The sequence below is a fragment of the Arachis ipaensis genome, chromosome B8 (assembly GCF_059453495.1).
Source record: "Arachis ipaensis isolate K30076 ecotype BB chromosome B8, ASM5945349v1, whole genome shotgun sequence".
In the NCBI taxonomy this organism is placed as follows: Eukaryota; Viridiplantae; Streptophyta; class Magnoliopsida; order Fabales; family Fabaceae; genus Arachis; species Arachis ipaensis.
The window spans coordinates 8168285-8312463 of record NC_142443.1 but is presented as its reverse complement, the minus strand read 5'-3'; the positions used below and the strand labels follow the sequence as shown (position 1 = coordinate 8312463).

The window sequence follows — 144179 nt, the reverse complement described above, 5'->3', positions numbered from 1 at the left end:
TGGTCAAGCAAGAAGCAAGCCACAGTGGCTTTATCCACAGTTGAAGCTGAATACATTCCCGCATCTGCATGTTGCTCTCAATTAATTTGGTTAAAAACACAATTGGAAGATTACAAATTAAAAATCAATAGTATTCCCTTATTTTGTGATAATATGAGTGCTATAAACATATAAAAAAAATCCTGTTCTGCACTCAAGAACTAAGCACATTGAGATAAAATATTATTTTATTAGAGAACATGTGCAAAAGGGTACTATTGATATTCAATTTGTAAAATCTGAAGACCAAATTGCTGATATTTTTACAAAACCCCTCTATGAAGACAGATTCTGTACATTGAGAAAAAGTTTGGGAATGTTTGATTTAAGCTCTATTGATAACTTGTGAATATTTGACTCTGTTCAGTTTTGTCTCGTAGGTTTGGACGAGATAAAAATGAGGGCATGGTGGAAGAGCTATAATTAAGGGGGAGGCAACGCAGAATTTAAGTTTCATGGGCCCCACCAAATATCTTTTGACCCCACCATGACAGTTTTGTTAGTTCCTCATTTTTTTTGAAAAATAAAATCACAAAATTCCTTAGTTGTCTTATCAAATCTTGTTGGAAGAAGTATGTTGTCAAATCAAATCTTTCCTTCCAACTAATCCCTTGATTCAAGGAAACTCCCTTTTTCAGTTTTTGAAAAACTTCCCTGGTTAATAACCGCGCCATTAATGGTTAATAACTCCCTCCACTATCTCTCTCCACTCCACATTTATTGCACCACTAACCTCCCTTCTCCCTCACATCTTTCGGCCTTCCTCACCCTTTCATATTCAAACTTCTCCACTCTCCCAACCATGAAAAAGAAAACTGCCCCCAGGAAAAGTGAAAGGATCCTATTCTCTCAAAAACCGTCCACTCCACAATCTCATACTCACATCCATATTCACTCTACATCATCATCATCACCCTCACCTCCCTCAAAGCAAATCGACACCATGAGAAGGAAGGTCATTGCCACGAAAACCTCCTCAAGAAAGAAGAAAGGAAAAGGTCCCGTGGAAGAAGAAGAAGAGTCTCACACATCACCCATTCCGTCTCCACCACCTTCACCACCGAAGAGATCCACTCCCCATGCATCCGGAAAGAGCTCTCAAAAGGCCAAGGGTTTCGTGCTTCATGAGACCAGAGAACCCACGAACCTTGGTTCAATGGATTTCAAGAATAACTTTCACAAACCACACTCACATTTTGATCCTTCAAGGTTCTCTATGTGTGTTTCTATGAATTTCACAAAGAGGTTTTGGAAAAGCGGCATCTGTGCCCCTCCTACTTGGTGAATCTCGAGTCTCTGGCTTCCAAAGGAATCAATCTACAACCCCTATTTGATAGTCTCAAATGGTCACCATTGCTCCTTATTCACAAAATGGTTTACCCAGGGTTGGTGAGACAGTTTTATGCGAATCTGAGATTCATTGATGGCAGCCTTCACTCCTACGTGAAACGTGTGCCTATCACCCTGAATGCTGAGACTATTGCTTCTGCCCTTGGTTACGTTGATGAAGGGCCAAAGGTTTACATGAGTGATAAATGGGATTCACATGTTGGGGTTACATACAAGCAAGTTCTTCATCAAATCTGTGAAAATCTGTCTGGACTAGATGGAATCGTTCTTACTCACAAGGCTTTGGGTCCAACCAACTCCCTGCTGCACCGAATCATAACCCACATCCTCACCCCACAAAGTGGTTCTCATAACAGGGTAACTGTATCTGACTGTCTCATAATATTTGCTCTTGTTACTTCATCTTCCATTTCATTTAGTTATCTAATGATTAGACATATGTGGGAGTCTGTAAAGAGTACAAAAAAGGCTAATTTACCTTATGGAATGTTTCTCACGTGCATCTTTGAGTACTTTAAGGTAGATTTAACAAATGAGGATGTAGAGAACAAAGTCTCTATGATCAAAGGAGGCGGGGCTGTTAAAAAGGGAAAGAAATCTATAGCTTCTGATGATGACTTTGAAAGCCGGCCAGAATCCTCAAAGGCGACCGATTCCCTAAGAGATATTCTCACAGAATTCTCAAACATGTCCGATCTCATAGTTCAATATCACAATCTGCTCGCAAACTTGCATATGAGAATGAGACGGCTTGGAAGAAATGTCAAGAAAGGGTCGGTTTAATGCTTGAAAGCCTTGATGATGAAGCTAGTAGTGAAGCAGGGGCTGAGGGATCTGACTTTAATCTTTCTGATGATTAAACTTATGTTTTCTGTTTGATATTGACACTTAGGCTCAATTCGGTACTTTGTTTTGGCTTGTTTCTGTTGGAACAATAACTCTGTGATACTTTGTAGATACTTTTTTATTATATTTTGCATATTATGCTTCCATGTTAAAACCTTCTTGCAGGTGCCCCTTTGATGACAAAAGGGGAAGAAAAGCTGAAAATTGAAATCAAGAAAAACAGGGGATGAAATTTTCGGTTGAAAATTCATGATCACCCTGGTTATATTTTGATACTTGAAATAATATTGAAACTGCATTTGTTTTGATTACATGGATGACAGGTTGTTAATTAACCTTGATGATTTGATGAATATGCATTTGATGAATATACATGCTTATATTGAATACTCTGTTTCATCCTGGTTAATATGCTTGATATTTTTGGCAGTTCCTTTAAACTATGTAAAGTATAAAGACTGCCATGTTTAGATCATGTGTGCTTCAACATATTTTTCTTACCATAATAATTTTGCTCTGATATCTTGACTGGAAAATTTTTTGAACAACATTGTTTTGTACTCAATTGATGTGTAAAATATTTGAGCAGACAATCAAATTATTGATAACAAATGAGTTTTGTATATCATTCAAATCTGCTCATAAGTTAAGCATTTAGCATCATGTAATAAAAATACTAAATAACATTGTTACTTGAAGCTTGATTAAACTGTTACAGGTTAGTGCTTCCCTTAGTAAAAATGGCATATATTAAGGCGGAGCCATGTGACAATTTGAAAGGGGGAGAAATTCAAATTCAAAGGGAGTATTCTTTACTCAATCTTTAAATTTCTTTCCATTTCAATTTTAATAATGTTTGTCATCAAGGGGAAAATTGATGAGTTTGGAAAACTCTAAATAAATATTTGTGATGACTAAATATTATTAAAATAATTAATTACAAAATTATTAATTTGATTTTCATTTAATATATAATTTTGTTTCAAGTTTTTAATATTGGGCCGAAAATAAAATTCTGGTGCAAGCCCAATATGCCTATGAACACTCAGCCTTGATATTAATCTAATTGTGATCATAGTGGCTGAAACAATGTTGTGTTTTATTTGGGCCAAATTGAAGCTATTATTGCTACAAGCCCAAATTAATTTTGATGCTACAAGAACCAATGCTTGATCCAATATCCATCAGGAAAGCAAATGTTATCATTTGCCTCATGCTTTCCCATGGATCCCATTTCTTTACTTTGGATGGATTTCAAATTTAATTTGCTAGCATTGGAAACATAAATGTGAGAGAGAGAAATTGATTTGATGGGTTCAGTAACTCTACACGCTACCTTATGCAAGGGAAGTTGGACTTTAATTTCACTTTATCATTACCCATTAGCTAGTGTTCAAATTTCTCTCTCCTCTTTCTCATCTTTGCTTCTCTTCTTCGGTTATTACACAGGAAACCATGAAAGCAAAACTTAGCTACCAAATTGAAGAAAGAGCAAGCTACAAGACCATCACAATGATGGCAAGAAAACATAACAAAATAAAAGCGTGCTGTGGCTGAGATTTTCACCAAATATGGTTAGATTTGGTGAAGTAATCTCAAGCTCTTCATGCTTAAAAAGAAGGAAGAAGATTCATCCAGCAAAGAAGAGATTCTTGGAGGCATGGCTTGTCTTTGATTCTGATCAACCACCACAGGAAGTAGCTAGAGTGGCGAAGTGATGGTAGAGGCAGAGATTGAAGCAGATGAAGTCATCATCATCATGAAGCATCAAGGGCCAGAAATCCATCTTGGAGAGCAAGCCAAGGATGGAGAGCTCGGATTGATGAAGAGTGGTGACCAAGGAAGGACTAGAGGTAATTGCATGTTGAGTTTTGCATGGTTATCTCTTCTCTCTCTATGTGGCCGAACCGGTTCTGTTTCTTGAAGAAGAAGAAGTTGGCTTGGGTTTTGGCTTCAAAAGTGGAGGCTTCCCTCTTCTATAAAAAGAGAGAACAGCCACTGTTTGGAGCAAGGAGTTAGAAGTAAGCAGTGAGAGTGCAAGGCACAGGATTCTCAGAGCTACCTAAGCTTACAGATTTTCTTCTCCTTCAATGTATTTTGTTTTGTATTTTTCTGTTTAATTTTGTCATGTCTTGAGTCTCATGGAAAAAGGCAAACAGTGAGGTTTGTATGAAAAAGCCATAGAGCGGAAAAAGGCAGAGAGTGCAAAATTAAAAGAAAAAGCCATAGATGTCTTAGAGTTTCTTTGTTCATCTATGTTGTGTTTCATGATTCTGTGGGAATCTCCTTGTAAGTTGGGTTAGCACTTTACAGTCTGTAATCAAGAAGATTATAGTGAAATTCCATCATGGTTGTGATGGAGACTGGATGTAGGCTGCACTGCACTTAGCAGTTGAACCAGGATATATCTGGGTGTAATTTTCTCTCTTCTCTACTCCAATTCTGTTTCTATTGCACATGAGCTCAAACTGAAAAATATCTCGTGTCAAGCGACGAGACAAAAAGAAAAGTCTTGTGCCAAGTGACGAGATAAAAATAAAAGTCTCGTGGCTAGGGACGAGACAAAAATCAAAAAGTCTCCTAAAGTGATCTCAAAGGCCAGCAAGTGTTACAAAGCAAAAAGGGGGCTAAGATTCAACCCCCCTTCTCTTAGCCACTGAAACCATCACAAATGAACCGAATTCGGTCCAAAGTTAAACAAAAAGTGATAAACATTCAATTATCAAGAAATGCACATTTCAATTCATTTCTGCATACAAATGAACTCAATTAAACTAAAAGATGAATCAAATTTCTTAAGGAATAACAGATTTGGTGAATACTAAAAGTAGTATCAAATGAACCTAACTCAATTCACAAATGAACTGAATTCGATTCAGATTTTAAAAAATAATTAAAAAATTACTTAAAGAATAAAAGATGTGTCAATACTTATCAGCAGCATCAAGTGAATCTCAATTAACACACAAATGAACTAAAATAAACTAAAAAATGAACCGAACTTATTTAATGATGGCATCAGAGAAAATCAGAACTAATAAAGATGTTAGCAAAATGTTGGTGTTATTAGTGATGACGATAACGAAAAAAGAAAAGAAAAAGAAGAAGATGTGACATTGGAGAAGAGGAGGAGGAGGGAAGAAGAAGAAGAAGAATCTGCGTGTGCGAATTTGGAAGGAGGAGGAGCAGGAGGAGCAGGAAGAGGAGAAGGAGGAGAGGGGGAGAGAGAAGAAGAAGGGAAGAAGAAGAACCTGCGCAAATTTGAAAGAAGAAGAAGAAAAACGAGGAAGAGGAGAAGGTGAAAGAACAGAGAAGGAGAAGGAAATAGAGAAAGAGAAAGATAAGGAGAATGAGGCGCGAAATTTGAAAAGTTATTATAATAACTTGGTTAGACTTAGTTAAGTATTTTGTTTGAATGTAGAGCTTTATTCTTTTAAGTATTAAAGACATCTTTTATTTTTACTTTTTTTAAAAGCAAGGTATTGCTAGCTTAAAAAAAAGCAAACAATTTACTTTTTTCTAATAAAAGTACTTTTTTAAAAGATGTATCCAAAGTTTTAAATTGAATAAAAGTATTCTATTTAAAAAAAATATTTTTTTCAAAAAAAAAAAAAATCCAAACTAGCACATATATATTTAAGAAAAATGATAAATATTTACACTATTTTTCTGTTTATATATATTTTTATAATTTTTTTATAACATACAAATAAAATTTTTATTATTATTTATCTATCACTTTTAATTTAAGATGTAATATATATATATATATATATATATATATATATATATAATTAAAAACTTGAATTCTTTAGTCATTAATATAAAAATACAAGTTTAATTTTAATGTATTCTTTTTCAATCACATTCATTTTTTTTATGATCATTTATAAGTTTAAGCAAAATATAATTTAATGTATAGAATAAATTACCATTTGTACCCATAAAAGATACAGATGCTGACAAATGTACTCATATAAGAATAAAACGATAACTGTAACCACGGAAGATGACCTCCGTGTGCCAAGAGTACCTGGACGTTGGTTACGTAATTAGTCCGTTAGGGTACTCTTGGTACGTGGAAACCATCTTCCGTGGTTACAATTGTCGTTTATTCTTATATGGATATATTTGTCAGCGTCTGTATCTTTCATGGTACAAATAGTAATTTATTTTGAGTAATTAACCATTTCTGACTATGAAAGATTGAAGTGCTGACAATACTGACCATGACTAATTTAAATTAACTTTGTAACCATGAAAGATGTATTCCGTTTGACATTTCTAACCAAACGTTAATTTTTTAAATTTGCCATTAGTAAGGCTTCTTACGTGGCAAGTATCCTTTCAACTTGGCTTTCCAACGTGGCATTACTGTCTAATTTTACCATAATGACCTTATGTTCTTCTTCTTCATAAGTATGTGGGTTATTCCAAAATCTGAAACCCTAGTTATGAAAGGTTGAGAATATAGTTATGAAAGTAGAATATGGATTTATTATGATAGCTATCATGCTTCTTCTTTTCTGTTTATCATACTTCTTCTGCGATTATGACAAGAGTACGTTTATCATGTTTCTTCTTCTGTATTTATTATGAAAGTAGTTATGAAGATAGAGAAGATTAAGGGAGAAATTATAGAAATTAGGATTTAAATTTTGTCAATTGTTATAGGACTTGTGTTGTGCTTCCTTTCAATCATGTTTCTAGCATTTAAAATGTAGAATTGAGGTTTGATTTCATTATATTCTTTTCCTGGGTTGATGTTGAATTGGAATGGGAAAAGGAATATGGCGTTGAACCAGTTTCTAGTTTGTCAAAATATTTGTTGACAAAAGTAACCTGATAAGTATATATTTGTTGACATATCTAACCACGAAAAATTGAGAATCTGACAAAAGTAACCACTTAAAAATTCAAAATTTAACATAGTTGGTTATATTTCATATCACAAACACTGATTTAACTTTGACATAACAATATATGAATTGTGACAATTAACAGTTAATGAAAATTTATGAACTGAATGAATGTAAATTTGACAAAAATAACCTTTAGATATTCGAAATTTGACATAGCTGCTTATATTTCAAATCACAAACTCTAATTTAACCTTGACATAGCAATATATATGAATGATAACAATTACTAAATGAAAATTCTTATACCAAATCAATGTGGGACAAAGCCAAATATGTAATCATCTCCCATTAACATAGTAAACATATAAGTTCATGACTTCATGCTCATAGTTGTTTGATGAGAATTAAGTAACAAAACAAACCATGGTCAATGTAACTCTAAACCAAAACACTATAAATAAGTTTCCAAAAAGATTGAAGTGCACATGGTCTATGTAACAGCCATATCTAAACACTACAACAAAAATTTCTTAATCCAATTAATCTTAGGCCCTAACTAGGTGTGAAATTGCTACTGCCATTGGAGAGTCCAGTTGTTGGTGCTCCAAGTCTTGGAGTCGGCATAAATTGCATGAATCTGGTAGATGTTCCAGCACTAGCACCATGCATAGTTTCTTGGCTAAGAATAGGCCTACTTGAAGGGTTGCTTAGTGAAGGAGGTCTCATGTTGTTGAATAGAGTTGGAGGAGGCCTCTTGGTATTCTTCCTTTTGGTTGGCCTCTTGCTATCGAAGGGCATATTCTGCATTGAAGGTCTGATTGGTGGTGGTCTTGCAGGTGCCGGTTGAATTGGAGGTTGGTTGGCTTGAGGAGGAATAAGTGAAGAAGGGTATCACCTGCTTAGAGAGGAAATAATTGCATTAACAATTAAAAGCTATGAGAAAATAATTCAATTAACAGATATAACTATAGAATTGTTGAAATCACCATAGATGGAGCTGCAACAGAATATAACTATGAGTTGTTGCTGCCATCTAACTAAATATGACACAATATTAAAACTCATGCTAGAATTAACATAATTAATTGCTAAAAATCATAAACCAAATATTCAATTAAAATAAAATAAAAATTAACATGCAAAAAGGCATACTTTTTTTTAATATTCTTCAGAATGATATCCAGAAGTTACTTGCTGCATGAGTTGGAATCAAGAGACACAGGATGAGTACACCTAGGAGCAAGAGTCAAGCAATACTCTCATGTTAGAGACGTAAGTTACATGTTACCTGCAAATGCAAATAAATAAACTGGTAAAAGAAATGGATATAGATTATACATGATTTAGCCACAAATATACTAATCCCTTAAATTAAGTCAATTTTTTTTGGACATAAGTACTCAATTTTTGTTGTCACAAAAATGCTCTCTTTTGTGTCATGTGAACATAAGTCCCAAAATTACATATTTATATGCATATCTGAATATATTTATATGCATATCTGAATATGTGATCGATAATTTAGTTGTGTAGGCTCTAATCCTTAATGGATTTTAATCCTCAAATGATATGATAACTTATAAATGAAGTAATAACTAATTCAGGAAGTCAAATCAATCTAATATATTAAAAAAATATTAAACTTAAAGGAAACTGATAGAAAACATTGTTCACTAATACTTTGAGTAGAAAATATATTTCACTAAAGTCTCTTAAAAGACAAATAAATAAAATAATAGTGGATCACTGGATCAGTTTATGCATAGATGAAGGAAGCACATTGTATTATGGAATCACCCAAGAATATATCATATTTTCCATTTTGAACAAGTGCCTGTAATAGTGTTATAGTATGCTACATTTTTCTCTTCAAACAATAACTCTCTCTCTGTCTCTCTTTCTCTTCTGCACATGTTTAGGTCCCCCTTCCTTCCTTCCATATTTTTTCTAAAGTCTTGAGAAGATACCTAAAACTAAATTATACACATGCTGCTGATTGTATCACACCACAAATACTAAATATTCTACCCTTCTAATTAAGATCATTAGGAACAAGACATTTCAAAGTGCAGTGATTCTTCTTAAACTAACAACAATCAATCAAGAACATTCTAATTAGGAATTAATAACAAACAAAAATTACAAAATTAACAAAGAATAAAGTATTGAAATTAACAACTTAATCAGCAATCACCAACGATCAATAACCTAATTAGTAAAATCTTTGTCACATTTTCAAAGGAAATCATTACTAAATTGAAAATTCTGCAATAGTAGCATTTGCCCTAACTTAAAAAACGAAAACAACAATGGAAAAAAAGAAAGAGTAGAAGCAAGCACCAACCGGAACACAGGCAACGAGGGTGACGACGGAAAGGCGACGGCAAGTACTTTGAGTGCACATTAACGCGATAACGACGACTGAGACGGGACGTCCAAGTTCTGAATGCACGACACAGAGGACCTCCACGACGGCGACTACACCAGCGACGCTCACAAACGATGAACGACAGTGAAGAGCGACGTCGTCCGTTGGGTTAGAGGAGGGTCGACATCACCATTGATGAAGAACCTTTACTCTGAGCGCGAAACTCTTGGTGTTCCAATATGGTACAAGAGACTTTGAAGTGATTAGTTTAGTAACATTATTTTATTATTAAATTAAAATAAAATAATGACATCTTGGATAATAAACAGCCACGTAGAAAGACTTACTAACGGCAAATTTAAAAAATTGACGTTTGGTTAGAAATGTCAAGCGGAGTACATCTTTAATGGTTACAAAGTTAATTTAAATTAGTCATGGTCAGTATTGTTAGCGCCTCAATCTTTCATGGTCAGAAATGGCTAATTACTCTTTATTCTAATGTATATGTAAAATTGTTTTACACGACGACGTATCAAAATTAAATTGTTCTGGACACTTTATAGGTTTATTCAATTTTTAGATTTTTATAATTTGAAAATTTCAACGCAGTTTATAAAAATTGAATCTCTTTTTTGCTAAGAGCTCATACCTTAACCTTGCAGTTCGTTCTTGGTGTAGTTGAAGCAATGTAAATATGTAATGATGTAATCTGAAATTAAATCAAAGAACAATTTGTAAAGCCAACAAGGGGATGTAGCTCAGATGGTAGAGCGCTCGCTTAGCATGCGAGAGGTACGGGGATCGATACCCCGCATCTCCATTTGTTCTTTTGTATTATTCTCTTTCCCTATTACTCTTATTTTTGCCATGAAGTCGTGGAAGTGGTTGTTACAAATAATTTGGCATCTTTGGCCCCACTATATATAACATTTAAGTAACATTCACACAAATTTTCATAGACAGTATCATTAATTCACTATTATTTTCTTGGTGTCACTTGGCATATATGCTTAGCTATATGAATCTGATGTTATTTATTCCCTTTATGGTCGTGCTTAGCACTTGACAGATTTACAAGAATCTTAAAGCAGATCCAACTGCATGTTCCTAGTTCTCAATATCAACACAACAAACAATATCTTTCCCCTTTTTATTCCCCCTTAGTCTTGGTTTCGGCGCTGCTTAAATATACATAAGATAATGGCTAGTATATCAGCAAGTACACCACCAACACCACCAACACTCATGTCTGTTTCTCTATGCCATGTATATGGCTTTACTGGCTTTGTTGCTTCAAGAAGAGCCTCCACTGGTATCTTTGCCTTTGATCTCACCATAGGATACATGTAATGGTTGTACTTCTCTGGCTCTGGACAATAATCCTACAAATTTTCCAAAGCAATTAGGACAAAGCCTTTCACTGCTTCACTTCATATGTCACAAGGTGCTTACCTGATCAGCATGCATCTTTCTCACAAAGGTTTTGAATATATCAAAATTTGTTTTCTCCATTAACTCATGTGACAAACGGAGGTATGTGACTCCATACATCCTTAGTTTTGGAGGGCCCTTTTTGTTGACACCATTTGGTCTAGCATTCAGAAGGATTTGGTCGTAAGCTGCACGATCATACCTTGCAAGCGCATTTTCCCCTGCAACTTCAAGCTTCTCCATCCACCCTCCGCTTAGAACCTGCATGGAGATTATCCTATCAATCACAATTCACAAGTTGTCTTTTGGTTTCTGCAGACAAGAACACATTAGGCTTCATTTGTAGTTGGAATAGATTACTTGCTGAACAAGTTCCTGTGCACCACTTCTGGCATCAGGTCTTTGCTCAGAGTTCCTCATTTCAAGACATGTGAAATTGAAGAGAGCGTCGTGCCGAGACAGCATCCTCGCTATAGGCCGGTATCCATCTCTATCTTTTAAGTTGTAGTATCCTGAAGTAAGCTCTGCTGCATGGCTTTCTGTTTTATACCACCAGTGAATTCCAGCTACCTATTTTCATAAGAAAATGTTATTAGGTGAATCATGGTTGTTGCAAAAGAGAATCAATTCTTGTTAGGTGCAAATTCAGTAGATATATTTCAGAGTTTACTTTTGCTGCTAACTTCAATTTGCAACCTAGGAATGCCTTGTTGGCTTCATCAAGGATCTCATCACCATGGATCAGCAACTTATTTGAGTACCATGTAAGAAAAAACTTCCCTTTTTCTGTTGTGTAGGTTCCATTTGATCTAAAGAACTCTGTTGATTCAGGCGTGTCATTGGATTCACCAGCATTATCAGGAAGATCCCATTCAGGATGGCCTGCTTTTGTTGCAGCCTCTTTGAAATCAGCTTTTAGGTATTTGTCATAGCACTGCATACATGGTTTTGGAGATTTATTCAAAGAGGGTGTGAGAACTTAAAAGCTTAATCTTATTGATATGTATTGAATATAACAGAAAAGTCTAAACTCACCTGAAATTCTCCAATGCCAGGAAATACCCACCCCAGATTTCTTGAGTAAGAGGGATATCTGAGTTCTCCAGCAGGGCCAAGCCCAACTTCAACGTCTATCATCAGCTCAGATTCTAAAAAATCTTCCATGTTCTCTCTGAAGCTCTTCATGTAATCACTATACATCTGCATCCAAACCAATTTTAACATGTATATATAAATGTGGTAGGCATTAGAGGTTTGCTTCATTTCCTAGATAGAAATGAATGATTCTTCCTTCAAGTTAAAGAATAAAAAGTTCCTATTAAATCATGTTCTCCAAAATAGTTAGCAACAAATAGAAAGAATATGAGTCAGAAAACAAAAATTTTGAACATGGTCAACCTGAATAGCGGTTCTGCCATGGAATAAAGGCCTATTGTCAACCCCAATGGACAAACATTCCTTGTTCCTTATGCCATTGGGGTTGGTGTAGAAGATATCAGGGTCTGATACTCCGATTTCAAGGACCCATTTAGGGATTGGGATGGAAACGGAATCTCCCACATTGCCACCACACTGGTGAAATGACATTATGGCCTGTAACTTGAGCTTGGAATGTTGAACAAGTTGAAACAAGTCTCTATATGCTGACCAATCATACTCCTGAGGCCCCTTTGATTCCACAATGCCCCACCACACATCAACCATAACACCATCAACACCTGCAGCATGAAGCTCCTTCAGCTGTTGCTCAAGTCCTTCTCTGTCTTCTAAGACATTGTCGTTTGTAACAACTCCTAGCTGGGAATAAGAACAAACACAAAGAAAAACATTAACATACATGTATGCTGCATTGTTATTTATATGTATATGTGGGATGACATTTAATTAAGGTTGTGACTTACTGGGAGCATGACATATACTGGTACATAATTTGCAAGCATTGGATCGTCGTAAGTAGTAGGTATTGGAGCCTGCATGATAACTGAACATGATTATTTTTTCAAATAATTCAATATCAACCAAAAAAAAAAAAATGCTGTATCTTACATGTCTTGGAAACTCAAATTTTAGAGCTTGTTTGAAATGCTAAAAATTAGAATTCACTCGAGAGTTAAATTCTGGTTCTTGCTTTGGAACAACTAAAAATGAATGATTTAAATTCCTTTGAGAATTCTAATTCCTATTTTTTCTTTATTTGTAAATCAGACCAAAAAGGGTCTGATTTCCAAATCAACTATCATACTCTCTAAACTTGAATTCTATTCCATTAATATATTATAGTTATTCCAAATCATGAAATTGAATTTCAAATAGAAATGAATTCTTTTCTTAAAGGAAATAGAATTCTTTTCTCATGTTAAATGCTTTCCAAACAAACTCTTAGAGTGTATTTGGTTTATTTTTTATTTTTATTTTCATTTTTAGTATACTACTACTAAATATATATTTTTCTTTCATGGTATAATTAAAAGACAAATTTTATATTTTCTTTTACTTCTTATTAGTTACTTTAATATCAAAAGAAAAAAGATATATACACATAAATTGAAGTGTAAACCAAAATTTCCAAAAAAAAAGTGTACACAAAAAGTAATACATATAATATTTCTTTTTTTATTTCTATGATTCTACAATGTGGAAAAAGGATAAAAAATAAAAAATAATATTCTATTATTTCTATGGATTTTACTAATTTTTTTAACAAAAATCTAAATATAAATAATTACAAATAAAATAAATACTAAAAAATTTCAAAGATATATATATATATATATATATATATATGTATCCCTAATATTTATGGATGTTGCATTTTTTTTTAAACGGCACTTTTTGGGATAAAATATCTTTTTGCGGATTTTAATAAATTTGAAAAATAATCCAAACTTAAGAAAATAAAAACCATTTAAAAATTTTTCAAATTTAAAAGTTAATAATTGAGGGACATATTCATATTTTGTTATGTTAGCTTAACAAGAGAATATGTCATTTTTATTTTCTATGGTCAGAAAAAAAATCTCTTTGAATATCGGGATTTGATATGCTTAATAACAAATTATACTGCCAAAATTAATATCAGAAATGTTTGGTAACCAAAGAAAATCAGCCAAAAACAGCCATAACTTGTCTTATTTAGCATTTATTAATTATTGCGACAATTAATAAATGCTAAATAAGGTAAGTTCTGGCTGTTTTTTTTTTTTCTCTCTAGCATTACCCAATTAATATAAGAATTAATGTATTATTCTTACTATGGATTATGGAACAACTCCCAATAAAATAGCTTTAAACCAACACTACCTTAATAATTAATATAACTTTTTAGAATCCCTAAAGAGTTAATGGAATATTTGTACAATGTATACAATGAGCTATTTATTTGGTCCAATATGAGTTAAAAAATGAACCTTCAAAGTAAAATACTACTAATTTCTTAAACACAATACATCTATATTATTCAGAATAACCATCTAGATAACCATATATGATATCCAAAGATAATAAATATATGATATCCTGCTGAATCGAACATCACTAAACTCCCATTTTACACATTGTAAAAATACTCCATTAACTCCCTATACTTCCTCAACTTTTTAATACCAAGGGTTAACCATTTTCACATTTCTTGATACTTATTATTCATCTAGTCGATCTTGTGCAAGGGACTTTATGGATAACATTAAACATTTGACATTAAAGATGGACTACTTTAAAATGGTCAATGTAACTTGTTATGGATAAATAGATAATTATTAGGATAGTAGTTTACAATTTAGATAGTGTCAATAGCTGATAGAACATTAGAACCGAAGATTTTATACTTTTTAGTTTTTATCATTTGAAAATATGAGAAAAGAAAATAATCATTCAGCATTTTCTTTCCATTTTCATAATTTTAGCCTTAGACATAGAATTGACGAGCTATTTTTGGTTCATAACATGACCCATCCTCTTTATTCACCTACGCAACCTACAAATTAGCCACTTCATGAAAACAAAAGTAGAACAAAACAAATAAATGGGAATAAGATGATGATGAGGTGGGGACATAATGGTCAATCAAACATGACATGTTATGGGCTAGCTTTAATGAAATTTTCTTTGGTCACGAAATAAAGCGAGAAGATAAGTTAACCTTAAGAGTTTGAGTTGATTGAGTGGATACATAAATAGTTAATAAAAGAAAAAAACGAAAACCAAAATAAGAAGAAAAAGGAAAAAAAGTGCACGTGCAAGCGAGGGAAGGTTGATAATAATGAACATGAACCATTCAAAACTGAGAGCTTGAAGACATATACACAGCACTATTTTCTACGGTATTATTTTATTACGGGAAAAGATAGACTGAATAAACGGTTGGTTTGTATTATATACCTTTGGTTCAGCAATTGCCGCTTTGAGTGCCACCCCAACACCACGACCACGACGTCGACCACAACCTGGGTTGTTTTTCTTGACATACTCGCAATCCAATTTGAAGGCATGCTTTGTTGCCGTTGGCTTCTTTGCTGTGCCTACACGTTTGGCTCCTCCAACCCACCATGGGATTCCCTCATACGCATACCTTCCTCCAATCTCAAGCCTAATATTCCTCGTACCAATTCCACCTTGTACTAACCTTTCCATTATTTCTTCTTCACTTTCATCTACATATATGTTTTCTTGTTACATTACATTACACGAAAACTCCATTGATGCATGGCAATATCGAAACGAATTAAATCAATCATGACAAAGAGACAATCTATGAATAATAATGAATGAGTCCAATATATATAGTTTCCCTCAATTACTCTCTCTTCTTACATATGTAGCACGGATATAATGCTAGTAGATAGACTAATGGATGGATATGATTGGGCTCTATTAAATCATAACTTTACTTAAGGATTCTTACGCAGAATAAATACTAATCATACTTTATAGACCGTTTTATTAGGGGATGGCCCAAATCATGATCATAGAAAAGCCACAAAGAAGTGAAAGAACCACATAGGAAGCCCAACTTATTGACATACATTAGAAAGAGTCCAATATTTTATTGCAAGTTTCCACAAAAAGAGCATTTAATGTAAGTTATTAATAAATTTTTTAAATAGATTATTATTTTTTTGGATATTTTTAATCAGATATTATATGCTTTCAGCCTTTCACAGTTCACAAGCTGAGTAAGTTGGGGTTGAGTCTTGAGTGAAATTTGAGGATGAAGACAGGCTAGGAAGGTCGACGTGGCAGACATGCATGTCTGTCGAGCACGGTTCTCTATGATATATCATTGACCATTCCCCTCTTAACGGTTCAATTGAACCCTGTGACCCATCCTCGTTCGTTGTAGATTGATTCCTATTTCGGTATTTCCTAATTCCTATCCTACACAGCCCTGCGAGTGCGAGGAATGTCCAATTATTATTATTTTATTTTATTTTATTTTCCACATCTACTCCAATCCCATTTTTACAGCTAATATTTTCAGAAACTATTGAAAAAGGAACTTTATGCAGTAAAGAAACATAAATAATGCTCTATTGACTCTCTATTTCGTTAGCAGTCATTGAGATATCTTTGTGTAGCAAAAGAATCACTTTAATTTGTAATTGCGGCTTATTCTAATCGTTAATGCCAATAGCCAAAAAGCATGGTTAGCATCAGTTATATTATATAGTACGTAACTACTCACTAAACTAAATAAATAAACAAACTTCTAAGCGGTTAGTAGCAGCCAGCATGACAGTAAAGCGAAAGCAACATTGACCTTGGTCCTAATTTGGTATTGGCAAATTTAACTTTCTAACAACTTAAGGTAGCCTTCACGTGCTCACATTAACTCTCAATTAGTCTTGTATTCTTTAAACACAAATACCATTTCGGTTAACTCTCTCTCTCAGCACTTGCCAATCCATGTCGTTATTTATAAGCAGCTTCTCGCAGCACTCTTGTTTCTCCCCCAAAACAACCATGAGAAAAAGACGAAAAAGACTCCAATAAGACCCACACCGCCCGTCTCTGCATCTGAGAACAAAATCGCCTTTCAGATTCACACAACACACACACACAATGATTTGCTACGTTGGAAAAGCAACTAAGATCTTCATCTTCATTGTCACCCTTCTCGTTGTTATTGGCCTCGTATTAGGACTTGGGATCCTCCACCGCCACCACCACAACGCCGCCACCAAATGCTCCGATGATGATTCCTCATGCTCTCCTCCTTCAGGTTTTCCACCTCCCAATTTCAACATTCCCAACCCTCCTTCCCCCATTTATGGCGGCAATCCCGTTACTCCTCCTTCTCCTCCAGCTTCCACCGCCGCCCCCATCACCGCCACATCGCCGCCGCCGCCTTCACCCGTTAACGCTCCTCCTCCACCTCCTGATTCGAACACATCTCCTCCGCCGCCTCCGGCTCCGGCGGCGACCACCACTCCAAATCCTCCAAGTGTAGCAGCACCACCCACGGGTACACCTACACCAGGAGGTTCCACTCTAGTAGCCCCTGGTCCTGTACATGCATTTTCGCGACACAGGAATTAGGATCGGCTAAGGGATACTGATTAGTAATTAAGAGGTCTCTAGAACATTCCTCATGGAATTTTTTTTTAATTTATTTTCTTCTATTTTTGGGTTCAATTCCGGATCGTTGTATAGAAGACAATGTACGTGGATGCAACGGTGGATCTGAGTCTTCACATTTTTTTTTTCCTGTTACAATTATTTTCACATTTAGTTAATCTTTTTCCCCCTTTTCAATGATGGCTGGTTGTTGAGAGTTGAGAAATGAGGCCGTGAGATAAGGAAGACGAGCATCTCTGTAAAGCTTGTTTAGTAGTGAATTTACGGTGCCGCCCCTGCCGTATACTTTGATTTCCACTTCATGACACTGCTGTTTAACTTTCCTATGCATTGTTACTCATAATTTTACTATGTCTATCAATGATCACAAACTATCCCTTTACATTATTTTAGAGCAAATTCTTTTGTTGTCTTTGGACTCTTGAAACATCATAATTCGTAAGGTTCAACTGCTCAGGCACTTATCCTACCTTTTTTTCCCTTCGTCTGTTAGCCAACTCATCGGATTCCAAATTTAGATATTGTCAAAATAATTATCTCAAGCATTTGAAGTTTAAATTCATAAAAGTGATATAATCTATCTCCGATTTTCTCTTTTTGGTCGACTGAAGTTGATAATAATTTAGTTAAATTATTAAAAAATTTTAATTATTAATTTTACATAAAATTAATTATACTTAAGTTTCTACTATTTTAAATATTTTTAGTCATAAAATTCCTTATATAATATTACAAAATTAATTATTTTAAAAATTTAAGTTAAAAAAACATAAATAAATAATTATATTTCTATCCTATATACATAGGGGTGGCAAGCGGTGAAGCCCGCCCCGTCCCGTCTAGTGAAGCGGTCTCAGAATCCCAACCCGTCCCGCCTAACGGCGGGCCGACGGGTTAAACCCGCCAAATATCCTATTTTTTTTACTTTTAACTATTAAATAATATATATAAAGGCATTAAAAAATCTCTTCTACTTTTTACTTTTAACTATTATAATTTTTAAAAGTATAAACAAATTATAATTTTTATATTCACAAACATTAAAGTCTTTGTAATTATAAATATCTAATAAACATAATTATTAACCAAGTTTTCATCCAAAATATAATTATAAATATTGTTCCTAAAGCAAAATAAACATAATCCAAAACATAATTATAAATATTATCTCTAAAACAAAATAATCATAATCCAAAACACTCAATTTTCATCTCCATTCTCTTGTAAGTTAGGTTAGGGGAAGTTGGATTTTGGCAAAAACAATTGTAAAAATACCCCTTGCAAAAAAAACCCGCCAAAGCCCACCAAAACCCACGGTTTAAGCGGTGCGGGTTAGACGGGCTTTTACTATTTGACGGTCCCAATTTTTCAGTCCAATTCGTCTTTTTTGACATGTTACGCGGATCGATCCGACAGATTTAGCCCCGTTTGCCACCCTGTATACAAATAAGATGTCAATTACTAAATTATGTTTAATTCGTAATTACTAGTGCTACAGCTCTCACCCACCTCCTTAGGCCGAAACCGATGCAATAATAATTTCGTTTGGTCCTCGCTGGACGCTGACTGATTCTTCTCAGGCCCAGGAGCGAGTGAACACTCACCGTAAGGCCCGGATCATGATTCATGGGCCCCCTATTTCAGTACAAGGTTGAAATTTATAGTACACTTCACTTATGTTTTATTGTCCATCTATGGGAAATTATTTTTCGGACGGGGAGAAATCATTATGCTTAATATCGACAAACTCATTAGTTTGGGCGATAATTTGAACTGTAACCCAATAGATAGTAGCCCTAATTAATTATCATTCATTGGTCCATCAAGATTAGTAACCCATTGGCCTTTTTCCCTTTAGTTGCATTTTCGTTAGATGCGATTCGGTACTTAAGTAATAGTGGAAATCATCCTCTTAATTTTTTATCCTTATGTGTTATAAAAGTATAATCTCTAACTATACTCTTTTTAATTAGGAAAACAAATATATGAGAGAAAATATTAAATGATATAAAATCACATTTGATAATATCAATGAAAAGAAAAAATTAAGGTGATCAATTCTTGATAATAGTTGAATTGACATTCATTTATTATATATATTATTATACAACTATGTTAGGTAAATATCAAAATCAGTCGTCAAAAGAATATACAATAAAATATAAAATACATATTAAAAATAAATTAAATTATATATATTTATACAAAAAAATACGAGAATTGATTTTAGTAGTTGATTTTAGTATATATTTAACATTTTTTATTATTAATTCATGAGTTTGTTAGCTAAAACTAATTATTATTTACAACTTAATTAACCAGTAACGTAATTGGATAACATTACAACGGTTTTGAGCCAATAAAATAATAAATGTGCAAAGATTATGAGAAAAAAAAGAAATTTAAAAAATAAATATTTTCTAATTATTTTTTAAAAAAATATTAATTTCCTTTTTTTTTCTAATAAAGAACACAGACCACAATTCTTTTTTTTTTTTGAGTGAATACCCACCTAGCTCTTGACAATTATCTCGAAAGGACAACGAGGTTCCTGATAAAAAAAAAAAAGACCTAATCCGATTTCTGATATTTTTTTTTGGGACTATTAGTCCCTGTACCAAAAAAAAACTTTTTTTTGGCGATGAGATTTCGTTATCTTTCGAGGGAATTGTCAGGCTGTTTTGGGTTTTTCTCTTTTTTGTTTTAGTTTCCTTCTTGACGAGACCTATAAAATAATTATTTATGTGTGGCAGTGTGGCCATGGGGGGACTTTTCCCCGAAATAGAAATAGGTAGCAAAATGTAGGAAAGGTGTGATGAGAAAAAGAGTGATCTTAGGCTCTTAGCCTTTGAAAGGCTGCGTAATATTGCAGCGGTAACTGTTTGAATTTCATGGGTGAGTAGGAATGTTGGATAATAAAGTGCGTCACAATATTCTAATAAGATGTATTGTTATTGTTGTTGATGGACATCAAGTACTACGTCATGTTATGGCATGAAAGAAGCCATCCAAAGAAGCCTAGTTGGATTTTATTATGCGCAAATATAACAGGACTCAAGAATATTAGTTTAGTGGACTACTCTGCATAAATGAACTAATCACTATTAATCTATTCTCAATTTGTCATCACTACTATACTAATCGTTATGATTAGGATGTCAATTTCAATAACGTAATTTCTAGAAACAACCACAGTAGCTAGCTGCCCCACCCAATGACCCAGTCCTCATAATTGGTCCTCCTTATATATTATGTTTATGCTTAAAAGTGGTAATTTCTAATTCCATTTCATTCCCCAGGAAAGGCATCAAAGAAGGAATATGTTCACTCTCTTTTAAGCCATATGATTTTGAGCCTTAGAGTTTTACTTATAAGGTAATTTTGATGCTTAAAAAGAAACTATACTTGTTATAAAATCTTTAATGCTGAGAGATTCCGTTGAGTTGGCTCCGGAGTCTGAACACTGTTTCAACGTAATGCAAATGCATTGGCTATCACTGTGCATGACACACACACACTCACTCTTTCTTGTGCTGCTGCTTCCGTCACTGCCTCTCACAGCCACAATGACTTTCCTTTTTTTTTTAAGTACTCTCTATTTCTATAGAACAAGCAAGTAAACCAAATCCAAAGCAACAAAAACAAAATGAAAAACATATATACATAGTAATATATTCCTTTCATACTTGGTTTCAGTTCACACACAAGCACTTGTTGTTTCTTCTCACTCCCTCTCAATATGGACATAGATTCTTCAGGAGGCACATCCAATTGGCTCTACGATTATGGCTTTGATAACATCTCTGTTGCTGACTTCATGGCTCCAGACTCTGCTGCTTTCACCTGGCTGCCTCAACCTCAGCCACACACCAATTTCAAGCCTCCTTCTTCCAATATCAGGTGGGTGTTTTTGGGTTTTGTTTTGTTCTTCAACTTTCTCTTTTGTTTCAAGTTTCAACCCAAGTTTAAAAGCAGGGAATTCTATGGATTTTTTACCGGATCATCACATAACTGCTTCATGATTGCAGCTTGGAAATGGAATACTCAGTGGATTCAATTGTGCTGGAAGGTGGCCCTTCAAAGCGGTAATGTCTCTTTTCTTCTAAAATCCTTCCTTCTAAACAGTTTAGCCACTATTATTCATAATTTGGCATTTTCATCATGTAATGATAACATCAAATATTTAGAAATTTTGTATAATATGCAGCTTGGCCCTGGTCTCTGATTTGTTTTTATCAGTTGTGAGGGGAAACTGTAATGACTTGCATATTAGGCAATGTGGTTTATGAATAGTATAGGACATATTGGATCATATAAACTGAATTTTGAAAAAATCTATCATTATTAGGATGAGGAAGGATTTGAAATTTTCTAAGGAATCAAGCAAAGAAGACTATGTTAGCTATGTCATGGAAATGCCATGCTTGCTCCTACATACTTGATTCTGCATTGAGCCTAGATATCATGTTTAATATTGATCGTAATAGCTAATGGAAAAATCTAACATTGTATCAATGAAGATCCGGAACTAAGTATTAATTGCTCTCTTATGATTCACTTGTGTTCACCTCTATAATTTTGCAACTGTTACTTCAGGTTGAGGACTGAATCATGTGCATCTGGAACCAAGGCATGTCGAGAGAAATTGCGAAGGGACAAACTGAATGAGAGGCATGCTATTATTTTAAATTTGTGTGATTGAGTATAGTCTTCTCTGAATCTCATGTCCTCAAAATTTGGCATGGTTTTAAGGTTTCTGGAACTGAGTTCCATCTTGGAGCCTGGTAGCATGCAGCCCAAAACCGACAAGGTTGCCATATTAAGTGATGCCGTCCGAGTCGTAAACCAATTAAGAGATGAAGCAGAGAAGCTGAAGGAAATGAATGATGAAATGCTTGAAAAAATTAAAGAGCTCAAGGTGGGTGATTTTCTGTTTGTAATGGTTACTTTCAAGTAACATGCTCTTCTTCATAAGATTAGACTATAGTTGTTATTTTTTAAGTGCTCTTAGAGTATGACTTGTTTGAAGAACCTCTAAGAATTTCTTGATGAAAAACCAGAAAAAGGGTTAGATATGACTGAACCGTTATAGCTTTTGACTTAGTAGTAAGAACTTAATAGAATCATTGCAGGCTGAGAAGAATGAGCTTCGGGATGAGAAAAATAGGCTCAAGGTAGAGAGAGAGAAGTTGGAGCAGCAATTCAAGATGACAAATGTTCAGCCAAGCTTCCTCCATCATGCTCCGGCCGCCACGAAAGCACAAGGTGCTAGCCAAAAGCTGATACCCTTCATAGGTTACCCTGGCATAGCCATGTGGCAGTTTATGCCCCCAGCTGCAGTTGATACATCAAAGGATCATCTCCTTCGTCCACCAGTGGCATAATAGAGTGGTTAGAGCATCCACTTCATTGTTTTGTGTTTGTTAAAACATATATCAATGTCTAAGTTGTGTGGATTGTGAACTGTGTGTGTGTGTGCTTACCAATAATGTAAGCCTAAAAGTGTGTTGTGAAGCATTTCAATAAGGTGAACTTGTATTGTATTACTTTTGAATTTGTGATGCTATCATAATTAAATGGTTTTCTGTTGTGTATTACTGATGGATGCATTATGGATTATGGATTAGTCTTTATGAAATTTCAACCACAGCAAATCACCAATACAACAAAGAAAAAACACCAAACACAATAGTTTAACATAGAATAATAAGCACAAATAACAGAAAACAATGGTGGAGAGTGAAAATTTCTCATCCTTAAAAGGCCACAATCATTGTTAAATAGCTTAGCACTGCCGCTTGCATGACTTTGCTGGCTGATGATGAATCTGGCTGGTCTACCGAATGGTTTTCGAGAGGTGAGGCAGCAGAACCAGTAAATTCAGTGGAAGGAACCATTGGTGAGAGTGTAGGAGTTTCAAGAGGTGTATCCAACAATGGAGATGATGCCAATGGAACACCATAACTCGGTGATTCAGCTGATGGTGAAGGGGTTAGTGTTACTCCCTCTGGACCTGGAGAGGGAATGATGGGAATTTCTTGTGGTGAAGGAGATTCTACTGGTGATGATGAAGCAGAGGAAGTTGCAGCAGTGGCTAGAGTAGTGTCTATTTCAACCTTCATTCCTGTGCTGCAATGTCCTATTGTTCCACAAATGTAGTACTTTTTTCCTGGTGAAGTAAGAGGAATGGTTGTCTTGCCATCATTGTAGGTCTGAATTGGTTTTGTTAATTGGCAAGAGTCATAATCTGCTTTAGTAACTTCAATCACATTATGATTTGGTGGATACTGAAAAACTGCACAACAATAATATATGAAAGACAGTTGTTAAGTAGAATTTATATTAAAAGTTGTAGTTTGTTGATGAATGCATTGCAAGAGACTTACTGAGTTTGTCTCCAACTGAAAACTTCTGAGATAATGCCCATGATTGAAGGTCTGAGCTTGTATCCCACCCTCCATTTGGTCCTCCAACAATGTGATCTGTAGCCATGACCAATTTGATAAGTACAGTCACCAAAGTTACTCTGACTATGATTTCAAGTACACCCATATTTGATAATGTCAGAGGAAGAGTCACAGGATGTATTAAGGTTTGATGAAACTTGATTAGAGAGATTTTATTGATACATGGCTTTAAGTATATACAAGTCTATATATATAGGGAACCATAGAGGAATTTGGAGGAGTCGCTTTAGAATGATGTATAATTTTGGTTCAATCATGCAATAGCTGGAGTTGGTAACTATCTTATAATTATTTGCTTCAAGTCTGAAGGAGAATTAACAGGTGATAGTTGTTGATGACTTGTTAAATTAACAACAATTTATGTTTGGCTTTTTTCCTAGATACATAATTTTAAAAATGAATTTTTCTCTGTTCCACTATATTAGAATTTTGTGTTTAGTTTACTTGCACCCACATCAATTGGGTATTGATTTTCACTAGGAATCTTTCTCGGGTCTAATAGCCAATCAAAATATGGCAGCACAATTCAAGTGGAAATAAAATATTAATCATTTCTGTGGTTTGTGGAGCAAATGTGAGAGAGGTTCCTATCCTATCCCTCTAGTGTTGCAGGCACCTAATCCAAGTATGTAACCAACCCAAGGTGCCAGAATATTAAACTTTTATCAGTTAGGAATCTAAGAAAAGTAGTAAAGAAATTGCAATTAGTATTTACTACTAGTGTTTAATTACCAACATTGATAGTCTTACGTTTAGGGGTCTACGCGAATCGGATCGGATCGGATATGATATCCGCGTTTTTTAGTGTCGGATCCGATCCGATCCGCAAATATTCGGATTGGATATTGGATATATCCACATAATTGAATCTTTTTTTTTAATCATATTTCTATATAAAAAATTCAATAAAATATTTCTTTCACACTTTTAAACTTATTTATTCTTAAAATAATTTTAATCAAACTATTTTTGAATAAAAAAATAAGAGTATATACCCATTTTGGTCCTCAAAGAATTTCAGACTGGACACTTTAGTCCTCAACTAAAATTAATTACTCGATTGGTCCCTAATAATTAATTCCGTCAGTCACTTAGGTCCTTGGCTCCGTCAACTCTAACGGAAGACAAAATAGTCCATGAAAACTCTAACATGAGACAAAATAATCCCTGCCAACTCTAACAAGGGACAAAATTATCAGTGACCCCTTTATTCGAAAACGACACTATTCTTCCCCAATTTTTATCATATCTCGCATAACCCTAACATTCATACTCTTCTTCTTCACTTTCACAGTCTTCTTTTCCATCTTTTCCTTCCTCCTCATTAGCTCCAAGATTAAGCCATGGTGTAATTGTCACACGTGTCGCACCTACCTCAAGATGTCATGGACCACACACTTCCTAAATCTTTGTGACTGATACATCCACCTCCTCTGCACTTCACCCACCAAAAGCATCCACTTGCACGTCTTTGATAACATCACCTCCAACCCCGACAACGTCCACGACATCCTCAAGACTAATTTCCACAACTACTCTAAGGGCACGCCTTTCTCCACTCTTCGGCAACCAATATAGATTGTTGGACGTTAGGACATCATGAGAAGATTCTCCTTTGACATCATATGCAAATTCTCATTTCAAATAGACACCGAGTGCTTCATTCCTTCTTTTCCGGAGTCTAAGTTGGCAGACAATTTCAACCTCGCATCCAAGCTATTACAACGAACAATGTCGCCGTTGCCGCTCATATGGAAACTGAAGCGATTACTGAACATTGGTTCGGAGAAGAAGCTGAAGGAAGTGATCGGAATGGTGGACAATGTGGTCATGGAGATGTTAGGGCAGAGGAGGAGGGAGATGGCAACAACGACGACGAGATTTAACAAATCAGACTTGCCGTCTAGATTCATGGGATCCATCGAAGACGACAACTAGTTGAGAGACATAGACATTAGTTTCCTGAGTATGAATTGGTTGAGAATAAGTTGATGATTTTTTTCTTGTGAACATTAAATTTATAGAGTGTGCATTGTGTAGTTTGAAGTTACAGTGTTAAACTGTTAGTGTTATGCGAGATATGAAGAAAATTGGGAGAGAACAGTGTTGTTTCCAAACAAAGGAGATCAGGGACCATTTTGTCCCCTGTTAGAGTTGTCAGGGACTATTTTGTCCTCCGTTAGAATTAACGGAATAAAGGACTTAAGTGACTGACGGAGTTAATTGTTAGGGACCAATCGAGTAATTAATTTTAGTTGGGGACTAAAGTGTCGACCAAAATAGGTATATACTTAAAAAATAAAATAATATAATATATAAATAATAATTACTCACTAAAACATATAAACAAGTAAATATAATACTAAACATATATTTATTTATTTATTTTTTAATTATCATTGTGCGGATCCGCAGATCAAATACACGGATATAGAACAGATATCCGCGATTCGATCCAATTAATTTACAGATCGAATTGTATCTGCAATTTTTAAATTCGATGCGAATATTTACCACAGATTTACAGATTCGATCCAATTCATGAATATCATGCTTACATTCGTTACATGTTTGGCGTGGGTGCATACTCGCTAAATTCTTTGCAGTTAAAATATTATATTAGCAACCGTTTTGAGTTGGCTTAATTTAAGAACAATGATGTAATAACTTTAATCTTTCTAAAAAACAAACAATCAAGCATTAAATTATATTAGTTTAATTTAATGAGGACTGGCATGCATTGATTTAAATAGATCATCGAATGAGAGGATAATATAGAGAAATAGATAATTACTTTTTATTATAATTCTGAAAAAAGATATATAAAATAATGGAACAATTATGATTTGAAATAGGAAAGTAAACTATATGTTGAATTTATACTTAAAAAGTTTTATATTGATGTATGTTTAACATAATATTAGGTAGTTCGAATAATTATCTTCTCCTACATAATATAAAGAGTGATACTAAAGAAGAATACTTGATGTTCAATTCTCTAAATTAGTTGTGATTAGTATTTTTGTCTACAATAATATTATGAAATTGTATATTTTAAAATAAATTGTATCTCAAATTTTAATTTTTATTATGACTTTAAAAATAAAAAATATCTAAAATTTTTGTAAAAAATGTTAAAAATTTTATCAAATGACAAAAAAAATATGAGATTTTTGTTTTTATTTAACACCTCTTGCATGGCAAATAATTTGTGAATTAGTGTTTTTTTTAGAAGTGCTTCTTGGATAAGCGCTTTTCAGTTAAGACAACCAAAAAAATAATAATAATAATAGGTATCATAGTGGAAAAACGACGACATATGAATAAATAGTTTTAAAAAATGACATTTTAGTAATAAGTTTTAGAAATTATGACATATTGATTAAAAAGTCAATAGAGATAGAGTGAGAAAAAAATGAGAAAAAACTTTTTAATTTTAGAAAAAAAAAAATTATTTCAATTACAATGAAAAAAAGTATTATGTAACGTATTTTAATTATTAAATTATTAATAATATATAACACATTTTAATTTCAATTATAATAACAAAATATTATGTGATATATTTTGTTTGTCAAATTAATAATTAATAATTAATAATTAATAATTAGTGATAATATATAAGAGAGATAAAATGAATGAAAGAAAAAAATAGAAAAAAAAAGAAGGAGAAGGAGAGACCACTTTGATTTTTAAAGAAAAAAATTTTAATTCAATTACAATTAAATTAATATCATATATGTTTTGGTTGTGAAATTAGTAATATATAATTAATAAAATGGATTAATAATAATATATCAGAAAAATACGGTGAATAAAGAAAGAAGAGAGATAGAGAAAGTGCTAAGGGATAACAAAAAAGCGCCTTAATTTTAGAAAAAAAAATTATTTCAATTATAATGAAAAAGTATCATATGAAATATTTTAGTAATAAACTTTTAAAATTTTGGCATATTGACTAAAAGACCAAAACAAATAAAGTGAGTAGAGGAAGGAAAATGAACTCCTTAGTTTTGGAGAAAAATTATATTATTTTAATTGCAACGAGATAAAGTGTAATGTTATACATTGAGTAAATAGTCAAATTAGTCTCTAAAAAATTACTTGATCTCTAAATTAATTTTCGAAAGATTAAATTAATCAAAATTGTCCTCAAAAAAATTTAAAATTAATCACGTTAGTCCTTTTATCTATTCTGTCATTAACCACGTTAAATTTTACTAAGGTGACACGTTAGCTTGACAGTCCTACCCGAACTTGGATCCTACCCGCATCAAACCAAACCCAAACCCAGCAAGGAATAGGATTTCCTTCGTCCCATGTTCAACAGCTTCTTTGTCTTCTACTTGAAGCTCCACTATGCCGCAGCCCCTGCAAGGTGTTCCACGTCGCCGCCAGTCCCTGCACGTTCCTCTACCACAACGCCGCCGGTCCTTGCGCGCAGTTTCTCTCTGTCGTGATTAGGTAGCTGCTGCTTCGCTGAACACCCTCCGCCCAATGTCACAGAGATCGCCGTTGTTGCGCCGTCCAACTCCTCTTCATCCTCTTCTTTAGTTACCGCCGTTGGCTTCTGGTGGAACGTAGTCTCTTCTTCCGCTGCAACTTGCACCGATCTGCTCTGCTTGTGTCGGTCTTCCTCTGTACTCTTCCATGGACGCTGCCAAGATAGAACAAAGACCATTCCTGGACCTCCAACTTTTATCGGCTAACAATGTGTGTGTTGTATGCACATGTAACTTTTACCGGCTAACAATGTGTGTGTTGTATGCGCATGTAACAGTGTGGGTTGGTTTTTGATTTTTTATTATCTTGTTTGTTATTGCCGAATTTCTTTCCCAAAAAATATTGTATTTATTTATATTCGTGCAACAAATTAAATTGAATCCGATCGAATCTTGTCAGATCAAAGGCACACCGCCATTAAGTTAATAAATTTACAAACTTACCGTTCATTGTTGTTGAACAAAATCCTCGCTCACCGAAAAATTCTCAAGGATCAAGAACAGCAACAACAAGAACAATAGAAAATTTTCTTGTGGTTTTTGGGAAGTGATACGTTACTTGTATCCTCGGTCGCCCGAAATGCTCGGCACACAAATATCCGAGGCTGACGTCGCATTAAACAAGCTCGGAACAAAAGCAGATAAGCTCGGCCTCACCCATTCGAATAAAAAGACACGTGCATCATAAAGCTCGGTCCCGTATCAGCCGTCCGAAAATCTCGGCACGTGATCAGGACCGAAGCAGCATCACCTAATTGAAAATAAGAAACGTGCTCAGCAGATTTATAGCACCATAACAGAATATCCTAACCAATCTATAAACTAGGACTCACCCACCAACGGGTGAAAACGGACTCCTATAAAACCTAGCTGATATACTCAGCTAGGTCTCAGGTTCCACTATCAGTTTTCATATTTACTTATTCACTCTCACTTAATTACTCTCTCTCTTTTCTGAGACTATTACTAACTTGAGCGTCGGAGTATCTTTTGCAGGTATTCCCGCCGCGGTGTTCGACCATTGGCCAGCGTGAAGCTCTTCCTCTCAGTTGACGACTCACCCGGAAGTGCTTAAGCTCGGCCTATCCAGTGTTCAGACGAATCACTTGGCACCCACCGTGGGGCCGGAGTACATCTAACCCCACTGTTTCCTTCGTTTAGTCTTTTACCTTATCTTGCAGGATCCCCGATCCTCGGACATGGCTGACAAGGAAAATCCACAACTCTCACAGGATGACCTCCTGGCTCAGATCGCTGAGCTTCAGGCGGAGGTACGAAGGATAGCCGAGCTCCCAACACAAAATAATGGAGAGAACTCCAAAGGCTCGGCTCAAAGTACGGCGGACCCTTTAAACATCGTCCCGCCAAAGGAAAAGCTCACCCTCGACAACCCCTTCTCCGAGGAGATCACGAATTACCAGATGCCAAAAAACTTTACGCTGCCCACCGCGCTGGAGCCGTACAAGGGGTTCGGCGACCCCCGAGCCCATGTGAAGAAGTTCCAATCGATGATGTTCTTCAACGGCCCGAACAATGAGCCCGTCCTCTGTCGAGCATTTCCCACTTACCTAGATGGTGCAGCGTTACTCTGGTTTTCTAAACTTTCTGCAGGTTCGATCTCCTCCTTTGAAGACCTCGCCAGATCATTTATTGATTACTTCGCTGCATCAAGAATATATGTACATGGCTTGGACTTTCTCGGCACCATCAAACAAGGTCAGCACGAGAGTCTGAAAGACTACATGACCAGATTCGCTGACGCCACTATGGAGATCCAAGACTTGGACCCGGCCGTTCACCTGCACGCTCTCAAGGCCGGCCTCAGACCTGGCAAATTTCGGGAGACCATTGCCATAACAAAACCAAAGACGCTAGAGGAATTCCGAGAAAGGGCGGCTGGGCAAATGGAGATCGAAGAACTCCGAGAAGCCCAGAAATCAGACAAACAGCCACATCGGAGAGATGAGGAAAGGACTTTCAGATCGCCAGGCAACAGGGACACAAAAAAACCTCCTGAGCCCGCGTCAAAGTACAACACATACACCAGATTTAACACCAGAAGAGAGAACATCATCAGAGAGATCCTCAACGCCAGAATCATAAAACCACCAGCCCGAGCAGGGAACTACCAGGATCAACGATTTGTGGACAAGACAAAACATTGTGCCTTCCACCGAAAGTTCGGTCATACCACAGATGACTGCATCGTTGCGAAGGACCTCCTGGAAAGACTAGCACGCCAAGGTCTCCTGGACAAATACATTGAGACCCGGAAGGGCAGAGGAGGAAACTCGGACAGGGCAGAGCATAAGCAAGCAACGGCTGACGACAAAAAAGAGAGGACGACTCCTGATCCACCAAGAGGAGTCATCAACCACATATCAGGAGGATTCGCAGGCGGAGGAGAAACAAGCTCGGCCAGGAAGCGGAGCTATAGAACAATGCTGGCAATCGAAGGAACCATACAACCAAAGAAGGACAAAGAACCAGACGTCACAATATCCTTCAACCAAACAGACTTCAAATTGGCAAGCCCTAACCTCGACGATCCCGTGGTAATTTCCATCCAGGTCGGAGAGCTGTTGGTAAGAAAAACATTGTTAGATCCAGGTAGTAGTGCTGACATTTTATTTTACTCTACTTTTACAAAAATGAAATTATCAGAGAAATTGATACAACCCTCCTCTGGAGAGCTAATTGGGTTCTCCGGAGAGAGAGTCCCCATCATGGGGCATATATGGCTAAAGACCACAATGGGAGAGATCCCTACGTCAAAATCAATTGATATTCAATATCTAATAGTAAACTGTTACAGCCCTTATAATATTATACTTGGGAGACCCGCACTGAACATATTCAGGGCAGTGGTGTCCACATTACACCTGTGTGTCAAGTTTCCAGTGCAGGAAAACAAGATCGCTACGGTGTACGCCGACCATCAAGAAGCTCGGCAGTGTTACAACGCTGGCCTAAAACCAGTCCAAACAGAACAGGAAGCTCGGCCCCAGGTTCAAGCAATCCACATGACGGCCAACTCAGCAACACTAGCCGATCTAGACCCAAGGGAAGACCTCGGCGAAAGACCTCGGCCAATGGACGATCTTCAACAAATAACACTAACAGCAGACGACAAACCATGCACATATGTCGGAGAGGCATTAGAAGGGACAGACCGAGCAAGACTCATCCACATACTGCGTCAGAACGCCGACCTTTTTGCATGGACACCAGATGACATGCCCGGAATCAACCCAGAAGTCATCTGCCATAAGCTAGCAATTGACAAAACAATCCGACCAGTTGCACAGAAGAAAAGGAACCTCGGAGAAGAGAAAAAACAAGCAGCACTCGAAGAAACCCAGAAGCTCCTCAATGCAGGTTTCATCAGAGAGATTCGCTTCACCACATGGTTGTCCAACGTGGTAATGGTAAGGAAGAGCTCAGGTAAATGGCGCATGTGCGTCGACTTTACAAACTTAAATAAAGCTTGCCCTAAAGATGCATATCCACTGCCTTGCATTGATAAATTAGTTGATAACGCCTCTGGTTTCAAAGCTTTGAGTTTTATGGATGCATACTCTGGCTATAACCAGATTCTAATGCATCCAGAAGACCAAAGCAAAACAGCTTTTATAACAGAACATGGGAATTTTTGTTACAAGGTAATGCCCTTTGGCCTAAAGAATGCAGGGGCAACATATCAAAGGCTAATGGACAAGGTATTCCAACAACAGATAGGCCGCAATATGGAGGTCTACGTAGATGACATGGTAGCAAAAACACCTATGCAGGGGTCACACTGTGACGACCTAGTAGAAATCTTCAGACAACTCCGAGCATATAACATGAGACTCAATCCAGACAAATGTGCGTTCGGAGTACAAGGAGGGAAGTTCCTGGGATTCATGTTAACATCTCGAGGCATCGAGGCCAACCCAGAAAAGTGCAGGGCCGTGCTGAACATGACAAGCCCAAAAACGGTAAAGGAAGTCCAGCAACTTGCAGGACGAATAGCTGCCCTGTCACGTTTCCTACCTGCAGTGGCAAACCGATTTTATCACTTTTTCCAGACATTCTCTAAAGGCAGGAAGTTCAACTGGACAGACGAATGCGAAAACGCTTTTACCGAACTTAAACAACACTTAACATCACCACCAATCCTCCAAAGACCAGAGACAGGTAACCCACTGTATTTATACCTATCAGTATCTAACCATGCTATAAGCTCGGTTTTAGTAACAGAAACAGGAAGAAAGCAAAGCCCAGTATACTTCATCAGTAGGGTGCTACAACCAACAGAAACAAGGTACCCGAAGATAGAACAACTGGCGCTAGCACTAGTCACCACAGCAAGAAGACTGCGGCACTATTTTCAGAGCCACACAATCATAGTACGAACGGACCAACCGCTAAGGCAGATATTGACCAGACCCGAGCTCGCCGGCAGGTTGATAAAGTGGTCGGTCAAGCTCTCCGAGTTCGACATCCAGTACGACTCAAGGAAAACACTGAAGTCACAGGTGCTAGCCGACTTTATATCGGAGATGACTAATGATACACATAATACAGAGGTCAGTTGGAGCATACATGTAGATGGAGCGTCAAACAAAGAAGGCAGTGGGGCAGGGATACTACTAAAAGAAGGAGACAAAGTGGTGGCCGAGCAGTCACTACAGTTCCGCTTCAACGCAAGCAACAATCAGGCAGAGTATGAGGCCCTACTTGCTGGACTAAAGCTCGCCCTACAACTACAAATACCTCGAATAACAGCCTACTGCGACTCTTCCTTAGTGGTACATCAAATAAAGGGCGAATTTCAGGTAAAAGATCCTTTGTTAGAGAAATATTGGCTCATAACAAAGGATCTAATTTCAAAATTTAAAGAATTTGATATTATCCATGTAAACCGAGAACAAAACACCAGGGCCGATATGTTATCTAAGTTAGCCACAACACGGTAAGCCGAAAACACATCGGCACTGTCCCAGCTAACACTTGACAAACCAAGTTTTGAGCAAGAAACAATTTTAAGTATTACACAGGTCCCAGATTGGCGAACACCTTTTTTCGATTACATCAATACAGGCACCATTCCAAAAGGTGAGCCGAACTTGCCGCTCTTCAGAAGAAGAGCAAGCTTCTATACAGTGCTCGGAAACACCTTATACAGGCGAGGACATTCACAACCATTGCTCAAGTGCATCAGCAAAGAGGAAGCCGAGGAGGTTATGGCTGAAACCCATGAAGGAGTCTGTGGCAACCATATCGGCGGCCGAGCATTAGCAACGAAGATCTTGCGAACAGGATACTATTGGCCGACGATAAAACGGGACTGCATCACAAAAGTCAAAGCATGTGATAATTGTCAAAAGCATGCCACCCTCTCAGAGACCCCAGCCGAGGAGCTCCATACCATAGAGGTAAGCTGGCCTTTCGATAGGTGGGGATTGGATATCCTCGGACCCTTTCCGAAAGCGCCAGGCCAGGTAAAGTTCCTCTTAGTGTCAATTGATTATTTCTCCAAGTGGATAGAAGCACAACCACTAGCACACATAACAGCAGAAAAAGTGCGATCCTTTATATGGAAAAATATCATATGCAGATACGGTATCCCACGAGAGATAATCTCGGATAACGGGAGACAATTTACAGATCATAAGCTCGCCACTTTTCTGACAAATTTTAACATCAAACATCACTTCAGCTCAGTAGAGCACCCGCAAACTAACGGACAAGTTGAATCAGCTAACAGAATTATCTTGCAGGGATTAAAGAAAAAACTCAGCGAAGCTAAAGGGGAGTGGGCCGACCTCATTCCAGAAATTCTATGGAGTTACAACACCAGCATCCAAACTGCCACAGGGGAAACTCCCTTCAAATTGGTATATGGCGCAGAAGCGCTCATTCCAGTAGAGGTCAGCGTCCCAACGTTAAGGACCGAGCTCTATAATCAACCAAACAATCAACAAGCTCGGTCAGCTGAACTGGACCTCGTAGAAGAAGACAAAGACATCTCCGCCATAAAGCAGCGAGCCAGAAAACGATATCTAGAGCAAAGACACCACAAAAGAGTAGTCCACAGGTCTTTCAACAATGGAGACCTTGTACTCAGACGAACAGAAGATGCACGGAAACCACCAGCACATGGCAAATTAGCGGCAAATTGGGAAGGTCCCTTCCGAGTTCTCCAAAACCTCGGAAAAGGGGGCTTACAAATTAGAAACCCTTAGAGGAGAGCAACTCCCGGGAACATGGAACGTCTCCTCTCTAAGGGAATATCAATCGTGACATAGCCTGTGTAATAAGCGAATGATGGTACTCTTTTTTCCTCCGACGGTTTTTTCCCAAAACACAAGGGTTTTACTCGGAAAGGGTTTTAACGAGGCCGGACGCAACAAATCATTGTACCCATACAACTTAATGTTCTCATTTTGACAGTTAGCATACATTTCAGTTAGAAAACACTTCAAACTATCCGAGCATAATCCTCAGAACCCTAAACATCGCGAGCCGAGCATATTCCTCGGAAAACTACCAGCATAAGAATAAGTCAAAGTTTATCTAATTAAACTGATCCGAGCTTCATACTCGGAAAACAACATGCGCATGCCGAGCATACTGCTCGGAGGAAGTACAAACAAGCAATATCATGAAGTCACTTAAACAAATCCTAACGCGCTTCCATTCAAAAATACAAGTTCTACATTAGAACATATACTCTCATTTCCAACAAGTTCACTTAAACAGAGAATGGCTTTGGCCATCTTCGATACATATATACGATTACTTCCAACACACAATCATACGTTTATCCAAAAAATCAAATTTTATAAGATAAGTCATCATCAAGCCGAGCTATATGCTCGGAAAACAAAAGTATCACAACCAAGTTATACACTTGGTACCCAAAACATTACCGCCAAATATTCAAAAAACAAAGTTCAAGATAGACAGCCACAAAGTTCAAAAGAGGCTACAAATGTACAAAATAATCAAATACTAAAGGCCTAGTCTGCCTTATCGCCAATACTAGACTCCCCGCTATCATCTGAAGCAGCAGCACCATCATCCACAAGCTGCCCATTCACAACCACTTTAGTTGCATCAAGCATGTCCGCATCTGATCCAAGAAACAACACCCGCACTTGAGAAACAGCGCACTCAAAGCCTTGTGCATATGACTCATAAACCTCAGTCTGCAACTCCTTCACCCTTGACCCCAAGCGATCATTGTCAGCCTGAACAGTCTTCATCTCCTCCGCACAAGACAGGTGAAGACGTTTTTCCTCAGCAAGCTCGGACTCCTTCAACTTTAACGAGGAAGACAATTCTGTAATAGCTTTCTCCTTTTTCTCTAAAGCTGAAGACAACTCAGCAACATCCAGAGCAGACTTGTGTTCTCTCTCAAAAACTAGCTCTTGAGCACGACCAACAGCTACCATACGTGCACCAATCACCTAGAACAAAAACGAAGAACATCAAACACAATATAACAAACGCACATCAAGACAAAATAAAACCCTCACCTGCATAAAACGGCTCACTCCTACATGGCCGACATCCTCGACCATCTTCATAGCATCCGGGAAGCAACAAAGCTCATCAGCCATGACAGAAAAAGGATACAATTTTCCCCATAATGAACGACAATGAACATCTTCCGAATAGCCATGCAGTCTTTTTTGAGACTCATAAGCAGACTCCACTCGCTGAAGCTCCACAGAAGACTCCCCTTCCTTCAGGAAAGCCTCAGCAATTTTTTCTTTCGCAAAACCCCTCTTTCGTTTAGACTTAAGAGCAGCCTCGGGCTGAATCACAAGGCCTTTATCAGCATTGGTAGCCGAGCTCTCCTTCTCAGCCTTCTTCCGCTGATTGAAGAATGACTTCAAACCAGCAGTAGTAATCGTAGGCACCTTCTCACCTGCACCAAAAAGCCAACAAGGTAAGAACAGACAAGGACAAAACAACAAACTAAGCAAAAAATAACTAATTTACCTAGATATCTCAGAACTGCCTCTCTATCAGAATCCCATTTTAACAATTCGGACACAGATAGCAACCCCTTTGGGCCCAACTTCTCAAACAGAAACTCCATCACAAGTTGATCATCAACCGACCTATCATCCACGTCTAAAGCTTGCACAGGCTCGGAACACCAAGACAAAGGAAACTTCTCAACAAGAAACTCATTTAAATAAAAAGGAAACTCCTCGGGTACACTCCTCACTTTAACATACATGGTTTTAAAGTCCTTAAAAAAAGACTTGTAGAGGCCAAAAATAGCGCGACGAGGGTAACTACTTAGATTAACCCAGAGACCTCGGTTAACCCCTTTAGCTTGAAACAAGGAGAAAAACAACCGAAGAGAGGGCGGCTGCTCAAGGAATTCCATCAACACCTCAAAAGCCCTAACGAACCCCCAGGAGTTTGGGTGAAGTTGACTCGGAGCACAATTCAACCAATAAAGCACACCACATTCAAAATCAGTAAAAGGGACCCTAACTCCCAATTCAGTAAAAAGGCAGCTATACATATAAAAGTAAGCCCAATCATCACGAGAATGAAAAACCCGGTCATCAACACCACAGAGAAGTATCTCTATCCTTATATCACTACCACTCCTAACCCAAACATTCGAACCCAGCATATCAACAGACTCTTTATCACTGAACTGAGACACATACTCCTTAACCCTAGAATCAACCCAACCATATAAACCCCCCTCACCCTCATTAGACATTTTACCTTCCATAAGAACAGGGAGCAGAAAATCAAAAGTAAGAGAAGAAGAGAGAAGCAGCAAGAAAATGAATCAACACTCACCTTTCTTACTCATTTTCTCCGAAAACGCAGAAGCACCCAGCACAAAAAGGAAAAATATTAGGGAAGGGGAGCACGTTTATTACATAGTGGAAAGGCAGTTACATATGAAATGTTTCCCTCTGATCTACACCCTTAGAAAGCCCACGATCAACGCTCAGCAGATCAAACGGTCAGGGGGTCCTCGAAACTTACAATGCAATCAAATCAATCATTCATTACCGCACGAAGAACAACGCAGGCAATAAATGCCACAAACCATTTCAAAACACCAATGCGCCAAAACTAAGACAAGCTCGGGGGCTGTAAGGAGCACACATAATAAACAAAGCAACCGAGGATTTTCGCCATCCGAAGTATACAAAGCTCGCCTTAGTCTTGTCCAAACCAAGGCAAGCTTGGGGGCTATGATACGTTACCTGTATCCTCGGTCCCCCGAAATGCTCGGCACACAAATATCCGAGGCTGACGTCGCATTAAACAAGCTCGGAACAAAAGCAGATAAGCTCGGCCTCACCCATTCGAATAAAAAGACACGTGCATCATAAAGCTCGGTCCCGTATCAGCCGTCCGAAAATCTCGGCACGTGATCAGGACCGAGGCAGCATCACCTAATTGAAAATAAGAAACGTGCTCAGCAGATTTATAGCACCATAACAGAATATCCTAACCAATCTATAAACTAGGACTCACCCACCAACGGGTGAAAACGGACTCCTATAAAACCTAGCTGATATACTCAGCTAGGTCTCAGGTTCCACTATCAGTTTTCATATTTACTTATTCACTCTCACTTAATTACTCTCTCTCTTTTCTGAGACTATTACTAACTTGAGCGTCGGAGTATCTTTTGCAGGTATTCCCGCCGCGGTGTTCGACCATTGGCCAGCGTGAAGCTCTTCCTCTCAGTTGACGACTCACCCGGAAGTGCTTAAGCTCGGCCTATCCAGTGTTCAGACAAATCAGGAAGCATTGAAAAGAACTGTATATTACTGTTGATATGATGCTATCTACCTATTCCATGAGAAAAAAATAAATTTTGATTGGTGGGTGATTCCATTTTTTAGTGGTTCATATTGCTGGGATCTGGATTAAAGTCTGTCAGAGAGTTTAATTGAAAATGAGTATCATAAAGTCATTGGATTATTAGAAGAGTTACTTCAGGTCTTGACATATTTGAGATAATTGACCATGCGATCATGGTGGCGACTCCTGGTTGCCCCAAGAAATTCAAGTTGAGAAGGGACCGTATTGCTGAGATGCTCTTCTCTTGCAAGCAAACAAGGGTGGATTGTGACAGGGTTGAGCTCTCTGTCCCTGGTGATGGTGTGGTGGTAGTGCCTTGGTGGTGGCGATGATGATAGTGCCTACAAGAATAGTGATTTTCATCACAATTGGGATGATGTTCTTGAGTTTGAAGCTGGTGCAAACAAGATGAGTAAGGTGAATAGCTAAGTGATGATATTGATGATCATGGTAATATGGATATGAATAAGATCCTTAGCAATTATAAGTTGGTGAAGTTGAGGCATTGATTGATGAAATGGAAGAACAGTCAAATGCAGTATTGTTTTAATCATTGAGGAGGCTGCAATTGATGAAGGCATCAGCTGTTGGAACTGGCATGGAGGCTGAAATGCGTAGAGGAGATAGAGAGTATGTGACGCCAGGCCAGGTGATATTATTTCATAACGATCGTACTCTTAGTGTACTCTTGGTCTATATATTGGTAAGAATCTTGTAATCATTGATGAAAAATATGAATAACAAAAATAATTTTTCGTTTCTTTCCTAAACTCTTTGTACCGTAGAAACACTTTCTATTCTTCTTTCTATTCTTCACCGGAAAAGATTTCTCTTTCTTGAGATGATCTTTCGATTTTTCTTCATCCTTCACGTGTTCATCCTTCATTGTTCATTCTTTAAATGATCTTCGGTGCGTGCAAAAATTGAATTAAACCTCAACATGAGTCGATCTTTTCAATTTATCGGCGGAATAGGCGAACTTGTTGGCAATAGTGGCTTGAACCGACGCCTAGGAAACAACACGTGACACTGAAAAAAGAATCCAAAACCCAAATCCAAGAAAAAAAAAAATAACCCGACGAAAGAGAAAAATTAAAATTTTTGTACAACTGATACGAAAACAAAAAAAGAAAGACAAAAAAACTAACTCCGCACTTTCGATTAGGGTTTCCACGGTTCCGGTGTCGATGACGGGAACCCGAACCCGAAGCCTCCTTTCTATTAGAATATCATAATTAGGGAACAAAATCAGAAAAATATTAAAGATGATTAAAAAAAATTAATGTAATTTATTTTATTAGGATATTATTCCATAACGAGCGTACTCTTAGCGTACTCTTGGCCAAGTGGATTGAATGAATGAATAAATGAGTTTCTTATGTCACTCACAGTTCATTATAATAATGGTAACAAGTTAGAGTTTGACAATTAAAATCATACTCTAAGGGTTAACCAAGAGTTCGAAAGATGGAAGGAATTATACTTTGTTCTTCTGAGATTCTTAGTAAAAATATATTACTTCATACTATCGGGTAGTGTTGCTAGACGCCAACCTTGATTAGTAAATTTAGTAGGACTAATTTACTACCCGCTTAGTATTGAACCTATGGGGTCACACACTAACAAGTGTTCTAATATTTGCTATAGAATTATTTAATTATTATTTTGATTTGATCAAATAAATAATTATATTAATTCAAATAGAATATTATTATATTCTTTGCTAGTACCAAGAATATAATAATAATATGATAATTGAGAATATTAAATGAGATTTGAGAATAATAAGTTATTCTATTTTTTAATTTGGATGAGATCCTAAGTGATTCTGTTTCAAATTGAGTTATGATATGATTTATAAATTTGATGGATTCAGATTTAGAATTTCAAAATATGATTTAAATTTGAATTGAGATTCAAATTTAAAATTAATAACAAATCTCATAATATATATATACATGCCAAGAGTAGAAGAAAGGTGAGAGAATAACAAGGGTTTTATTCCTTTACCTCTCTACACACGTAAACTTATGTGAGCCTGATTCTTGGAGAAGAATTTTATGGCGTGCAAAGAGTTGCAAGAGGTTTCTCAATTTAGATCAGACATTCATTGGTCAAAGAGTTGACAGCGTTGATCTCGGTGTGGATACGCATAGCGCCTTCGTACCATTGAAGGAGAAAAAGATTTTTTACTAGCGTACTCAGGTATTTAGATCTAATCTATACATATATTACATTATTGTAATAAAATTTAAGTACAAAATAGATATTTAAGATTACCTTCTTTTCTAGCTACGTGTTATGAACACATGGTAATCCTTCAGCTGAGATGCTCTTCTCTTCCAAGCAAATAAGGTGCGTGGGTTGTGACAGGATTAAGCTCTCTGTCCCTGGTGATGGTCCTGATGGTGGTGCTCATGGTGGTGGTGATGATGATGGTACCTACAAGAGTAGTGATTTTCATCGCAATTAGGATGATGTTCTTAAATTTGAAGTGGGATAAGTAAGGAGAGTAAGGTGAATAGCTTAAGGGATGATATTGATGATCATGGTGATATGGATATGAATAGGATCCTTAGCAATTATAAGTTGGTGAAGTTGAGGCATTAACTGATGAAATAGAAGAACAGTTAGATGCAGTATTGTGTTTTAATCATTGAGGAGGTGCAATTGATGAAGGCATCAACTATTGGAACTGGCATGGAGGCTGCTGAAATGCGTAGAGGAGAAAGAGAGTATGTGACGCCAGGTCAGGTGATATTATTCCATAATGAGCCGTATTCTTAGCGTACTCTTAGTCTATATATTAGTAATAACACTTCTTTCCTAAACTCTTTGTACCATAGTAACACTTTCTATTCTTCTTCCTATTCTTCACCGGAGAAGATTTCTCTTTCTTGAGATGATCTTTCGATTTTTCTTCATCCTTCACGTGTTCATCCTTTATGTGTTCATAGTAACACTTTCTATTCTTCTTTCTATTCTTCACCGAAGAAGATTTCTCTTTCTTGAGATGATCTTTCGATTTTTCTTCATCCTTCACGTGTTCATCCTTTATGTGTTCATTCTTCAGATGATCTTTGGTGCGTGCAAAAATTGAATTGAACCTCAACATGAGTCGATCTTTCCAATTCATCGGCGCAATAGGCGAACTTGTTGGTAATGGTGGCTTTTATACAACTGATATGAAAACAAAAAAGACAAAAAAAAAAAACTAAGTCAGCACTTTCGATTAGAGTTTCCATGGTTCCGGTGTCGGTGAGGGGAACCCGAACCCAAAGTCCCTTTCTATTAGAATATCATAATTAAGGAACAAAATCAGAAAAATATCAAAGATGATTAGAAAAAAATCAATGTAATTTATTTTATTAGAATATTATTCCATAACGAGCGTAGTCTTAGCGTACTCTTGGTCTATATATTGGTAAAAACATTGTAATCACTAATGAAAAATAAGATAACAAAAATAATTTTTCGTTCATTTCCTAAACTCTCTGTACTATGGTAACACTTTCTATTCTAATTAACATCGTTAGTGACAGAATGATTAATTTAATCGTTCGGGGATTAATTTGGAGATTGAGTGATCTTTTAAGGATCAATTTGACTATTTACTCGTTATATATTTTGATTATCAAATTAATAATATATAATATATTTTAATTTTACTTGTAATGAAAAAATAATATATAATATATTTTAATTATTAAATCAGTAATTGGTAATAATATATGCCAACGAGTTATAACTCAAATAGTATAAACGGAGAAAGAAGAGAATATAAAAAAGAAAAAAGAGAGAAAGGGAGACATTCCTAATTTTGGAGAGAAAAATTTTAAAAAATTTTAATTTAATTACAATAAAAAATATCATGTAATATATTTTAGTTGAAATTAATAATATACAATCGTAATAAGAGTATGTTTAAATTCGTTAGATATGTTAAGAGTGTGATTAGTATAGGATATATAGGGTTTTTTAATGTGGTGATTGTAAATAGGGTAATATAGTTTTTTTTAAGTAAAGATAGGAAATTTGAATTCATAATCTCTAATATGAAAAAATTATGTCATTTAAGCTATAGTTCGTTGGTGTAATATAGGTTTTTTTTACTTAAATAAATAAATAAATAATTGATTAATAAGTGTAAGATAATAAAATAAGGGAGTTGCTCAAATAAAAACACTTAAAATATCTTTTTCTAAAGATATTTTTTAATTAAAATTTAATACATATAATGATTAAACCGTATTATTTTTGTCAAACTTAGATTAAACAAATTAATTTGGCTAAAAAATTAGTAAATTACACCTTGAACCCGTCTAAATTAATATTTTTTATAAAAATTAACTATAAAATCCTTATTATAAAAAATAACTAAAATAATAATAAAAATAATAATAATAATAATAATAATAATAATAATAATATTATTATTATTATTATTATTATTATTATTATTATTATTATTTAATTTTGAGAACCCTAAATCCTAACCCTTGTCTTCTCTCCGTGCCGTCACAGCTTCATAGGATTAGGATTTAAGGTTTTTAAAAGTAAAAAAAATATATATATAATAGAAGTATTTTAGTCATTTTCTATAATAGGGTTATTGTAGTCATTTTTTATAAAAAAAATATTAATTTAAACCAGTTTAATGTTTGATTTACCGATTTTTTGGCCAAATCAATTTATTTGATCTAATTTTAATAAAAAAAATACGATTTAATTTAGTATATGTATTGAATTTTAATTATTAAAAAAATCTTTAAAAAAACGTTTTAAATGTCTTTATATGAATGGCTACCATAAAATAATGTTAGAGAATCAATTTTGTCAACTAACATCAGGTCATTTTTTTTTAATTATTTTATTTATGTTAAATTTTAAATTTTAAATTATAAATTTTTTATTCTGAATCTTAAATATTAAATTAAAAAAAAAGTAGAATTTAAAAAAGGAGGCCACTTAAATAAAGACGCCTAAAATGTCTTTTTTTAAAGATGTTTCCATGTTGTGTTTTAATTTGTTTCTGTATAATTTATTCGGTGTTCCTCATCACATATTATTAAATTCGTCAAAAGATTTTCTTTCCAGAAACAATAAAAAATATTTAATTTGGACTAAAACAAAAAAGATAATAAATTAACTATTAGATTTTTTTTAAAAAATTATTTACATAAAAAAATATATCACATTCATCAAAATATATATATATATATATATATATATATATATATATATATAAAACAAGCTCTTAAAATTTTTATAAATAAAAAAATAATTAATTTATATTCGTATATATATAAAATAATTACTATATTATTATTATATTATATATTAAGATTCACTAATTTAATTTTTTTATTTTTAATATAATAATTAGAAATAAATAAAATTTTTATAACTAAATGTAGTGTAACAAAATATATATAATATTAATTAGTTCTTAAAAAATTCTAAAAAAATAGTTTCTTTCATTTTAGTAAAATAACTATTTATTAAAGTAGATAAATTAATTATTTTCTTCTCATATACAGTTTTTTTTAAGATATAAAAGTTATTAATTAGGACATTGGTTAAGATAATTAAAGTCACTATTTTATTAAATTTTTAATTTAAAGAAAAATCCAAGTTAATTTTGGTATAAAAATTTTGAATTTGAAAACATTGATAAAAATTATGTTGAATTTTGATTTATTTGATTCTCATTTAAATTAATCACTACATAAGTTAAAGTTCTGTTTTGAAGTTATATTCGAACTTTAATCTGATTTTTAAAGTTTCAATTTACTTAGTTTAATTTTTTAACTTAGGTATCCGTGACTCATATTAGGGTTTTAAGTGTTTAGTTGAAAAAAAAATAAGGTAAAAAAAATTTTAACTGTCACATCAAATAGTCGCTAGAATGTATAATGTAATAGTCGTTAGTCCATCTCAGCATGTCGTTAACGCTTTTGTGAGACAGTGACAAAAATAAGATTAGGAACCAATGTGAGTCATAACTATTAAGTTGGGAGACTAAATTGAGTAAATCAAAATTTTTGAAATTAGATTGAAACATAGTTGTTAGAACCGAACCAGTGATCGAACCGGTCAAGCTACTGGTTCACTGGTTTATTGGTTCAACTGATAAATTACTAGTTGAACCGATAAAATCGGTCTCACATAAATATAAAATATAAAATAGTTAAAAACTTAAAATTAAAAGTTGAAATACATATCTTCACTAACATTTTATGAAGAATCAAGTCTCAACTTCTAAAAATAACTAATATAAAAAAATCATAAAATTTTAATACTACAATAGTATCTTATTTTGACACAATAAAAAAATAATTAATTCACAAAGCCTATCATCTAACTATAATATCAGTAGATTTTAACACTAACATCAAAACAAATAACCTTAATCACAATACTAGTAATAAAATAGATCAAGTAAATTAATAAATTTTTAGTGAAATTTATATTTATATTAATAATGGTATATAATTAAAATATAATTAATTTTAAAAATAGAAAAAATAAAAATTAAATTAAATTAGATATTTATGTATACTATATAATTAGTATTTGTCAAAAATAATACTTAGAAGTGTAATGGCTAAGTGGCAAGTAGAGGTTGCTTTTGCTCCAAGGTTCTTGGTTCGAGACCTTATAGAGACATTTTAAAAATTTTTTCAAGCAGACCAGTTCGGTTAGACTGGTTTGCACTGGTTCACACCAATTTTATTCCTTAAACGGTCCAAAGAGTAAATCGAACCGAACCCTTCGATTCTAGTCCGGTTCACTAATTTTTCGGTCGAACCAGCCGATCCAGTTCGATTTTTACAACTATGGATTCAAATACGAACATAATTTCAGAGACCATAAGTATTATCTCTTTGTTGACAATTAAGTTGTTTTAATGGTAATTAAGATCTAATAATGGTTTATAATAAAAGAAGCATTCTTTTGCAACAATGAACAGTATTTATCCGTATCTGATCTGTAATTTGAGGATATGATCTGATCTGTAAGATGATCAGATTGGATCGAATCGGATCCACACTCTAATCAGATAGAAGTAAATATGTTTACAAAAGTAAACAAAAAAATTATTGACTTTTTTTATAAAAATAAAATTTTTTAATATTTTTTATTTTATGGATATATTTGATATCTGATCCAAACATAAAAAGTGCGAATATCGAATTTGATCTAATGAGTTCAGTGCGGATTGGATCGAAATTTCAGTCATATCCCATCTGTAAACACCCCTAGCAATAATAACTACAAAATTATAATGATTATATTTTTAACTAAGAGGAAGTGCCAAAAAAAAAAGTACTAAATACAAGGACATTTAATCAAATATTAAATGAAAATTTTACATTAAAACAGTTGGACTATAATAATAATAATAATAATAATAATAATAATAATAATAATAATAATAATAATAATAATAATATGATAATTATTTTATATATCACATAAATATAAACGGTTTTTTCTATGATCTTAAGAAAGATTTTGTAAGTCCCTAACTTTGTTATCGATTATTATTATTATTATTATTATTATTATTATTATTATTATTATTATTATTATTATTATTATTATTATTATTATTATTATTATTATTATTATTATTATGTACATTAAAAATAACAGGCCAAATTATTCCCATAACATAATAGAAGTATGGAAGTTTATCATTCTTCTCTAATGGAGGAAACAAAATTTTTTTCAATAGTTTATTTAACGTTTAGTAGAATAAAAATAAATTTTATTAGAATAAATTTTAGTACGAGTTTAATATTTTTATTCATCATAAAATATTTATAGAATTACTCGTAGATAAATTTTGGAAAAAAAAACATGATTTTTAATTTTATTTTTAAATAAACTTTATTTTTAATTTTAAAATAAATTTTATTTTTATTTTTTAATAATATTAATTTTTACCGTATATAATTATTCAATTATTTTTTAATCATATATAAATAAATTACTCTTAATAAGACTTTTTTGTGTTATTCAATTATCTTTTTTAAAAATAATAAAAAAAATTATGAACGAAAAAAATTAACTATCCTAATAATTTTTTGTATTTTTATTCATATTTTAATTATAAACATAAATATAATTTAATTATATTATTTATGAAATGTGACTATAGATGTAGATAAAAATTAGTTATATTACTTATATATAGTTTTATTGTATTGTATTGCTTATAAAGTTAGATTATAATTATGACAATAAAATTATTCTTGTATTTTTATATGTGTGACTAATTGGTGGTGTTAAAACATTACTCTTAATTATAAATAAGGTTTATAATTTAAAAAAATCAAAGACTCAATTAAAAAGATACGAAAAAATGATGTTAAAATATTCTAACTCTTTAAAATAAAAATATTCGAAATTCAATTAAAAATTATTTAAAATTTAAACTCAATAAAAATTTATATTCAATGTGTTTTGTATTAAATATATTTAATAACCTATTATATCATATTGGTTGAAATTAGTTTTTATAATGTTAATTTTTTAATAACACTTTATTAGAAAAAATCATCTTTTCAGAATTTTTTAAAAATTAATTAATATTATATATATTTTGTTACATTACATCTTGTTATAAAAATTATTTATTTCTAATGCTTATATTAAAAATAAAAACAAAATTTAAATTAGTAAATTTTAATCTATAATATAATAATAATATAGTAATTGTTTTATATATTATACGAATAAAAATTAATTATTTTTTTATTTATAAAAAATTTAAGAGCTTGTTATATATATATATATATATATATATATATATATATTTTTTTTTTTTGATGAATGTGATATATTTTTTTATGTAAATAATCTTTTAAAAAAAATCTAATAGTTAATCTATTACTTTTTTTGTTTTAATCTAAATTAAATGTTTTTTATTATTTTTGAAAAGAAAATATTTTGAGGAACTTAATAATATGTGACGAGGAACACTGAATAAATTATACAGAAACCAATTAAAACACAACATAAAAACATCTTTAAAAAAAGATGTTTTAAGCGTCTTTATCTGAGTCGTCTCCTTTAAAAAATAGTTAACTAATATAACTAAAAATATCATCACAAGCGCTTGGCACATTATCAAAGAATTAACTTAATTTCTACCAAACAGAACATGTTGCCCTCTATCTAGCATTCCTATCATATTAAGCCACTAGATTTTTGAAAACTTCTACATCCAAACTGGTAAACTATGTCAATTTCTTATGCATTGATAAAGTAATCATCAAGCAACGAATACCATATATATATATATATATATATATATATATATATATATATATATATATGACATTGTCAAATTGTGTATACAATAATTAACTATCAGAAGTCGTCAATGGAAAATGTCAACCTTTAATTTTAAAACATGCACAACATAGAATTACTGACGATTATTTCCCTATAAATTGAGCGTGTCATCAAATAATATTACTTCAAAACTTAAACACAAACTGACAAACATGTCTTCGTCCTCATCATCAATAATCTTCACTCCCAAAACCCTTATTCTCCTAATCAATACTCTTCTTCTTCTTCTTCTTGTCCAAACATGTCATGGAGCCGCCAATGACAACCCTCCTCTGTTCCATTTCTGTTCCAACACTGGAAACTACACACCCTACACCCCCTACGAATCAAACCTGAAAATTCTCATCAACTCACTCATCTACAAAACCCCTTCAACGGGTTTTGGCCAATTCCAGAACCAACAAGCCTACGGCCTCGCCCTCTGCCGCGGCGACGCCTCCGTTGGAGACTGCAAAACTTGTGTCACCGATGCAGCCAAAGAACTCCGCAGTCTCTGTCCGTACAACAAAGGTGCCATGATATGGTACGATAACTGCGAGGTCAAGTACTCGGACACAGATTTCTTTGGACAAGTTGATAACACTAATAGGTTCTATTTGTTGAACGTGCAAAACGTGAGTGATGCTGCAACATTCAACTATGTGGTTAAGGAGTTGTTGAGTTTGCTTGCTTCTAAGGCTTCTGAGGATCCTAAACTGTATGCTAGCGGAGACTTGAAGGTTGGAGAGTGTGAGAGAGTTTATGGGTTGGCTCAGTGCACCAGAGACCTTTCTAGCGTTGACTGCAACAACTGTCTTCATGACGCAATTCGCCAGCTTCCCAGTTGCTGTCATGGCAAACAAGGTGGTAGAGTTGTTGGTGGAAGCTGCAACATCAGATATGAGATCTACCCATTTCTCAATAAAGCTTAGAATTGTTACATTCTAAGGATCAAATAATGAAGAGTCATAAATGTCAGAAATTATTTTTAATAAAGAGATGAACATGATATTTTAGTTGAATATTGATATTTAAAGTGTAGAAATTGTATGTTGCGAAAATGTTGATTTTTTATGTGTGAAATTAGCTGATATATGTACTTTTATCTTCTCTACGTTGTTTTATTGTTAAGTACTGAAATTCTTTTATTATTCCAACGTGGATGGTGTAACACCTTTTGTGATCAGAGAAATAATATGTTTATGTCATTCTTTAGTTATATGCATATCTTATAAAAAATGTTAAATATTTATTAGAATTTATTATTAATTAATTATTAATATTAAAAAATATGAGATAAAATATATTATTGAATTATTAAATTAAAAAATTAAATTAATGACTAAATAATAATAAAAAATAATAAATTTTAATAATCTCTTAGTATTTTTCTATTTTATATATATCTTTTTTTTTGTATAAAAAATAAATTTTTTATACTCTCTCATCTCATATTGATTACTTTTAATATTACAAATAAAAAATATAGAAAAATAATACAAATAATATTTTTTAATATATATATCCTTCATTCAATAGTACTTACGTATTAGTTGATCACATTATATAACTTACTTTATATAATGAAAATCAAAAGAATTTGATAGATTATTTTAAGAATTTAGAGAATTTAAGACTTTTTAATTAATTAAAATAATTTAAAATACTTATCATTTTGACTAATCTTATGTTATTATTATACACCAAAAAAAAATCTTACGTTATTATTATATGAAATTAGTGTAAAGAACATTTTTCTTTTAATTAATAAATATCTCCATCACCATTTCATAATCACTAAGTTTTAATAAATATATGAAATGGAAGAACAACAAATTTCCAACACAATGTATTCACCTAATCACCTTTTACGATTTATTACGTTACAAAAACAATATGTTCTTCATTGATCACTTGATCTCTCTCTGTTTTGCTCATGGTTTCAATGATGATTGAATTTCTTTGGACAGAGGAAGCGGTGTGGGTAAAAATTTGGGTTGATTAATGGACTAACTGATTTTTTTTCAGCTTGAATTGCAGCTCTGTCGGCATCTACACATGAAATCTCAAATTTTTGAGTAATATTAAGGTTTCTTTGAAGCCTTTAGCTTGGCCAAATGTAACATCAAATCCATACTAATCAACAAATATGATCTATCATCAGTGCATGTAAATCAATTCATCATCTTTACATTCTCTAATTCCAATTTCAATTATGTTGCTAGCGCTAGAGTTCAATACATCACAACACTGCCTTCTTGGACTCAGCAACTGCAACACAAAAACATTAGTTACTAGTGCACTAGTACTACATTCATTTTAAAACAAATGTCACTTTTAATACACTAATAATAAAGATGCCAAAATTAAATTAAAGATTAAATTATTCTGTATAATTTTATTAAATTTATAATTAGGTTCTTATATTTTTTTTTAATTGAGTTCTTACATAATTTTTAATTTTATAATTAGATTATTTTTATGTTAAAAATATTAAAATCAATAAAATATTTTTCTTAAAAAATATGTGATCAAATATCTACCCACAATTTTAATTATAAATATCTTTAATTTATGGAGAAATATTCAGTTAATTCTAATATTTTTTATATTAGAAAGAATCTAATTACAAAGTTAAAAATAATATAAGGACTCAATTGAAAAGAAAAAAATATAAAGACTTAATTAAAAATTTCGTAAAATTATAAAGACCAACAGAGTAATTAAACCTAAATTAAACGACATTTATTTGAACAAAGTAACAATTTATTATATTACCTGTTTGATATCTAGCTCTAACTTGTTTGAGAAAACTTTGATAATTTCCAATCTCCTTGGTGATGCCTCATCGTAAGAGCAATTCTGGAAATACTTGTTGTAATTGCTTACGATGCTACCATTCAATTTACTATTATTAGCATAGGACAAATCTTGAAGATAGAAAATGGTAGGCCTCTTACACGGATGAGGGTGAAATCCTCTAGTGTTGAAAGTGTAGAGTGGTGAGAGAACATCTCCACCTGACCAATGTTTGAATGTTCCTTGAACTCTAAGAACATCTGTTAGTAACATAGGATGCTGGTATACCTGAACAGCATAGCCCCATGAGACAGAAATTGTCCATGAAAAGCGCTTGTGATAGCACACAGTTTGTTGTAGGATCCTCTGGGAATCAAAATTGACAGCTTGGAATAAATGCTCAAGAGATTTTGCACGCGTGGTGTTGATGTTGGGAAAGATTGGATCAATGTAATCAGGATGGTGGAGAGACACCAAGGGAGTTAAGGGGTGTGAAGCCAATAGCCCAAATGCATTTCTTCGCAAATCAACCTGAACATGATTAAGGAAAAATTACTGCCACCCAAAAATAATAACCCAAATAAAATTCAAATTCTTCAATCTAGAGAAATAACATAAACGTATTTTAGTTTTTGAAATGTTACACTAAATTATATTTATACTCGTGCAATGAGGGAAAATTTTCTACTATAAATATTTTTACATAATTTTTTAGATAATTAAAATTATAATAAAAGAGGTTTTGGTTTTATAATTAATTCAAAAATAGTTTATATAATTCTTAAAACAAAAAAGTATATCATAAACAATTTTATAGTATAATACAATGATATAGTATAGTAATGAAAACTAATTCCTACTATATATATATATATATATATATATATATATATATATATATATATATATATATATATATATATATATATTAAAGTATTTAATTAAGTAGAATTTTTTGATAAAGTATAGAAAAGAGAATCAATTTTTTTCTATTTGATTTTTATAAATTAGATTTAAACAAAAAAAAAAAAAACATCTACATACAAAAGTAATATATTGGCACTCAAACAAAGTTTGACTCATATAAATTCTACTTCAAAAAATATTTTTTATTGTCAAATAAAATTCAATCATTTATATAAATTAAAAAAATAAAATTTGAAAAATGAAAATAAATTCAAATATTTTTGTAATAATTCTTCTTAATAAATATCAATTGAGACACAATTTATAATTTATTCCTAAAATTAGCAAAAGATATAATATATAAGTTATTTTATCTATAACATAAAATATATAAAAATAGAATAATATTTTAATAAATAGAATTAATGACAAAGGAATAATAGGATAATTTTCTTAAAGAATAATTTAATAATAATATTAAATTCAAAAATTAGAAAATAATGCTAATGGAGGTTATTGATCAAATTTATTATTAACATTAATTAGAAAGTAATATTAATGGAGATTCTTAAATGAATAGGGATAATAAAAAAATAAAAAATTTTAAAAAATTACAACATAAAAAAAAAGCTTACGTGATAAGAGAGTAACAAATGAGATGTTAATTTTTAATTGTGGTAAGTGAAAACTCTTAAATAAATAGAGAAAATAAAAAAAATAAAAAATCTAGAAAAATCACAACATAAAAAAAATTTATGTGGCAATGGAGTAATAGATGAGATGTTAATTTTTAGCTGTGAAAAAATTTGTATATCAATAAAACATATAGATAGACATTAGGTGTTGAAAAATTTATGGATAATAATCTATGTTCTGGATTAGACCCAAATTTGCTGGACACCGACTTGGCCCAAGAAGATTTAATAACCCGGTACAAAAAAAAAATCCAAATATTATAATGAAATAAATCCAGGATGCGATAGAAAAAAACAGTTGCAACAAGAGCAATTGAACCTTGGATTCATATAATAAACACCCAATTATGAGGGAATAAATCTAAAATGTTATGTAATGAGCATAACGAGCAAGTCATGAAGTCCATTAATTAATAAAGTTGTTACCTTACTAACGAAACTGATCACCTTATATAAACTGAGAAATAAGCCCGAAAATAGATAATAAAAGCTATACTAATTACATCTGAAATATTCTTTAGTTTAAATATCGGAATGTCTTTGCTCTCTAGCTCGACCTAATTCATAATTGGACGAGAAGCAAGTTCCTCAACTTCGTAGGGTCAAATATTCAGAAAATCATCCGAACAATCTTATAACTTTAGAGGGAATATAATTATTTATTAAAATGAGAGTCATGATTCATTCTATAACTATATCTAATATAAATACTAAGAAAACACATAAGAAATAAGTCATACAAATACCCGATAAAATTTGTTAAATTATTTAAGGACTTTCAACCATGAGAAGAAAAATACCTGATGAAAACCGGGTTCAAGTGTTAAAGCAAGACCAAGTTCAGTGACACAAGAGTAGACTCTGCCATCACTCCCATACACATGCGGATACCTTTGAATGCATTCATCAAACACCTTGGCCAACACCTTCGCCAGAGAACCACTTATAGCAAAACCAGCTCCACCATAAGCCATGTCGAAACCAAAGAACCACTTCTGTTTATAACTCTCCGAATTCGACCCTATGTAGTACCAAAGCCTATCATCATACTTGGACAGCGTCTTCACCAGATTCTCCGGCAAGAAAACCGTGTCGTCGTCACCAAACACATACCACCTCACACCCGAATGATTCAATGCCACTGTCTCCTTGAGCACACGCGCCACGCGGATCGCCGATCGAAGACCGCCCCGGTAACTGTACTTAAACCGGGAAGTGTCTTCAGAGACACACAGAGGAGGAAGAGAAGAAGAGTCATTATCATTCTCCATTGGCGTTTTGTCCACGAATACACACCCCTTCATTGTTTTATTGTTCCACCAGAGCTTTGTGTATTGTTTTCTCTTATGCCATGAATCTCCACTGGAAGCGATTCCAAACACAACATGCTCAATAGTGGTTGAAGAATAATGTTCTTGTAATGATGATAGTTTTGAAGAGTAGTTGTTATTCAAGTGTTGTAGTATTTGCTTTGGTGTGGCTAGAAGCTGAGTTGATACAAGGATGTAATAAGTGACACAAAATGAAGTTGAGAGTAATAGAATCAAGTTTCTCAGAGATTGGCTTTTATTCTTGTTGGTGCTTTTTTGAATCATCATCAGATGCTGCTGCATTTTTATGTTATTTTTCTGCATATAACATTCAACAGTAGTGTATGTATGTATACAGGGAAAGAAATTAAAGTTAGGTGTAACTGCAACTTGATTAAAAGAACATTATTTCTTATTGTAGTGAGAAATTAACAAATGAACAGTAGTAACAGAAAACTCGGCGTAAGAAATCCATTTTCGGAAGACTTTTAATTGTATGACCGTTTCGTTCTTTGGAGTAATAGTAACTTCTTTCTTCTTTAATTTGGTCCACGAGGTTGGCTTGTTCCCACAGAAATAAGAACCACGTGCCCCTTGTTCTAACAAATTATTATTCACTGCAACATGATCCATGAAAATTTATTACTAAATACAATACTATTTTCAGATTATTTTTTTATATGCCACTGTTTTATTAAGGGTGACATTTTTTTCTTTTGCGTTACCAAAGAGTTGTTAAACAAAAAAGCATTTCTGACTTGAAAGTCGCTAAACCATTTAGTAACTTGAGTACAAAAATACTAAAGTAAAAGGTACAAAAATAAGAGGAATGCTAACTTCAGCGACTTTTGTGATTTGTAACTATTAAATAATCATCAATAATAATTTTAATGTGTGAGATTTCATCCAATAACTCACTTTTTTTTGTTGGTTACATGTTGACCAAAATTTAACAAAGTTGTTGGCCTCTAAACTTTAAAAATATATTTGGAAAACGATGATGGTGTTCGTGTTAGAAGTGAGTTGACCAACTGAAAAGGTAAAGATTGGAGATTCCGATTTCGTCGCATATAGAATTAGGTAGACAACTTGCAAACACTCCAATACTAAAGTCAGTAATATATTATGTAGTAAGAAGTGCTTTATCATGTCTTTACCTGTTGGCTGCTTTTGTCTTTTAATTTTGTTTTATGAAGCTGTAATTTTTTCGATATTTAGTGATTTTTGCCACATATTATTGTTGAGATTCGATAGTTACAAATTTTGATAGTATAGTTGTTATGGTAATTTTGTCATTATCTCGCGACGATGATGATTATAACTTAATTGTTTTATCTGTTACGTTTTCTTTTGTCCAGAACAGATAGAGTGATATAAAAAACGGATAAAACAAAGTTTTATAATCATGTCATAATTTAATTTAAACCTTGTAAATTTCTACTAAATAATTAAATAAGATCTTAATAAACGACGGAATTAAACGTTTGCTTAGGAGTATGTGTTTACTTTCTTACTTAAAGGGGGGAAAAGCATGCTTTGCTCCGCTTAGAAAGATGAAAGAAGAAAGGACAGGTGTCTATGTAATGCAAGATTTGTGAAGAACTCAGTTAGAGGCAGGTGTGATATGATTCTGTGCACTGAAATATAAGGATGATTTTTGGGCATCGTATGCATGAAAAGTAAGCATATTCCTTCATTCCCGGATCCTCTATGCGGATCTATCATGTGACGACTAATGTCGGCGTTTGATTCTTTTTGCGTACACTAATCGAATCTTAACGCCACGTTTGGATCCATCTCCATGAATGGAATGAACATGATTTTAGTTATATACTTAATACTTATATGGGAATATAATTTAAATTATATTATTTATTATTTAATCAATTTTAGTAGTTTTATCAAGTGAAATGATTTAAAAGTAATACTGTCATTCTATTTTCTTTTTATAAAAATGAATTTTGATCCTAAATACGATAAATTGAGTAAAATAAAATATGTGTTTCGCTCCATCCAATACAATAAAACTCAATGAATCCCAAATTAACAATTCAAAGATAAGAAAATGTTAGTATACTATCTAGGTGGATACTCCTATGATGACATCTTCACATGAAGATAGTATTGTGAACTATTAAATGAGTTGATAAAGTTGACTAAATATTTTTTATTAATCATCTAAGGGTTTACAATATCATCTTCATATAAAAATGTCATCATGTGAGTATTCCCCTACTACCTATGCTATATTCTACTCCACTCAAAGCCATTAACTAAATATATGGTACGGTCTAAAAGGAGAGCTGCCAAACACAGGAAGTGTAAGATATGATTCAATCAAATTAAAGAAAGCTTATAACAAGGGCAAGAAAAAAAAATTACATCAATCATATTAAGTGTATATAGAAGATATTCATCAATTACCCATTACATAGAGATATATTTGACATCAATGTCACAATTTTTTTTAATTATACTATTATAAATAAGTTTAATTATTAGTCTATTTTAATTTTGATTATTCTACTATGATGACAAATTTTGATTTAAAAAATATATATACAAATCAATATATATAAAATCATTAATTTTTAATATACATAGAATATGTTTATTCATACAATCTCTTGAATTTAATTCATACCAAAATTTTTTAATAATACAGTAGAAATATATATATATATATATATATATATATATATATATATATATTTATTGTAGAGATTGACCATTTAGACTGATCTAATAATTCAATCTATTTTAAATAGGTGATTTTTTTAATAGTTGATCGAATATATAATAAGCTTGGATAAGACATGCTTATTCTCATATGAGACGAGTATATTTTTAAGTGGGTAATACTAAGTAGACAAAGAAAATAGCTAGAACTTGCCTTATTTAACATTAATTAATTGTCGTAACAATTAATAAATGCTAAATAAAGCAAGTTATGGCTGTTTTTGGCTGATTTTTTTTGTTACCAAACATTTCCATTTTCAAGTGATTCTAATACTACTAATAAACATGATATCCAATAACCAAACTATTTTATAAAAGTTTTAAAGGAAATAATGTTCATTAATTACTTATTTCATTTTCTACAATTATTAATGAGTCTCAAAATCAAATTTCATAATTGTGGAATTATATTTGTCAAAGTCCATTTTTATTCACCGACAACTTTACGTTACTATTTCAAAAATAAAATCAAAACTAATTTAAAGATATTAATTGAGAATAATTTATTCAAGTCAAAAGGTACAACCATGAATATTGTTTAGGAAAGTGTTTCAAAATTTCATTGATTATATATAAGTTTTAAATCTATTTAATAATATGTAATTCTTAGACTTTTTGTTCTTCTACAAATTTGTTATTTGTTCCGTATGAATGATTTATAGATATTTATGAATTTATTCGTACTCAATTGATTTATTCACAATTTAATTTACAATTATTCTAATAATGTGTTGATTATAATTTAGCAGCAATGTTAACTTTAACTAATATACTCTTTTTTTTATAAGCTAACTAATATGCTCTTGCAATGGACCCAAAAGTAAAATCATATAACTTTACTTCTATGATCCCATATTTAGTTAGTTATCCTAACAGTACCTTAATATTAACTGTTTTTTTTTTTTTTATCAAATTTACTATATCCGTGAATAATGAAACAAAAAAAAGAGTAATATATAAATGTTCACAACGAATATGAGTACTTTTTTTTTTTGGTGACTATATGAGTACTTAAATATCTGTTCCATTGCCATTCTTTTTTTTTCGTACAAATTAAAAAAGTGTTTCCTATCTTAATATATTGAGTAAGTGAAATGCACTCTTTTATTTCGTGAAAAATATAAAGAAAAGGAAACAAGTATTTAAGAAGTAATTTAGTTAGAGATTCAATAATTATTAACAAGGGCGATGCAAGGAACCTAACCTGATAATAAAGATATCTGTATACAAATAACTTTAATTGAGCTACTAATTATCATTTATTAGATTCAATCTCATTTTTTGTTCCAAAATTTCTTTTATTTTTTATTATTAAATGCAGGAATTGCTATGATAAACCCTGTGAGCCTACTCTTGCAAGCTGTAGCTGAAAATGCCGAACCTATAAATAACTTAACAAACTTCTTACATTTAATTTTTGTCAACAATCTGTACTTTCAATGTAAGAATATCTATGAATTATGTATTGAATTAATATATGTCCCTTTACAACAATCTCTTCCAATCCCATCATGTACAGAGTACACTAGCAAGTAGCAAGGTTCTTCAAAAAAATTCCTTTTGCTAGAGTATATTAAAAGAGTTTAATTTTGATATATTGACAGTATAAAACGTTTTATATAGTCGTGCAATCACATATTCACATCCATTATTTTTATTAATGTATCGTTACGTAATTGAATACACGTGTAAAACTCTTTTATACCGACATTTTATCAAAGTTAAATTCATATTAAAATAGGTTTAACTATTTTGTGTTCCATCAGTGCATGTAAATCAATTCTTCATCTTTACACTCTCTGATTGCAACTTCCATCATGTCACCTGTTGTGTAGCGCAATACATCACAACAGTGCCTCCTAGGACTCTGCAACTGCAACACAAAAGACAGAGGTTATTAGTTGTATAATGATGAGGTGAAAAATCATTTGCAATTGTATTTATGTAAAAATAGCAGTTGAAAATCGTTAAATGATAGTTTAGACAAACATATTAAATTATCTAACAATTCTTAGTTATTATCTTCTTATAAAAGTATCTTTATGTGAATGATCACTCTCGTAACGATAAAATAACATTATATAATTACAAATTTGAGATTACCTTTTTGATGTCAAGGTCAAGCTTATTTGTGACCACTTTGATCACTTCAAGTTTCTTAGTTGGCATGTCATGTGAGCAATTTTGAAAAGATTTCTTGTAATTGCTCATGATGAAGAAATCTTTACCATAAGAAACCTTATCTAGGTAGAAAACAGAGGGTCTTGTACATGGATCAGAGTGAACATCTCTTGTGTTGAAAGTGTATATTCCTCCAACAACACTCCCTCCTTCCTTCCACTGCTTGAAAGTCTTTTGGACTCTCACTGCCTCTGGCAAGGGCAAGTTGTTATGGAAAACTTGGACAGCATATCCCCATGACACTGAAACTGTCCATGAAGATTCATTGTCATAGCAAACGGTTTGTTGTAGCACCCTTTGGGAATCAACCTTTACAGCTTCAAATAAGTGTTGAAGAGCCCCTTTTGCTGTCATGTTGGGAAATATTGAATCTATGGCTTCTGGATGGTGTAGGGACAACAAAGGAGTCATTGGATGAGCAGCCAATAGGCCAAAGATGTTTCCCCTTAGATCAACCTAATGCAATTTCATAATCACAATATATACCAAAAGAACATCACAAATAAATTACTCGAATACTTATTTATATGCGATAGCTGATTGGTGATTGATTTTTAGTATACACGTAACATGATTGTTCTAAAATTTCTAAAACAAAAGTCACCCATAGTATCCAACATTTTTTTCCCAAAGTAATAAATTGTTACCTGATGAAAACCAGGTTCATGTGTTAAGCCAACTCCAAGTTCTGTTATGCAAGAGTAGACCCTTGCATCACTTCCATATAGATGAGTATACCTTTCTATACAAGAATCAAAAACCTTGGCTAGCACTTTCGCCAGAGGAGCACTTATAGCAAAACCGCCACCGCCAAAGGCCATTCCAAAACCAAAAACCTGGCACCCTTCATACATCTCAGTGTGTGCACCAACATAGTACCAAAGCCTATGATCATACTTTGACAGAATCTTCACAAGATTCTCCGGCAAGAACACCGTGTCGTCGTCACCAAACACATACCACCTCACATCAGAATGGTTCAATGCCACAATCTCTTTAACAACACGCGCCACACGGATCGCGGATCGGAGGCCTCCCCGCCGGTAAGTGTAGCGAAATTTCGAAGTGTCCTCGGAGACGCAGAGAGGAGGAAGAAGAGGAGAAGAAGAATTATTAGTATCATTGCTTGGAAGAGTATCGACAAAAACACACCCTTTCATTCCATTATTGTGATTCCACCATAGCTTTGCGTAATCTTTTCTTCTAGGCCATGATTTTCCACTGGAGGCAATTCCAAACACAAGGTGATTGAGTGTTGTAGGGTCAAAAACATGATGTGATGAATGGTCAACGTTGACTACCTTTGTTGTGGCCAAGAGTAGCACTGAAACACAGAGAGTGATGGCACAAAATGTTGAGATGGTGGCTAAGATGAATTTGATTATAGGGTGGAGTCTGGTGAGGTTTTGAATTGGTGGCTTCTTCATCTTAATTAAGGTTGGAATTATGATGAAGTTGTTTTGAATATATGCAGAGGAAGGAAACAAGAGGGATTATTTGTCTTTTTTTTTTGGTGACTTGAGGGATTATTTGTTTGAAGTATATATACATAGACGCGCAAAAAAGTTGAAAATGTGAAAATAAACGTAAGCAATTAATAAAGAAGACAGTATAGTAACATGGTAGCACAATGTGCGGCTTAAGAAAACTAGAGAACTTTGAGGCTTGGATCTAGTATTGTTAGTTCTTGATGCGTGTATTGTAACTTGTAAGATGGGTTCGGTAGAGTGCCACTTCTTAAGGTGTATTTGGCAAACGCGTTATAAGAGAAGAAGCACGTTTAGCAAGAAGCTACAATTTTAAGCTTTTGCATTTTACAAACGGACTTCTAACCATCAATACTCCATCTTTATTTACCTTTTACCAACTTTATCCTTCATGCATGTTATTATATTATTTATGGAATTCTTATTATTTTTGTTTACATGAACTCATTTTTTTATTATTATTTTTTATTAATTATTTATTTGATATTATACATTTTTATAATTGTAATTTTTTTGTATTATTTTTATTATCATTTTATAATATAATTTATTGATTCTATTAGGTAAAGTAAATTAAACAAAAAATTAATTGTAAATAATAATAATAATAATAATAATAATAATAATAATAAATTATAGCATACTAAAAAAGAGTACTAAGAGTACTAAAAATATACTATATAAAAAATATCATAAAATTTTTTTTGATTTATTTCAATTACTATCAAAATAAATATTTAATTTTTTTATTATTCTTAGTACTCTCTAAAATTTATATTTTGTTAGTTTTAATTAAAAATATATTTTGCTAATTTTTATATATTATTTTTATTTTAGTGTATAAATATTAATTTTATTATAGAATTAATTAATAAAATCTATTCAATTATCTAAATTAAAATGATAAGATAATATATAAAAATTATTTAAGTTGGTGTCTATTTTAGTAATTTTTTATCTAAAAGTGATTTTGAGTTGTAGAATCCAAACAACATTTATTTTACTATAATTCATTTTAATGCAAAAATTACCAAACATAAATCACTTTAACACAAATTTATTTTTCATCAAAATTAAGTTTGCAAAATCAATTTTATTCAAACTCCCGTTTTGAACGGCCTTTGATTCAAGTCAACCAAAAATCGAGGTAAATAATTATGGATTACATAAATATCTATTATGTTAAATTTCTTTAATTAATAAGCATTCTCTTTTTCTTTTTGATCCAAATTTTAAAATGATTTCCTTTTCGAAAACCAATAAGAATAATTTTTTTTTCTGTTTCCTTTTTGTCTTAATTTTTTTTTTGGGTATACAACGGGTCTGAGGTCCAAGGAAAGTAAGCTAAGAAGAAACTAAAGAATTGGGTTGAAGGAACCCCTTAAACATCACAAGACAGTATACTCACAAGAGCAGCAGCAGGGGTGTTCCACACTTAGGTGTAGGCTTCCTGATCTAAGTTAAATTTAGCCAATCAGTCTGCATAACCATTGGTCTCCTTGTAGACATGAGAAATTCGGATATCCCAGTCCCTATTGATATACTAATAGATGCGGAAGTATAAAACAGAGCTAGAATTTCGCCACTCTTTTTTCTTTTTTTTACCTTAATACAACACACCCACTCTAGCACGCTAGAGATGAGTTTTTTTCTCCACTTTTTTTTTTCAATATTTTATTTAACTCTCGACCACAAACGGGTAAGTCACACGGTACATAGTACTAGCACACAATCAAAAACCATACAAATATTTTTTTAATCGACTTCTAGTGGCTAAGGCCAGATTTCAACCCAAATTCGGTTGTTTGAGAAATGTGCCACTCAACAATTTCTTTTTCTAACTAACCTGGGTTGGTTGAGTGTGGTCAGCTCACTCATCTACTTAAGCAAGTGTCGAGAGTTCGAACTCCGCCTTCTGTATGCAGCAATTAATTGGCCAGCGATAGACCCTTAAATGGAGCTTAGATCCACAACGGATTAATCTTTAACCTATCGGGTTGAGAGATACCGGTTGAGTAAACAAAAAAAACAATTTCTTTTTCTTATGGTTCACTTTTTTTGCTCTTATTCCTCTCTTACTAAATAGTAAAATAAAAAAAGAGAAGGTTGCTGAATTTTCGGCCCGCAACTTAGTCATGGCCCAAAAATTATAAACAGAGCTGGCAATATTAAGGGCCTATTTGGGAAGTGTCAAACGTAACTTTTTTTTGAATTTTTGACTTATGAAAAGTAGTAGTATTAATGTTTAATACAATTTTTAAAATTAAATTGCAGTATTTTAAGAAGCTATTTAGGAGCTAAAAAAAATGATTTCTCTCATAATACTACTACTTTTTATCACATTTCTATAAAATAAGAACTTTTATAACTAAAAATTCAAATACAAAATAATTTATTTATAAGCTACTTTTAATATAGTTATTTATTGTTTAAACTATTTTTTCAAAAGAAGTTTAACTAAGATGTTGAATTAATATGCAATAATCACGTAATCAATTTATATTCTAACAAAAGACAATTTTTTTCCCTTTTAATAGTAGTTGTCCAAACATAACATTAAAATTTAATAACAATTTTTTTAAAATTATTACTAAATAGAGATAATAATTAAAATAATTTTCTCAATTTTTATCTTTATTATGACCAAATTAGCCCCTTAACAGTTAAGAGAACACTAAATTTTAATCATTTTTATTATTATCTCTATTTAGTAATTATTAAGTAAGAGATCAACATGATTATTATCTCTATTCATAATTTATTTTTGTTTTATTGTTTCTAAGTCACAACTCTTGTATTTTGTTGAAAAATCTCATTATAAGTTCATTGCATTGTTAGATTAAACTTATGATATATGCAGTGACGGATCCAAAAAATTTTGATAGTGGGGACAAAATATATATAATATAATAATAATAATTTTTATAATAAAAATATTATGTGTACATAAAAATTAGCTATTAAAATATTCATTAATTATTATATATTTGTATATAAATATATGTATTGTTTAATTTATTTTTAATATTTTTTTTATTTTAATATATATACAGGTAGTTATTTTTTATGTACATATAATATGATTAGTCTTTAAAATATCTAATTTATAAATTAAAATATTAAAATAATAATTTAAATAATAACACATAATTTAAAATTTTATTATTTAGGTTTTATATTTTAAAAAAATTGAGTAATCTTTTTGCTTAACAATACAATCAAAATATCTCTCTTTTTATATAAAATAATGTTACACATTCGAGTTTTTTTGTTAAACAAGAAATTTATTTCTCATACAATTAGAAGCCAACTCTTATTCAGATTCATAATTGAAAAAGTTCTTTCAATTAATGCAGTTGTTACAAAAAAAATTAAAACTAATATAAAAAAAAGATAAGAGTTATGCTACGTGTACACCAAAATTAGCCACCAAAGTCAGTCACCAGTATAAAATACATGTTGAAATACAAATATGCATTGAAAATAAATTAAACTACACATGTATTTATACATAAATACATTGGTGGTTGATTTTAGTGGCTAACTTTGGTGTACAAATAGCATTTTTGTAAAGGATAAATAATACTCTTTCGAGTCGATTTCTAAAAAAAGAAACATAAATTTTATTTAAATTGAGAATTGATCATTCTAATGATATCTAATATGAAATTTTTAAATTGATTATGAAGTACCAAAAATTGAATAAAAAATTATTGTGGAGTCAAATTTAATAATTTAATAGGGACAAATAAATATTATTATTATATATTACTCAAAAAAATTTCAAATGGTAGTGGGGGCATTTGCCTCCACAAGCACAAACATACATCCGTCCCTGGATATATGGATATTGACACAGATACAGAATATGGCACGATATGAGACATGCAAATATGCACGTGAATTTAAAATTTTTATAAGATACGGAGACAGATATATATATATATATAAAATATAGAGTTTTTTAGATAAATTGTAATAATATTTTGGTATTTTATTAATATTAAAATATAAATTTAATTTTTAATATTTTTTTTAATTATATAAAATATTTAAAATATTTTTTGTTTTAATAATTAATAATATATACTATTTCTAAACTCATTTTAAGAATATATGTTTAGAATAATGTTGGACACGCTAATACGTAATAGTATTTAAGTGTGTCCAAAGAAAATTTTTTTTTATCAAGACATAATTTAATTTGGACATAAAATATACGCGTGTGAGACGAATATCGATGGATGTCATGTCTAAAATTTGTCCAACACGCAAATATAATAAATCAAAAAAATATCCGTACTTCATATAATTGAACACTAAAATCAATAGATCGAAAAATATTAAAAATTTATCATATTTAATGAGGCTCAATTTTTTAGTTATGGAATTCGTTAGTGTGCTTTCCCCGGATATAAAAATAGGGAGAAATAGACAAGAAGGTGGGACAGCTTTATGTCATTTTTAGGTGAAAGAACTCGGAGGATCTGAGTTCTTTGTTAAGCAAAAATAAACAAACAAGTCGGAGGGTACGACTTGTTGATGGCTGAAATTTGAATTTTAACAATGCAAAACGGACCGTGCGTTTTGTATATATATTTTTTATCAAGCTGAAAATGAAATCGTAGGGTCCGAGTTCCCTTTTTTAAATATTAATTTGAATCTGCCAATGGTAAACGGTAGGTCCGATTTAGGTTTATTGAAAATATCAGATTCCGTGTTCTTCTTCAAGTTTGTTCGTCTTCTTCCTCTGATTCTCTGTATTTGTATTTTTCTCCTTCATGGTATGTAATCCAAAAATTTGTTAGTATGGTTTCTGTTATTATTTAGTAGAATAAGAAAAATGGATAATAGAGTACTTTTGAAAATGTATTATTTTGAATAATAGAGTACAAAAATAATACACATTTCTATTCAGCTTACTAAATATTAAAAAAAATTTTAAAAAATTTAAACGGAGAAAGGAAGAAGAAGAAGGTGGGAGCGAAGTTGAAAGTGAAATCTGAAAGTGATTGTAACCGGATAAAGAGAGTGGATTGCATGAGTCTTTGTTTGGTTTCAGAGCACCGTTAGGGAAGAAGTTGCTGTGCGATGCGTGTCCAGACTGCATCAAATCGGACCGTGCGTTTAGTGAAACGCAACTCGAACGGTCCGTGTAGTGAATGGGAACTCGCAGGGTCCGAGTTGTGGTTTCACTGACACCACAAAATTGTGAAGCACCTCTCTCTCCATATCAGAGTCCAACACCACTCATGCATCCATATGCAAATTAAATAGCGATTTAAAGCTATTCCGTGTCAAGATATAAAAAATAAAAGGAGTTCCCAATTTAAAAAAAAAAAAAAAGTAAACTCATCCTTAGTCTTAGTCGACCTTTTCTAAACTAAGTAACTAACTTGCTTAATATAAAATCCATCTTATAGTACAAAATTCAGAGAATCTAACGTGAGCATAAATAATAGAGGAATGAAATTTTATAACCTTAATATCTTTGATTTCCTAGTATAGAAATATGATGAAATCACTCCAACACTTAAAGTGTCAATGCTTGCATAAGATTAGCTTTATGAGTTTGCTCCACGTGATTTGCTCCCATCCATCCATTATTATTATTATTATTATTATTATTATTATTATTATTATTATTATTATTAGAAACTCTAAAAAATTAACTATAATATAAGTTAACTCATTTAATTTTGAAAGGAAAGAAAATGGGAGAAAAGAAAATGAATGGAAAAGTAAATTTTTTATTGTTTGGATGAGAAGAGAAAATAGGGAGGAAAGAAAATATTAGTGTGGAACCTACTAAATTATTTTCTTTTCACACATGAGAAGAAAATGAAAAGAAATGGAGGCAATATGAATAAAATTACACATTTACCCCTTGTCATTAATAACTTATAATTTGTATATAATATATATAAGGGTATTAATGTAATTTTATACTATCATAATTTTCTTTCTTCTCACTTTTCTTTCCATCCAAACAAAAGAAAATTTTCTCTTTATTTTCTTTCCATCTATTTTCTCTTAATCCAAACAACATACAAATAACTCTACTTTTCCTTCTATTTTCTTTCCACTCATTTTCTTTCTTCCCATTTTCTTTCCTTCCATTTTCTTTTCTATATCCAAACAAAGCCTAAGAGTAGTGAGAAATTGCTTTATTTTTTTATATATATAACTAATATATTTTTCAACTAATTAACTATAATTAACTATACCCAAATTGATTTTCTAACGAAATTATTATTATTATTATTATTATTATTATTCTTAAAAAAAATATAGGGTATCAATATACTATTTGCCAACTCATTGTCAATAATAATTAATTATTATTTTTTAAACACATGTATAAAGAGATACATCCAGAAAATATATCTATAAAGACACTTCTATTAGACATATCCACAAAGACACTTTCATTAAACACAGTCATAAACAAAAGTTGGCAGAAATTGGCAGAAATGTTACAACAACGTAGTGGGATTGATATTATTATTAGAGAAAAAATCCAAAACGGCCCCTGACAATAACATCAAAAGACAACAAGACCCCTAGGGAAAAAAAATCCTATACATCCCCTGTTTTTTAACTCCGTTAGACAAGTTAGCCCTTCCATTAATAATTTGTCTCTAGAGCTGATTGACCATGCCTACGTGGCATGTTAAGTTAATGATGTGTCAGTTAAATGCCAACTTGAATGGACAGATTAATGGGTCATCCAACCTGGCCCCAACAATTCCATTAAAAATAAACAAGTTTCATTTGTGATAACACAAAACTCCTCTTTTACTCTCTAGAATTACAAAAAATCCTAATGATCTCCCTTCCAAAATTCGTTGAAGATGCTTGACTTGGAGGAAGACGTTGGTCCTGATGGAGCTATTGACGGCGTTTTGACGGCGTCGTGACGGAGGAACTGTCTATTGAGAGGTAAGTTTCATTACTCACTCTCTCTGCCATTGCATGTGTATGATCAAGTTGAAGGTGGTTCATACTGTCTGCCATTGAACATGCTTTGGAACCTATGATTTGGATTATTGTTTATATTCAAATTTTGCATGAAGAGTTGAATTAGAACATGGCTTAGGATTCAATAACAACAAATATGCTTTGTATATTTTGATCGAAAAGTTTATGTATTTACAAAAAAAAATCGTTCAATGCTCCTGCTCCCTCTGAGTTTTCAATAGATTCGCTTGTGTTGTCAACTGGTGTAGGCTACAACTAATGTGATTAGAGGATGCTAAAAATTGTGTGCTTTGGGTTGGGATCCTGAATTTGTGTGCCGCTAACACTTAGTAGATCCTTAAATTGACCATCAATATTTAACAACCTAAGGAAACTTATCTGATCCAGGGTCGTAGCTACTGCATATACATGTACTAGCACATAAAAACTATTCAATGATCATAAATTTTTTGACCATGTTATGATTCAAAGCCTCAAGGTTCAATCATTATTTATTAAGATATGGCCTTTACTGCACACTGCATTGTCCTGTTTAGTGAATAATGTACATTAAGTTAGAACAAATTGTTATGCCTGAAAGTAACAAGTGGAATGCAGTATGAAATGGAGATAATGACAAAGTTATCTATGAAGTTCAAAAAAATTCTCACAAGATTGGTATAAATCTCAAAGAGCACACCTGCACATGCAATGTGTGGCAGCTCACAGGTAATTCATGTATACTATGCTATTTGATTTATTAAAATTGTAAATCTCAAGTTTATCTGCTATGTTATTATGGTATTTGAATTATTAAAATTGTATGTAGAACTTCCATGCAAGCATGCAGTTGCTGCAATTTTTAGATTGAAAAATATGGGATACAAATTAGAAGACTTTGTCGATAAGTCACTGACAATGGATGCTGTCCGAGCAGCATACTCCTATGTGATCCAACCAGTAAACAGTGACGATTATTGGATCCCACAACTTGTCAAGGAATCCTCCCTCCCCAATCGTACGTCCAGCTGGCCGGCCAAAACTTAGGAGGATGAAAGCTCCTATCGAAATAGTGATTGGCAATAAAGTTAGGAGATCACACCAAGTAACTTGTAGTAAGTGCGGAGAGAAAGGTCATTATCACAAGACTTGCAAAGGTGCACCTAAAGATTCAAATTGGCAGTCAAAGACTAAAAAGACAAAGAAGAAAAACAAGACTCAATCAGGAACTTCCGTTGGAGCAGCAACAAACAAGCTAGGACAACAACATGATCCAATGGTTGCATTTATTATTTTGCGTATTCTATATATCTTTTTTAATTATGTTAATTCTGCTAAGTCTGTTATGTATTGTTGATTGTAAATTACTGAATCTATATGTTATATTTGCATCATCATTTTCAGGCAAAGGCAAAAAAGAATAAGAAAAAGATGCCAAAACTGAAAGCCTCGCCCAATGTAGATTTTGGTGAAGAGATTAGTTTATCTCAATCTGCACCTCCTAATGATGGACCTGTGAGTATAGGATTGTATTTGGTGACTTTTGTCTTGCTCATTTTTTGTGCTGAAATGGTTCTTCTATCTTGTGCAGGCTACACAGCAAATTCCTGAACCTCCTGTTGGGTTTCGAATGAAGCAAACCATTGTGAGGCCGCCAATTCCACCCACTCAAAACCATTTAGAGCCACTCGGACCAGCTACCTCAGGGGCATCCGACAGCTTGTTTACCTTCATGTCAATACCTGGTTTTAGGCTTCCAACTAACACTTGAGTAGATTCATTAATGGATTAAAAGCATCAAGTGAAGACTCATGTATTTTGTTGGTCTATAAGTAAAGAGTCATATGTATCTTATGAACTCAATTAATTATCTTTTGGTTTCTTAATAGTTGTAAATGAATTCGCTGGTATATAAGTTAGACAACCGGCAATTTAGAGATATATTATTTTGCTATTGCACAGCACAAACAATCATACTTTGGTGCTAAGTTTATTATAATAAATTATGGAACTATTTTGGATTGTGTTTATAGCTCCATCTTTATTATCATATAGCACGTATGAAAATCATATATTTAGCTTATAATTATTGTATACCCAGATTTTTATATCTTCATCCATCAAAATATGTGATTACACATTTATAATATAATCTAATTTCTTTTAATAAATATCATCTCAGATTAAAGTGATAACAAATTCATTAGCATAAAACATAATATTACACAGATTCAGTTACATCTTAAAAGTATTACAATGCAACATAATTATCACAAAATGTCATAGCTAAGGTTATGACAATTACTTAAGACATGTTTTAAAGACTACATCAATTATGATACTAATTATGCCCAAAATTATAAGCCTAAAACATCTGAAGTAATATCTACCACCTTGAGATTCAATTTCGTTTTGATTTTTCAAATTCAATTCCATCTCTAACTCCTTCATTCTATGTTCTACGTCCTTCAATCTCCTTTCCATTAAAATAGCATTGTTAGAAGTAATGTCTTCATCCATATTTTCATGAACTAATACATCTAGCCACTTGAAATACTTGCAATGTGGGATGGGTGCCTGAAAATAAAAAATTTTGATTGTAAAAAAAAAAAACCAAAGTTACATAAAATTTTTAAATTTAAGAAATATACAAAAAAATCAATACTTACATTGTAATTAGGGCATCCCAAAAAAACCTATCCGGATTAAGTTCTGTGCAAGATTGGAAGAGAATTGCATAGGACCCACAGTGACATTTTGGAGATATGAATTTTTTCTTTTTTGGCTGCCCAATTCTTCCATAAGAAAAGGTGCAGCACTTACTCTCTTCGCCAACACTATAACCACGCAGGTTGCGACTCCTAGTTTCCGAAGAATAATCTTCATGGCTCATGGTGGTAGACAGTTAGGATTCTACACAAGAAGGAAGGAGGAAGAGGTGTTTAGGGTTCATCATGTTCTATGAAGTGCAGATAAAACACGAAATTATATTTTCAAAAAATTGTTAGGGACTGGATTGAGTGATTCATTAATATACCAATTCAAGTTGGTACTTAACGAACACATCAGTACATCACCATTTTAACTTGCCACATATTCACGTTTCGTTAACCCAAAAACAGATTATTGATGTAGGAGCTAATTTGTCTAAAAAAAAAATTTCAGAGACCAAAAAATAGTTTTTTTTTTCTAGAAACCTGGTTGTCTTTCGCAAAAAATATCAGAAACGGGATCGGTTATTCACCCTTATTACCACGTATTATTGCTACTTTGCGAGTGACGTGATTCTAAAGAAATTAATGTCTCCTTTCATTTGATTTACCTTTATTATTTGTGATGAATAATCATCATCACTAATATATACAAGGTTCCCCTTAAACCAAATGTAACTCAACTAGAAAAAAAAAAAAAAGAAGGCAAAAACAGGTGAATAGAAAATAAATACAATAATTATTATTATTCGAACATATTCTTGCTATTAGTTGGAAATTTAATAGGAGGAATATCCCCATAAAAGGTGACAACTAAGACCACATACAATGAAAGAAACACCCAAAATTCATACCATCATACATTTTATTTCCGTGTGTCGCAAATCAATATAAAGTAACTTATATGACTAATTTTCATCCACTCTTATCATCTAATTTGTATGACTTTATTACCAAAGATAATACAAGACAAAGCAAAATTAATTTTGATAAACTTTTTTGTTCAACTTCTTAGATATACTTATTTGATATCCATATAATTAGATTTTACTGGAATTTTTATTGAAACTTCTCCTAATAAGATGATTCTTCGAATTAGATTCGATTCATCTCATCTTCCAACTTCAAAACATTGAATAATACTGTATTTTCCAAAGGTATACGCAATATAAGAGAATCACGTACGAGATCATTATTCTTCCAAGATTAGACGGCTTAATGCATTATTTGAAACTTCAAAGCTAGGAAGTTTGGTATATAGAATTATATGGGTTGCACCATATACATCTCTCTTTCTCTCTTCTATTAAAGAAAAACGAAAGAGTTTAGTTAAATTTGATATTGCATATACTAAAATAATCTTTACAATATAATAGTAAAATGAAGCCAAGTTTGCATCTTTATATTTACCAAAATATATTCTCATCTAAAAAAAAATAAAAATACTAATCTCCTAAACTTTTTCTTATTATTATAACTCATTATATTATCCTTCTTTCTGTGTGTACGTAGTAACATATTTTTATTAATAATATCAATCTCATCGTTAGCAACTAAGCTAAGCATATATATATTTGCTAAGCATATATATATATATATATATATATAATATATATATATATATATATACTCTTTGTATTTGCTAGATGCATTATTCCAACTATCTAAATAATAAATTATCATTTTGGTATTTTAAAAAAATTAATTTTTAACATAATTTCCCTCCAATATTAGAATAATATTGTAACTTTTATTTTTATTAACAATTTACCCGTCTAACAAATTGTACTAAAATGATGCATTTCTTTAGACTAGAAAGTAAATTCTAAAAAATCACAATGTCATCTAATATTTTAAGAAGTTAATATTTTTGTAGAAACTAATTTTTTATTCACAACTCACAAGTGTATATATATATATATATATATATATATATATATATATATATATATATATATATATATATATATATATCAAACGAAGTTTCATTCAAATTAAAACAACATACATTTCCTTAATTAGCTTTTTCAGAGTGGCGTGAAATATTTGCAATGTGGATTCTGCTTTAACATTTTTGGTGGCCATTTAGTACGTTCCATTATACATATGTTTATGTCATCTGTTTTTTTATGCTTCAATCATCAATCATTGCACTAATTCACAAGTTTTCAATTACCTCATAATAATGAAAATCTTTCCCAATACCTCAACTGTGCCAAATCATAAACAATTTTCCTTTCATTTAATTTTCTCAGTCCAATAATTTAAACATGATTGCTTCCCATCCAATCTGATAGCCTCTTTTGTGGTTGTCTGTTGTGCCAATTGAACGGTTACAATTCATAACAAAATTCGTCCTCCATCATCACCAAACTCAATCAATAATTTATTAATAATACTTACTGATAGAAAAAAAAAATCCATATAATATGCTAATAATTTTAATTTATTCAAACATTCAATTATGTGTTGTTAGCTAATGATTATACATATGGTACATCATATCCATAAATTGCATGGACATGCATGATGCATCATGCATCATTTTAGGCGATCCAAATCCAAAATGAATTGGTTTGCACTCTCCCACGTCCATTAGCTTCCTGTTTCTTTGGAATCACTAACACTTATTAGTATTTATAAAATGTTTTCAATTGATAATTTAAGAATTATTTGACAAATTAAAACTCTTAATTAATTTTATTATTATTGATATGGCAGATAATGGGGTGATGCACCTGAAGTTTGAACCATACATGTGGAGTCATAATAATGTGTCATCCTCAAGAACATTTTTGTGGACAAGGACATGTTCTCCTCCAATGCCTCACAAAAAGACACTTCATAGGATTTTTTATTGAGAAAGAAAAAACAATGGCACAAAACTACACAAAAAAGAAGTTCTCAAATCTCAAACAATGCCAAGTAGCACAAAATCAATCAATCAATCAAAATAATAATGTTTTCCAATTCAAGTGGCATTACGTGGTGCAATTGAATCAAATGGAACGTTCCTCTTTGATGGGTCACTAGTTTTTAAAAGGTGCTTTCTACACCATACAATAAACCTTTCTACTTTAGGAACCTCATTTTTTTTTCAATTCTAACCACTCAACAAACACAAATTATGGCTCATAACAACCCTTGAAGCATCTTATAAGAACTTTAAAGCTTAATCATGTGTTCATCAATTATCCTACTTTGTCAAAACTATATAGGATTCACATATTTTCTCCCTTATATCTTAAATGACCAAATTGACCCTCTTGGCTTCATAGGGAATAAGACAAATGTGGGGCAATTTTTTTTTGTTATATTAAAAAAAAAAAGTGATTACGTGACGCAGTGGCATCCTTGTCCTTGTCCTAAAGAATATGTCCAAAGAACATGTATGTGATTCAAACTGAATATAAAGGCTTGTTCTCAATATATTCCAATATACACAAATTTTATTAAAAAAAATCATATTACAAAGGTTATTATAGCTACCATATAGTTTTCTCAACATGTGCAAAGGTCCACAAGGAAAAGGGCATGCCTCAACAAGAGGAATAGCTTCTTCTTCTTCTACATGTTGTTGTGAGTTATGTGGATTAAGGGCTTCATTGTATTGCCATGCTGATGATGCATATCTATGTAGAAAATGTGACAGATGGGTTCATGAAGCAAATTTCTTGGCCCTTAGACACATTAGATGCTTTCTCTGCAACACATGCAGCAATCTCACAAGAAGATGTGTTATTGGTGCTTCATCAGAGGTTATTCTTCCTGTTAATGTAAGTTGGGCCAATGGAAATCTTCCTAACAACAGCACCAACACAACAACAACAACATGTTCAAGGATAATGCATGATAACAATGATGATGGTGATGATGATATTGGTCTTTCCTTGTCTCTTTGATTTAATTCTCCATCTTTTTCTTCCTTTTTAGAGATGATTTTCTGTGTTGGGGATGATTTAATTTGTATCCTCAGGTTCTTAGATAGAGAGAGTTTAGTGGACAGCATATAATATAAATTAATCATAATGTATCAGTTATATTTATAGGTTGGTGTAATAGTTGATGAATATATATCATGATGACACAGAATAAGAAAGGTGTTGATGATGTGAAATGTTAATTTAGATCTCTTTAACTTCTTGTAGATTTCAATATACCAAATCAATGTGAACTGGTTTTTATGATATGGATTCTTGCTTCAGTTGCTTGTATCATGAATTATATGTTCAAAAAAACTACCAAGTTTAATTTCTATACAGAGTTACATGGATGATCAAGTCATAATTATATTTAGTTAACAATTAAAGATTCATCAGCAACCAATTATTAGAAGGCAACATGAAAACATCACTTTCTTTCCTAGCTGATCAGATTCTTCCAATGATTCTTCCTTTGATTCATTGCATCAGAGTCTTAGGATGAGAACTAAAATTGGCATGAGAACTAAAATACTATTCAAAATAGCATGGGATGTTCATTTTTTTAAACATTTTTTTTCCAATCTTTAAATTCAACACTATCCTGATGATATTATCTGAATGTTCTGTTTCTTTAAGGAGTTAATCTTAATCAAGATGAATTTATGCTATAAAATTGTTATGGCTTTTTAACTTAATGTCTAACAACTTAGAAGCTTATGATATGATGAGTCATTTTTCCTAATTTATGGTTGAGGTCCAAAACAGATTTATGCAGTGCTGGTACTAAAACCTGTATTTGTCAAACAAGCAAATAGTCATTAATATCTCCAATTTCATTGGAAAAAAGAAGTGACAAAAACAAAATTCTTTGATGGCATTCAAACAATGTTTGAATCATTGTTGAAAGAATATTTACCAATCCCTAAGAAAATATGAAGTACAAAGCATGATGAGGATTATTGAGGCAACAGAGAGGATTTCAAAGTTGCTGCTGCTGAAACTGGCTTCCAAAAAATGTTTCAATCTACAGTTGACAATGATTAGTGTCTGATCAAAACAGAATCAAGATTTTCCAAAATCTGGTGCTTACTTTCCAAGGAAGAACATATAGGCCTGCTAATACTAGATGAAAATACAAATGTCAAAAGAGAAGACAGAAGATTATTTTGAAAAACATTTACCTTCAAATGAATATTTAAAGAAGGGAAAACATATGCTATCTTCAACTCTAATGCTTATGCAACAAAAGAGGCTTCCTTATTTATTTGAAAACAAAAAGAAGATAAGATTGTTTGATATATAGAGGTACTTATCTTACCTTCTTTGTTTGTTTGTGATGCAATTCGAATCTGTTCACTTCAAACCTCATGCTCCTCTATGTTCCATGCCTGTACCTCTTAGCATTTATTACATATAAAAGAAAATGGAATATCATGATATGTATGCAACTCCTTCTTCTCCAAATTTCCAAGTGCACACTTCTGCATACCTTTGTTTTCATCTAAACACTAATGCCTTTGATTGCGAAACCTGTTAGAAAGCTCCAACAGGATTTGAACAATTATCTTGTTGCATTAAATAATTTGTTCCATTGAGAACTCAGAACAAAAACAATGTATGCACAATGTTTAAGGACTAGTTTGCAAAACAGAATCACATCTTGCATGAAAAAATAGTGATTGCACATTGGATGCTTATTCAAGCTTATTCTGCAGCAGAGAGTCATAATCATATTCTTCTCCTGTCTTAACAAATCTACCTTTCACTTGTTTTCTTGCCTCGGCCCTCGCTTTCCGAGATGCATATCTTATTTGTTTGCCGAACCTACACAGATGAGATCAGCAAATTGCATAGTTAAGAGAATAATAATCAACTAATCATCACATTTTAACCATTATGTATCAGTGTAAAGAGTTAAAGGTACACACATTTGGGTTTTCTTTTTCTCATTGTATCTCATTTTAGCTTTGGCCCTTCTCTGTGGGCATTGTATCTCATTGGACAACTCACAATCTAGATCAGTAACACTACTGTCTCCAGCAATGCTGGATAATTCCATCGATATGCTCGAATGAACTTGGCCCTGAGGGAATCCAAGATTCATGTCTCTGTTGTAAATAGGACTCACAAGAGCACAATTCACATTACTGTGGAAGGTCGGCGTCATGCTCGGAGACTGAAAGGTTACAAAATCTTGTTGGACTGATGATGATGCCTAAAATTAAACAATCTCATTTGTGACAATTAAGTTTGCATATCAATGAGGAGTTTAAGAAACAAGAGTTAAATGGATTAGTGAGATTACCTCAATGGAATCCGCAGAAGGACATAAACCATTTCCTTCATCGATTCCAAGATAGTTGAAATTAGAACATCCCTGCAGCTATTAAGTTCCATAAGTATTGTTACTGGTACTAATCAAAGCATGCAAAGAAGATTACAAATTCTCAACCTCAAAGTTTTAGGCCTTTTTAGTAACTGTCCTAGAACATAAAATACTTAGACAAAATCTCAACCAAAATGAATGATACCTACCTTTGGCTGGTTTGATTCTGGAGGGGAAAAAAGTGCTTGATCTTTGCAGAATTGCATGGTATCTTGATTTGATGGAATCATGGGAGACAGATCCGTCCAAGGCTCGAATTTGAAGCAAGGTTGTATCTCAGTCAACTTGTCACTCACCAAATCAAATAAACCATCATCATTATCAGGTCTTTCCACACATAGTGTACTAATTGGTTCCAAACCACCACCACCACCACATGAGGAGTTAGCATCAAACACAAAGGACCAGAGCCTAGACAAGTCCTCGAAAGAGGGACAACCGGTATAGAACTTCAACAGCAGGCGGCCGTGTCCCCTCAATAAGCACTCATTCTGGTTCCATTCACAGGCTTCACACACACACATGTTATGATCTACACAACAAACAACAGCTGCTTGGCAATAGCAGAGATCACAGAGGAGAGAGCGCGCATGCCGGCTTGACAGGGGATTGGAAGAGTGCACAGATGCATCACAGTTCAGGCATAGGCGCGCAGAATCCGACTTGCAATACACCACAGCTCTTACAACCCCACAAAATTCACATATGGGTTCCATGATCATCCTATAACTATAATGTCACTCATTCATTCATACTATACTAAACTAAACTAAACTAAAACTAACAAAGCTTTACAATAGAGGCAATTCAGCTTTTGTTTAATCTAATCCTCCAACTTGAGAACCATGCAGCACCTAATCCTTTACCATTTCAATGAAATCAACCAACGAGATTAAAGCATCATTTCAAAAATAACATAGCACCAATTTTTCTTTTTTCTTTTGTAAAACAAAATTAAGCCAAACCTGCATAACAAAATTCAACATGCATCATCATCATCATCATCGTCAATATATCTCTTATACGAACATTTTGGTAACTAGCACGAGCAAAATGTGTTAAAAGATTGTAGTGTTGAGGGTGCTAGCTAGTATAGTAGTAAGCTTGGTTGAATTTGGCATGAACATAGTAGTAACCGAAAAAAAAAAAGGTTGTTATTTATTAACGGTTTTCATAGGTTTGCTATAATTGATGTGTCTCATGTGGCAAAACATGAGCTTCAAGAATTGTTGGCATCTCTGATTAGGATGAGTTTGAGGCTGAAAACTCATTCATCTTATTTTGGTGTAATTATAATAGCCGTTTTACTAGGACATTAAACAAAATGGTGAAATTAAAGATTTAATACTGGCCAGAAGTTTGTGAAAAAAGGTGATATCAGATTTTTAAATTGGATTTAGGATACACTTGGGATTATTACTTGGCAGTAACAGATTTTGTTTTGTGTTTTGTGGGGATAGATTTTGATTTTGTTGTTTTTGAGCTTGATGATAATTATGTGTCACATTTGTCACATTTTGTTGTTCAATATTAATTTGCTGAAAATAATTTGAAATTGTAAAATTATTTGGTATATATTTGTGGATTGTGGGTACTCAATGCGTCATAAAAATCATCATGCCAATTTCTCTTATATTTTTTGAAAATTAAAACTTGAGACATATTTGCATAATTTTGATGAAAATTTTAAATTATATATATATATATATATATATATATATATATATATATATATATATATATATATATATATATATATATAGACGTTAACTATATATTGAATCAATTAAATATATGATTATTTTGTATGTTAAAAGTTATAAAACAGACCTATATATTATGTAATAGAAAAAGTATACGAGAGAAAACGTAGTTATGTCAACTCTAATTTCCGAAAGATACGTACGTAAACAATTGGTCATCATCATGTCATGCATATTATCATATGCATCTTGTTTTAATTTTGTCAAAATTGAGGGGTGGGTGTCAATTAGCATAGTCTTCCTTGGGAAATTTCGTAGAGGTCCCTGAAAAGTGAAATATTGCCTGGATTCCTCTTGGTTTTTGCGGCAAAAGTAATGTACAAAATTGTGCATGGCCTTTTTTGTAGGACGAATTATTCTCGTAATTCCTTGTTAGGCATTTTAATGCCATCATTCTTTCCAAAGTAGGGGTAAGATTTAAATTTTAGACTTTTATGTGAGGATAAATAAATTATGTCATTTGAGATATAGTTTTTTTATTTTAATATATATTATTTTAAAATTAAGAATAAAATTTAAATCCAAAATTTTTATGTAAGAATGGAAAGAATATGTCATTTAAATTAGAGTTAGTTGACCATTTTAATGTGATCCTTAGTTCTTTAGATTATGTGTTATGTATTCTTAAACAATCATCTTAAATGTATCTAAAAGATTAATCATTAATTAATTTGTTATTACATATAAAAATATATATTTGATATTAAAAAATATTATACTACTGTAAAAAAAATTTTATTATTTGTACGGAATGGACAATAATAAATAAGTCTTCTAGCCCACAAATTCAGCTCAACATAATACATAAATTCTATTCTAATTTTAGTCTTTATTATTTTATCTTACTTTTATATTATCTTTTTATCTTATCTTATCTTTATTTTTATTTTTTATATACAATATTTTATATATATTTAATTTTACCTTTACAATTTAATCAATCAACAATCAATAAAATTTGTTCGTCTTTTTATTTTTTTCCCTATTCTTCTTAATAAAACGTTCTTTATTTTTGCGTACTCTTAAAATTTTGTTAGGTTCACAGTTTCATATTGATAATCGTGCATTATCAAATACCAATGGACTAATTTGGCATGGATGATTACTACATCAGCAAAGAAAATGAAGAAGTCTACGTAAATCGTTATGAGGAGGATGATTATACTTTTAAAAATTATTATCACAGTCATTCTGTTTCTTCCGTTGAAAAGTCAAATTTGGAATCGGACAATAAAATTATCATGTCCACTTCAGCACTTCATAAACTTTTGTATCCTGGAGTGGAATACCTTATGTTATTTGAAATGAGACATTTTTTTAATGAAAAATTTTCTCAATGCAGGGTCTTAGAATTTAGTGCTGAAGAGAAAAAAAATTTTATACCGAGTTGGATGATGAAAAATATACAGCTGGAAGATGGAGATCTTGTGCTTCTGAAGAGCACCACACTTGGAAAAGGAACATACCTCAAGTTGCAGCCTTACACAAAGGATTTCATGTATCTCTCAAATATAAAAGCAATGCTGGAGATTAATATCTGAGGAGCTTCTCATGTTTAATAACTGGTAACACAATAATGATTCCATACAACAACCAAGAATACTACATTGATGACACTGACATTCTATCAAAGATTGAAGAATTTGTACCATTTTCTAGTTCTATAAGACGTTTAGATGATAAGCCATCCACACCATCGGATAAACAAGCTTCTTCTTCCTCTTGTATGGCAAAACACCAAGATGATAATGAACACAAGAGTTCTGATTCCAAGTCTTCATCGAATAAAGCTTTATCTACAACTTTTGGGAAGCTTCTCTTAAATTTACACAAGGCCTCTCAGAAATTCACACAAGGCAGAAACAACTCAGAAGTCACATGAACCAAAATTCCAAGCTTTTACAGGAAAAAAAAGTATTTACTAAGAAGTTTATCCTTTTATTAGGCCTTTTTTTTCTTTGTCTTTTGAGTTTAATTTTAATTTTGGTGTAACAGGAACATTATTAGTCCAATGGTTATTATTTTTATTTGTTAGTATACAAATTAAACAGTTAGGTCTTCCCTCCTCTTAAATCATATCATTCTTTTTATTTAGTTGAGGACTCTAATATTATATAAATATTTTTATCATATAAATAGAACAATTAAAACTTCTATAATCTTACTACATCAATATTCTTTTTATTTGGTCTTAGAGTACCATAGATATGGTGATAGGCAATTTTTTTTTGACATTTATAACTTAAAAAATAAAATAATATTTTAATTCAAAAATAGTTGTATAAATTAAAAATTGTGAGATGAAGTTGAATATTTATAATAGACAAAAGAAATATTATAATATTTAGAAATATAATTATTAAAAAAATATTTTTTAGAATAATAAAAATGGTTTACTAAAAAAACTACTTATATTGTTATATTTTTAATTTTAAAAAATAAAATAACAATATAACACAAAAAAATAGCATATTGTATAAATCAAAGATTCTGAGATAAAGTTATACTTATTAGAAGAAATATTTTTTACAATAATATTAAAATTAAAAAAGTTTTGTAAATAAATTTAAAAAATTTATAAAATAGTTACCAACAAAATTCAGCAAGATGATCATATTAAATTGCTTTTCAAATAACAAGCATATTTTCCTAATTTAAGCCAAAAAAAATAAATTCATGTATAATAAAAGACATTTTAGAGACATAATTAATCTTATATTTTAAATAAAAAATACTATGCACACGTAAAAAATTAGTTTTCAAATTGTATTATGTATTTATATATAAATATATGTAATTTAATTTATTTTTAATATGTATTTTATATATATCAATGATTAATTTTAATGTATATCTAATATAATTGAAATAAAAAAATTAATACATGAACAAGATTATCACATATTAGACAAGTAGCATGAATCTTGGAGTAGCAAATATAAGTGTTTAACGGATAGTATTTAAAGACATGATTAATGTTGTATTTTAGAGGTTTCATGTCAATCTTATTAAACTTGTGAACTACTCAATCATGTATGTTGCGTGTTTATGTCATTCTATCCTTTTTCTTTTCTTTTCAAAAAACATAATCCTAAAATAAAACATGAAACTTCAAAATAAAACTCATTTAATTTATATTATTCTTTTAGTTTTTTAATCCAAATAAGTTAAAAAATCATTATATCCCCAAAACAATAAAAGCCACATTAAATATCAATAAAATACACATTTTCATGTTGGTGAGAGGGAAAATTAGGTGAAAAAAAGGTGAACCAGATCCAATTTTAATATATAGTGTTTCTGACGTTTTATTTAATTATAGTTTAACTCCTACAATTATTAATTTATTATACTCTCCAAACATATATTTTTTATTTGTAAGAGAATATAATAGTTAAGGTTGTGTTTGTTTTTAAGAATAAGATAAGACAAGATATAAATGATGGAAATATAAAATTGTGTTATTGTATTTTGTTTAGTGATAAATTATAATAAATTATGAAAATTTAATTTATTTTTTTTTTATCTAAAAAATTTAAGAAAAAAATATAATAATAAAAAATATAATTATAAAAGATTAATAAAAATAATAAAAAATAAACATAAATTATATTTTTTGTTAATTTTTTCTGTCAAAATAAATATAAAATATATTAATTCAATATCTCTAAATATAATATTTCTATTCATATCTCATCTGTCAAACACAATTTTATATATATCTCTGTATATTTATTTTAGTGTCCCGTTCATATAAACAAATACCGCCTAAAAATCTTATTTTACTTTTAAAAGATTCTTTTATGTTGATATCGATATATTAAACTCGGATTACAATATGCTCTATACGCCGTTATAACTTATAATTCTCGGTTTTGCATATAATGATTATGTACATTATTAGAATTAATTAAATACACACCTATAACCAACTGTACCATACAAAGTGTCAATGAATATCTCTTATAGTTCACTAATAAAAAAGGAGTTCCAGAGACAAGAGAGGTATGTTTTTTAAATGAAAAAGAAAAGAAATAAGAAATACATTTGTATTGATTTGAGCATCTTTTAAAATTATCAGACTTTGTGTTCTTGATGATGCGGGAACGTATATTTCATTCATTAAAGAATAAGCCGATTCAACATCATTTGAAAGAAACTATACCTTGGACAAATCAGTGAATTACCCACATAGGAACATCACTCAAAATTTTATTTTAAATAAAATCAGAATGATCTTCTATTTTTAAAATTCTTTTAATAATTATAACTAGGCTCATTTTTTTTAATATAGAGAGTATATTGATGTTTTAGGTGAAAATAGACAGTAAAGTATCGTTTTTGTCCCCAACGTTTGGGGTAAATCCTATTTGTGTCCCTAACGTTTAAATCGTCCTATTTGTATCCCTCACGTTTGTAAAAGTGATTCAATGTTATCCTACTATCAATTATACTAACAAATCAGATTATATTTTTCAATTATTCTCACTTGGATGTATTCATTCTCAATTAGGTCTCATTTGGATGTGTTCGATTTTAATATTATACCCACTATTTGTGTTTAGATTCAATTATGTCCATAGAAAAGTGAATTGTGTAAATATTGTAGGAATTAGTTTCAACTTTTGATGAGCTATTTTTCGGAATAGATCATCGATTTTATCCCAAACATTTGTATTCTAACTTCAAGAAGAGATTTTTAAAACTCAAACTAAAGCGTTCATGATGTGTAATTGGCGGCAAGATAACATTGAATCACTTTTACAAACGTTAGGGATACAAATAGGACGATTTAAACGTTAGGGACACAAATAGGATTTACCCCAAACGTTGGGGACAAAAACGATACTTTACTCCTTTTTTTTTTTGTGTATTTGCACGTTAGTAGACGTGTCAAAAGTGCAGCACCAACACGTAGAGAGTGTGCTGACACGTGAAAGGCGTGTTGCTCTCATGACAATTCGTGATTCGAGGCACCCTCAACACGCGGGAGCATGTTGCTGACGTGGCAATGCGTGAGTCGATGCACCCTCAACACATGGGGGCATGTTGATGACGTGGCGATGTGTGATTGGACGGTAGCATCAACACGTGGGCGCGTTGTTGACGTGTCGTTTTGTGATTCAATAGTAATATAACACGTGGAGGGCGTGTTGAGTGCTCTGCCTATATATGGCCAAGTTCGGTACCATTTCATTGCGAAGAGAAGAGTTGTTTAAGTGTATTTCTGGTGTGATAGAGGGTACCACAAACTTGGTAGTGTATCATAACAGTGAGATTATACAGAATACTCAGGAAGGAGTGAAGTTTGTGTGTTAGAATCCGTTTTCGTTTGTGGCTCTATGCACCATAACATTCATGGAGCTTCAGAACGGTCTCTGTCAAAGTATAGAGAACGGTATATTGAGGAGAGTGAGTAGTATTCTGTACCGAAATCCGGTTATAGTTTTTGATAGTATACAGTTTGATATTATGCCGATCATTGACGAAGTGAGTATGCAGAATATGTTCCAAATTCATCAGCAGACTCAGATGCGACAACCACAGATTGAGCTGTATGTTGATTTTGGAAACGTAGAGGCAGATGGGATTCAAAATGATTTATATATAGAGGATGATAGAACTGTAGTGTACGAAGAAATGAACAGTGACAGAGAAGAGGACTTCGAAGCCACTTATGAAGCCGGCGACGAAGACTAGGATGGTGATGTGGGAGTTGAGGCAGCAGTGGTGAATGTAGTTGTTCATCCCGCAGATAGTCAACTGATGAATATCTCACCTTTTATACGTAACTTGGATCTTGACGCCATGAATGCACCGGAATTTCCGGAATATGCAAACATAAGTACGTGATGAGTGAATAATACATTTTTATTAATTTATATTTGGATGGATCAATGAATGATGATTTCTGCTTTCTGTAGGTGTTCCTAATCCTGAGGACGGAGAGTTTAGGATCAGAATGGAATATAGTTTTAGAAACTCTGTCGTTGCAGCAATCAGAAGTTACACTATCTCTAGAAGAGTCGACTACAATGTTTATGAGTCTGAGCCACAGACGTTCTATACAAAATGCAAGACGTATGGGCGTGGGTGCAACTGGCTTATAACAAAAAAATTCAAAAAAATATATATTCACATTTATATAAAATAAAATATGATTATATTAGACAAATAAAAATATTATTTAAAAATATTAATAAAATACTAAAAAATAATAATACTAAAATAACAATACTATATTTTTATATGATACTGACAATAACAAAAATTAAAAATATTTAAATACATAAAAAAATTATCAACTTACATAAATTAAATAATCTAAATAATTGATAATATATTATCTAGATGTCGTATAATTACGTACCATACATTTTTAATCACTAAAAACTAATAATTTTTTGAGTGAATACCCCACCTGACCCCTGACAATTACCTCGAAAGGACAGCGAGGCCCCAAGAAAAAAAACACTCAATCCAGCCCCTGATATTTTTTTTTTGGACTGATTAGCCCTTGTGCCAAAAAAAAAAAACAACATTGATTTTTTTTGGCACAGGAGCCTCGTTGTCCTTTCAAAGTAATTGTCAGGGGTCGGGTTGGATTTTTTTTTTAAGGACCTCGTTACCTTTCGAGATAATTGTCAGGGGCTATTTTAGGTTTTTCTCTAATTTTTTTTATATAATTTTTTCTTTCAATACACTACTCACACTACTACTACTAAACATTAACACTCTCTTCTTCTTCTTCTGCTAACACTAACACATGATGCATGAATGGATCATAAAGAAGCTCAATTTACAAAACTTTACTGTTTCGTCACTAATTACTAAACTGTCTCTTAGATGCAGACCGCCTGCAACACGTTCCTGTATTACTGCAGACTTTTCGAAAACGTGCAGAAACCTTGCAATGTTTCACGAACTCTGAGGCAACACACTCCCACATGTTGGCAGAACACTGTCACCCGTCTGCGACTGCCAAATCACCATATCCTCTGTGTGTTGTCAGAAAACTACTACGTCGCTGACGCTCTCTATCACCACGTCTTTCACGTGTTGAACTTCCAGCCACATACCCACAAAATATCCGCATCCTCAATATTAAGTAAAAACACCCGTGGATGTTCCATATAATAACGTATAAATAAAAAAGTTAAAGAAATATTCACTAAAATTTTGTATAAAATCTTATAGAAATAGCTTTTGTCTATGACTAAATATAAAAAACTACCAAATTAATGACATGGATGGTCAGGTCACAATAATTTAGTATATTATTGAATAAATTATTTTTTTGGTGACTGAAATAAACTAAACAAAGAAAGACAAAATAAATGATCTGCTTAAATAGAGAGACAGTTCTTTTTAAGACTACTCTTAAACTCCTCACAAGGTGAAGGAAGCTCTACATGAGAAAGTTGTAACTTCATCGCCATCTTTGCCATAGTATTTGCCACCGTGTTTGCATCTCTCATAATCAAACGAAAGTCAACACGCCAATTTCAATGCATGATATCTCTTATTTTGAGCACCAATGGATCAATAAACCCAAAACCATCTTGGTGATTAGTAACAAGATTAAATGCTTCCACACAATCCGTCTCACAAATAACATCTCGTTGACCCACATCCCAAGCTAAGAGATATCTTCTCCAAATAGCAAATAATTCCCCTCGAAGAATACTATTACTCTCAATTATTCCCAAACACCCCATTTGCCAACTCCCATTACAATCTCTAATAACACAAGCAAAATCAACACTATTACCCGAACCAAGATAACTAGCATCACAATTAATCTTGAAAGTACCAATAGATAGGAGATTCCAAAAACCATTTAGAGTAGAGGTAAGGGACATACGTTGTAATTCAAAAATATTCCTAAGCTTCTTTTCTGAAGTTAATGCCAGACAAATCACTTTTTTCGGAGGCCAAGTTTCATGAGGATTAAAGATGTCATTATTCCTTGCTGGCCATATCCACCAAAGTCCCGAAAAGAACTTGAACGAATGCTCTCTGCTATGATACAAGAACTAGTTCTTCAAATCCAAAGGATGACAAGAAATATCCAACCTATGCTAAACAAGCTGAGCTTCTGGGCAATCCCAGATACAATGTAAAACCAATTCCTGGTTAGAAAGGCATCTTGGGCACCTATCCGATGACGACATCCGTCTTCTAAAACGAAAACTTGCAGTAGGAAGAGCCTCCTTAAGACACAACCAAGCCAAAAACTTGTGCTTTTCTGGAACAAGCTGATGCCAAAGCCAAAGCCAATTCTCCCGCTCCTCCCAACCAAAAAATTTCTTACACGATCACAAGTAACCATTGCGTGAGTCATAGACTTCGGCAGCAGACCCAAACCAATACCAACCCACTTCCGGACCTGCTTGCACATCTGGATTGTAAGAGAGAATATTACCTTTCAGATTTTGAGATAAAGGAGAATAAAGAGTATCCAAATGCCACCTACCAACCGACCAAATATCCTGTATCCGGAGATTCGAATAAGAAATGTGAACATAATCCATCTCATTAGATAACCGTCCTTCTCTCCTCCAGCTAGAAAATAAAAAATTCTAGTTCAAATTCCCAATACACCAAACAAACCCATCCTTCAACACTTCCCAAGCCTTGCAAAGACTCCTCCAAATGGGAGAGTCCTTGTTCTTAGGACAACTAAAACAGTTATATAGAGATGATCGATATTTGGCATCCAACAATTGGACCCATAACTTATTTGGCTGCTGGAAAAAAGTCCAAGTTAGCTTCCCAAGAAGAGCAATATTCACATAATAAAGATCTCCAATCCTCAAACCTCCATATTTTTTTGGAGTAACTAGTACCTTCCAACTAACAAGATTCAATCATTTTCATCAACTTGTCCTTTCCAAAGAAAATTTCTCATCATAGACTCCAATTTACCAATGATTCCTTTGGAAAAAAATAGAGACCTGCATCTAGTACGTGAGAATAGCGGCTGCAACAGAATTAAACAAGCAGAGTCTACCAGCCTGATTAAGTAAACTCCCTTTTCAGCTTACTAGTCTACTTCGAATCTTATCAAGGACACCATTAAATGTTGAAGGGGTCACTCTATAATGGCTAAGGGTAACCCCAAGATACTTGCCAAAGTCCTGGACAAATCTGATAGAGGATACCCCAGTGAAAATCTCTTTCCTTGTTGCAGAGACATTCTTAGAGCAAAGCGCTTTAGACTTCTTCACATTAATCTTCATCCCAGATGCTTTGCAAAAAGTCTCTAAAACCAACATCACATTTTGCACTTGTCTCTTTGTAGCTTTACAGAATAGAAGCAAGTCATCCGCAAATATTAAGTAGGATATTCTTGGTCCCCTCTAGAAACAACAACCGGCTTCCACAAGCCCAAATCAACCTGATGACTAATAAAGCATGCCAATCGCTCCATACACAATACAAAAAGATAGGGTGACATAGGGTCTCCTTGTCTAAGACCCTGGTTAGGAGTAAAGCCATTTAGACGATCCAAAGAATAGATAAAGAGAAAGCAGTGACACAATTCATAATCAAATTAATTGTAGAAATAGGAAAACCAAAGCTCTTAAGGATATGAACTAAAAACCTCAAGTCAACTCTGTCATAAGCTTTCTCTAGATCAATCTTAAAGGCCAGTGTGCCTTTCTTTGATTTAGTCTTCTTCATAAAGTGGATGACTTCTTGAGCAATAATGATGTTGTCAGGAGTTTCTCGTCCCGGAATAAATCCTCCTTGAAGCGAGCCAACAATCTCCGCAAGATGAGGACGGAGCCTATTAATAAGGACCTTCGTAATGATCTTGTAAACTACATTGCAGAGACTAATTGGCCTGAAATCTTTCATAGATACCGGTGATTCAACCTTTGGAATAAGAACCAGTAAAGTCTCCATCATTCTCGAAACCAGAGAATGCATGCTTAACCATCTTCCAAACATCAAGACCAATGATCTTCCAATATTCTTTGAAGAAAAAAGCTTGAAACCCATCAGGACCCGGAGCTTTAAAGGAGTTCATGTGAAAAATAGCTGTTCTGACTTCCTTCATAGTAACTGGTGCTGTAAGATTATTGCAAACTTCCTCATTCAAAGAAGGAAGAGGCACATCACCAAGGCAACCCAAATCAACATAATCCAAATGACAGAATAAGCTTTTATAGAAAGACTCTGCTTCTTGACTCAGAACCTCTGGATCAGTTTCCCACACTTCATCCTTGAGAAAAAGGCCATGAATTTTATTATACTTCCTTCACACAAGAGTTTGAATATGAAAGAATCTTATATTCCTATCCCCGAACCTTACCCACTGCTCTCTAGACTTTTGGAACCATAGGAGCTCTTCTTGCACTAGAGTATTATTATAATCATCAAGCAACTGTTGCTCTTTCTGACGCAAATAAATGCTATCCACCACTTCCAAACGCTTTTGTAAATAATTAATCTGTTGCTCTAATTCACATTTCTTAACAAAAATATTACCAAATACTTTCGAGTTAAACTCTAGTAAATTCTTCTGTACTTCCAAAAGCTTGCCATGAATCCCTCTATTAGCAAACCACCATGACTGATTCACAATATCCCTATACCCTGGATGAGTAGCCCAAGCAGCAACAAAACGAAAAGGTCGATTCCCTTTAGACTGAGGACGACCTTTACAACACACCAGAATAGGACAATGATTAGACTGAAGCCTATTTAAAACTTCTGCATAAGCCTCTGGAAAGATAGATAACTAACTACTATTTATACAGACTCGGTCAAGCTTTTTTGCCACGTCAACATAATTTTTCACCCTCCTGTACCAAGAAAATCGCCTCCCAATAGTCTTAAGATCAAACAAACCACTATCTCCTAATAAAGTAGCAAACATGTCTGCTCTTTGATGAGAAAATTGACAGCCCTTAGATTCATGAGAAAATTTGACTTCATTAAAATCACAAAGAACAATCCAAGGTCCTTGAAATATCATGGATTGTGCAACAAGATAATCCCAAAGGAGAACCCTTTTATTAAATTGAGGACTACCATAAATACCACTATACCTCCAAACTAAATTATCTTATTGAGCCTCAACAGTAACACCTTGATCAAAAGCATCAATGAACTTATAACAAACACCCTTCATAGAGGATAGAAACCAAATACCCCCCTTATGCCCCTCTGCTTCCACTATACCAACAGAGATAAGAACATAAACTCTAAATAGAATAACCAACCTCAATAGGTGGTTTATCCTGCGGTACTAGCACACTCTGATCCTCAATAATTGCAACCTTCGGACCTCTTAATGCTGCACCTGCCATGCTTTCATCTACTAAGGTATCCTCCGTTGCGTCACCATTTTTATCAACTGGCGAGTTCTGCAAGGAGGAAGGTCGCGGACGCTTCTGTAGAGAAATTTCACGACGTGCAGGAGTTCTACGCGATGGAGATGGCGCAATTTCATGTTTTTCTCACTTCCCCATCCTAATGGCAGTTGATTTGCCTCCATCACCATGCAAATCGGGCTTTGGAACCCTTCTCGAACCATACTTGTGCTGCTTTCCATCTTGGTCCTTCAAACCTGATGGCTGACCCATTGTGAATTTTCCCTTAAGCAGCACTTATTGCCAGCCCTTTTCATCATTCATGCATGCCTCATTAACATGACCATCAGGTACGTGAGGAGCCAATGATTCCGTAACCGCATCATTCCCTTTAACAACTCCTAATTTCTCACCCGAATTACGAGAATTCTCACCAAAATTGCGAGCTTCCAATTCAGCCTCTTTTTGAATCTCATGATTGTTGTGTGGCACTAGTGTCGGGGGCTTCATTATTTTTTCCATCATCACCAAAAGAATCACAGTTTCCTTCCAATGACTCCTTCTCCCTGCACAATGATTTATCATGCCCATACCGTGCACAAGTAGAACAAATCAGCTGTAAACTCTCGTACTCCACTTCATGAGTCATACCGTCCACTATAATATGTTTGATTACAGGCAACCTAAGATTAATTTGAACACAAACTCGGGCATATTTTCCTCTTTCTGCAAACTTAGTGGCCAAGTCTACTTTCACCGGAACCCCTATTGCAGAAGCAATTCGCAACATTGCTTGTTCCTGGTAACACCAGATTGGAAGTATCGAGACTCGAATCCATACTAGCGTTGATCCGAAGGATTTTTCGCATGGCCTAAAATTCACGTCCCATGACTTTACTTCAACATAGTAACTGTCTATCAATCACGGACCACCAATAATGACTTCTCACGATCCGCAGTCATATCAAATTTAACCAAAAAAATACCCAAACCCCACATCCAACCAATCAAACCCTCCTTTGATGCACCATACTATTCGAAGCTTATGCATAAGAGCCGTGTAGCCATAATGCTTATCCAGCACCTTGATCACGATGGCTTCCTTATAAGGTTCAGCTAGACAGCTCTTTGCCTCCTTAGTAAAACTGACACTTGGTGGACGAGAATCATCCTGCTTACCTGTCACCGTCGCGATACCATCCCAGATAAAGGCCCTATTAATGCAAAGACCTTAGACTTTTCTGCACCAATGACCTTATCTCTAAAAGAGACCTTAGATGGTTTTTCTAAACCCTCTCGAGAAGAACCCTCCTTAACACCGGATACACACCCTCCTACATTCTCCCCCTTATCTCTTCCGATGGTATGGCCATCTTTCTCACCGTGTTTTACCTTCAACCGCTAGTCTCCGCTCTCTTCTTCTCTCATTCTCTCTGAATATGGAGTACGTACTCTTTCTCTCTTAAGATTTCTATTCCTATTTTAATAATAATATTAAATAAATTATTTGAATTTATATGACGAAAACTTTTTAAATATTCTGAGAATAATTTAATATCTTATTCTAATTCATTAATTATCTCTTACGTTAATATTACAGGTTTAATTTATTATTCATTTTTAATTTATAATTTTAAAAATAATAAAATTGAAATTAACTTTAAATCGATCCATATTAATAAGAATAAAGTAAATGCTCCACCATTCATATACTCTTAACAGCACACAAGAGATTCTCTTCCTATGTATTATTTTATTTTCTTTTAATTCCGGTAACTTAAAATCCCAAAATAACTTAAATTTACGTTGTTCAAATGTAATACACGTGGATTGTGCTAAAAAAACGAGACGTACAACAAGTAAAAGTGTGAAAATTTACACAATTTTACAAAAAAAAAAAAAAAAAAAAATTGTCTTTTGGTGTCTTAAAAAAATATGTTATTAAAAAACATAATATAATATAATAATATTATAAAATTAGATAATTATTCTATTTTAATTAAATCTCTAATAATATACAAAGTAAGAATTGATGATGATGCTACTTTATTTTAATAACTAATTTTTTTTAAAGAGATATTAAACGGATAATTATTATCTCCAAATTAAATTTCTAATACAGAGATATAAAGTGGTATTTTGTAATATTTTATCAAAAACTAAATTTAAATTATACTTGAAATACTAAGTTAAATCGTGTAAATACTTTATTAAAATATAAAAAAATATTAAAAATACAAAATAATTAATTTTCTCTAACACAAAAAACAATTAATAATTTAGTGCACAAAATATATAAAAACACAACACACACAAAAATATTACAATTTTCTCTCTAATCGTTATTACATTATTACTTTTATCATAATAAACTAAACTAGTCAAGTCAAATAAACTAAATTAGCCAAGTGACCTATACTTTTTCTTATACTAATTCTATGGTAGTACAAAAAAAAATCTCTTGTATGTTAAATTTATTAACCTATCATGTTTATCAACTTGACAATTTGTCAAAATTATCAATTTAATGTAGGAAAATATTATTTGTATACTAAAATTAGTCATTAATATATTTGTGTATAAATATATGTGTAGTTTAATTTATTTTCAATGTGTATTTATATTCTAGCATATATTTTATATTGGTAACTGATTTTGATGGCTGATTTTGGTATACACCTAACATAACCCTTTAATATATGGATTTTGATCCTCTAAAATTTGAATTTTACTTTAGAGAGTAAAGTGTGATCTTCTACCCTTGAATATTTTCTCTTTTATATTTATTTTTGGTCTCACATATAAAATCAATGATAAAAGATCACACTTTATTTTTTAAAGTGAAATTCAAATTTTAGAGGATGAAAATCCTTAATATATTATAAGTTGCAAGCTTGTATGAATTGTAAGCAAAATTAAAACATTTGACTATGTCATAAACTTTTCGAAATTTTCATCTTTTAATCCAAATTAATTATAAATTCATCACAATGTAGTTATGATTCTTTCTTAAAACTTCATATTTCTTTTAATCAAAACCAAATTGTTTAATCATACAAAATTTATCTTGCTTTCTCACAATTTTCACTTTGAAATCAATTTTTTATTATTGCTTTAGAAATTCTACCATATTCAATAATATTTGTTAAAGCATTTGAGCCATCAAATATTGCTCGAACATCTTACTTTGTAAGCATTGTCATCATACGAACTTTTCATATTATAAAGTCGATGTGGCTATTGAATTGTTGAATCTCAAGCTTCATATACGACATTTTTAAATAAATTGGCACATAATTCAACCAACAGTTCTAATACTACTATTAGAAAATGAGGTGTTTTCAATGACAATGTGAAAATGTGCACAATTAACATAAAATAAACACTAAATATTTTACTAAAGAAACATGTAAAAGTTGTGGTAGACTTAGAGAAGGGGTTAAATCTATGTTTTTTTTTAAGTTTTTAAATTGACCCTTTCAAACAATATTTGAATTCTGATTCTATTTGAACTTAGTGGCGAAAATTTATGAAACAATTTATTTTTGTCTCATGAATATCAGAAAACAGAACAGTGTAGAGAAGAGAAAATCTAACACCAGCATATATCCTAGGTCGGTTGCCTTGTGCTATACAACCTACGTTCAGTCTCCTCCACAACAATGGAGGAATTTCCATTATAGTTATCAGTATTACATACACTAATTCCACAGAATTGACACAATCCTTTCACACTCATGTTCTAACCTAACTTGACATTGGTTATGCTAATACCAAACTATTCACTCTTAGTGCTAACCCAACTAAGAAAGGGTTACCTTATCGGTACAAGATACAAGACACATGCATACCTAAAGAAATCTGAAAATAACTCTAGACTTTTCTCTCAAGTGTATCACTCAGCCTTTTTCAACTCATTGACTTTACTAGAGCTCTCTCAATATGCCTTTTCACTCAAGAAATTATAGAAAGATAAACATTGAAAAGTAAATTACAATCTGTAACAAACATGAAGGAGATTGACTTCATCAACAACCTCTTTGCTATGTGATAAACCAGATTTGCATATCTCTGATTCAATTCTTCATTTTTGGCGGAATGCTTCTTTAAAAGAGAGCACTGTCCAAGTAGAGGAACTTTTTCAGAGAACTTCTTCATAAAACAAAATCTCAATACACTGGGTTATCTCTCACCTTCAGAATGAGTAGCAAGCTTCTTTTATCTCCTTGTATGTTGCTAGGTTCATCTTCCTAAGTCAACTCCTTGAGTACTGAACTTCACCAACCCAGCCGATCACCTTTTTTTTTAGTAATCTTCAAAATAGAAACTTTGCTTCTGACTTCTCTATCTTGACCGAAAGCCATAAAGTAGCAACCACAAGAGTCTTCCAATGGTCAATCGAATATGAGTCATTGAGAAGCTACTTGATTCCCAAGAATCACTTGTGACCGTAGATACACAGCAATGAAGAACAGAAAACAACTTTCCTTTGTATCCCATTTCGGACTGAGCATAGAGTTGGGAAGAGGAGAAGAAGATCTGATGCATGTAAAAGGAAATGGGTTACCTTTAATCTTTTTTTAAGCTTGATTTGGTTTGAACTCACTGATTTGACATCTGCCTTTCAAGCTTAATCTCTCTCTTTCTTTCTTCTTTTGTGAATGGCGTGTAGAAGAAGTTTTCTCTCTTTCTTCTGTGTTTTCTGACCAAGAAAAAAAAGTGAACGTTGATTTTGTGAGAGTAGGTGAGAGGGATTTGCTGAAATTAAATTGGGCTTGGATCGGATATCCATTAGGTAACCCGTTTGATTTCTTTGGCTTTGTTTCTTTTGGACTCCACTTGATTAACCAGCCCATTAGCCTTGATGTTTTTATTTTTATTTCAATTTGGGCTCCTAGACTTGGTTTTGGCCTGCAATATTTAATAAATAATTAACAACATGTAATTATTACCACTCAACACTAATTATTTATTTTGCCCAAAAAATAATGTTTGTTATCACTTATTAATTTAGTTAATTTCTTATTCAACAATCTCCTCCTTAATGACAAACATATTTAAACAAAATTTATATTACAATAAAAAAATGATAAGAACAAATCCGTTTTGTTGCACACTTTCAGCTATTTTCAATATTTTATTGACATTAATTTAAAAGTAATAAATATTAACAAGTTGTTAAAAATAGAAACTATACAATATAACTTATTTGTATATATGATTTTTTCCCCCTTAATTTCCATCAGAACAGCTGTTAGTCAATAAATACAATATATCCAAAAAGATAATTGAATATATAAAAATAGTGATAAATTTTTAAATAATAAAAGTGTATATTAAATAAATGCACAAACATATTAACACTAATATTTTTTAAGAACTTTCAAAGGAACCTCAAATACTTATAAGAAGTTGTATTTTCTATATCACTTTAAAATATAAGTGAATTAAATGAATAATAAGAAGAGAGAAATTACATTCTTATAAGTTATATCCATTTAGATTTTACATTTTTAGTGATATTCTCATATCTAGTTAGATTTTAATTTTTAGTGATATTTGTCTACCTGGTTCCTTTTTCATCATTTCTAAAAGTCCTGTTTATTTCTAAATAGGGAGTATAACATTGTAAGAGAGACCTATTATTAGAGGTAATAAATAAAAATATAAAATAGTAGGTTATAAATTTTGATTTTTTTTGTTTTTTTGTTTTTAAATTTATCTAATCAATGGTTTATCTTTTAAAACTTTAAGAAAAATATAATAGAATTAGGAGATAAAATTTGTTATATTCCTTATTAAAAAGTGTTTAAGGACAAACTTTTTTTGTTCTCTACTTTTTAGATAGTATATATCTATAATGCATGGACATTCACACGGACACAGGAAACGACACAATATGGGACACGCCGACATGCAAAATTTAAAATCTTACATGATATGAGGACACGTATACATATAAAATATAAAGTATTTTTTAGATAAATTATAATAATATTTTGATATTTTATTGATATTAAAATATTTTTTGTTTTAATAAATAATAATATATATTATATCTAAATTTATTTTAAGAATATGTTAAGAATAAGACTGGACACGTTGACACGTGATGTATTTAGGTATGTCCAACGTATTCGAAGAATAATTTTTTATTTTTTATTAAGATACGGTTGGACACAATAGACATACGTGTCGGACGAGTGTCCGTAAGTGTTGTGTCCGAAATGTGTCCAACACGCAGACACGTAACTCAGCGAAGTGTCCGTGTTTCTTAGGTATATATATTTGTGGACTGTGGTCGGTGGATACTTTGTTTTAATTTTGTGAAAATTGAGGGGTGGGTGTCAATTAGCATAAGTAGGCTTGGGAAATTGCTGAAGAGGTCCCCTTAAAAGTGAAATTAGCAAAGTGGGTTTTGCTGCAGCAAGAGTAATGTGCAAAATTGTGCATGGCCTTTACTCATTTCTTCTGATTCTTCTTCTGATTCTCTTCAAAACTCAGAGTCGTGCTCCATCACCATCATGATGTGAGATCCCTTATTCACACACACTCCACGCAAAATTCATCTTCACATCAACGCCGATTGTTCGATTAGGTTCGTTGTCTACTCTTTACGCCACTTTCTCTCTCCAAAGCTTCATAGATCTGCTTAATTCATCATTTCACCGCACACAACACCGGTTTAAATTTTTATCTTTAATGTATAAGGTCTTTTTGTTTGTTTGTTAATAGTTTCTGAAATCTTACAATGTTAGCTCCTCAATGATATGTAATGAGCATGCTGATAATCCCCTATTTACTGATAATTATGTTGATAATCCTCTATTTGCTGATAATTATGTTGATTTATTTACTCAATTTTCTCTGCATGCTGGCAGGTTATTGGCGCAATTAGTGCATAGCGGATTGAACTTTTTCATCTATGTTTGGAGGACTTGCTGTTCCTGCTAATAGTCCACATTTGAGGAAATCTGGGAGCAGAGCTGTTGTCTCTGATCTTGGTAACTGATCTTTTTCTTTTAGTAGCATATATGCTGCCTTTTTTTCCCTTAACTTTTCATTGTGTACATATTTTCTAGCTTTGGTCCTGTACAACTTATATAGTTTGTTTTAACCAGATGAGCATGAGGTGGAAAATGGTGCTGAGGAGGGTTTCTTGTATTCTGGGGAGGTGAACGATTCCAAGGGTGGCGTGGCACCAATTAGTGCCTCTGGGATAATGCCCTCGCCTATTTTCCTGTGGAGATTCAAGGTTTTTATACCTTGTCATACTTTTGAAGATAATACCATTTATATCATGTATTGGTGACGTCGTTCTCAACAAATTCGAACTTGTTTGACTCTCTGATGGAATGCTTACATTTCATTCTTGTGGTTTTACTGTTGTATTTGAATTTGATGCTTTCGAAGATAGAAGAATAATTGTAAATGTGAGCTGCAATTCTGGCTCTATCCCTATTGCATGCCACCTTCTACTGCTTTTCTTCATTCCCTCCACCTGCCCCCTCTCTCTGCTCTGGTTCTTTTACTCTTTTGTAGAATCTGATTGAGATGGATTTCCAGGTATTCTTGTTCCTTGTTTGGGCCTTCATCTGTTGCAAGGTCTGTATCTCCTATTCCACTGAACTTAATGACTTAGTATTGCCACAATCTTATTGGACATTGTGAAATTGCAGATTGGATGGGATTCTGTCATGAGAATGAGTGCTGACAAGCGGGATCTGTTTCTATATGAGGCATTTTTGTATTTTAACCCGCTTCTTCTTGCGGTTAGTTTTCCTCTCTACTAGAGTCTGTTTATCCATGAGCATATCTGCATCTGGGTTTGAGAGAATTAAATGATATTTTAATTTTTTATTTGCATCCTTTGTTGTATCAATGTGTTCATCTTATTTTTGCAATGCAGGCTTTAATGGTTTGGCTTTGGGGAATCAACTTATGGTTTTTTGCTCAGGCTGGTGTCAATTATGCAAGAATATTTGATCTCGATCAAAATTACCTTACTCACAGAGAAATATGGAAGGTAACATCTACCATCATTTTGGTGTTTTGCAAATGGATTAATTTTTTGCAGTGTTGCAATGGCAATAGAAATGTGAGTGGACTGATTTGGACTGCTGCAGCCATTTCTGTTCCAATATATGGTTTGCTTTGGAATGGATTTGTACTTCCTTTATTATCTGTTCTACTTTTATTATCCCTAGTATAAGTAGAGATAAACAAAGAAACAGAGCAAATATGAATTCTTTTCGGGTTTTGAATAATCATCCTTTCCATTTGTCTGGGAACGAATAATTATTCTTTGTGGGATAAAGCCATGGAATTTAATGATGTTTAATATTTTTAGCAGACTAAGGAATAAACCTTTATTCCACTGGAGTACATGTAGAAATCGAATGATTGTTCTGTGATATGTGTACTAAATGTGCTATTATTCATTTTCCGTTTAATGAATCTTTGCATTAGTTTTTGGTGCTTTGCCTTCAGTGTGACTATGTAAAACAATTGCCATCTTTTCATGGTTTTCATTTTACACAGTTTCTTTACTTTCTTCAGTGGACTTTCTAAGTTTTGTTTGTCTTGACTCTTGAATGTTGTTCACTGTTGCAGTGTGCCACATGGATGACGATTATTGTTCCAACCAGTATGACGGCATATATTTATCTTTATTCTCATGGAGAAGTTTCATATGCTGCCTCACAACCAGTGTAATAGATGCATCCACTCTTACTAGTTCTTCTTTCTCAGTTTAGACCTTTAAGATTGTCTGTTCAACATTATATTTAAATTGTCTGTTATCCTTTTCAAGTGTTCGGTTTCATTGACAAAAAGCCAATAAGTTTGAAGCACTAGTCCAAGAACTGCACCATTAGCTTCAAATCATCTTTGGGAATGAATACTTCTCATGTTACTGGGATGCGGTTGCAGAGGTGCTCTGCAGACTGCATCTTGTTAATTAGAGTATCAATTTAAAAAGTTGCATAATGTTATTATGCTGAGATGGGAGTCGGAGTTGATCTTTTTGGTATTCAATGATGTACTCAGTTCAAACTCAATGCAGTGGGTGAACGGGTAATTAGAGACGGGAAGGGAGACAATTTATTGGTTTTTCTTACTACGAAAAATACTCTGGCATATTTTGATGGATGAACATGTTCTTCCTATGGATACTTGACAACTTTATTAATTTGGATTTCTTGTTGGAGATAAGTGTTATATCTATTCATATCACATTATCATCAGTGAAAATTATAGTTAGTATGACTTTGATGATTTTATGAAGTTAATACATATAATTTTATTTATTTATTTATTTATTTTACTAATTTATTTATGATTGGCAAATATTTAATTCCATTTCCTGCTTTTTTTTTTCAGTTGTTGCAAGAGTTCTAAGTTTTCCTTGTACTTCTGTTCAGGTGCTCCTATATGCTGGTGTTGTATTGTTGTTGATATTCCCCTTTGATATCTTTTATTTTTCAACTCGATATTACTTCTTAAGGACATGCTGGCATATAGTTTTCCCATTGCAGGCAAGTTTGCTCTTAATTGGATATATTGTTTTAATAAGTTCATGATGGGTGCCTGTTGTCAATCAATAACATTGTCAGTTACACAAAATACACTATAATGTGGACAAGGAAAAAGTAAAAAACCCTTGAAGAGGCATTGCCACATTGGTTTGAAACTTGTCCTCTCCTTCCTCAGAGATACTTGGGAACTATTGATGTTAAGCTTTAGAAAATTATATTTTTTTTCTTTCTTTTTTTTAGATTCTTAGGAATTTCATGTGAGCCTGAACTTTAGCAAACTTCATATTATTCCTTAACCAATTTTTTAATTTATATTTTGTTGGAACTATGTTTGAATATATGATATTTTTGTATTTTCATGTAAACAGGCAATATCATTCTCTGATTTCTTCTTGGCTGATATTTTCACTTCCATGGCAAAGGTCTGCTTTGCTTTTGAAGATGTGTTTCTCTAGGAAATTTAGAATCAACATATTTGTTTATCTAAATTTTGGTTTCTAACTTTTTATTAATTCACTCCATCATTTATTTAGATTATGATTTTATGCAGGTTTTTTCTGATCTGGAGCGTTCTGTATGTAGGATGGTACATCGGCAGGTTTGGTTCTGATTGGTTGATGTTAATGCCTTTTACTATTAACTTTTTGTGATTTTATGTAACTTATGGGACTCCTATTTTGATTATGGCAGAATGTTGTCAAGTTTATGCATATGATTTATATATACATATATATAGCACTGAAGTCATGGAACAAGTTTCCTTGATTTTGTTCAAAATATTCTCGAGAAAAAAAACCAGCACTGTGGACTCTATATAATATTGATATTTGTAATTTGTCTACAGATTTAAGCATTCTTACCATTCTCCTTTTCCATAGAGCTTGTTCATTAACAGTTAAAATTTTTAGTTTCTAGACTTGTATCTTTTGTTCTTGGCTCTCAAGATGCTTGATTGACTTCTCTAATTAGGGGATCCATTTTCCAAAACCCTTGTAGGTTGCCACAATTGCTTGGTTGGAAGCTGATTCTGTGTGTGGCAGTCACTCTGTTGCAATCCCTTTAGTGCTTGTCTTGCCTTATCTTTTCCGTCTAAACCAATGTCTCCGTCAGTACAAAGATACCGGGGAGAAAATTTGTCTTTTGAATGGTAAGAGCTATTTATTGCCTTAAATCGTGCTGTCTTTTTGTTTCCTATTCAGAACTTTTTTTAGTTATCAATTGTTGGTCTAAATTTTGCAGGTTTAGGAAATTGATGTAATACATTATTCTTCTATCTTGGGCTTGTAATATGTTAAGAATATTGGTTTTAATGTTGGAGTCTTTTATACTGCTTTAGTTAATCATATTCCTTTGTTTGTAATTTAACTGCTGGTTTTCTATGTTCTTTCTTTTACTGATTGAGTTCTTTAATCATTAATGATCAACCCATCATGTTTTCAACTCATCTTTTGTCTTTTGGTTATGGTTTCAGCTTTAAAATATTCAACCGCAGTGCCGGTTATCTTTCTCTCGGCCCTTAAATATCACGTCTTCCCTGATAAGTGGACAAACTTTTATAGGCCTCTCTGGCTTCTGTCAAGTGTTGTAAACTCATCGTACTCTTTCTACTGGGATGTGAATAGAGATTGGGACCTAAGGTTTGCCTAATATTTGTTTACCATGCATCTCTAAAACATAGATAGAGACTGGGAAATCTTTAGGAAAATATGAGATGAACTTCTTGCATTGTAATTAAGTCTCTGTAATCTCTCAAAGATAGAATGAAAAACAGAACACAAATGAAAAGAAAAAAGATAGACACTGCAGCATTTCTAGGGGCCCCAAAGCCCCACCTTCTGTGACAAATTATTAATTCCCTCTACTACGATTCATACTTTCTTTTTTCCTTGTGTCTCACACCCCTTCCCCTGTTCCCCATGCCACAAAAGCAAGGCTGTTACGGTCAAAACTGGAAAACATTATTTTTCTTCCCAGAAGTATAACTAGTATTTCATTTCTAAGCGGATGAGTGTCTTGTGACATGCTTTTTGATAATTTTTTCTTTTTCTTTCCCAGTGGCCTCACTCGAATATTCAAGTTCAGCAAGCCACATACGCTCTCACATCTATTGCATGGAAGGAGATGGGTAAGGATTATTTATGTGCTTGAGTTCCCTAGTTTTCTTATGGATGCTATTATTAAGTTTATTAACATTATATTGTTAATCTGATTTTGATTGATCCGTTGAATGTGTGAAGACCAACTTGATAAAACAAAAAAGAGAACAATTTAGAACTGACAAAAGAAAAAGAGCAATATCTTCCTAAGAATCTGAAGTTGTTTATAACATTGTATTACTTGGGATCACAGGTTTACTTTTGGGTAATTGGAAGCAACCTGGTCCTTCGTTGCACGTGGACATACAAGCTTTCTGCACATCTTCGCCATAATTACCTGACAGTGTTCACCATTGCAGCCTTAGAAATTTTCCGCCGCTTCCAGTGGGTCTTTTTCCGTGTCGAAAATGAGTTGAGCAAGATGAATGCCAAATCACACGTACAGGTCACAGACATGTCAAACGAGGAAGAGAAATTGCTTCATTCCAACCACAATGTATAGGCTAGAGAGCATTTTGATGCTTTTGGTAGTATCATTTTCAAGGTATATTTTGTCGTTAGGGGATCTCCATTCCATTTTGTTGTTTCAATGGCCTCCCCACACTTACAAAATGTCATTCTTTATTCGCAGAAGAAAAACAGTTTATTCAATTATTAAAGTGTTCATTATTAGCAAATTCTTTCTATAACAATTTCATTAGCATCCCTAGCAAGCATGCCTTTGGGCTGATGAAAAAAGAAAAAAATAGGGTCCGAGATATCATAGAGTAATGGGGATACTCACTTTGCACGATATTCATCCCTTTACCTTTGAAAAAAGATACTCTAGAGTCTAGAGTGAAGAGATTGGTAACCGTAAACCGTAAAATAGAAACAAACCTTAAAACACGATAAAATTGTTAGCCCTTATGGATTGAAGGATGGCTGCGTGGCTCATCCTTTACCAGTACTACCTAGTACCAACACTAGCACAACATGATTATGCCCCTGTTTTTTGGCCTTTGGCAACTATTTCACCATTGTGTACGAGCTGAAAGCAATGCTGATATCTAATTGCTTGAACTTTAATGAAACTAGAGACCCTCAATAGAGACCTCGTATCTGAATTGTTGGGAAGATTGACCTCCATTTAGTTACACATACGAATCAAGCCAACCTAGTCGATGTTGCCAGTCTGTATATTCTTAGGCATGGCTTGTTTTTATTCCTAAGACAAAGTCACCACATACATAGGAGTGGGACCCCCTTGAAGAATAATATTTAGCTTCAATTTTGAACAGACAGATCCTAATTCCTAACTTCCAATCACAACCTTCTAAAAATTAGTTAGAGACATAGCCACACACGTCAATTATCCATAGAGAGAGTGGTTCCTCCAAGCCACAACTTGAAGAGTTGGAGTTATCACCATCCTAGTCTTTAGCCACTCAAATAGCAACCATATGAACACACAAGCAAGTGAATCTACATGGCCTAAATGTTAACAGGGGGCGAATACACAAACCACGGCCGGCAGCTTCAGCCGGAGACATGCCAGACCGAGCTAAACCTGCCCAGAGTACTATGCGTCCTGTCTTCGACGTTAGAGAAGCTGGTGGCTCGAAACGAAAAGCTGGTGCATGAACTGAGCCAGGAGGTAGATGGCTCCATAAGAATAGGGAAGAGCTTGAATGCATTCCATGGTGTAAGGGCCCCAAGCATAAGCATACCAAAGTACTTAGAGAGGATATACAAGTACACTAATTGCAGCCCTTCTTGTTTTGTGGTTGGCTATGTCTACATTGATAGGCTCACACACCTGCACCCTGATTCTCTTGTCATATCCTTGAACATCCACAGATTGCTAGTTACCAGTGTCATGATTGCTTCCAAGATGCTCGATGATGAGTGAGTCCTTACAATACCTCCTTTTGTTTTTGGATGAATTCAGTAAGTTCATGGTTTCAAAGAGCAATACTACATAATTAAAGAAAAAACATTTCATCAGAATTTTCCAAAAAAAAAATCATGGTGGTTGCTAGATAAGTATATCACGTCATTATGACAACTAAACTTTCTTACAAGGCTTTTTGCTGGTCTTGATTAGTTTTATATAATAGTAATATCCCAAATCGGTCTCTCAAAAATTTTTAGTCGGACACTTTAGTTCTCGACAAATTTTAATTACCAAATTGATCCCCAAATTTTTATTTCGTTAGACAAATCAATTTTATATGGAGAGATTGATATAAGAATTTTAAAAAAAATTAAAGACTGTTATGTCTTTATTAAATAATGATATGGACTGATTTGTCTATTTTTTACTAAAATTTGACTTGAAAATTAATTTGTCTAATAAAACAAAAAAATTAAGGACTGATTTAGTGATTAAATAAATTTTTTGGCGATTAAATTATCTTACTAAAAACTCGATAGAACTAATTTGTGATATTACTCTATATAATTTAACTTCTGTTATATATAGCTTTTACACTTACATGACTCCTTCAATTCAACAATATACATAACTTGTCTTCGTTATGATTCACTAATCTTTGTTGTGCTTTATTATTCATTGCTTTCCTTTCTTTGTTCCCCTGAATTTCAGGCATTACAACAATGCAGTATATGCAAGAGTAGGAGGAGTAAGCAATGCAGAATTAAACAAGCTTGAATTGGAGCTACTCTTTCTCTTGGATTTTGGAGTGATGGTAAGCTCAAGAGTATTTGAGAGCTATTGCTTGCACTTGGAGAAAGAGATGGTGGTCAATGGCACTGGCCTCATCAAGGTTGAAAGGGCATTGGCATCACCAAAGGCTATGCTAATGGATGAACGTGACCATAACCATCTTAACCATGAGCCTGAAATATTAGTTGAAGATGACAACAACAGCAACCAAAGTTCTCCTCTACCTCAAATTCTGGATAGTGAACTCACTTTTTCTTAGCTAATTTTTTGGTCTCATGGTGTAATAATTATTGGATTATTCATCATGGTTTTAATACAACTGAGTTTATAATTTTTTTTTTCTTTTTATAAAAAAAAAAAATCAAAAGTTGATTCAAAGAACTCTTGAATTATAAGTGATGGGTTTAATTATAATACACTAACACTCTAACCGTGTAAACTAATCAAAACCTGCCATTATGCATCTTTCTTTTTGGAGTAAGCATTATTGCAGTATTTATGCATGAGTGCTTGCCAACTAACAAAATAAAAGAGTAACCATCCAATTCAGTTCTTGTCTATAATCACGAAAGATAATGCGATTTCTGAAAAAAAAAAAAAAAAACTTCGATTTTCGATTTTTTTATTTAAAAAATTCGTTAAATAGTTACAAAATTAAATTTTTAATGATTTTATTTGTAATTTATGAGATTTTAAACTCTCAAAAATCTCACAAACTATTAATAAGTTTATTTTTAAAAATTTGTTTCACCAATAGTAGTCAAGTGAAGAAAGATCATAGATAAAGATGTTGCAAGAAAAAAATAATTGTAATACGAAAACCTTTTAAAAAAAAATAGCATCGAACAAAAAATAAGAGGAAAAAAACGTTAATGTTGATGAGATCAGTATTGATGATGATGATGGAAGAGAAGATAACGATGATGATAAAGAATAGTTATATAATAAAAATAAGAGTGAATACCCCATCCGGCCCCTGACAATTATCTCGAAAGGACAACGAGGCCCCCAAGAAAAAAAAACACCCAATCCGGCTCCTGATAATTTTTTTTTGGGACAGATTAGCCCCTGTGCCAAAAAAAATAACATTGATTTTTTTTTGGCACAGGGGCCTCGTTGTCCTTTCGAAGTAATTGTCAAGGGCCGGGTTGGGTTTATTTTTTTTGTCAGGGGCCGGGTTTGAGTTTTTTTTTGTCAGGGGCCTCGTTGTCTTTCGAGGTAATTGTCAGGGGCTGATTTGGGTTTTTCTCTAAAAAGAATTGAGTTAAAAGTGATAATGATGAGGATGAAAAAAATGGACTAAGGATTCTATGGTCCCAGAACGTTTAGACCATTAAATGGTCTCAAAACAAAACATGTTTTTTAAATTTTTTAACAATTGCTAAATAGTCCTTTTCTAATTTTAATTATAAATTAACTCTATATATTTTATTTAATTATAAAAATTATTTTTTATTTTATAAATTATTATTTTATCATTCATCTATTATGTTTATTAACAATAAAAAACAAAAACAATAACGAATTAAATCTTCCATTAATCGTAATAAATTTTTTGGCAATTCCAATCGATTAAAAGTTTATCTTTGATCCATGACATTCATCCAGGGCTGTGAAATTGTGTTTCTTAGAAAATCAATCGATTGGATTAACAAAATAATCGATTGAATTTCAGGTTTCCTATAACTCAATCGATTAGACTACAGGTTATCACAAAATAATCGATTGAAAATTGCAAGACAGTATGGTTTTCGCAAAATTCAATCGATTGGTTATATTATCCAATCGATTGAACGATGACTAGAAGATGGGTTTTTTATAATTCAATCGATTGTTTATATTACTCAATCGATTAAAGGCTTCAAAGCAACTTGAGCTCTCACAATTCAATCGATTGGGTCAGTTCAATCGATTGGTTGTGTTACCCAATCGATTGAAGTCATCAAAGCAATATGGATTTGCCCAATTCAATCGATTGGTTTTGTTATACAATCGATTGAATTGTATACTACGCCGTTTTCAATTTTCTTATCGCTTTTTATAAATTATTATCTTATTATTCATCTATCTTATCTTTAAAATTCTATCTTCAATTCTATCTTACGGTTGGATTCATTACCAAATTAAGATTATTAGCTGTATTTTTTTTAGTAGTAGCAATAACTACAGAATGTATATCGTATGAGTTGGGGCTAAATTAATTTGTACTAACCTTATTTATTGTCATTCACTTTCTCCTGATTCTTGGTATATTTATATATATAGTGTATTTCCTGGTTAAGTTAAGATCCTCCTCATGCTACCAATCATAGTAGATTGTTGTTAGTTTTTAAATTTACCTCACTTTCATATTATGCATTTGTAATATGGATCAACTTCCTTAAATATTTTAGCACTAAAAACATATAAAAGCTACTTGCAATTTTAACATAAATGCTAGTGGTAATTGATGAAAAACAGAAGAAATATTTAAATACATCTAAATGAAAACACAAATCTAATCATCTAGAAGCACGACAATCTTATTCCTCTGCATCATTTTCTTCGATATGACAACTGCATTATACCTTCTCCACATATTCAAAGCAAGCATACCTCCAATTGTTTTTGAAATACAAAAACCCAATAATTACCCAGAAACCAGTTGCAAAGCCAAAGGATACAATTGAGTAAAACAGCGCTTTCCCTAGCTGGTCATTTTCCCTATCTTCATCTTCATAGCCTTCAAAGGTAGGAACATGATGAGAACCATCACCGAGACAATATTTTGGGAGTGGAGCTCCACTGAGATATTGGTTACCAGTGTAACTGAGTGGATCGTTCAAGGTTTGAAATTGATTTTCAATTGGAATTGATTCTGAAAGGTTGTTGTATGATAAATTCAAGTGACTTAAAAAATTTAAGTCAATCATGCTTCTTGGAATAGCACCACTAAGATGGTTATGAGACAAGTCAATAGACTCTAATGACCTCATGTCTCCAATCCTTTCAGGAATCTTGCCTGACAAATTATTGTAGGAGAAATTGAGTCCAACCAATTTTGAAAGGAAAGATATTCCAGTAGGAATTGATCCAGACAAGAAGTTATTTGACAAGTCCAAGTTGACTACACAAAACAAAGTCATATCAATGTAATCAAGTTCTCTTTCTTTGATGACTTGCTTCATACCCTCTTGGTTCCACCAATCCAAATCCCCCTTATATGAACAAATATATGAAGTCATTCCTGTAATATTGACAATGCAATGAGGAATTGGGCCTACTAATTTATTTTCAGCAAGGTCCAAGATATGCAATGCATTAAATTGACAGAGGCTTGAAGGAATGCCACCATATAATCAATTTCTTCTCATCTTAAGAAATTGGAGGTATGAAAATTCACTGCCATTCTAAGAAGGTATGAAACCTGACCGTTGATTCTCCCCAACATCTAATAATATCAAGTTTTTCATGTTTGACAAGAACGAAGGAAGTTTTTCTTGAAACTTGTTATTATTCAGATGCAGCCACTCCAATGATGAAAGATTCCAAATTGTGCTTGGAATTTTGCCAGATAACTTATTGTTGGAAACATCAAATTTGGACAAGAATTTGAGATTCCCCAATGAACTTGGCAACGAACCATTCATGAAGTTATCATTAAGAAGCAAGGACCTCAAGTTGGGTGTTCTGGGTTGAAGGCTTTCAGGAATGGATCCAGTTATTTGATTACGAGACAGATCTAAGTACACGAGGTTCATGACCTGAGGCCACAAATTTATTAATCCATTCATTGTGCCTTGCAAGGAGTTTGAAGAAAGATGAAGCAATTTCAAATTTTTGAGTTGACCCAGGTTTTGAGGAATAATACCATTCAAATTATTATAAAAAAGAAACATAAGACGTAGATCCACAAATTTTGTAAAACTGAGCGGTATTGATCAATTTAAAAAGTTAACTGCAAGACTTAACTTTCTCAATTTTGTCAAATTTTCCATAGAAAAAGGAATGGGATCGGAGAATGAATTATATGACAAATCAACTTCTATTAAATTTTTAAATTGTCCCAACCAACTGGGTAAAAGACCACCGAATTTATTCACATTCAATTGCAGGTACTCTAAAGCATAGCCATTACAGCTAGATAGAGTTTCTTTGTCATTGAAAGCCAATCCTTGACAATTGCTACTGGACAAATCCAAGTATTTTAGATGATAAAAATTTTTTAAAATTGATGATAGAAAACCCTTTTCTATAGTATTGACTGTGGAATTATTCAGAAAAAGATCAACACGGACAAGACTCTTTAACTCGCCTAACCACAATGGAAGTGAATTAAAGTGGTTGTTGAAAAGTCTAAGATGTGTGAGAAATGTCAAATTGCGTAAAGCATAACGAAGTGGACCATAAAGATGGATGATTACCCTCAAGATTTAACTCAACAAGGTTTTCAAGCTTCCTCAATGGTACTATTAAACTCAGGCTGTTTTGACTGAAGTCAAGGGACCTAACGGAAGTCATATTCTGAAGAGTAGAAGGAAGTTAACCAGCAAAACCACAGCCCCTAAGATATAGTATTTGAAGGTTATCAAAATGAGAAAACTATTGTGGCAGCCAAGTTAAATTCGGAGTAGAAGAAAGATGAAACTCTTTAATGGAGGTCAGGTTTCTCAAAGGATCAAGGACTGTAATTCCGTTGGAAGACAAATCCAGTTTGACAAGATTGTGAAGATTGACTAACCATGATGGCACAGAGTTTAGATCGTTGCCTGAGATGTCAAGGACTTTGATGGAAGTGGTGTTCTGGAAAGCATGTAGGACTGATGAATGGTAATTAAAAAAATTCGATGCAAGACTGAGGAGTTGGAGACAAGTAAGATTTGTGAGAGGGAAAGATGACACTTTTGCAAAGTTACAGTAAGGTAGATATAAATGTAAGAGAGAAGGAAGCATGTTGAGTACCTTATACAGATTCATGGGGAGATCCATATCTTTTAAGCCAAGATATTGTAATGAGGAAAGTGGAGCAAGCCAAGTACTTGCAGTAAGGTTGGTGAAAGTGAAATCATCGAGAAAAAGAGCACGCAAGTTGGTGAGGTTGCTAATACTGCTGCTGGGAATGGGAATAGCGTCGCCTTCTCCTCCTTGTAGAGAAAGATAGCGTAGGCGTTGCATAGAACCAAGGAATTCTGGAACGGCATGGATATGAAGTCTAGAAAGATCCAAATAAGTCAAATGTTGAAGTTCTGACAGATATAGATTAACATCTTTTAAAGCATCCATCACAGGGGCAAATATCATCAACATCAGCCAGTAGTGGTTCTAAATTTGAATCAGTGAAAGAATCCGAATAGGGATCGTTGAGATCAAGCATGACAACATGTCGAGTGAGATTATTGCAGGCTATGCCTTCCCATTCACAATAGTCACCATCGCCTTCCCAAGATTGAAGTTGTGGTTCCAAACAAATAGGATCCTCATCATCAAAAAAGTTCAAACATCTTTTGAAATTAAGGAGAGCCTGTCTTTCTGGCTAAAAGCAGGCATAGGAAGCTCCAATTTGAATGATGAGTAGCACCACCACAACCACAGTAAGAGCAGTAGTGTTGCTGGAGTATTCTTTTCCTTTCATTTTTCACCAAGGAATTCAAACAACTTAAGAAGAAAGCGATGCTCAAGGGTTTTTCCTCGGACTCTTTACTTTCAACAAGAGCCTAAAAGGCAAAGATATGTATGTAGTAGTGTTTGGTATAGAAAAAGAACTCCTTCAGCCTCCACATTTATAGCGTGTCTAACTCTCACCAAAATCGTCAGTGCATATGCGAGGAAATTTCTTAGAAATTTCATGGTCCACATTCATAGCGTGTCTAACTCTCACCAAAATCGTCATTGAATGTGCGAGGAAATTTCCTTGAAATTTCATTGCAACGAGTCAACGACACAAGCGGCGCTAGCTTAGGACTTGGAGTTTTCTAAAGAAAAGTCTTTCTAATTTACAATGTGCTTTCTAGCTAGTATCCCTCACACTTCATTGCTTAGTGGTTACCAGCTAGTATCTCTCACAGACGTGTTCGAGCACGTCCCTGGCCTCTGGGACGTGGCTCGCGTCGTCCAATTCAAGGGAACAATAGGCCAAGCAGCGTCCTCTTGGACGTCTCTCATTTGGGACATTCTTCACGTTTGGGCAATGCATGGATCCCCCTGGCTCTTGGGACGTGGCTCACGCTGACACAATTAAGTAAAGACCTTTGTTGCTATAATCCACTAGGATTGATTCCTTGCTGAATTTTTTCAGTTTTGGAAGGTTTTGAGATTTGAGAAGTAAGTTCTTGGTCTATGATTATTATATTTTTCGTAACTGAGATGTTGCCATGATAACCACAAGGACGATAGTTCTCAGTGGTTGAAGGACTGACATTGTGATTCTTTTGACCCAGGAATGAACATATAGTGGGGTGTTTTGTTTTATTCATTATTTCTGTTTTGATGGAGCTACAGAATTTGGGGTTTATTTATTGGATAATTCTATGATGAAGAGGTTTTTGAGTGGAGAGAATAAAGAGGAGTGTATAGATTTATTTTTAAAAAATAAAATGGCACATTCTCTTAGATAGCTATCTATCTATCTATGAGAGTGAATCTTCATCTTTTTACCATAGCATGCACTTTATTTATTTGTTTAATTATTTATTATCTTGTTTGCAATTAAATTTTTTTTTTTGGGTTGGAGGAGGGGTTGGCAATAGATATTGTGGTATATTTGTTTATCTATTGATTATTGTTAGCAATGTAACGGAGAAATGTGGATCTAGGAAGAATCTTATATGTTTTATTTCTGTTGTGTGTTATTTGGTTGTAGCTTGAGGAAGGAGGAAGGCAAGGGGGGAATTTGAGGTTGTTTCCACCCGCGGATCGTCCAACATTGGAGTTTCACCTCCACACCATGATGCAGAAAATAGCTGCATCACTGCTTATAGAATTTAAGAAATGGGTGCTACAGGCGGAGTCTTCTGGAACCATTCTCAAGACACCACTGGATTCTCAAGCCGGTCTCAGCTCAGAGGAGGTCCATGTTTAAGTGTTCTGATTTTGTATTTTTGTTCATTTTTAGTGGTGCTATTTATATTTGATAGTGGACACTTTTTCCCCTTTCTTTACCCTCTCTACTTGTTTTGTAGTTCAGTTTGATTGATCTTTAATAATTTGTGGAAACGCAGGTTATCAAGGCTAAAAAGTGGAGACTTGAACGTGCACAGAAGACAATCGGTGACTACTGCTTGCTGGCTGGATCCCCAGTTGATGCTAATGCTCATTATTCTATCCTCCAATGCTCCAGCATATCAGAAGTAATCCCCAGTCAACCTACAAAGTTCCAATGCCGTACAATAATGAGCATTAGCATCAACTGGGGATCCAGCCAGCAAGCAGTAGTCACCGATTGTCTTCTGTGCACATTCAAGTCTCCGCTTTTTGGCCTTGATAACCTGCGTTTCCACAAATTATCAAAGATCAATCAAACTGAACTACAAAACAAGTAGAGAGGATAAAGAAAGGGAAAAAGTGTCCACTATCAAATATAAATAACACCACTAAAAATAAACAAAAATACAAAATCAGAACACCTAAACATGGACCTCCTCTGAGCTAAAACCAGCATGATAATCCAGTGGTGTCTTGAGAATGGTTCCAAAAGACTCCGCCTGTAGCACCCATTTCTCAAATTCCATAAGCAGTGATGCAGCTATTTCCTGCATCATCGTGTGGAGGTGAAACTCCAATGTTGGATGATCCGCAGGTGGAAACAACCTCAAATTCCCCCTTGCCTTCCTCCTTCTTCAAGCTACAACCAAATAACACACAACAGAAACAAAATATATAAGATTCTTCCTAGATCCACATTTCTCCGTTACATTGCTAACAATAATCAATAGATAAACAAATACACCATAATATCTATTGCCAACCCTCCCTCCAACCTAAAAAAAAAAAATCTAATTGCAAACAAGATAATAAATAATTAAACAAATAAATAAAGTGCATGCTATGGTAAAAAGATGAAGATTCACTCTCATAGATAGATAGATAGCTATCTAGGAGAATGTGCCATTTTATTTTTTAAAAATAAATTTATACACTCCTCTTTATCTCTCCATTCAAAAACCTCTTCATCATATAATTATCCAATAAATAAACCCCAAATTCTGTAGCTCCATCAAAACAGAAATAATGAATAAAACAAAACACCCCACTATATGTTCACTCTGGGTCAGAAGAATCACAATGTCAGTCCTTCAACCACTGAGAACTATCGTCCTTGTGGTTATCAGGGCAACATCTCAATTACAAAAAATATAACAGTCGTAGACCAAGAACTTACTTCTCAAATCTTAAAACCTTCCAAAACTGAAAAAAATCAGCAAGGAATCAATCCTAGTGGATTATAGTAACAAAGGTCTTTACTTAATTGTGTCAGCGTGAGCCACGTCCCAAGAGTCAGGGGGGATCCATACATTTCCCAAACGTGAAGGATGTCCCAGATGAGAGACGCCCAAGAGGACGCTGCTTGGCCTATTGTTCCTTTGAATTGGATTGTGCGAGCCACGTCTTAGAGGCCAGGGACGTGCGCGAACACGTCTGTGAGAGATACTAGATGGTAAGCACTAATGTAGTGTGAGGGATACTAGCTGGAAAGCACATTATAAATTAGAAAGACTTTTCTTTAAAAAACTCCAAGTCCTAAGCTAGCGCCGCTTATGTCGTTAACTCGTTGCAATGAAATTTCTAGGAAATTTCCTCGCACATTCAATGACGATTTTGGTGAGAGTTAGACACGTTATGAATGTGGACAATAAAATTTCTAAGAAATTTCCTCGCACATGCAATGACGATTTTGGTGAGAGATGGACACGCTATAAATGTTGAGGCTGGATGAGTTCTTTTTCTATACCAAACACTACTACATACATATCTTTGCCTTTTAGGCTCTTGTTGAAAGTAAAGAGTAAGAGGAAAAATCCTTGAGCATCGCTTCCTTCTTAACTTGTTTGAATTCCTTGGTGAAAAATGAGAGGAAAAGAATACTCCAGCAACACTACTGCTCTTGCTGTGGTTGTGGTGGTGCTACTCATCACTCAAATTGGAGCTTCCTATGCCTGCTTTTTGCCAGAAAGACAAGCTTTCCTTAATTTCAAAAGATGTTTGAACTTTTTTGATGATGAAGATCCTATTTATTCGGAACCACAACTTCAATCTTAGGAAGGTGATGGTGACTGCTGTGAATGGGAAGGCAAAGCCTGCGATAATCTCACTCGACATGTTGTCATGCTTGATCTCAACGATCCCTGTTCAGATTCCTTCACTGATTCAAATTTAGAACCATTACTGTCTGATGTTGATGATATTTGCCCCCTGTGATGGATGTTTTGAAAGATGTTAATCCATATCTGTCAGAACTTCAACATTTGACTTATTTGGATCTTTCTAGACTTCATATCCATGCCGTTCCAGAATTCCTTAGTTCTATGCAACGACTACGCTATCTTTCTCTGCAAGGAGGAGAAGGCGACGCTATTCCCATTCCCAGCAGCGGTATTAGCAACCTAACCAACTTGCGTGCTCTTTATTTCGATGATTTCACTTTCACCAACCTTACTGCAAGTACTTGGCTTGCTCCACTTTCCTCATTACAATATATTGGCTTGAAAGATATGGATCTCCCCATGAATCTGTATAAGGTACTCAACATGCTTCCTTCTCTCTTACATTTATATCTACCTTACTGTAACTTTGCAAAAGTGTCATCTTTCCCTCTCACAAATCTCGCTTGTCTCCAACTCCTCAGTCTTGCATAGAATTTTTTTAATTACCATTCATCAGTCCTACATGCTTTCCAGAACACCACTTCCATCAAAGTCCTTGACATCTCAGGCAACGATCTAAACTCTGTGTCGTAATGGTTAGTCAATCTTCACAATCTTGTCAAACTGGATTTGTCTTCCAACAGAATTACAGTCATTGATCCTTTGAGAAACCTGACCTCCATTAAAGAGCTCCATCTTTCTTCTACTCTTAATTTAACTTGACTGCCACAATAGTTTTCTCATTTTGATAACCTTCAAATACTATCTCTTAGGGGCTGTGGTTTTGCTGGTAAACTTCCTTCTACTCTTCATAATATGACTTCCATTAGGTCCCTTGACTTCAGTCAAAATAGCCTAAGTTTAATAGTACCGTTTGGGAAGCTTGAAAACTTTGTTGAGTTAAATCTTGAGGGTAATCAGCTTTATGGTCCACTTTATTATGCTTTACGCAATTTGACATTTCTCACACATCTTAGACTTTTCAACAACCCCTTTAATTCACTTCCATCGTGGTTAGGCGAGTTAAAGAGTCTTGTCCGTGTTAATCTTTCTCTGAATAATTTCACAGTCACTACCATAGAAGAGGATTTTCTATCATCAATTTTGAGAAATTTATGTCATCTAAAATACTTGGATTTGTCCGGTAGCAATTGTCAAAGATTGGCTTTCAATGACAAAGGAACTCTATCTAGTTGTAATGGCTATGCTTTAGAGTACCTGCAATTTAATGTGATTAAATTTGGTGGTCTTTTGCCCAGTTGATTGGGACAATTTAAAATTTTGATAGAAGTTGATTTGTCATAAAATTCATTCTCCGGTTCCATTCCTTTTTCTATGGGAAATATGACAAAATTGAGAAAGTTAAGTCTTGCAATTAACTTTTTAAATGGATCAATACCGCTCAGTTTTGCAAAACTTGTGGATCTACATCTTATGTTTCTTTTTTATAATAATTTGAGTGGTATTATTTCTCAAACTTGAGTCAACTCAAAAATTTGAAGTTGCTTCATCTTTCTTCAAACTCCTCGCAAGGCACAATGAATGGATTAATAAATTTGTGGCCTCATGTCATGAGCCTCGTGTACTTAGATCTGTCTCGTAATCAAATAATTGGATCCATTCCAGAAAGCCTTCAACCCAGAACACCCAACTTGAGGTCCTTGCTTCTTAATGATAACTTCATGAATGGTTCGTTGCCAAGTTCATTGGGAAATCTCAAATTCTTGTCTAGATTTGATGTTTCCAACAATAAGTTATCTGACAAAATTCCAAGCACAATTTGGAATCTTTCATCATTGGAGTGGCTGCATCTGAATAATAACAAGTTTCAAGGAAAACTTCTTTCGTTCTTGTCAAACATGTCAAACATGAAAAACTTGATATTATTAGATGTTGGGGAAAATCAACGGTCAGGTTTCATACCTTCTTGGAATGGCAGTGAATTTTCCTACCTCCAATTTCTTAAGATGAGAAGAAATTGGTTATATGATGGTACTCCTTCAAGCCTCTGTCAATTTAATGCATTGCAAATCTTGGACCTTGTTGAAAATAAATTAGTAGGCCTAATTCCTCATTGCAATGCCAATATTACAGGAATGACTTCATATATTTCTTCATATAAGGGGGATTTGGAATGATGGAACCAAGAGGGTGTGAAGCAAGTCATCAAAGGAAGAGAACTTGATTACATTGATATGACTTTGTTTTGTGTAGTCAACTTGGACTTGTCAAATAATTTTTTGTCTGGATCAATTCCTACTGGAATATCTTCCCTTTCAAAATTGGTTGGACTCAATTTCTCCTACAATAATTTGTCAGGCAAGATTCCTGAAAGGATTGGAGACATAAGGTCATTAGAGTCTTGACTTGTCTCATAACCATCTTAGTGGTGCTATTCTAAGAAGAATGATTGACTTAAATTTTTTAAGTTTCTTGAATTTATCATACAACAACTTTTCAGGATCAATTCCAGTTGAAAATCAATTTCAAACCTTGAACGATCCATTCAGTTACACTGGTAACCAATATCTCTGTGGAGCTCCACTCCCAAAATATTGTCCCGGTCCTCATCATGTTCCTATCTTTGAAGGCTATGAAGATGAAGATAGGAAAAATAACCAGCTAGAGAAAGCGTTATTTTACTCAATTGTATCTCTTGTCTTTGCAACTGGTTTCTGGCTAATTATTGGATTTTTGTATTTCAAAAACAATTGGAGGTATGCTTGCTTTGAATATGTGGAGAAGGTTGCTGACAGGATCTATGATGCAGTTGTCATATTGAAGAAAATGATGCAGAGGAATAAGATTGTTGTGCTTCTAGATGATTAGATTTGTGTTTTCATTGAGATGTATTTAAATATTTTTTCTGTTTTTCATCAATTACCACTAGCATTTATGTTAAAATTACAAGTAACTTTTATACGTTTCTAGTGCTAAAATATTTAAGGAAGTTGATCCATATTACAAATGCATAATATGAAAGTGAGGTAAATTTGAAAACTAACAACAATCAACTATGATTGGTAGCATGAGGAGGATCTTAACTTAACCAGAAAATACACTGTATATATAAATATACCAAGAATCAAGAGAAAGTGAATGGCAATAAATAAGGTTAGTACAAGTTAATTTAGTCCCAACTCGTACGATATACATTCTGTAGTTATTGTTACTACTAAAAAAATACAGCTAATAATCTTAATTTGCTAATGAATCCAACCGTAAGATAGAATTGAAGATAGAATTTTAAAGATAAGATAGATGAATAATAAGATAATAATTTATAAAAACGATAAGAAAATTGAAAACGGCGTAGTACACTATTCAATCGATTGGGTAACAAAACCAATCGATTGAATTGGGCAAATCCATATTACTTTGATGACTTCAATCGATTGGATAACACAACCAATCGATTGAATTATGAGACCTTAAGTTGCTTTGAAACCTTCAATCGATTGAGTAATATAAACAATCGATTGAATTATAAAAAACCCACCTTCTAGTCATCGTTCAATCGATTGGGTAATATGACCAATCGATTGATTTTTGCGAAAACCATACTCCCTTACAATTTTCAATCGATTGTTTTGTGATAACCTGTAGTCTAATCGATTGAATTATGGAAACCTGAAATTCAATCGATTGTTTTGTTAATCCAATCGTTTGATTTTCTAAGAAACACGATTTCACAGCCCTGGACGAATGTCATGGATCAAAGATAAACTTTTAACCGATTGGGATTGCCAAAAAGTTTATTACGATCAATGGAAGATCTAATTCGTTATTGTTTTTATTTTTGATTGTTAATAAACATAATAGATGAATGATAAAAAAATAATTTATAAAATAAAAAATAATTTTTATAATTAAATAAAATATATAGAGTTAATTTGTAATTAAAATTAGAAAATGACTATTTAACAGTTGTTAAAAACTTAAAAAACATGTTTTGTTCTGAAACCATTTAATCGTCTAAACGTTTTGGAACTATCGAATCCTTAGCCTAAAAATGGTAATAGTTGGTTCTATTATTAAGAAGAACTTTGTGAAATTTTAAAACCTCTACAATATTAATAGAAAATTTTTTTGGCGACTTTGAATTTGGTGTGGAATTTGTCAAAATTTCTTTTAAAGATAAGTATTAAATATTTAAAATTTATTTATTTTTATATTTTAAATTAAATATTAATATTTTTTAATAAATTAAGCAACCGAATAAAAATACATATGGATAAAAGTAAAAGTATTTAAAAAAAAAAAACTCATTAAATTTTTACATGTTTTAAAAGATTAAAGAATTATATTGGTCAATAATAAACACTTAAATAAAATTTAGATTTGTAATAAATTAATTTTTAATTTATCAAATTGATTGGTATAATAAAAAATAAAAGGTTATTTTATTTTATTTTTGTTTGTTTTGCTTGTTTTATAGGTTAAAAGAAAGAAAAAAATTCAGAACTGTGTAATAGATGAGTAGATGACCATATACAAAGCATCTCAGATCTCAGCATCTCACGCTAATTAAATTAAAGTTTTCACAATAAAATAAAATAAAAAATAATTTCAGAGATAATGAAAAGGCTTTTCAGGAGATATCGTGTAGAATTTATTTTTTGCACAAATAATTTAAGAAACTAGTAGAAGAAAAATGGTAGTTGGTTCTATCTTGGGAAAGAAACCCCCTTATCTTTTATAAACTAACTCATTTTTTATCAAGAAGAGGAAAACTTTACCAAGATAACCTTCGGCTTTCATTTTATTTTTACTAGTAGAGGTGGTGTGCAGTCAGGATCATCTGTTAACAGTTTAGACTTTAGAATGTTTCTAACGGAAAATAAAAAAATTATGGTGACAAAAAAAATCAACTATTAGATTAATTATTATATATTTTTATATAATATATATTATTTATTTTTATAATTTTTATTTTATATTTTATATTTTATATTTTATATTGACATAAGATGCTTAAGTTGAAATAGTAATTTCCTAAAGAGTTAAAATTTTGTAATAACATGAAACTTGCATATTATTTGTTTCCATACCTAGATATACATACAAATAGTATTTAGAAATAAAAATTCGTGCGCATTTTTTCATTTATACATAATGCTGCCACTTTTTTTAAAGTGGAAAATTAAATCTAATCTCTAACTACAACTTACTAATTAAGTATATAGAATTTAGGGGACACAGAAATAAAAATGATTTTGATAAAATTAACAAAAGAGAACTGACAGTGTTATCATAACTCTCTTTTTGCGTGTTGGGTTTGGAACATTTGTTTGGTTCGTTGATTTCTTCCATTCCTTCACAGAATCAATCCAGACAGAGCGATCAATGGAGTGAAGTTGTTGTTGGAGGGGATGATGAACGAGTTAAACCCTCTGTGTCTCTGAAGAGTGACCCTTGGAACTTGCAATTTTGAAGAAAAGGAATCTGGTGAGTGGTGTGGTTTGTGAGATTAAGAAGAACAAAGATTATAGACATGGCAACGGGTGAAGGTGACACCCCAAAACAAGAGCTTTTCCACCTTATCAAACGCTTCGGTGCTTTTGTCACTCTCAAGATCTCCAACCTCTTCTCCATCTCCCTCCACAACCTCGTACCTCTCCCTCTCTCTCTCTCTCGTGCTCTTAATTTTCAATGAGCTTATTCAATTGGATCTGATATGAATTATGATGCAAAACCTTATCTTTTTGTCGATTGTGGTTTGCCCTATTTGAACTTCTTTGTTACTGTTCACTGTTCGGTTTCCATTTTTTGTTGCGTTTGTATTTACTTATTGTTGATTGGGGGTCCGGGATAGTGTAGTTCTGAGCTGAATTTCTCAAAGTTTCTATCTTTTTAGTAAAATTCATCTGGGTTTTTGCAAGTTGCGACCTTTGAAAAAGGTGAAGAGTGGGTTGCTTTTACCTGACTCAAGTGAGCTGGAACTTAGCTTAGCTATGATTATTTGGGTTAATTTAATCAACTAAGCTTAATTTAATGCTGGATGTGGCCCTCTGTACAAAGGATAAGTTTGTATGCTCAGGTTTGTTGTCTAAATAGGCCCAAAAAAGGGGGAGAAAAGGAGGAGGAAGAAAGTGATTTAACCATACATCATAAGTGATCTCTTATAAAGATTGTTTGTTTTGGTGCTTGAAAGAAAAAAATTACTTTCAGGATGGTAATGATGATCTTTATCTGCTACTACTTATCCCTTCCGGTGAAGATATGTACTTTAGTAGGTCAAAGTAATGAAGTACTGTTTCTGTCTTTGTTTCAAAGCTTTAATCCTCATTAAACTATACTTGGTGATAGGATTTGCGCTCTATTGGGGCTGTAGCTGGTCTTGCTGTTGCCATTGTTTTCACATGGAGGATGTTGAGATCACCTTCTGGATCTCAACGCAGGCAACAAAAACGGCAAGGTGCTTCATCTAGTAATTCTGGAGTTGGTGCACATTCTAATGCCTCGGTAGCTCCTCCTGAAGTTTGTTCACCCTCAGATGATTCGAGGGCACAAAATGTTGTTGATGAGTTCTTTCAGCCAGTCAAGGTAAAATACTTTCATGGCTTTCCCCCCTTTTTTTCAGTGTCAAGGTCAGGCAATGCATGTGTTCTTTTGGATTAATAAAAGGGGAGCAGGTTTGCATTTGGTAGTTTTTTGTGTTATTGGTAATTCTAAGCTCTTTCTTTTTCCTTTCCTAATTTTCAGCCAACTTTGGGGCAGATAGTTAGACAGAAATTAAGTGAAGGAAGAAAGGTAATTATATACTCCCTCTGATTTTCTTCTGTGAACATGATCTGTGTTTCACGCAGTTTTTTCTTGCTATGATCTTCTAGAAATTAGCGTCTCCTTTGATGGTAAAAGATTTCTATCTGGAGTGAACTGATTGTTAACAATCCAGTTAGTAAGTAAAAATTCATCAATTTAATGCATTATAAATTAAATTGATACAAGAGATTAAGGTGTAAATGAAACCATTAAACTAAGGCTATTTATTGGTCTACTTTCAGGTTCAAGCTCAGTAGATTTTATATGTTACTTTTCTTTTTCTGGTCTATATTGATAGATGGTGCAGATACTTGTATTCTTTTTCTCGTGGAAACTTGAATAAGTTGTTTGCATTCATATCTTTGTGCAACATAAGTAGTGAAAAAACAGAATTAAGATGTTTGATGACGTGGGGAACATTTCCTACAAGTTTGAGTTGTTACATGTGGTTTTGATCAATGTTTACTGACTTTTATGGCCACTATGTGTACATAGGTAACTTGTCGACTTCTTGGAGTGATCCTTGAGGAAAGTAGTCCAGAGGAGCTTCAGGTGATGAGCTTGTTCTGTGTGATGATTTTTTTCCTTTATAAGAAATGAATGTGAATAAAGAAACCAATGTGGTTCATCTTGTTTGTTGGCAGAAACAAGCAACTGTGAAGTCCTCTGTGCTGGAAGTGTTGTTGGAAATAACAAAATTTTGTGATTTATATCTCATGGAACTAGTTTTGGATGATGAAAGCGAGGTGTGTAATTTGTTAGATTATATCATTTACTCTTCACATCTTATCTGATGAGCTTAATGGAACTAATGAGCAATATTTCACATCATATGCTGCAAATTCACTATCTTCCAACTTTATCAAACTAATTTATAAACTGAATGATTTGGAACTAAGATATGTATATCTGCTTGAGGCAAAAACTTCTAGACGAGGATTCAATGCTTCAGGGTTGCTGTTGTTACTTGTTTGTGAGACATTTGACACACATACACACAAACATATATAAATAATCTCGCTCTGACTCTTTGTCCAGCTTATCCTTCACACTATATAATGTTCACTGTTAGGTTATCACCATCTAGCAATTGCTAGCTGAACTTGCTGAGTTTGTATTTCATCCTGGTGTTGATATTAAGTTGGCACAAACTAAAATTGCTTGCAACTGTATTGCCTCTATTTTGGTAACTGCATTGTTCAAAATAATTTACGCTTTTAAGCCTGGATTATTTATGCAGAAGAGAGTACTTGTTGCATTAGAAGAAGCTGGGGTATTCACTTCTGGTGGTTTGGTTAAGGACAAGGTATGTGAATATGCACCAGTTGTTACACCATAAAATGTATTCACTTCGCTGCATGTTACTTTAGTGTTCCTTTTAAGAGTTTTTCAGTGCCTCTTTATATCTTCTTGATCATTATTGGTACTGGAACGATCAAGAAAAGGGATTGACTTAAATGTTGAAAAGTAAAATTGTATCAAAGACTCTTGAATGCGCATATCATGAATGCAGTAAATATCCACTGCTTGCCAGCTACTTTTTCTTCTGTGCTTAATGATAACCTTTATGATACCTATATGCAGGTTCTTTTCTGTAGCACAGAAAATGGACGATCATCGTTTGTTCGGCAATTGGAACCGGATTGGCATATTGACACGAATCCAGAAATCATCAATCAGCTAGCTGTAAGTTCCTTATATATTCAACAACTCAAAGTTCATATGCTAATGTTAAATTCAATACGGTATCTAATGATGAACAAATTATGTTGCAGAGGTTTATCAAGTATCAACTTCATGTATCGCCCTCTAGGACCGAACGAACAGCAGCCAATGTGTTCAGTGCTCCTTCCCTGGAACAGTTCTTTGGATCCATATAAGACTCAAACCTCCACAAATCAAATGTTTTTTTATGAATTTCTACTAGTTTCTTCCTCTATGAATTGTGGATTCCACCTTCACCACACTTTACTTTTTTCTCAGCTGTTTTAGTTGTTTGAGAAATAGGTTATATGATGTTATTCGAGCTTAATATGGGTTATCACCCTGCATAGGTGAAAAGACATGCAGTGTATGTGCAATGATGCTTTAAGGAAGAAGTATCATTTTCTTTCTTTTTCTCTCCTTTGGTTTAAAGTTAGTGCATTAGATTGACAACTTCTGTTATATATTTGTATTTGATAATCATAGTTACATGATAATATGATATGCCCTCATATGGTCATGGACAAGCTAAATGGTTACACTCCTAACTTCAAGAGGACATGGGGAACTTCATTGACACTATTTTTGTAGTATTTTGTAATGTGCTACAAGATTCAAGATATAGCATTTCATAAATACTCGAGCTAATCCATATTTAGGGCAAATCACGTAAATAAACTAATTGAAGCACAAAATTACATGGATCTCCTAAAATAAAAAACGTTACGTGCATCCTTTCATACACAATTTTATGTAAATCGAATTAATTAAAGTTGATTTAGTCATTCTAGTAGTAAATCGAATCAAATAGATTTGAATTACTTGGTACATGCATTGAATGCATTAGTTTTGATTTAAAAGGAAATGAAGTTTACTCATAATAAATCGAAATCATTGGCTTCGAATTATACACATGCTATTTGTCCATAGTAATTTGAATTGAGTAGATTCGAATTGAGCTATAATAAATCGAATGGAGTTATTTCGATTTGCGTTGAACGAATGCTAGTGGTAAATCGAATTCATTAGTTTCGATTTAGTGTATATATCTCTATATAAAGAATTTGAATTCACTTGCTTCGAATTACATTTCACCAAAACCCACTCCCAAACCTCATTCCAGATAAAGTTTGCGCCAAAAAAACCCCTAATATTCAAACTGTGAAAATGGAAGACGACCCGAATCGTATCTATCGGTTAGACGGCGTCGCCTATATTGCCGATTCTATCTATGAAGAGGTTAGTTTCTGAAATTAAATATCTTTAAAAAATAAGTTGTGATGTTAAGTCGTCTAGAATTTCATTATATGTGCTATTGAGATTTTTAAACTACAAATGGTAGTTAGAGTAGTGATTTAGTGGTTTGTTAGAATTTTTAAAGTACAAATACAAGGTGTAATAGTGATAAACAATACTTAGTTAGAGTAGTGATTAACTAGATTAGAAATTTTTAGGAATTTAGGTAAATCTAATTTAAATTTCAAATGCTAGATTAAATAGGTAGTAGAAGTTTGGTAAGGATTTAAATTAGTTTATTTTTTAAAATTTAATTTTATTACTAAACGTTAGTTTAACAGGCCAGTAATTTAGTTTATTTTTAATTTATTTAAAATTAATTTAGTTTGGATTGTTTAAAATTTTTATTAATTTAATATAATTTAATTTATTCAAAGTTAATGTAATTTAATCCTTAAGTGTTAGTGTTTAAATTAATATAATTTAATTTAGTTTAATTTTATAATTTACGTATTGAATATCAACTTAACTATATACTGTTAGAATTTAAGTCAATTTGTTTAATGCAATTTAATTAAATTATTGAACGCTAGGTTATCTATGTCCAGTGTTACAACATAATTTACATTAAAATTTATTTTTAGTAGAATTGTCCGTTTTAGGTGGTTTTTGATATAACTTGGATATGATTTTGTTGAAAAGGGTCTGCATTATTTAGTGGTCTTTTGGTGAATTGGTTTGTTAATTATGATAGTTCTAAAAGAATTTTTTTATTGTGGTGCAGCTATATTGATGTATCACCAGCATGGTATGTCCCTAGACGACAGAATACCGTACCTGTGGATGGTCGACTTAGCCCATCTCGTGAGACTCAATGACCACTAATTTAGATTAGATGAGCCGCTGGTCAGTGTATTTGTCGAGCAGTGGCGGCCCGAGACTCATACCTTCCACATGTCATTTGGGGAGTGCACAATTACGCTTCAGGATGTTGCGTACCATTTAGGCCTTCCCATCGACTTACAGTACGTCAGCGGGTGCCTGACGGACTTCGAGCGGTTTATTGATGGCGAGCGACTTGCATAGGATTGGTTCCAAGAATTGTTAAGTGTGTTGCCTCCGGCGGACTGTATAGACAAGTTCACTGTGAAGTGCACTTGGATGCAGGAGACATTCAGTCACCTTCCTCACGACGCAGACAAGAAAACTGTCAGGAAGTACGCAAGGGCATACATCATGATGCTATTATCCACCCAGCTCTTCAGTGACAAGTCCGGTACACGTATGCATATCCGGTGGCTACCGAACGTAGCATGATTGGAGGATATGGGTGGATACAGCTAGGGATCTGCCACTCTGTCGTGGTTATACCAATGCTTGTGCCGTGTGGCCAACATAAATGTGGTTAAGTTGGCCGGTCCGTTACAGATCCTCCAGTCATGAATCTTTTGGCAGTTCCCAGGTTTCAGGCCCGATGGGTTTGACGCCTTTCATTGGCCATTAGCTACGAAGTACTCACTGTTTATCGTTGTCTTGTTTAGTAATATATATTACATATTATTGTCATTGTTCATAACATGTATTGAGTGTCAGGTGGTCTGGTTATCAGCCAAAATTGAGTGAGAAGGGGCCTAGAGACACGCAGTAGAGGCTCAGAATAAATTTACACCGGCCAAGGGATGTAAGTGTTTTACCTTTGAAGCATTCATTGTTGGTGTTCCTTTAAACTATTTACTAGGTGTAAGTTGACTTGCAATATTCTTCATTGTTTACCAGTTCATGTGGATGCCATATAGCGCACCGGAGGTTGTTCAAGTAGTTCATCCCGAGATCTTGGAGTCCCGACATATGACACTATGGCGGGCTACGACGACATTGATCTACTTTATTGTGATAGAGTGGCATTAGGTGGATAGGGTGTTACCACAGCTTGGTGGAGTATACCATCGCCCACTACCCACACTCGATATTGATTTTCTGATGACGAAGGATGGCAGAGGCGGAGACCGATGATTTTCGAACACTCTATAGAGTTAGCACGTACATTGGACCAGTCGCGCCGACCATGTGCTACGTTAAAGCAACAATAAAGCGTAATACAGTAGACAATCGATAAAGCAACATAATAAAGCGTAATACAGTGGATAACCGAACAAGCAACACAATAAAGAAAATACTAAACTCCACTAACTGCTTCAGAACCCCTGGTGCCTCCTCCCTGTGGACAACTCAGCCTAGGATGACTAGGCTGTGTGCATAGCCCACACCACGTTGGTTGATTTGGATCAACCTTTGTCCATACTAGTGTGAATTCTAGTGCGCCTCGGATGACCTTCAGATGCATGTCTCTTACTGTGATCAGGGATGACTATTGGACTATCATACGGTGGCCAGAAGTGATATGGAAATAAAAGGATAAACAAGACAAGAATTGAAATTAAATAAAAAGATACATTGAAATTGAAAATAGAAATAAAAAGATAGATTAAAATTGAGTATAAAGAGAATTACTCTAATTTCTACCCAATTTCTTGACGCAACAAGAAAGGGACTCCTCAACTTAACTTGTCAACGCCATAGTTTGGGAATTGATTTGAAGGGACTCCTCAATCTTCTACTCAATTTCCCGATGTAACAAGAGAGGGACTCCTCAACCTCAATTGTCCACACCATGGTTTCATCACGAAACCAAAAGGGGTTTTGAAACCTCTAAAAATTCTATACTACGACTACAATAGCTAAGGAGGTATTTATAACCTCTTATTAGGTTAAAACAAAGAAAACCCTAAAGCCCATAAACATAAGGCCCAATCTAATAATTAAATAAACAAAATCAAAATATATTAAATTACATTAAAACATTCTAAAAATATAAACTAATATCTTCTAAATAACACTTGAACTCTTCATATCACGAACATTTGAAGCACGTATCATTCTCCTCCTCTTCAAAAAAGATTCGTCCTTGAATCTTGTAGGTGAAAAAAATTAGTATATGAAAAGGACAATAATTACAAGGAAAATAATTTCTTTTTTTTATTTTTTTCTTTCTTTTTGTATTTTTTTTTGCACTGTACGCTTTTTTTTAACAATAAGGAAAAGCAAACGAAAATAAGAACTTAAAAAAAGACTCAACAGACACTAGACTCTTTTTTTATGATAAAAGAAGAACAAATATAGATTAATAAGAATTAATCTAATACCTAAGCTCTGATACCAAATGATAAAGAAATAAAAGGATAAACAAAAAGATAAGGATTCAAACTGAATAAAAAGAATACATTGGAATTGAAATAAAAATAAAAAGGATAGATTGAAATTGAGTACAAAGAGAATCACTCTACTTTCTACCCAATTTCTTGACGCAGCAAGAAAGGGACTCCTCAACCTAACTTGTCAACGCCATAGTTTAGGAATTGAATCGAAGGGACTCCTCAACCTTCTACCCAATTTCTCGATGCAACAAGAGAGGGACTCCTTAACCTCAATTGTCAGCACCATGGTTTCATCACGAAACCAAAAAAAGGGGTTTTTAAACCTCTAAATCATTCTATACTACGACTACAATAGCTAAGGAGGTATTTATAACCTCTTATTAGGTTAAAACAAATAAAAATCCTAAAGCCCATAAACATAAGGCCCAATCTAGTAATTAAATAAACAAAATTAAAATACATCAAATTAAATTAAAATATTCTAAAAATGTAAACTAATAAAATCTTCTAAATAACACTTGAACTCTTCATATCACGGACATTTGAAGCACGTATCATTCTCCTCCTCTTCAAAAATTAATTTAGTTTGGTGGACTTTGTCATGATAGAGTGGTATTAGGTGGATAGGGTGTTACCACAGCTTGGTGGAGTATAGCATCACTCACTACCCGCACTCGATATTGATTTTCTGATGACGAAGGATGGCAGAGGCAGGAACCGATAGTTTTCGAACACTCTATAGAGTTGGCACGTACATTGGACCTGGCGGGCCGACCATGTGCTACGATAAAGCAACAATAAAGCGTAATACAGTGGACAACCGATAAAGCAACATAATAAAGAGTAATACAGTGGACAACTGAACAAGCAACACAATAAAGAAAACACTAAACTCTACTAACTGCTCCAGAACCCCTGGTGCCTCCTCCCTGTGGACAACTCCACCTAGTATGACTAGGCTGTGTGCATAGCCCACACCACTTTGGTCGATTCGGATCAACCTTGTCCATACTAGTGTAAATTCAAGTGCGCCTCGGATGACCTTCAGATGCACGTCTCTCACTGTGATCAGGGATGACTATTGGACAATCATACGGTGGCCAAAATTCTTCTGGAATAAGAGGATTGAATCCCATCCTGTAGACATTAAACATTGTGCTGAGGCGATATACCTCATAGACATAAGTTGCCCAACTCAGGCGGGATTATGCACAGCAAGCAACTGCATGACAACATGGATAGTGAAGTGCCTGAAAGTATCCGCAATCGCAAGTCTGATCTCTCAACGAGATTCTGTAAGTACCAAGTGAGAAATTACCTGTTGGAGTAGTCTCGGCCATGTTAAACTCTGAATTATTCCGATCATATATTGTCACCGTAAAACATATCGATGCCTTTAGGTTTGCCTTCATTGCCTTCACAAGTGATTGACTAAATTACTGATCTGTCCCCAACTGTGTCCTAGCCTTTCTTCCTTTGCGAACAAAGAACTCTGCCAATCTCCCATAAGTGGACTTCACCAAGAAACAAACTAGAAGGTTCCTGACACCCTTGATCACCGAATTAACACATTCAGAAATAATTGTAGTCATATGGTCGAATTTACGACCCTCATCCTGGTGCTGAGTCCACTTGTCATACTCCATCCTATTGGCCCAGTCACACATTGCCGGATCTTCAGTCCGGAGGATGTCAAACCAATAATCAAACTCGACCTCAATCTTCACATAAGAAGCGTTGACTAGAAGCCTACTGGCATCCTTTCCCTTGGAACTCAACGCAAAATTCGCTGCAACGTGCCTGATACAGAATGTACGATAAGCAGCAGATGGAACACATCCACCATCAGGGCCTCCAAGGTGGCCTTGATCCTATTGCGCCTATCGGAGATCACGAGAATGCCCGGTTGAGGAGTTACGTGTTGCTGTAAGTGAGACAAGAAAAAAGATCATGACTCCGCATTTTCACCCTCCACTAGGATAAAAGCAATAGGAACGATACTAGAATTTTCATCCTGAGCTATCGCAACCAGCAAAGTTCCCCCATATTTGCCGTACAAATAGGTCCCGTCAATACTGACCAACGGCTTACAATACTTGAATGCCTCGATGCACGGTGGGAATAACAAAAAAAATTCAGTGAAAAAATGCTAACTCCCCGTCAACCTGGCCTCCAACTCGCACAGGACTCGTCTTCAGAAATGTGATACTGCCTGGCATTGTTATCTGCACACCGAGCACCCATCTTGGCAGCTCATTAGGCATCCTCCCGATCCTCATATATCTGTGCGACGGCCTTCTGCTTAGCCAACCACACCCTCCTATATGTAGGTCTGAAACCAAAATGTGCCTCCATCGTATTTTGCAGAACCTTGATGGACACAGCTACATCAGCTCTGATCATAAGAAGGATGAAAGCAGATATCACATGATATCCAAGCTTCCTGTGATCACATGAGATTAAGGTGACCAAACATGTATGAGTTCTGTTATACTATCTGACCTCCTAGATACCCTTCCGCCGCTGTAGAGTGATCCAAATCAACCCATTTGCAACTATTTCTGAACTCCTTACACTTGCCGTAGTACTTGTCATGATCCGATTCCATCACTTTGTACTCAATCCCACGGTGGATGCTATAAGTCTTCACACATAAGACGACTTCCTCTTTATTCTGAAACTGCTAACCAACCTGGAACTCAGCTAGACCTACGGTATCCTGTGAATCTCTAGCGCCAAAACCAGATTCTACATCCGGTAACCCATCCGGTCTCATCGCATCCAAGTCTAGAGCAGAAAAGTGCGATGGGTACTGCTTAGTTCCTAAGCTCGATGCTCTATCAGCCCCAACAGGAATACTCCTCCCTATATCATCATCGCTGTCATCATCAATCGTGGCGGGCTCTACTCGTCACCATCCCCTAAGATATCTTCCACTGCATCCGGTTCTCCAACTGCCTAGAAATCGAAATCATAACAGGAGTATTCATGTTAACACCTAGTTTCGCAATCTCATCACAGTGTAGATCAGCTGCGAAATATGGAGATGTCACCAAATCTCCCGTAGATGCAATTACAAGTAGAGATGAAGACGCAACAACAGGGGTTGAACTGGAGACTGCTGTCATTGGTACTGATTGATGATTTCGGTTCGATCCTCTTGATTTAGAGACCACATCCACAAACTTGGCCAATAGTTCAGGAATTCTCACCTTGGGAAATTGGCGATGACAGTGAAATAAAACTTGCAGATCCTCGTCGCTGTCTATCACAAACGAGTCGTATTTTACCCATCGCAAACTACAGAAATTAGAATTCTGTAATATAATTTTTCTATCCGTTTCATTCCCAATTTTTATAGAACGATATTATGAAAATCAACAAGGATTGTAGAAGCTCTAATAAAGACATTCAATGGATCCTTGTTAGTAAATTTTATACCCGATCATGTTTTTTACTTAATCATGTCTTTGTAGTGCACAAGAACTAGAATTAAACCAATTCAATACTATGATCCTATTTATATAACATACGCTCCTTAGGTAAATCGAATTAAATCAATTCGATTTAATTAATATGCATTGCTTTCTTAGTAATTACCATGTTCTTTGCTTAGTGTAAATCGAGTCATATAGATTCGAATTACATGCAATCAGATACAATGTAAATCAAATCATATTTATTCAAATTACATGTGTTAGGCTGCGTTTGTTTATAGGGACGTGACATTAAAACAGAGACACTGAGACACAAAATCGTGTTTAGCAGATGAGACATGGACAGAGACAGTGTGTCCAGAGATACTGAATTAATGTATTTTGTGTTTATCTTGACAAGAAGGACACATAGACACTAACAAGTGACACAACTTATTTTTTCTTTTTTTTTTTTTCATTATTCTTGTTAATTTTTCATAATTATATTTTTTATTATTCTCAAATTTTTTAAATAAAAATGAGAATAAATTAGATTTTCACAATTTGTTCTACTTTATTACCAAACAGAATATAAGAACACTAAATTTTGTGTCTCTATTTTTTATATCTTGTTTTTTAGTATCTTATCTTATCCTGTTCTCAAAAACAAACACAATTTTAAAATCCGTTCAATATAAATCGAATCATATTGATTAGAATTATCCTAAGTCCTAATAAATTGAATTAAATTGTTTTGATTTACATAAGATTAGAACATGCATATAACATTTTTTGTTTTAGAGGATCTATGTAATTTCTTTCTCCAATTAATTTTTTTATGTGATTTGCCCCATATTTACCTGATTCAAAGTTTAGCTCATATATATATATATATAATTGTGTTTTCTTTTAAGTAGGATTGGTACAACCCTTTTTTTATATACACAAAAAAAGAAATATCAGTTTATACGGATCAAATTATGCCATCTATTTTAAGATAACCGGCCTTGAATATTTTATTTGTAATTTTTTGAATTAGAAAAAAATGTAAAGACTAATATTTTTACTGAAAAAAAATGAAAGGTTAATTAATATTGCTTCAAAAATAAAATAAATATATAAGAGAAAAATATTAGTTACCAAACATTTTACTTGTGTTGGACTATCAAAATAAGTAATTTGGTTTTTTTTTCTAACTTTTCTTTCCTAGAAAACCTATATTCCTTTAAAAAAATATAAATATTAGTTGGTGGTGTTGTCTTAATTTATTGAGATATTAATTGAATACATATAATTCATTTTTCATATTTTTATTTTTGTATTATTTTGTTGACTAAAAAACTATTATTTTAGAGGGGATTTATGTGAATGAATTTTTCAGAACAAAAATAAATAAATAATAAACGATTCATAAGTTGGTTTGTGTTTCTGGGCGCCGTCACTCTCCCATTAACGTTGGTGCTTCTGGACTCTGAATTCGAGTTTGTGTTTGGTGGCATTTCATTCAATGGAGGAACCCATTTGTCCAATCGATTCCAGTTGCCAAACTCAAATCTCTGCTCTTCTCTCTCCTCCCTCCACTCTTCAACTTCAGGCACTCTCTCCCTCAAATTTTCAACTTACTTCTCTGCTTTTTTTATTTTGCTCTCTCCATCTTATTGCTTCTTTTTGTTTATCACAGGAATATTATAATACCCTTTTGTCTGCAAGGCACTACAGTTCCATCACTGTCAAACAAGATGCTAACTTTGGCAAAGGTACTATTCTTTTGTGTAGTATACTATATATGTATGTATGTATGTTAATTCTTCTCAAATGGGGTGTGTCTCAACAACTTTTTATTATTTGTGTTGCTGTGGGGGGTGTGTGTGTGTGTCTATTCTGCAACTTGTGATCAACAGGGGTATTTGCTGCCATGGACTTCTCTGATGGGGACCTTGTTCTCAGGGACCAAATGCTTGTGGGGTCTCAACACTCATTCAACAAGGTTTTTGCTTTTCTTAATTTACTTCTGTATTTATCTTGGTCTTGCTTGTTTAGGTTTATTAAGACTTATTCTTCTTTCTCTTGTGTTCTTTTGTGTGTATGAACTACTTTGCAGATTGATTGTTTTGTATGTAGCTTCTGCTTTCGTTTTATTGGTTCCATAGAGCTTCAAATTGGAAGGAGGCTTTACCTGCAGGGATTAAGGGATTCTGAGAGTCATGGATGTGATGTCGGAAGCTCTTCGAGCTTGTCAAAAAACTTCCATGAGATGGATTCATCATCTGAAGATGAGGATCAGGGAACTCATCAATGTGGTTCCGGCAGTTCCAAAGATAAAAATCCTCTTCCTGAAGGTGTTGTGGAATCTTTAATGAATGGCCAACTGAATTTGCCTTTCTCTAAGGAGTTCTCGTTGCCATCGGCGGTTCCATGCCTGGGCGGCTGTGGAGAAGCTTACTATTGCAGGTAAGGTTGTAGCTGTTTGAAATGATGTAGGGTGTATAATGCTTTTGTTTTGTAATTTTTCCTACTTGGGAATAGAAGTAAATGAGTGCTGTGAAAGTCTTGTGAAAATTTTTGTAAATAATGTATGTTAACTTGAGTTCTAAAACAACAGTACAATGAGAAGGCTACACAATGCCACTATTTCTATCTTCGGCTGGAGACTATGAAAAAATCAACCCATGCTCCTGTTCTTGCAAATTGTTCTTTCTGGATTGTGCTTTGGAATAATCTGTTTTGATGATGTTGTCAATGCCTGTAGCACATCATGTGCAGAGGCTGACTGGGAATCTTCGCATTCTTTACTCTGCACTGGCGAGAGGTCTGATCCCGCTCATAGGGAGGCACTTCTTAAATTCAATAAACATGCTAATGGTAAGATTCTTTCCGTTTGGAAATCAATGATTTTTAACAATCTAAATTTCTTCAGAATATATTATTTTCTTTATGTTCCTGTTTATTTACCATTGGTCTTCCCTTTTCCCCCAGAAACAAATGATATATTCATCCTTGCCGCAAAGGTACGTTTCAGTTTTGCACTGAATTTCTTGATTTGTTACTTTTCGAACGAGCTGTTTTCATCAATCTCTGCAGCCACAACATTTATGATTTATCTGACCGGAAGCCTGGTTGGATTTTGTGACTAGGCTATTTGTTTTACCATATTAAGATACCGCAAGTTAAAAGCAAACTGTCATGAAGGGAAAATGAAATATGATACTTCTGGTGATTCAAACAGCTATAATGCCTCTCTTCTTTTGGAAGCTTGGAGGCCTATATCAATGGGACACAAGAGAAGGTAGTTACTGGCTGGTTTTACCTGCTTAAATGAAGCCAAAATAGACGGTGTTTGTGCTTTTATGGTGCAGATGTTATATCTTGGGACAGTGTTCTGTTTCAAGTCTTTAATGTTTATCTTATATGTTTGATTTGCACTACGTTACTTATGTGGCATGGTTGTTGAAATTGAAACATTTCACCAATTTTCTCTTTGCTTTTGTCAAGCTATCCGTTTTATGATTTATCAAACTATTTAGAGAGTGGACTACATCTCTTACAAAACTTCTTACTAAGAAAATTAAATTCGTTATTTTGTTATAGTTACCAAACCATACTTTGAAATTGTACAAATAATTTAAGATGCCTTTGAATTATGAAAGAGGTAGTAACTTCAAATTGTTTGTAGGTGGTGGGATTGTGTTGCATTGCCAGATGATATTGATTCTTCAGATGAAGATTCGTTCAGGATGCAAATAAAAGAATTGGCATTCAAGGTGAGGTTCTTCAGATGTATGATTGTGCATGACATGAAATTATGTTTTTGCTGATTTGATGCCATACCTGATTTTCTGCTTATTGAATAATATTTCAGTCTCTCCAACTTCTTAAGAAAGCTATATTTGACAAAGAGTGTGAGCCATGTATCCTTACAAATGCTTTTTATTGATACATTCATTCATGTGTATGATGAAGACTACTTCATCATTTTGTTGGAGACTTATCTTGAATTCCTTGACAATTTCTAGTATTCTCCCTTGATATCTATGGACACATCATTGGCATGTTCGAACAGAATAATCTGTAAGAGTTTTCTGTATTGTGCTTTATTCTGTTTAGCCATATATTGTTATTTCTATTTCTATTTCTGTTAGCATAATGCTTGAATATCGTGATATGGCCATCGAAGGGGACTAGACGTGATAATTGAAACTGAAATTGAAATTTTGGATTGAACTAACCGGTGTATTAATCCTTGGTTTATATTTTCCAGTGATTTGGTTGTAGCTTCTCCTGTGGAGGATTACTTTTTATACATTGATGATCTGAAAAATCCTGATAAGGTTAGAATTTTGTTCAAATTACTTTTCTACTTTATCTCCAAAGAAAGAAACTCTTTTGACTCAATTCCTTTCCTCGTCATTGTTAATGGTAGGAAGAAGCTGAGAAAATTACACAACCAATTTTAGATGCTCTTGGTGAAGACTATTCTGTTTGTTGCCAAGGTAATGAATGAATCACAGTTAGTGTTAGCCTACTGATTATTGGAATTATGCAGTTTTATTTGTAATTATACCTGAATCCTTTTAAATTTTACTGTAGGAACTGCTTTTTTTCCTTTGCAAAGCTGCATGAACCATTCCTGTAGTCCTAATGCCAAAGCCTTCAAGAGAGACGAGGTACGTTGGTTTCGAACTAAGTCAATCGGTACCTGGTTTAATTTGAAGTCCTAATCTTTTTGTATGCAGGATAGGGATGGCCAAGCAACCATAATCGCAGTAAGGCCGATTCGAAAAGGAGAAGAGGTTGGTTCATAACTTTTTGCCATTATCTACAATTGTCCAAGAATTCTTCCAAACTAAATGATTTTACTGAGGAGTTTGGTTTTACAGCACATAAGGAATCTTGTGATTTTTCACCAATGTGCCACCTTTTTCAAAACTTATTGCCAAAATATCACTCTTTTGAAACTAATTACTCAAATGTCACCCTGAATATTACTATAAACAATCATAATTAAAAATGAAATAGCAAATCAGTTGTGACTGTGGTAAAAAGATGGCATCTAAGTAATTAGTTACAAAAAGATGACATTTTGATAATAAGGTTTGGAAAAGGTGAGACTTTGGTAGAAAGGCCAAATCTCACCATACTATATAATATTTCCAAATATATAGATAACTAATTAACATTTAGGAAAATTTTCAGATAACTATCTCATATGTTGATGAAGACCTTCCTTTTGAAGAGAGACAAGCATCCCTTGCAGACTATGGTTTTAGATGCAGGTGTCCAAAATGCATTGAAGAAGAGCCATAATTACCAAAACACTTGATTCAAAAAGTTATGCACAAAGTTAAAACTCAAAGGAAGGAAAGAGAAGGGGTTAAATTGAACTGTGTTTCTTCTTTTTCTACCTCTATATTTCCATAATTTCACATGAACTGTGTGTGCTTCACTTATGATGTCCTATACTTCTGAGATTAGTTTATTTAAAATTTTTGCATATGATATTTTATTCATATAGAAGGTAACCATATATGAGATATATTATTAATTTATTACTCATAAGTGTCTTCATCCTATCATTAAGGTAATATTATTACTAATTATTACTTAATATAAGAAAAGAAAAGCAATAATAGGCATGGAATTTGAGATTGGAAAATGAAGGGAAAGGGCTTCAGTGTGTGTAGCAATTAGATCATGGTAGAAATCTGATTGAAATCCGCTAAGATAATTGAAGGTAGCATCATTAGCCCAATCTTTTTCAAGCTAAAAATTAAAAAAAAAATAATAAAACCTGTAAACTAAAAGAAAAGCAATTCTGCCCGGATAGGTTCAGAATTCAGATTGATTGTGTTTTATTGAAAGAAAAATAAGAAACAGTGAGAATAAGAACAAATAAGGAAAGTGTTCCGTAGGAAACTTTGGAAACAATCTGATACCTTCGGTTGCACCAACTAGGGGTGGCAAGCGGGGAAGCCCGCCTCACTAGAAGCCTGCCTTTTGACAGGCTGGTCCGCTCTGCCCTGCCTAATGAGGCAGTCCTAGAATTCCACCCCGCCTCGCCTAATGGCGGGTCGGCTGGCTAAGCCCGCCAAATATTTTTTTAACTATTAAATAATATATATAAAGGCATAAAAAAATTTCGTTTGTTTTTTACTTTTAATTATTATAATTTTTAAAGGTATAAACAAATTATAATTTTTATATTCACAAACACTAAAATTTTTGTAATTATAAATATTGTTCCCAAAACAAAATAAACATAATCCAAAATATAATTATAAATATTGTCTCTAAAACAAAATAAACATAATCTAAAATACTCAATTTTCATCTTCATTCTCTTATAAGTTGGGTTGTGGAAAATTTGGGTTTTGGCAAAAAAATTGTAAAAATATCCCTTACTAAAAAAATACTAAACCCAGCGGAAAAGCCCACCCCGCCAAAGTCCACGGTTTAAGCGGTGCGGATTAAGCGGGCTTTTGCTATTTGACAGTCCTAATTTTTCTGTTCGCTTTTTTAACGGGTTATGTGGGTCAGCCCAGCGGATTTAGACCTGTTTGCCACCCTAGCACCAATAGATAAAAAGTGAGAGGTGATAAGATATCTAGGAAAATTAATACGACGACCTGTTTTATTTTGTCTGGGTTTGTTATGGGCTTATGGATATCCTATGTGGGCCATTCTAGCAATTTAGAGTGGGCTAGACCATTGACAAAAAAGAGTGGACTAGAAGTGAGAAAAGTGAAAACTCATAATAAACCCTCTATTTTACCTATCCCTTTTAACGTAAGAAAGGTGGATAAAATGAAGGAGAAATAATAAGCGGAAAAAAAAAACTCAACAAAACCATACATGAGACAGTCAAACAAGATTTATATGCAAATTGTTTCATTATAAACATAATACATTATAGAATTTAATACTGTTATTTGATTCATGTAGTTGATTTTATCTAATGGGATAAGACTTTGTTGTTATTGTTATTGTATTTTAAAATTTTCGAAGGATAATCTTATAATCTTTAGCAATACTGAATTGGTGCTAATTTTAAAATTCAGAACCTAAATAAAATAATATAATTAATTTAAGAAACTCAGTTACAAATTTACAACTATAACATCATGAACTAAATTATGACTTTAGCATAATTTTATTTATATAATAATAAAGAAGAATAACACTTGATTAAGAGAAAAATGAATTGAATTACAAGTACAGAAAAAGGATAAAATTAATTAACAGGTTCCATCTTATACATGAACATGGGAAACACAACAATTCCTCTCTCACTTATCCTTATTGCAGCAAGAGCATTAACCTTCCCCTACCATTCAAACTATAAAATAAGAACAAAACAAAATTATGAAAATGGAACCCACTTATTCCAACACATAAAGAAACACCCTCACCATATGGTCTCCTATGAAATAGTACACCCTACAGCATAGCATAAAATAAGCCAACAAAAAAGGACAAAATATAGTAATAATACCATGACACAAATCCATTGTCAAAAAAAAAAAAAAAAACATTAATTACTCTTAGCTATTTACCAATGCACATTGCTTCCTGATTTCACCTTGTGTCCCTGTCTTGACATTAATTCTTCCCATTTTCTCCATAGATATTGCAAATTGAGCATGGAAATTCCGAAGTGACCCTTGAAGCAATTGGTTCACCAGAGAGTTTGTAACACTGTTGACCAACAACTGAGAATCTGAAGTGAATAGGCCTCTTCTCTTAACAACTTGGTTATAGTAACCAAGATCAAAGGTCTTGCGGCTACCAGGGTCCATCTCAATCAAAGTGGTGTTGTCATTGATGCTCTTGCACTTGAATTTCTTCAGATTTTGTGCATACTCACTGTCTAGTGCAGGGTCTTCATCTAACTTCCCAGTGAAGTTGTACAAACGGTTGCTGATTGTTGAGCAGTGAGACACTCCAATTGTGTGTGCACCTTTACAAAACCACAAAGTTTCATATATTCATCATTTTAGCTGTCACATTCTTATGTGTCATATTTGGTGAAAACTCGCATGCATGCAGTTGTCTTTATGTGAAATTGATAGTTAAGAACGATTAAATGATAATTTAGTCAAACATATCAAATTATCTAATAATTCTCAACTATCAACTATATACGAAGACAAACTGCATGCGAGTAAGAAACAATTCTACAAAAAGCTGTGATTGAATAATGTAAATACCAGATAGAATGACTAAGTCATTGAGATCAAGTCCAGCATTGTTAAACTTAGTTTGCAGGGTGGTGAAGTTATCAAATGGAGCAGGAATGTTTCTTGTGGCTTCTGACAAATTAGAAACTAAACCATCCCTTCTACCTGTTGGAACTTGCCAGAAGGGTCCACCCTGAAGAAAATCCCATGTTAATTATATAATATTAGTGTTGATGAATGATTATTATGTTGATGTACTCACAGTGGCAACAATGGAGTCTCTGGCAGCCAAAGTTAAGATATCAGCACAAGAAACAACACCAGGGCATGCAGCTTCCACAAGGCTCTTTATTCTCTCAATGAAGTCAAACCCTCTCACTGTCAAGTTTGGTGGAGCATTCTTCTCAGCTTGCTGGTTTGTGTTGTTCAGAAGCACTGATCCATCACACCCCTGAAAATTAAAACTCAGGTTATTTTAAAACACAACAAGCTAATTAGTAATTACTTAATTAAATAACCAACTAATTACCCTGACAAAACAATCATGAAAATGCATTCTTATTAATGCAGCTGCAAGTGAAGGAGCATTGTGGATGTGCTCATTCACAAAATCAGAAACAATCTTCTCAGCTTTTGGGCAGCTTTTAGCATAGAAACCAAGCTGCAATTGAGCATGTGTTGTTGCAACAATTGATGCTATCACACAAACAATAAAAAATCTCAAGTACCCTAATTTCCTTGCCATTATTATTTCCAAAGATCTTAGTAGCAATATAATTAACTAACTATATATTTATATATATAAGCACTAAGATTAAGATACACTAATTATTAGCAAAGAGGAAATTAAATCTCTTATGTTCCTTTCCACAACAGTGTGTGGCTAGTGATTTATATAGTGCACTTAGGTTGAGGGTACTCTACAAGAAAACAAGAGAAAGAAAATCAGAGATGGTCCATGCATCTAACTAACATGTGCAACAGGATCATACTATACTATATTACTAATTCTACTTTATCATATAATAATTGTAACTAGTCTAATAACAACTTAGTTTGTTGCGTACCCTTATACGACAAGTGTAATAAGTTCTAAAATAATTGCTTTCTAAAAGCTTCAATACACGTCTATTTCTTCTTTTTCTTTTGCTTAAATAAGGGGTATCTAGAATTAACCCAACTTCAACTAATTTCAACTCTCAATTGGGTTTCATTAGGTTAAATTTTAGTAATTGATGTATGATGAATTACAAAAATTAGTTAAATGTTATGTGCACAAAAAAAAATTAGCTATTAAATTAATTATTTTATATTTTTATTTAAATATATATGTTGTATAACTCATTTTTAATATATATTTTATATTTTAACATATATTCTGTACAAATGACTAATTTGATGATTGATCTTTTTATATACTCATAGCATACTTAGATAAATTATATCTTAAAACAATCTTATTACATAGAATTATAGAAACAAAATATTAGTTATTAATGAGACATTCACCATATAAATATACGTATTCAGGATTCATGAAAAGTTTAATTATTATGTTTATGAAAAATTTGATTAGTATGTTATTTCTGTTGGTTAATTTTTTTGTTGAAAAAATATATCATGTATAAATATACACAAATTCATACCGATTGAATTTTAATATTTACAGAGAATTTTTTTTTTCAAATTTAGATTGTAATAAAATGTGATAGTAGATCTTTTATAATTATAACACTAACCTTTCTTAAAAAGAATGTTATAGTGAGTGTAGCGGCCCAAACAAATATAAAAGTAGCTAGGCTAAATTTAACTAATATCTAGCATATTAACAACTAATATCTGCCAATGAGTTATAGTTCAAATGGATAGTCAGAATTTTTTTTTTTTGCCATACCAAGCCATCTTTATTTTATTTTATTATTTATTTAATATTTTTTTACTCAAACCATCTTTTTTTTTTTTTTTTTTTTGGTCGGTGGATTGGACAACCCCCAATCCTAGGTACCCCAATGGATTGGACAACCCCCAATCCTAGGTACACATTACACACCCACACACTCCTCATATACTTACCAATTTTTTTCTTCTCGGTTGCAGCTGATAGGACTCGAACCCGAGACCTTTGAGATGAGGAAGGGGCGGAATGCCGTGTGAGCTATGGCTCATTGGCAAACCATCTTTAATTTGGACCATATATTTTGATAAAGTTGTATAATCCACAAGACCACAATGATTCGCTGGCGAAATATATTCAATCCACAAATTCAATTCCAACTCATGCTAGTAGCGATGACACAAATTGATGAATAAAATAGTTGACTTATACCTGCTCCGATCGTACACTACTATCTCAGACTTCGTTCCAATCCATTGTGTTATGCACGTTCACTTTAATATCGTCACATATTGATGAGATAGCAGCCCCATATATATATATGAGTATGTGTATGTCTATGCTAATAATTACATAACTATTTTTTTATATAATTTAGTAATATTTTTTTAAATAATTCTTTTTAAAAAATATTATTTTAATAATATTTTTTAAAATATTATAATTATATATATATATATATTCTTCAAATTAAATTAACGGTGGCTACCTGCTGCCACCTGTGGATATAACGTTAAGAAATGGGAAAATAGTGACGCTATGATATACCATAATTGTAGAGTGGTTAAGAAGTGGGTAAAAAGAGTTTTGTGATCTAAATCATTGTGATTTAAATTAAAATATATTGTTCATGTTGATCATGATATAGACAAAAGATGGGAATTCTATTCCTTTTAATTTGTTAATTATTGATGGTGAGACTGAGAGTAGTGATTCTCTCATCATATATAGTAATTGTGAGTATTGTTGACGAGATATAACAAAACAAATTAAGCAGCCAAAAACTGCTTAAGGAGTAGGTTTTCTTTTCCATTCTTCTTTTGACATGCATATAGAAGGATATTATTCGTTTAACTTTAACTACTTAATGTTGAGAATTTGAGCAGGCTTTTTTTTATCTCAAGTAAGTTTAAGTAAAGTTAGGTATAATCAAGTAAAGGTATTTACGTATTTGTGCTGTGTATATATTATTGGTGAGTTTTATGGTACTTTTGTTATGGTGCCTAAATTGCCTAACTTACTTTTTAAAATAAAAAATAAAATGTTTAAAATAAAAAGTAAATCATATAAAATTTATTAAATATTATTTAATTACCCCTTTTAATAATTTAGATATAATGTGATAGGCACCATAACATTTACTTATATTATTTTACTGTTTTACATGTTTTTTAGTAGAGTAATTAATTATTAAAATAATTAATTTTTTAATAACAAAAGAATCAATTTTTTGTGAATAATAAAAATAAATTATTAATTAATTTGTTCTTTTACTTTTATTTATATTTTAACTATTAACATTGATTTGTCACTTTATAACTCAATTTTTATTGGGTATTGTGAGTCATAACTTGACTTTATTTGCTTTCATTCTAAGTTTGTAACCAACAATTTAACTTAATAATAAACGGTCATAACATTAATTCTATGTCTATAAAGAGTTAAAGACACTTATTTTTATATCTCAAAAGAGACCACGTAATAAATTTTAGTTCATGTTTAATATTCTATAATTATAAAATTTTTATATCTCTTAAATACTTACTGACTTGAGTATCAAAATGTCTTTTACAAATATCTATCGACCATATTTTTTGATATCTGAATTATTCTTATTTTATTAAAAAAAAACGTATTACAATAACGTAAGAGATGAATTATATCTCAAAAATTTATTCACACAAGAATAAATATAAATTTAACTTGATTATAGTATTTATAAATATAAATATGAAATCATATTTGTAGGCGACTAATTTGCCTAAGATGGTTGATTATCATGTGGATGTTCAAACCTGCTTAATAATTAAGCATTATCCTATAACTTCGCCCGAGAAAAAAAAAAGACAAAGTAAAAAAAATACCTAGGACACAGCAATACAAGATATAATTTCTTTAAAAAATATTATTTATATATTAAAATTAATACTAAAATTAGTTATTATATATATATATATTGTTTAATTTATATTTAAGGTGTATTTTATATTTTAATATATATTTTATATTAATAATTAATTTTAATATATATGTGGTATAGAATATAGTTGATATTATAACGAGATAAGTATTGCTAATTTTACGGGAACAATTGGAGGGGAGGGGGTGCGTGTGGCATATACATGATTAATATAATAATAACTTGTTAAATATGCTAAATTGTAATAAAAACAAGTTTCTTAATTCTGATGAAGAGAGGCTTTTATGGGGATTACCGCACGTAGATTAACTTAGTGCATTGGATGGGTGTCATTTCTGTCTCTTATATCTTGTAGTTGATTCCAAATCCATGTGCCCTTTATTTTGTATAATCAAAATTCAAAAGCAATAATGTTGTTGATGGACACATTCAAAGCCTAGAGACCCCTAATCATGCCAGGTTTTTGGATCTACCATGCCCTTGCCTATTCAGCATAACCAATGATTATTGGCCAATGATCAATAAATAATGAGCAGGTTTCAAATGTGTTGAGGCATATGATTTATTAATTTTCATCTCAGATTTTCTTCTGATCAAGGTGGTTATTAGTCGGTCATCCACATTAGCTAACTAGCTTAGCTTTTGTATAATCAATTTACATTAGTCGACAAACAATTTATTCATCCATTTAAATAAGTATCGAGGATTTAAATTTCATCTTATGCATATAATTTATTGACTAAATATTGGTTAAATATCAAACTCTTAAATAAAATTCAGATTTACGACAGATTAATTTTTAAATTGTCAAATTAAAAAATACCGTAAATAACAAAAAAAAATTCTGCTTGCATTCACTTTTCACTATATTTTTTAATAAAGGAAATATAAGGAGCCAATAGAATATCTATACAATGTATATAATGGGGTATAAGGATGTTCGATTCAATAGGATATCAGATGTTTATTATCCCTAGTATTTTGGATAGTATGGATGTATTGTATTAGAGAAATTAATAGTATTTTATCATAGATGATCATTTTTTAACTTATATTGGACTAAATAAATAGCTCATTATATACATTGTACAAATACTCCATTAACTTTCTAGTGAAATTCTTTTCAATAATGAGTCTTATAAAAATGTGAGGACTTTAATGAGTTAAATTAAATAAATTACATCTTCAATGTAAAGGAAATAAAATTAAAGGAATATTTGCTTTTGTTGTGTACTTTGTTTTTCTTGGGAGATCGATCACCTGTCGGTAGTAAGGCGAAGCCAATTTAATTAGAGTTATGTTACGTGTACACTAAAATCAGCTATTAAAGTCAGTTATCAGTATAAAATATATTTTAAAATATAAATATATATTAAAAATAAATTAAATCATACATATATTTATACATAAATATATTAGTAACTGATTTTAGTGATTGATTTTAGTGTAAAAATAGTATTTTAGATTTAATTATCAATGTCCTGTGCTTGTGATCCAATGTTATATGCACAATTGTAACAAACTTTTATATATATATTAAAAAAAATTTGCAATGTCGTTTTCTGAATTAACAATTTAAGAAATAAAAAACAGACAAGAAAGGACTCCCCCACTGGCCAATGCATAATTGAATTTGAATAGTCAACATTAAACAGTTCCTTAGAGAAAAATTAATCACATTTCACATGCATTAATCATTATTGTGGTATGTTGCAAAAGGGAAAGTCTCTACGTTTGATGAAATAAGATACAATATTATTGTAAGTGATTGTATCTTTGCTTCATCTTGCGGGCAAAGCTTGATTTTACAGTGATTGTCTAACTGATGGGGACCAAGTTGTCAAGTGATTTGGAAACCAACCTTGCAAAAAATACTTTCTCTAATGTTAGAGTCGCAATCTTCCATCTTCACAACATCAAAAGTTCAAATATGTAAATGTAATTGCCAATGTGCTTGAAAATTGAACCAAACCAGCCGATGGAATCGATTTAATCGAACATTTCCACAGACCAATAATTGATTTAAGTTTTATTTAAGAATTTGTTGTTAGCTAATTGGTTGCTGTATGCATGAGATTCAAACCTAAATACTTATTTATATGGGTGGCAATATGTACCCTATCCGCAGGTACTCAATCCGACCCCATCCGGTCGGGTAGGGTTGCCAACCCGATCCGCAGCGGATAGGGTAGGGTGCGGGTAGGATTTTCGTGCGGGTCGGGTAGGGTGTGGGTTGAGACTCAACCCTACCCGACTAACCCGTACCCTATATATGTATATGTTATATATTTATATAAAAATATGTTTTAAGTGGATGTTGAACTAAAGACCTCTTACTAAATGTAAAAGATCTTTAGTCATTAAAAAAAGATCATTAATTGATAACTTAATAAACTTTTTTTACATAAAAATCACTTCTATTTTAAATTATCATCAAGTTATATAATAATGTTGCATCTTTTTTTGTAACCCGCGGATAGGGTCAGGTACCCCCAGGTTAAGAGCAGGTAGGATTAGGATTGAGATATTCTCAACCTGCGAGTAGGATAGGGTTGAATTTATATAAAAATCTCAACCCGCGGGTAGGATTAGGGTTAGCTCCAAACTCTACCCTACCCTACCCATTGCCACCCCTACTTATTTAGGTGGATGAAAATCCACTCGATTAACGCAAATATGAACATTTTATAAATCTTGATTTACAGTAATGGTAAGAAAAAATCGTTTATATGGCATCATCAAATTTAGAAACCAATTTTTAATTAGTTATCTTTTTAAATTCTAAACATTCTCAGTATTTTAGAAAATTGAGAACTTAAAATTTATACTTTAAGATTTAAATTAAAAATTTAATATAAATAAAATATAAAAAAACTGAAATTAATTAAAAAAATAAATCTCTACCATTACTCTTAAATATATATTATTTCTCAAGGATTAGCAAGTTGTCAAAGTCCAACGAATTTCTATTTAGGCTTGGTTTAGTAAAGCTTTTTGAATTGGTGTTTGTGCTTATTAAAAGTACAAACTCCTCATTTTATATTTGGTAAATCAAAAAAAATCATATGTTTGTACTTGCAGTTTTTAAAATATCGGAATACTTTTGAAAACAATTAAGGTGAAGGTTTTCGTCTGTACTTTTTAAAATTTAAAAGTCTAATATAACCTCATATATTAAATAATT

The 144179-nt window shown here is 33.0% G+C and overlaps 15 protein-coding genes, 2 non-coding genes and 3 pseudogenes across 21 annotated transcripts; 13 read left to right on the top strand and 7 right to left on the bottom strand.

Moving 5' to 3' along the window:
* Positions 1–10212: 10212 nt before the first annotated feature.
* Positions 10213–10285, top strand: TRNAA-AGC (transfer RNA alanine (anticodon AGC)). Its single transcript has one exon. It is a non-coding gene; the product is annotated as a tRNA-Ala (tRNA).
* Positions 10286–10475: 190 nt separating this feature from the next.
* LOC107614375 (beta-amylase-like) lies at positions 10476–15740 on the bottom strand. The gene is made up of 8 exons (XM_088497682.1): positions 15274–15740; positions 12798–12866; positions 12295–12693; positions 11932–12096; positions 11567–11830; positions 11257–11466; positions 10918–11157; positions 10476–10847 (listed from the first exon to the last, which is right to left on the bottom strand). Exons 1-8 carry the CDS (start codon positions 15523–15525, stop codon positions 10626–10628), a joined length of 1821 nt encoding a protein of 606 aa, XP_088353808.1. The 5' UTR covers positions 15526–15740; the 3' UTR covers positions 10476–10625.
* A 949-nt stretch (positions 15741–16689) lies between these two features.
* LOC107610337 (proline-rich family protein) lies at positions 16690–17856 on the top strand. Its single transcript, XM_016312398.3, has one exon. The coding sequence runs from the start codon at positions 16954–16956 to the stop codon at positions 17428–17430; it is 477 nt and encodes a 158-aa protein (XP_016167884.1). The 5' UTR covers positions 16690–16953; the 3' UTR covers positions 17431–17856.
* A 3013-nt stretch (positions 17857–20869) lies between these two features.
* LOC107613798 (transcription factor bHLH115) lies at positions 20870–23066 on the top strand. The gene is made up of 5 exons (XM_016315953.2): positions 20870–21369; positions 21498–21554; positions 22066–22140; positions 22222–22387; positions 22602–23066. The coding sequence occupies exons 1-5, from the start codon at positions 21209–21211 to the stop codon at positions 22851–22853; spliced, it is 711 nt and encodes a 236-aa protein (XP_016171439.2). The 5' UTR covers positions 20870–21208; the 3' UTR covers positions 22854–23066.
* A 77-nt stretch (positions 23067–23143) lies between these two features.
* LOC107613797 (early nodulin-like protein 8) lies at positions 23144–24077 on the bottom strand. Its single transcript, XM_016315952.3, has 2 exons — positions 23856–24077; positions 23144–23764 (listed from the first exon to the last, which is right to left on the bottom strand). Exons 1-2 carry the CDS (start codon positions 24019–24021, stop codon positions 23226–23228), a joined length of 705 nt encoding a protein of 234 aa, XP_016171438.1. The 5' UTR covers positions 24022–24077; the 3' UTR covers positions 23144–23225.
* Positions 24078–29637: 5560 nt separating this feature from the next.
* On the top strand, positions 29638–34668 carry LOC148547115 (uncharacterized). The gene is made up of 3 exons (XM_088495304.1): positions 29638–31866; positions 32032–33258; positions 33481–34668. Exons 1-3 carry the CDS (start codon positions 29638–29640, stop codon positions 34666–34668), a joined length of 4644 nt encoding a protein of 1547 aa, XP_088351430.1.
* Positions 34669–47802: 13134 nt separating this feature from the next.
* Positions 47803–48584, top strand: LOC107610339 (antimicrobial ginkbilobin-2-like protein). The gene has a single exon (XM_016312399.3). The coding sequence runs from the start codon at positions 47803–47805 to the stop codon at positions 48559–48561; it is 759 nt and encodes a 252-aa protein (XP_016167885.2). The 3' UTR covers positions 48562–48584.
* Positions 48585–49700: 1116 nt separating this feature from the next.
* Positions 49701–53663, bottom strand: LOC107614557 (uncharacterized). The gene is made up of 3 exons (XM_016316747.3): positions 52830–53663; positions 50408–50959; positions 49701–49900 (listed from the first exon to the last, which is right to left on the bottom strand). The coding sequence occupies exons 1-3, from the start codon at positions 53661–53663 to the stop codon at positions 49790–49792; spliced, it is 1497 nt and encodes a 498-aa protein (XP_016172233.1). The 3' UTR covers positions 49701–49789.
* Positions 53664–57471: 3808 nt separating this feature from the next.
* LOC107614558 (uncharacterized) lies at positions 57472–59923 on the bottom strand. Its single transcript, XM_016316748.3, has 3 exons — positions 58907–59923; positions 58182–58715; positions 57472–57951 (listed from the first exon to the last, which is right to left on the bottom strand). The coding sequence occupies exons 1-3, from the start codon at positions 59684–59686 to the stop codon at positions 57841–57843; spliced, it is 1425 nt and encodes a 474-aa protein (XP_016172234.1). The 5' UTR covers positions 59687–59923; the 3' UTR covers positions 57472–57840.
* Positions 59924–72844: 12921 nt separating this feature from the next.
* LOC107610340 (uncharacterized) lies at positions 72845–73540 on the top strand. The gene has a single exon (XM_016312400.2). It carries the CDS (start codon positions 72924–72926, stop codon positions 73317–73319), a length of 396 nt encoding a protein of 131 aa, XP_016167886.1. The 5' UTR covers positions 72845–72923; the 3' UTR covers positions 73320–73540.
* Positions 73541–75034: 1494 nt separating this feature from the next.
* On the bottom strand, positions 75035–76442 carry LOC107610341 (putative zinc finger protein CONSTANS-LIKE 11). Its single transcript, XM_016312401.3, has 4 exons — positions 75876–76442; positions 75646–75723; positions 75269–75555; positions 75035–75164 (listed from the first exon to the last, which is right to left on the bottom strand). The coding sequence occupies exons 1-4, from the start codon at positions 76440–76442 to the stop codon at positions 75035–75037; spliced, it is 1062 nt and encodes a 353-aa protein (XP_016167887.3).
* A 2126-nt stretch (positions 76443–78568) lies between these two features.
* Positions 78569–79414, top strand: LOC148547114 (ubiquitin fusion degradation protein 1 C-like; annotated as a pseudogene).
* Positions 79415–95206: 15792 nt separating this feature from the next.
* LOC107613719 (uncharacterized) lies at positions 95207–101122 on the top strand. 4 transcript variants are annotated; one of them, XM_088497265.1, is made up of 14 exons: positions 95207–95411; positions 95695–95817; positions 95935–96068; positions 96380–96418; positions 96493–96585; positions 96723–96839; positions 97427–97522; positions 98236–98349; positions 98718–98771; positions 98900–98947; positions 99346–99496; positions 99821–99986; positions 100405–100474; positions 100699–101122. In XM_088497265.1, the coding sequence occupies exons 2-14, from the start codon at positions 95739–95741 to the stop codon at positions 100945–100947; spliced, it is 1410 nt and encodes a 469-aa protein (XP_088353391.1). In that variant the 5' UTR covers positions 95207–95411; positions 95695–95738; the 3' UTR covers positions 100948–101122. The 4 variants fall into 4 exon arrangements, with proteins under 4 accessions (XP_088353391.1, XP_088353393.1, XP_088353392.1 ...); XM_088497267.1 differs by lacking the exon at positions 95207–95411 and adding an exon at positions 95443–95496; XM_088497266.1 differs by lacking the exon at positions 95207–95411 and adding an exon at positions 95493–95585.
* Positions 101123–101734: 612 nt separating this feature from the next.
* LOC107611868 (cyclin-U1-1) lies at positions 101735–103494 on the top strand. The gene is made up of 2 exons (XM_016313752.3): positions 101735–102332; positions 103033–103494. Exons 1-2 carry the CDS (start codon positions 101923–101925, stop codon positions 103370–103372), a joined length of 750 nt encoding a protein of 249 aa, XP_016169238.1. The 5' UTR covers positions 101735–101922; the 3' UTR covers positions 103373–103494.
* An 8661-nt stretch (positions 103495–112155) lies between these two features.
* LOC148547113 (receptor-like protein EIX1) lies at positions 112156–112943 on the top strand (annotated as a pseudogene).
* Positions 112944–113267: 324 nt separating this feature from the next.
* On the top strand, positions 113268–115280 carry LOC148547112 (receptor-like protein EIX2; annotated as a pseudogene).
* A 2255-nt stretch (positions 115281–117535) lies between these two features.
* Positions 117536–121502, top strand: LOC107613518 (ubiquitin-conjugating enzyme E2 enzyme activator PEX22). Its single transcript, XM_016315555.3, has 8 exons — positions 117536–118062; positions 118761–118997; positions 119157–119204; positions 119712–119768; positions 119861–119962; positions 120457–120522; positions 120801–120902; positions 120992–121502. Exons 1-8 carry the CDS (start codon positions 117946–117948, stop codon positions 121094–121096), a joined length of 834 nt encoding a protein of 277 aa, XP_016171041.1. The 5' UTR covers positions 117536–117945; the 3' UTR covers positions 121097–121502.
* An 8685-nt stretch (positions 121503–130187) lies between these two features.
* On the top strand, positions 130188–134340 carry ATXR2 (histone-lysine N-methyltransferase ATXR2). 2 transcript variants are annotated; one of them, XM_088497446.1, is made up of 15 exons: positions 130188–130381; positions 130469–130544; positions 130689–130774; positions 130889–131238; positions 131537–131649; positions 131764–131795; positions 131922–132073; positions 132461–132548; positions 132647–132695; positions 132801–132855; positions 133046–133115; positions 133208–133277; positions 133375–133451; positions 133526–133577; positions 133981–134340. In XM_088497446.1, exons 1-15 carry the CDS (start codon positions 130295–130297, stop codon positions 133998–134000), a joined length of 1377 nt encoding a protein of 458 aa, XP_088353572.1. In that variant the 5' UTR covers positions 130188–130294; the 3' UTR covers positions 134001–134340. The 2 variants fall into 2 exon arrangements, with proteins under 2 accessions (XP_088353572.1, XP_016171600.1); XM_016316114.3 differs by having other exon boundaries at positions 133521–133577.
* Positions 134341–134450: 110 nt separating this feature from the next.
* LOC148547111 (small nucleolar RNA R11/Z151) lies at positions 134451–134534 on the bottom strand. Its single transcript, XR_015898602.1, has one exon. It is a non-coding gene; the product is annotated as a small nucleolar RNA R11/Z151 (small nucleolar RNA).
* Positions 134535–135985: 1451 nt separating this feature from the next.
* Positions 135986–137985, bottom strand: LOC107613819 (peroxidase 3). Its single transcript, XM_016315980.3, has 4 exons — positions 137491–137985; positions 137224–137412; positions 136992–137154; positions 135986–136741 (listed from the first exon to the last, which is right to left on the bottom strand). The coding sequence occupies exons 1-4, from the start codon at positions 137704–137706 to the stop codon at positions 136326–136328; spliced, it is 984 nt and encodes a 327-aa protein (XP_016171466.2). The 5' UTR covers positions 137707–137985; the 3' UTR covers positions 135986–136325.
* Positions 137986–144179: the final 6194 nt, after the last annotated feature.

Excerpts from the sequence above, each read along its gene's own strand:
- LOC107614375 (XM_088497682.1), bottom strand. The coding sequence starts at position 15,525 with ATGGAAAGGTTAGTACAAGGTGGAATTGGTACGAGGAATATTAGGCTT. Across the intron at positions 12,694-12,797 it reads CAGTATATGTCATGCTCCCA|CTAGGAGTTGTTACAAACGA; the intron begins GTAAGTCACAAC and ends TCTTATTCCCAG. Across the intron at positions 12,097-12,294 it reads ATGGCAGAACCGCTATTCAG|ATGTATAGTGATTACATGAA; the intron begins GTTGACCATGTT and ends GTTTGGATGCAG.
- LOC107610337 (XM_016312398.3), top strand. The coding sequence starts at position 16,954 with ATGATTTGCTACGTTGGAAAAGCAACTAAGATCTTCATCTTCATTGTC.
- LOC107613798 (XM_016315953.2), top strand. The coding sequence starts at position 21,209 with ATGGACATAGATTCTTCAGGAGGCACATCCAATTGGCTCTACGATTAT. Across the intron at positions 21,370-21,497 it reads CCTCCTTCTTCCAATATCAG|CTTGGAAATGGAATACTCAG; the intron begins GTGGGTGTTTTT and ends TCATGATTGCAG. Across the intron at positions 22,388-22,601 it reads AAAAAATTAAAGAGCTCAAG|GCTGAGAAGAATGAGCTTCG; the intron begins GTGGGTGATTTT and ends GAATCATTGCAG.
- LOC107613797 (XM_016315952.3), bottom strand. The coding sequence starts at position 24,021 with ATGGGTGTACTTGAAATCATAGTCAGAGTAACTTTGGTGACTGTACTT. Across the intron at positions 23,765-23,855 it reads TTCAGTTGGAGACAAACTCA|TTTTTCAGTATCCACCAAAT; the intron begins GTAAGTCTCTTG and ends ATTGTTGTGCAG.
- LOC148547115 (XM_088495304.1), top strand. The coding sequence starts at position 29,638 with ATGGCTGACAAGGAAAATCCACAACTCTCACAGGATGACCTCCTGGCT. Across the intron at positions 31,867-32,031 it reads GGTTGTCCAACGTGGTAATG|ATTCTAATGCATCCAGAAGA; the intron begins GTAAGGAAGAGC and ends GGCTATAACCAG. Across the intron at positions 33,259-33,480 it reads AAATAAAGGGCGAATTTCAG|GTCCCAGATTGGCGAACACC; the intron begins GTAAAAGATCCT and ends AGTATTACACAG.
- LOC107610339 (XM_016312399.3), top strand. The coding sequence starts at position 47,803 with ATGTCTTCGTCCTCATCATCAATAATCTTCACTCCCAAAACCCTTATT.
- LOC107614557 (XM_016316747.3), bottom strand. The coding sequence starts at position 53,663 with ATGCAGAAAAATAACATAAAAATGCAGCAGCATCTGATGATGATTCAA. Across the intron at positions 50,960-52,829 it reads TTGAACCCGGTTTTCATCAG|GTTGATTTGCGAAGAAATGC; the intron begins GTATTTTTCTTC and ends AATCATGTTCAG. Across the intron at positions 49,901-50,407 it reads TAGAGCTAGATATCAAACAG|TTGCTGAGTCCAAGAAGGCA; the intron begins GTAATATAATAA and ends TTTGTGTTGCAG.
- LOC107614558 (XM_016316748.3), bottom strand. The coding sequence starts at position 59,686 with ATGAAGAAGCCACCAATTCAAAACCTCACCAGACTCCACCCTATAATC. Across the intron at positions 58,716-58,906 it reads ATGAACCTGGTTTTCATCAG|GTTGATCTAAGGGGAAACAT; the intron begins GTAACAATTTAT and ends AAATTGCATTAG. Across the intron at positions 57,952-58,181 it reads TTGACCTTGACATCAAAAAG|TTGCAGAGTCCTAGGAGGCA; the intron begins GTAATCTCAAAT and ends TTTGTGTTGCAG.
- LOC107610340 (XM_016312400.2), top strand. The coding sequence starts at position 72,924 with ATGTGCAAAGGTCCACAAGGAAAAGGGCATGCCTCAACAAGAGGAATA.
- LOC107610341 (XM_016312401.3), bottom strand. The coding sequence starts at position 76,442 with ATGGAACCCATATGTGAATTTTGTGGGGTTGTAAGAGCTGTGGTGTAT. Across the intron at positions 75,556-75,645 it reads CTTCTGCGGATTCCATTGAG|GCATCATCATCAGTCCAACA; the intron begins GTAATCTCACTA and ends GTTTAATTTTAG. Across the intron at positions 75,165-75,268 it reads GAGAAAAAGAAAACCCAAAT|GTTCGGCAAACAAATAAGAT; the intron begins GTGTGTACCTTT and ends TCATCTGTGTAG.
- LOC107613719 (XM_088497265.1), top strand. The coding sequence starts at position 95,739 with ATGTTTGGAGGACTTGCTGTTCCTGCTAATAGTCCACATTTGAGGAAA. Across the intron at positions 96,069-96,379 it reads TTTTCCTGTGGAGATTCAAG|GTATTCTTGTTCCTTGTTTG; the intron begins GTTTTTATACCT and ends ATGGATTTCCAG. Across the intron at positions 97,523-98,235 it reads CATATGCTGCCTCACAACCA|GTGCTCCTATATGCTGGTGT; the intron begins GTGTAATAGATG and ends ACTTCTGTTCAG.
- LOC107611868 (XM_016313752.3), top strand. The coding sequence starts at position 101,923 with ATGTTAACAGGGGGCGAATACACAAACCACGGCCGGCAGCTTCAGCCG. Across the intron at positions 102,333-103,032 it reads TCCAAGATGCTCGATGATGA|GCATTACAACAATGCAGTAT; the intron begins GTGAGTCCTTAC and ends CCTGAATTTCAG.
- LOC107613518 (XM_016315555.3), top strand. The coding sequence starts at position 117,946 with ATGGCAACGGGTGAAGGTGACACCCCAAAACAAGAGCTTTTCCACCTT. Across the intron at positions 119,205-119,711 it reads AATTAAGTGAAGGAAGAAAG|GTAACTTGTCGACTTCTTGG; the intron begins GTAATTATATAC and ends ATGTGTACATAG. Across the intron at positions 120,903-120,991 it reads AAATCATCAATCAGCTAGCT|AGGTTTATCAAGTATCAACT; the intron begins GTAAGTTCCTTA and ends ATTATGTTGCAG.
- ATXR2 (XM_016316114.3), top strand. The coding sequence starts at position 130,295 with ATGGAGGAACCCATTTGTCCAATCGATTCCAGTTGCCAAACTCAAATC. Across the intron at positions 132,549-132,646 it reads TAAAAGAATTGGCATTCAAG|TCTCTCCAACTTCTTAAGAA; the intron begins GTGAGGTTCTTC and ends ATAATATTTCAG. Across the intron at positions 132,856-133,045 it reads ATGTTCGAACAGAATAATCT|TGATTTGGTTGTAGCTTCTC; the intron begins GTAAGAGTTTTC and ends TATATTTTCCAG.
- LOC107613819 (XM_016315980.3), bottom strand. The coding sequence starts at position 137,706 with ATGGCAAGGAAATTAGGGTACTTGAGATTTTTTATTGTTTGTGTGATA. Across the intron at positions 137,155-137,223 it reads GAGACTCCATTGTTGCCACT|GGTGGACCCTTCTGGCAAGT; the intron begins GTGAGTACATCA and ends GATTTTCTTCAG. Across the intron at positions 136,742-136,991 it reads TGACTTAGTCATTCTATCTG|GTGCACACACAATTGGAGTG; the intron begins GTATTTACATTA and ends GGTTTTGTAAAG.